General features: G+C 29.0%; 3 protein-coding genes across 4 annotated transcripts in view; 2 read left to right on the top strand and 1 right to left on the bottom strand.

Moving 5' to 3' along the window:
* The first annotated feature begins 21,857 nt into the window (after positions 1–21,857).
* LOC107445499 (glycine receptor subunit alpha-3) lies at positions 21,858–40,681 on the top strand. The gene is made up of 10 exons (XM_016059900.3): positions 21,858–22,035; positions 22,662–22,735; positions 24,057–24,109; positions 27,436–27,665; positions 28,854–28,936; positions 29,950–30,108; positions 31,807–31,991; positions 35,759–35,920; positions 38,107–38,418; positions 40,628–40,681. Exons 1-10 carry the CDS (start codon positions 21,968–21,970, stop codon positions 40,679–40,681), a joined length of 1,380 nt encoding a protein of 459 aa, XP_015915386.3. The 5' UTR covers positions 21,858–21,967.
* Positions 40,682–42,695: 2,014 nt separating this feature from the next.
* Positions 42,696–64,825, top strand: LOC107445500 (glycine receptor subunit alpha-2-like). Its single transcript, XM_071183793.1, has 9 exons — positions 42,696–42,706; positions 45,850–45,923; positions 46,013–46,080; positions 50,883–51,112; positions 55,978–56,060; positions 57,102–57,260; positions 58,359–58,543; positions 61,803–61,964; positions 64,377–64,825. Exons 1-9 carry the CDS (start codon positions 42,696–42,698, stop codon positions 64,728–64,730), a joined length of 1,326 nt encoding a protein of 441 aa, XP_071039894.1. The 3' UTR covers positions 64,731–64,825.
* A 10,776-nt stretch (positions 64,826–75,601) lies between these two features.
* Positions 75,602–130,224, bottom strand: part of LOC107445515 (katanin p80 WD40 repeat-containing subunit B1) — a 70,672-nt gene continuing 16,049 nt past the window's right edge. Inside the window, exons 3-19 of one of the 2 annotated variants that reach the window (XM_043052893.2) lie at positions 103,588–103,705; positions 101,476–101,576; positions 101,088–101,129; positions 100,919–101,002; positions 99,130–99,245; positions 98,162–98,233; positions 97,536–97,686; positions 94,734–94,858; positions 93,085–93,135; positions 90,653–90,774; positions 88,981–89,028; positions 87,149–87,669; positions 85,392–85,562; positions 83,237–83,313; positions 82,332–82,406; positions 79,800–79,916; positions 75,602–78,213 (exon numbers count right to left, since the gene is read on the bottom strand). In XM_043052893.2, coding sequence (XP_042908827.1) covers positions 78,072–78,213; positions 79,800–79,916; positions 82,332–82,406; positions 83,237–83,313; positions 85,392–85,562; positions 87,149–87,669; positions 88,981–89,028; positions 90,653–90,774; positions 93,085–93,135; positions 94,734–94,858; positions 97,536–97,686; positions 98,162–98,233; positions 99,130–99,245; positions 100,919–101,002; positions 101,088–101,129; positions 101,476–101,576; positions 103,588–103,705 — 2,133 coding nt within the window. In that variant the 3' untranslated portion in view covers positions 75,602–78,071. The remainder of the gene's footprint in view (positions 78,214–79,799; positions 79,917–82,331; positions 82,407–83,236; positions 83,314–85,391; positions 85,563–87,148; positions 87,670–88,980; positions 89,029–90,652; positions 90,775–93,084; positions 93,136–94,733; positions 94,859–97,535; positions 97,687–98,161; positions 98,234–99,129; positions 99,246–100,918; positions 101,003–101,087; positions 101,130–101,475; positions 101,577–103,587; positions 103,706–130,224) is intronic. The other variant, XM_043052894.2, reaches the window with a different exon arrangement.

The raw sequence follows: 130,224 nt of genomic DNA, 5'->3' as shown, positions 1-130,224 counted from the left end.
GCAATCACATTCAAAGATATTATGAAATGTGAGAACTAGCGAATTGAAAGGGCTTCACTTTTATCGTTCAAGTTATCGTAACAGCATTCCAGTAACCTTTAACAATCAATGCCATTAACTTTTGAGTAACATTTTAAAGAAATAGTTACAACTTTTTAAGAAAAAATGCGTTGGTTATGTAAACGTATAGGTTCAAAAAAACATTGCCGAAACATAAAATCTTACCCAATCCGAAAATTGCAACGAAGAGGACAAGAATCTGGAATAAAGCTGTCATGCGCATCTTGACACTTTTAATTGATCTAGTTACACTTGACACTTACTCTCGATGTAATCTAGAGTGAGTATGTGCCTCCTTTTATAAAGAGCCGTTAACAGCTCAGCTGTTTTTTTTTTCGTAATTATAAAGACATAAAATTTTTATTGCGAAAACTTAATTACTATTAACACATTCCAAAGCGATACATTTCCTTTATTTACTTCAACTCATTTTATCCAATAATATAAGTTCTAAAAAGCATAAATACCTTGATATTTTTTGGGGGGGGGTGGAATCAAATGCATAAAGTCAAAATAAGTCAATATAAAAATAACATGTTTCTAGCATTTAAAAAACTGCCTCTGTTATTGTTGGTGTATAACATTGTAGAAATTTTTTTGCGAATAGTATGATGAAATCGAAAAACTTTTTAAAATTTAATACACTGTAATTAAATTAGAAAAGTTTATCAATAGGGATGATTTTCAGACCAAATAAAAGGTTATTTAATTAGTTTTTGGTTCTAGATCTGCATGTCTGATAGCTATCAATCTTGGACTGATAGCCCAATAGATTTTAAAAAAAGTACATTCAAGTTAAAATAACTTTTGAAAAAATTTGTCGATGAAAGCGTCTCCAAGCGAACGTGGTTTAAAATGCTCTCTGAATATGTCATTTGCATTTTTTTCTTTTTTTATTTCAATTATCCAATTACTNATAGAAATATTACTTTTGAAAAGTAACGAGTGATAGTACAAATACTTAAAGCAAGCAAAAGTAACAATAAGAGGAAAAGTTATGACTTTAAATTTACTGGATGAAAATAACAAGAAAATGCACAAGTACTGAAAAAGAATAGTGAAACTTTTCAAGTTCACTGAGAGAAAATCGAAATTTCAAAGTACCCTAAATATTTGTTGAAAACGTAAGAGCAAAATATAACAATTTTACTCATTAAAATACCACAAAAATTATTTATTATATGAAATTCTCAATTATTTCTAAAACTCAATGCATTGAAAAAGAAGTGTCACTTAGTTGTACTTTTTTAAGTTAAAGATATGAACAACTGAAATAGAAGAAGAAAGAAAATTACTTTTGAATGAAACTAAAAGAAATAATAAAATTCTCGAATATTTTTTACATGATACGATGTTTTCATCCCCTTATTTTTCCTCATCTCATCCCAGTGGAAGATGAAATTTACATATGTATTTTATTCATCTCCTGATTCTTGGAAAGAATGATAAAATAAAAGAAATCAAAATTTATTTTAATAGTGTCTATAAACGAAGACTAAAAAGAATTACCAAATAAAGCAAGTACTTTTTCACTAAAATTATCAGACAATTTTAAAAATGATTTTTAAGAATGCAATCACATTCAAAGATATTATGAAATAGAAGAACTAGCGAATTGAAAGGACTTCACTTTTATCGTTCAAGTTATCGTAACAGCATTCTAGTAACCTTTAACAATCAATGCCATTAACTTTTAAGTTACATTTTAAAGAAATAGTTACAATTTTAAAGAAAAAATGCGTTGGTTATGTAAACGTATAGGCTCAAAAAAAAACTGCCGAAGCACGAAAGCTTACCCAATCCGAAAATTGCAACGAAGAGGACAAGAATCTGGAATAAAGCTGTCATGCGCATTTTGACACTTTTAATTGATTTAGTTACACTTGACACTTACTCTCGATGTAATCTAGAGTGAGTATGTGCCTCCTTTTATAAAGAGCCGTTAGCAGCTCAGCTGTTTTTTTTCGTAATTAAAAAGACATAAAATTTTTATTGCGAAAACTTAATTACTATTAACACATTCCAAAGCGATACATTTCCTTTATTTATTTCAACTCATTTTATCCAATAATATAAGTTCTAAAAAACATAAATACCTTGATATTATTTTTTTGGGGGGGGTGGAATCAAATGCATAAAGTCAAAATAAGTCAATATAAAAATAACATGTTTCTAGCATTTAAAAAACTGCTGTAATTTATTGTTGGTGTATAACATTGTAGAAACTTTTTACGAATAGTATGATGAAATCGAAAAACTTTTTAAAATTTAATACACTGTAATTAAATTAGGAAAGTTTATCAATAGGGATGATTTTCAGACCAAATAAAAGGTTATTTAATTAGTTTTTGGTTCTAGATCTGCATGTCTGATAGCCATCAATCTTGGACTGATAGCCCAATAGATTTTAAAAAAAGCACATTAAAGTTAAAATAACTTTTGAATAATTTGCCGATGAAAGCGTCTCCAAGCGAACGCGTTTTAAAATGGTCTCTGAATATGTCACTTGCATTTTTTTCTTTTTTTATTTCAATTATCCAATTACTTCATGGTTTCACTTTAAAATCATTATTTTATAAACATAACCTATTCTTTTAAAAATCTTTTAAACTTGAATACAATTTCAAGAATAAATATTTCATTACTTTAACTGTATACTTGAAAGCAATCATAAATTTGCTATAATGAAACCATAAAAATCAGACACTATTCTGTACATTATTGTAATTTAACACATTGTAGGTTACTATATTTTTGGTAAGTCAATTTTCTTCTCGGTTTTAGATTACACTTCATTTATTATCTCATTTTATTAATAGATATATTTTAATAAAACATTATCAGCAATTAGTTTCCTAGTGAAGGAAGTGTTAACTCTGTTCTATCCATATGTTGTTATCAATAAATATTTAAAAAAATATTCATATGTATGTCTACTTCGTTCATAAGTCTACGATTCTGAACAAATTTATACCAAATTCAATGCACATACATCTGATGCACACAGTTTTGAACATCCGTTCAACTATTTGACAATCGGTTCACTTGCTTTAATCCAAAGAACGTTTTCCATATGATTAAGAAAACATTTTATTATGTCAGCGATTTTTCTAGTTAATAGATCCTTCCAATAAAAACAAGTCTCCTTGGGCATTCATAGAATGTTGTATAAGTGAAAAATATGACATTACTAGTTGAATACCCATTCTTCACACCGGTTGAATGAAAAAATAAGCAAAGAATCAATAAATCATCACTGTGAAGCATTACGAAACCATGCTCAGAAAGGAAAAACATATACCGACACAATTATAGAGCCCGATTGATGAACCAGGTAAATTAAATTTTTAGAAGTACTAACGAATCGGAGAAAATAACAAAAAAAATTGTTGCATCTATATGGATATGTTTGATGTAACAGATCCTGTTTTTACCTTCACTTTAATCTTAACATAAGTTTTTAGTATGCTGCAGGATTTTTATTTTAAATCAGGCAGTGAGTGGTTAATAAAATAAGGCAAATAATCATTAGCCCCGCCTTCTAATAAATTGGTAATAAAATAGTTTTGATACCGCTTTTCTTTTCGTTCTGAAAATGTCATTTACCTGGTTCCTCCTCTAAGTTTTTCAATTAATATAGTTAAAATAGATTCACTTTTTTATTTAATAGCATTTTTGCCCTAATTGGGGGCTTTACGTTATTAAAGAAAGCAAAACTGGATTTTTGTAGTTCATCCAATTAGAATAAAGATAAAATGTATTTAGCATCACTTGGCATCATGCTACTGCTTGCGGTCGACTCATAATTATCAAAATTTTCCACTATCAAGTAATTTTCTCCGGTGCATATCCTTTTCGAGGGACCGTAATATACTTATTTCCAAAGTATCGGTATTAAAACTTAGTATTGGTGCTGTTTTAATAATCACCAAATACACCGAAGACCCATTACATTATGACCACCCTGCTAATAACATGTAGGACCACCTTTAGCCCTCAAAACTNTTAGCAGCAAGCAAGAAGCAAAATTTCCCTAAGGAAAAAGCAAAAGAACTTGAAAAAACTCTCCAGAACATTCTTAAATCTTTCAGAAACAGAACACGCCAAACATTTAAAGAAAAAGTTCTCAATAATTTTTGCAATTGATAACTTCCGATTTCGGGATCGCACACTCTTACAGATGTGGTTATTATTGTAAAATTATTATTTTTTGTCTTTAATTCATTACAAATTGAAGTGAAGTCAACATTCCAATAAATAAATGTGATTTTATAAAGTACGGAACTGAGTTATAGAATATTCCTCTTCTTTATATTTAAAATAGTATATATTTCTGTATCTACGTAATTCGAAAAGCAACAGTAAAGAATCACCCGAAATAATTGAAATAGTATCATTTGTGTCTATTATTAATAAATTTTTTATCGTTTTCTTGGTAAGTATTTCTTAATTTTGAATGACAAATTTCAACTGGAATCCTAAAATAATAAATAAATAAATATTTATAAAACAGTTTCTACCAAAATATCTAAATCTCTTTAATTTTTAGAAGCTTGAAATCGACGTCCCGCGTGGGTCAGCCAACAGTCCGTCTACAACTGAGGGTATTTTGCGTCAGCACTGCGGTCGGTACGAGCTGGGTGTGGAAGTCGTTTTGAAAAGCCACCGCTGGGATTCGAACTCTGTCCACGATATCGGAAGACGATAGCTTTATCCCCTTAGCCACCGTCTCAAATACCGATTTAGTGAAAATAAGCATTTATGATATTATTTTATATTCATTTTTAGAAAATAAAGCAATGCTGCATAAAATACACCTCCTTTTCAGCCATGCAATAAGCCATGCTGCTGAATCGGCACTTTCTGCATAGTTTCAATATTTTTATCAAAATACGATAGAAATTTTGTAAACTCTTTCCAAGCACGTGTTTTATAACCCAGAAATTTCGAAAGTTCAAAAAAATATATACATATATTTTTGTTATAGGAAAGCGAAATAGAAAAAAACAGACTGCTGAAATTCCTGAAAATAAGCTATTAAAATATCATATTAATCAAAATAATTACATGGAAGCTTAAGTTGCGGCTGTGAATTTGAATATGAATTTAAATAGTAGATACAACTATGATCATTTAAGCACTTTAAACCATTTAAAAATATAAATACCATTCTTAAATTAAAATTTCAGAATATTCTGCAATCACTATTTTTTTAAATTCTAAAGAAATGTAAAGAAATATATATTGCAAATTTTTTTTGAAATTGTTCATAAATTATCGGTAAAACCCAAAGCATATTAATTGCAATGTAGAAAATAATTAATTTATCACTCTAAAACTTTGTTTAAATTTTTTCATTCCCTCGTCTCATTTTTATCATGATTTTAAACAAGCAATATTCATATTTTAAAAAAATGAATTCATGAATGAATGCTTGGAAATTTATTTCGATTTAAAATTTATCTTTAGAAAACTTGCATCCTGAACATTAGCTTTGTTTACGTTGATTACATTTTCAATTATATTTTATCTTCCAATTAATTTTAGGTAAATCAAAAAATTCTAACCATTTTTAATAATTTTTATTCAATTGAATGGAATATTAGATCAAATTTGTATCTAAAGGAATTTAAGTTAAACAAAAAAAATAAACTTAATTTAATATAGAAAAAAATATGGTAATAAATATATAAAAACTATCCTAGATTTAGTATTATACTACACTAATACAACATTATCAGTTTTTATAATNTAGTATTATACTACACTAATACAACATTATCAGTTTTTATAATTGAGAAATTATGCCGAAAAATTATTCTGTTATGGATCATTCGTTACTGGAATGCTGATATGACACAATCAGTCACTAGAAGTGAATTTTAACTGTTGCTAATTCACTTTAAGGTTGAGTTTAACTGTTGCTAATTCACTTCAAAGTTGAGTTTAACTGTTGCTAATTTACTTCAAGGTTAAGCTTATGTTTAACATTGATTTCAATGAGCGTAATTTTCTACGTAAAATAGTATTTTAAGAATTCCGAATGATTTTAAGTGAAAAAATAACCGTTTTTATCTCATACTTTTTAAACAGTTTCCGAATACTTGCACTGTCAAAAGGAATTGTGTCAGCATTAAAGAAATATTTCTTTATCTCCTTGGATTGAAGTCATTTTCCTTATTTTATTTTCTTAGGTAGCGTAAGTATAGTAAACATACTTCAATTTTTTAAATCACTAAAAGAAATATTAAATCGATTATTTATCACTTTAAGTTTTTTTGCTACATACTGATGAACGAGATTCAAAATTGATTATTTTGATTAGATTTAATTATGGTTGCTGGTTAAAAGCTTTAGAATTTTTCTATCTGGAATTAGTTATTCAAATAAGTTATGAATTGAAACATTCAGAAATCAAGATGCAAAATATTGAAAAGCATCTAAAAGCAATTAATAAAGTATCCGTAAGTAATAAGCAATTAATTTATATGTATTCCAGTTCATCTGTTTGCATCTGTTAAACCTAATATTTTAAGAAGGTAAAAAATCCTATTGCCAAAAGTACATTTATTGTTTAAATTTTCAAAAATGTTAAAGTCTGTGTTTACCCTTAGTTTCCAATAATAAAGAATAATCCTAAACTCGGAGTTTTGCAATAGAAGTAAAGCATCAATATAATTTATTTATGGTTATATTGTTGTATTGGTATTTGTAAAAACTTTTATTTTACATTTGGATAGTTGTTTTTCGAATTCGACCACTATGACCAATTCATAGGTTAATTGAAACAAAGTATACAGACACATTTCTCAATTTGATTTCTAATATTTTTGGAGCAAACATGAGCAGCTAAATTTTTTTTATATGTATTGAAGTTTCTTTAAGAGTTCCATAAAATTTTAAAACTACCTTGTGCGACCAAACTTTGTAAATTCTTCAATGCTTCTAAAAAAATCAGAACGTGAAATTTATGTTTCAAAAACGTCTCTAAGTGCAATTGAAAGGAAATTTTTATTTATTCTCCTTACACATTTGTATTTGTTAAACGCAATTTTTATAAGATAAAAAAATGCGTCAAAAGTTTATTTTTTGTCAAAATTTCCAACGACATTAACATCCATTTCTTCCTTCAATCATCATTTTAAAAAATATAAGTTCAGCAAATTACTAAAGTAGGAAAATAACAAACAATATTATTTGTGATGACATTATTTTATGAACATTAAAAAGTAGTTATGATCAGGGAAAAAAAATTTCAGCAACAAAACCATTCAAAAAAATTTGTTACCTAAAATTATCAGGCAATTTTAAAAATGATTTTTAAGAATGCAATCACATTCAAAGATATTATGAAATGAGAGAACTAGCGAATTGAAAGGGCTTCACTTTTATCGTTCAAGTTATCGTAACAGCATTCCAGTAACCTTTAGCGATCATATGCCATTAACTATTAAGTTACATTTTAAATGAATAGTTACAATTTTTGAAGAAAAAATGAGTTGGTTATGTAAACATATAGGTTAAAAAAAAACTGCCGAAACACAAAAGCTTACCCAATCCAAAAATTGCAACGAAGAGGACAAGAATCTGGAATAAAGCTGTCATGCGCATCTTCACACTTTTAATTGATCTAGTTACACTTGACACTTACTCTCGATGTAATCTAGAGTGAGTATGTGCCTCCTTTTATAAAGAGCCGTTAGCAGCTCAGCTGTTTTTTTTTTCTTTTCATAATTTTAAAGACATAAAATTTTTATTGCAAAAACAATTTAACTACTATTAACACATTCCAAGGCGATACATTTCCTTTATTTATTTCAACTCATTTTATCCAATAATATAAGTTCTAAAAAGCACTAATACCTTGATATTTTTTGGGGGTGGTGGAGTCAAATGCATAAAGTCAAAATAAGTCAATATAAAAAAACATATTTCTAGCATTTAAAAAACTGCCTCTGTTATTGTTGGTGTATAACATTGTAGAAATATTTTACGAATAGTATGATAAAATCGAAAAACTTTTAAAAATTTCATACACTGTAATTAAACTTGGAAAGTTCATCAATAGGGATGATTTTCAGACCATATAAAAGGTTATTTAATTGGTTTTTGGTTCTAGATCTACATGTATGATAGCCATCAATCTTGGACTGACAGACCTATAGAGATTTTAAAAAAAGTACATTAAAGTTTAAATAACTTTTGAAAAAATTTGCGAATGAAAATGTCTCCAAGCGAACGCGTTTAAAAGTGGTCTCTGAATATGTCATTCACATTTTTTTTCTTTTTCTTCAATTATCCAATTACTTCATGGTTTCACCTTAAAATCATTTTTTTATATACATAATCTATTCCTTTAAAAATTATTTAAACTTGAATACAATTTCAAGAATAAATATTTTATTAATTTAACTGTATACTTGAAAACTATCATAAATTTGCTATAATAAACCTTCAAATTACGAACCATAAAAACCAGACACTATTCTATACATCATTCGAATTTAACACATTGTAGGTTTTTATAATGTTGGTAAATCAACTTTTTTCACGGTTTCAGAATACACTTCATTTATTATTTCATTTTATAATGGATACATTTTAATAAAACATTATCAGCAATTAGTTTCCTAGTGAAGGAAGTGTCAACTCTGTTCTATCAATATGATGTTATCAATAAATATAAGAAAAATATTCGTATGTATGTCTACTACTTTTATAAATCTACGATTCTGAACAAATTTATACCAAATTCAATGCGCATACATCTGATACACATAGTTTTGAACATCCGTTCAATTATTTCACAATCGGTTCACTTGCTTAAATCCAAAGAACGTTTTCCATATGATTAAGAAAACATTTCATAATGTCAGCGATTTTTCCCGTTAATAGATCCTTCCATTAAAAACAAGTTTCTTTGGGCATTTATAGAATGTTTTTATATGTTATATATCTATCTCTGGTTTCTTTGTTAAATTAGTATAAATAAAACCAGTATGGACAATTCGTGTCATAATCGAATGACGTATTATTTTTGAAGGGTCAAGGAAAACATTTGATTTCCTTGTTGATGCTTACTCTTTTGAATTTTCTTTCTACAGGTTTAGGATAAATTACATTTACTCGGGAATGTCTAAATTTTCTATTTCTCGCAAAACTCTCAAACTCGCGAGAATTGAAAGGTGGGCCTCCATCACTTATTACTTCAAGAGTAATGTCATGGCGTGCAAAGATCGATTTTACTGCAGGTATTACCACACAGGCTTGTAAACAACTAATCACTTGCACCTGAATAAATTTTAAATAATAATTAATTACTTCAATGTAATTTCGACCATTAAAATAAAATAATAAATTCCTACTTTTACCCATTGAACATTAAGAAATTCATATAGCATTTCGGATTCAGGACTATTTGCAATTTGAAATTTAACGCATGTAGAAGAAGATTCTACCATAGCTTTAGTAATACCTGGGCAAAAACACAAGTTTGAACCATGCTCCAAGTTTTAGCAATACCAAAGTATCATTCCTGTTTTCTGTTTAAGATTTCTTTTCTCAAACATTCAGGTATAATTAGTAGATCCAATTTGAGTAGGATACCATTAACAAACTGCAACTCGTGTCTATATTGATAATATTTTAATATCAGAAATAGGAAGTGTCTTCTAATCAGGGAAATAAGTTCCTCGGGGATAGGAAATTGGTCCTAAAGTGAAGATGCACTTGGGGACAATGCATCAGTTAAATACATTTCTTTACCAGGTTTATAGACAAACTCTAAGTCATACAGTAAATAGCACTCATGAAGACAGCGTAGACAGCGGTTTTTTCGACACCACTATGTTCTGTGAATGTTTTAAATTTAGTGCCACAAACGAAGTGGAGAAATCTTTTTTTACGTATGTACATAAGACTAAAAGCTCTTTCCCAATGAATGCATAATTACGTTTTGTCTGGGATAATGTTGAAGAAGTATTAGCAACAGGGTTATCATTCTGTTGAAACACTGCTCTCAACCCAAATAATGTTGCATCAACGACAATTTCAGATTTTAACTTGGGGATGAAAAATGTCAACACTGGAGTTTTCGTAATTTTATCTTTCACTCCATATAGGATTTTATCTTAAGATGAGCACCACAATTAAACTGAGTCTTTTTTAAGTTCCTTGAGGTGATATTAAAGTAGACAAACATTGAAGAAATTTGGTTATATGCTTAAATATCGAAGCAAGCTTTTCTTATCCTCGGGTCTACCCAGGTTTATTATTTAATTTAGTTTTACCTTGCCTATACTGATACTTTCTGCAGTTAAAGTATATCCAAAAAAAGTAAAATTAATTTTAAATATTTAAGATTTTTCCCTATTTAGTTTTAGATTGTGCTTGACACAGAGTTTAAAAACTTGTTCCAAATCAATTCCTCTGAAATTTCACCTCAAGCAATTATATTGTTGAAAAAATTATCTTCCTTTTAAACACTCTCTAGCACCTCAGAAACTACTCTTTGAAATCTTTCAGGTGCAGATTTTAACCATTTCTACCCATTCTCAAAAATTTATATCTCTCAAATGAAGACGAAAAAACTCAAACTGGAACTTTCTTCATCTAATGTTATTTGCCAGAAAGCTGAAATTGTATTAAGGAAGCTGAAATATTTTGACCCAAATAATTTAATAGTAATGTCCTCAAATGTCGAGAGATTATATTAAAGAAGCTTTGTTCAAATTTTGAATATCTAAACGCGCTTTTAAATTCCCATTTGCTTATAAACTATCACTAACGTACTAATCCAATCAGTCAGTTCCGTTATCTTTTTAATTACACCAGCTTTAATCATTCTATCTAACTCAGCGTTTAAAGGTTTTAAAAATGAAATAGCAATTTTTCTTGTTACTGAAACTACAGACACAACATTTTCGTTTAATGCTATGTGATATTTATCTAGTAAATTACCTAATCTTTCAAATACTTGATTCTATTTAAAAAAAAAAATAAATTAGAAGCATTGCTATAAATATATAGTTACACAATCATTCAAGCTCAAATCACTGTTATCTTGGTTATTACTCTTCTTTATGAAACCTAATTTATCAGCACTATTATTCAAGCCTAACATTGGCCTATTTCGTAACTAAAAAGTCAAGATGAATGCTAGGAGAATTTAAGCTCTTCTGATTTAGACTTGTAAGACTTAAAAGACTAGAAGAAGAATTAAGACTTGTAAGATTTAAAATGCGTATCCAGCTCTTGAGTCTCACTCTGAGTATTACCACCAGTATTTTTGCTTACTGCAGTTTGAGATTTGAAACTTTTTGGGAAATGATTCCACTTCCCGTATTTTTTGCAATTCTTTCAAAGCTCAGGACAGTTTCTCCCCATATGTTGGAATCCACAGCAAAAACTTGCTGTGTTCGTATGCCGATCCGAAATTTTTCGGTTTAAGCCTTCCTTTTGATTTGTGAACTTAGACAATGCATCTCTGGATTTTTGGCTCTTTGACTATTACTATAGGCTTTACTACTACTTCTCTGCTTTTCTTGACTTGTGTTCTCTCATGCTTTTCACACCCCAGTTCATCCCCAGCGAACACTTGTGCTAGCAATTTTGACTCCTCCGCAGCAAAGCACAAATCAACAGCTTTTGAAAAAGTCTGTCCAGACACTCTGAGCAGACGTTCCTGCAAACTAGGATGATGTAGCTATCGGACAAGCTGATCTATCAACAAAGAACCCGTCAAATTTACGTATTTGAAGTTTCGAAGCTGTTTACGAAGCTCTGTGATAAATTCATCCGTTTGTTTTCCATCTCATTGATCAATCAAAACTAACTTCTGCATTTGTACGTTACATTTTTGCGGAATAAAATATAGTCTTCAAACTTGGCAAGAATAGTGGAGAGGAAATTGTTGGAAAAGTATTGTAGAGTTCTAAACATTCTTTGCTAATCACATATGCAGAAGGATTGCAACTTTCCAGGCTTCGTTCTTATCATTTAATGAAGTCACTTGCATATAAAGTTGAAAATGATGATTTCATATTTTCCACTCTTCAGTCGAATAAGAATTTGTTTTCAAGAGAGGCAGTGGTAGTAGACTTTCAATCTTTTTATTTTGAAACTGACTTTTTACTCTGCTCGATTACTTCTGACACCATGACGTATTATCGTGGCTAGTTTTTACGGAGAAAATCAAGACCTACTTCATTTTACATAGAAACGTTTTTATTCAGACAGATACATTCTGAGTGCCGCTCGACTTCAGTGAGGCAAATCATTTATAGTAGTTGGGGGAGTGATACGAAGATAAAAAAAATCTTTTTACGAACGCAACAATGGTTGATGCACTTTTAGGTTAAATGAGTTAAACTCAACTAAATTAGTGGCTTTTTCAAAAATAAAAGGTACGTGAAAAAGAGGAAGGTAATCAACCTGCCTGATTCTATTGAGGGAGATCTTAGGATTCTGGGAGTGAACCGAAGACAATCTCCTCATTCCAAGTCAGATCGAGGATGCTCATGGAGATATCATTGACTTGTGAGAGGCTGTAGTACTGAAGAAGGAGAAGAAAAAGTAACGCAATAAATAATAATAGCATTAGTATTATTATCATTCATAGCTCTATAAAAATCTGTGCTTTTGTTTCAGTTTATTTGCAACTTCCCATAAAAAGTTTAAAAAAGAGATGCAATAAAAACTTTTAATGATATTTTAAAAATTGTTATCTATCGCAAGAATGAGCTATAAGCTATATTAATGAAATACATTTTAAGGCGTTAAATTAGATAACCTAAAATCACTTTATCCGAGATGGTAAATTGGGGATGCATATTTTTTTTAAATTCGCCTTAACATTTTTATTAATGAATTGAATGCACTCTCTTTGTAGTAAAAAATACTTATCTATCACATTTTTTGAGTGAGTATTTTTCATTTTTCGCATGTATGCTGCGATATGCATAAAAAGTATAATATATTTAAATTTTAAGATTATTATTTTGTACAAAAATTATTACATTCTTTCTATGTATACAAACATTAAAGTGATTGTAAATGAATAAATTATGTTTGAATATTGATCCGGATCTATATATTTCTTTAGTATTTCCAAGTTATGTAATTACTTTTACATTTGCTTAATTTACTTCCAATTTATTATTTCCATACGCCAATGTAATTAATATTGAAAAGTTTTCTTAATTAGAGTCTGTGGGTTGACCAATCCAATATTTGCCTATTCTTTTATTAAAAATTTTATTTGTGAAAGTATATTTTCATTTTTAAATTATATAAAGAGCCTTATTTATAAGAGCAGAAAATATAAAGAGCATTATTTACGCAATAAACTTTTATTATTCCAAAAATCTCTTCGCCTTTTGAAAGTGATGAGCCTAACTTTTTCCCTTCTGGTTTGTTAAAAATCAAATTATATTCGTATTTTTTCATCCACTTGAAGCGCTTCATATTGTTTTCTTATAACTACTCATCATATCCCAGTTTCCATTTTTGATTGTGACCAACTTTTATAGAAATTCAAATTCTTTTTGTACTTATTGAATCTTTTAATTAAATAATTGTGTCATTAAATCCAGAAAATAAAATTTAGGTAAAGAGACAAGGAATTGTAATAACATTTTATTTTCCGCACAACGGTAATGAAAAGTAAAAAGAAATAATAATACTCTTTGGCAGAAAATCTAAAAAGTGCACTGATTGATATGATTTTTCATTATATAATATAGTAACAACATTTTATTTTCTGAATAAAAATAATGAAAAATAAAAAAATAATACACTATACACGAAATTCTAAAAACAACACTCAATAAAAACAACACTCAAAGTGATTTAAAAGATCTCTAGCTTAACTTCATGAAATATATACTTACTAAATCTAGATATTTATATTTAATATAAACTCAAAGTAACGTAATGCATTTTTTTAATCAGTAATGCGTGAATAACTTATATCAAAACGGCATGTATGTTTTCAAATAAATAGACATTAAAATCAGGTATAGTATATAATCATTAAAAAACCAACTTATATTTCTATAAAAATATACATTAACCAATAAAAGTTAATATTTCAGCAATAAGAAAATCTGGACTTAAGGAACATAACAAGACATTGATACATGAAAATCATATACAAAAATAATGACAAATCTCCATAATTAATTATACTGGAAAATGAATAAATAGCAGCAATTTCAGAATTTTCTTTGTTACTATGGTATCAATATTTAGTAATGTTACGATTCATTTTCCTTTTCCCAGCCAAGAGACATGAAACTACACCTAAGTACAGCAAATTGTTTGTGTACAAATTAAGCTCTTTAAATATAAAGATATGACTCATTTTTAGCTTGTTTGCTAAATTTACCCCAAAAAAAAAATTTTTTTAGGGAGATAACCAATATTTTCTCATGAAATTAACAATTTATTCGGCATATAATAACAAAACTAACTTGATGAAAGCGACAAGTAGATCTATCATATTTTTTAAAATCTAATTATTTCACAAAATAATTTATTTTTTAACATTGTATTTGTGTTTGAAAAAAATACTTTGAACAGTTCAGAATAATTTTAAAAGAAAATATGTACCCTAACTTATGAGATTCTACTAGATAAAAATACCTTAACGATTACTCCATGTTAATGGGGTTAATGTCTACGAGAAAAAGTTTCTTTTGTTTTGTTAGGTAAATTTTGGCTTTCTACCAATCAGGAATTATGTTGAAACTCTCGAACGAAGTTAGATGGAAGTAACTCTACCATAACCTAATGCAAAAGCTTTCTAATATCAACTTTTTCGCTCTGTGGCGAATTTTAGTTAAATAAAACATAAGAAAATTCTTAAAAACTATTAAACTCATAATATATATAATTTTTAAAAACAATGTAATTTCATTTCGCCTTCAAAGTATGCTGTCTTTAACTAAGAAACCTTTTTGTAAGAGCTCATTTAAAGAAATATCTCAAGTGATGTATTCAACAAATGCAACTCGAAGTTGCCAGAAAAATTAAATACAGGATTATTCATAATTCCCTCGGCCTGCAAACGCCATTTTTCTTTACTACAACTGGCTTCAGTGGTACATGTTACAGCCATCTACCGGCAACTGCTTAAATTAAAACTTGAATACTTTCGGTATAATTTCATATGTTCTTTTTGGCCATATTCGTCTTCGTTTTTTTACTATAGAAACCCCGGAGGAAATTATGAATAACCTTGTATAACTTTCTTATGCTAACTTTCAGACAATTTTGATAAATACTATTTACTTTTTCATTTTAAGATGCTATAAAATGAATAAACATTGGACCTGTTCCACAACACGAAGCATTTGGAGCCAACTACAAATTTTTTCAACTTTTGAGAAGTTTATTGTTTACAGTTAAAGATGGTTAATTGTTTAATGGATGAATTTTCCAATGATTTAATTCATAATTTTCACGCGACGTCATTATTCTTTATTCAATAATAATTGTTTTACTAATTTAAAATAATTCTGTCAGAAAATTCGAAAAAAAAGTTTATATCCTTAAGAATAATAAAATACATTTCGCAAATTTTACAAACTTAGGGAACATTCCTACTGAATGTGGTTTTATTGTATAACTTTAAAAGTACCAATCAAATTCTCAATTTCTAAATGTGTATTTTATAAAAAATTTCGTTTTGATGAAAAAGTGATAAAAAGTATAGTCGGTGCAATGTTAGAAAATATTTTGTATGGAAATGAAAAGCTTGTTTCCAAAATATTTGAATTCTACCCAAAATTGTTTGTTTATAATAAAAAAAGAATGAAGGAATATCTCTTCTCTTCGCTTAAGATAAAAACCCATGAAACTTTTCAGTTTGTTTTCGACAAATCAATTTGGAGCTAAAATCAGTTAAGGCAGGCTATTCAAATTAAGCTAGTTAGTTCATCACGCTGCAATTTCAGAAAATATTTAAATCCAGATTGAAACTTTCAATAAAATACTTGATCTTTCTAGAAACTATATTCATCATTCCAACCACAATCAGAAACCTTTAGTCAGTAACCTTTAGTCAATTATTTTAATATCACATCTGTTCTTAAATCAACAAAGTTTAACTGCTGTCAAAACGTCACAAAGAAATCTAAGCTAACATCCAATTACTTTTAAAGCACATAACAAACAAAGATATTTATTATTGGTAATAACAGCTAGTTGATGGCAGTCATAAAGCAAAATCTATTTTCAAATAATAACTTGATGACGCTATCAGAAAGATTCGAAAATATCTACAATTTTTATGTTCAAAAATGTCATAAAGTGGCTTTATAAATTAGCTGTTAAATGCTCCAAATTTTGTTATCTTGTAGAACTTACTACTATAATGTGCTTTGCGAATCTATCTCATTTTACAATCACATCTATTTTTTTTTCGAAATAAAAGCAAAACTATTGTTTCCATGTAAACTTTCCAAACAATAGCGTTACAGATGCACGATTTAGCATAACGAAGTTATGCTAAATGGGTTTTGCATATACGGCACAAGCATTAATGTGTGTAAGCATATGTCTTTAAGCTATAATAATCTTTTAAACATTCTCTCATAACATTCTCTCATATGATATAACATCTGACGCGTCTTTAAATGTATACCCGTCATTTTAACGATATTAAAGTATTCCATGTCTGTTCTATAATCAAGCTTGATTCTGATATCTAGAACATAGTCAATGTAATAATTTTCAAAGCATTTGGCTAGAGATTTCTAATACGTTTGCGTATTGCTAGTTTCCAGAGCTCACAGCTATACAATGCCAGCTGGTTTTTTTTTACTTTGCATGTACTTACCATTCTTTGTTGGAGTAATTTTGTTCTGCGAATACTTTGTGCTAGACGGTTTTGATTCGTTTTGAGTTTCTGTTTTCAAATGCATTTAGCCTTAAAAAATACATCAGTATACCGGGTATAGCTGGAAAATATGTACCAGGCAGTGTCATTTAACCTTAATAAAACATCAGTGTAGGGTATACCGAGAAATGGAACTTAACCTTAAAAAACATCGGTGTATGGTATGCCGGGCAGTGGCTATTGACCTTATAAATATCAGTGTAAGGTACAGTGGGCATTGGCACTTACCCTTAGAAACATCAATGTAGGGTATACTGGGCAAATTTATAACGAGTTGTTCATAAATAAAACGAAACGCACACCAACACTTTAGCTTCTAACAATGATTTAAACCTTAGGCGTGGCTTACTTTCTTTAGCTATGAACTTATGACGAAAGCTCTGTATTTTTGAGCATTCGAAAAGCGCACACTAGACACTTAAATATTAGCCTCAGTCAAATATAATCCTATCGAGAAGACCAGAACAATTTTATTTCAACAAACCAAACAACTTTGTCCTTCTCCTTTAATTTATGCGCAATGAAGTCAAGTAAAAATTTATTACACATGTCAAAATAACTAAATAACACATTGTGAATGTGCAATATTTGTCTTGAATTTATTTTCGCATTTAAAATTCATGTGTTTGCTGCCTGCAATGAGAAATTAGCTCATTTTAAATGTCATGAAATCTTATGTTCTACAAGCTTAAATAATAAATTTACTACTGCGCTTTAAATTCCCAATTTCGAAGTTGCTCCTTGACAAAGTATTCGAACTTCTTTGGAAAGACACACAACAGGGAAAAAAATGAAAAGTAAATTTGAAGAAAACGGGCCGAAGATAACAAAAGACAAATGGTACTTCTGTAGCGGTACAAATTCCAACAAATCGTTAATACTTTGGCATATATTTTAGTTTCAATCATTTGAAAATCTTAGGATGATCTTATTTTTTGAGAATTAAGACTTATTCAAAAAAGAAGGAAGACCAAATAAAATTTAATAAGAAAAGATAATAATGTAAATATACGTCTTCAAAAATGTTTTATTGATCAAAAGAAAATTATGACATAAGGAGAAAAAAGAAAAGACTGTTATGAACACGCAATCAGGAAAAAAAGTTACGTTTCGTAAATTGAACATTTTTATTACTTATTTTTCACTAAAGTCTGCACCTTTCTTCTTTATCAGAGAACGGTAGTAAAAGTTTGATTTATTTGATATTACTACTTTTTATGGTTTAAGCATCCTTAAAATTTAAGTAACAATCCGAAACAAACACATTTCAATTAAAACTAAGTTCTTTATTTGGTTATAAACTTCATGTAAACACTTTAAAACATCATATTAATTTGCTAATTATTATATTTTGTTTCATTTTAGATTGAGAGATATAGTCTCCCTATGCGCAATGACTTTTTTGCATCCTAATATATTAAACATTCATATATTTTGTCTCGATATTAAAAAGTCGCAAGCGCCTCCGTCGCTATTTTGGGTGTTCAACTTTACATTAAATTTTGTTTCGCTTGCAAGAAAAATAAGATATAGAAGGAAAGACATAGAGGAAGGAAGGAACTAAAGGAGGCTCCATACCGACTGCAACAGCAACAAATCGCCTGTTGCAATGATACGCATGCGCACTTCTTTCATCCTCTTTCTATTGCAACAACCAACGATCGCCGTCGCACTGGTTTCAAGAATTGGATGGGGTTCAATTTTCGTCGCTGTTGCAGACTCAGAGATTCAATCCGATTCATATATATTTCTAATCTCAAAGGGAAAATACGATGAATTCACGTATGATTTTAATGTTAACATCATTCAGAACATAGTGACTTATGTTTGCATAAAATATTTGAATATATTTGAAAGATTTTTTTTGTCATACATTAAAGGAGACATTTTTATCACAAAAATGTATTTTAAATGTTCTTATTTATCTAAATCTTAGTTGAAATTTTTATTAAACATATATAAAATATTATAAATGTTTAAAAACATTGATTAAAAATGTTTAAAAATATATATTGGTAGGTCTTGATTTAGAAACAGTGTTTCTAACTTCATATATTCCTAAGATAAAGTTTTAAAATTCTGAAGTGGGAATAATCTGCTAATCTCATTCTGGTTTAAGCTATTTTAGTGCGTTCTGTTAATTATGAAAAATGCATTAAATAGATACTTTTCTTTGTTTAATTCTCTAAAAGTATTTTGAATTAATTGCGAAAAGATTCCAAGATTCCAGGCCATCAAAATGAGATTATGTAACTGGAGAAATAATAATTTCAGCATTATTGAAATTGAATGTATGCCTAAGATTCCAACAATGTGAAGCAATTGAATATTTCTCGAAGAATTGAAGCAACGTTACAGATTGAAGATTTCTTTTGAAACACTTGAAACATGTCTACGGTTATTTCGCATTTGTTTATTTGAGAGAATGGGGTGTCTAATCGGATAGTACCTTGCCTCTTCACTTTCTTGGAATTATTTATTTAATTTTTTATGACAAAAGTGTTTAGAATAAAAATTTCTTAAATTTCTTCCTTAATTCTACTTCTCCTTAATGCTTCTTTTCTTTTTAAGAAAACACGCTTCATAACCTAGGATAGATTGTCTTACCATCCGATGCAATTATTTGTACTACTCAAAGGAGTAATTTTGTTTTCAGTACATGTAGTTGATACCAGTAACAATTTATACTACTGTATTGGGATCATTTCACGCTCCCAAAGTATGACAAGAGAAAAATTTTAATGTTTGGTTTCTAAGTTATTTTCTTCCATTTATTTGATTGGAAAATAAAACCCTATAGTAATTGCCTTTAAAATCAGAAATAAGGTAGGTAAGTTCCAAAAAATCACTCTTTTTTATGTGAAATATCAATATTTTTCCTTTAAAAAAATCAGTTTTGTTAGTCAACAAAAAAGTATATGATTGTTGTACCTTGGACCAGAATCTGTATTGTACCTTAGGAGATACAGTATATACCACAAGTCAAGTTATCACTGATATTCACAATATGTAAAAAAAACTTTTTTTATTAATTAAGTTATATATACATATTTTTTTTAAATATTACATTTGAATATTCTTTTGCATCAAGTCTATACATAGAAAAGTAGTTTGATTTATTTTAACTTACGTAGGCCACATGTGAAATAATTTCTAATTTTGTGAATAACCAAGTTTAGTCAACTAACAAGCTAAAAGAAAAAAAAGAAAGAAAATCAAGATTAATGTTATTCAAGGAGGAATATTCAATAGTCAGACTGCAACACCACGTGATATCTTGGACCGATTTCCCGAATATAAAAAAAAAATTCAGAAATGTATTACAGAATTTGTTCACAAAAAAAGATGCATTTTTAGATAAACATATAATGGATTACTTTCTAAGTTTCTGGTCTCAGGTACAATACTTTCTCTAATAATTACTGTGTGAAATACATATTTTCTATTTAAATTATTTTCTTTAAATTGCCTCCATATATTTTCCTTCTTGCTAAACGTGCGAACTTGAGAGGACTAGCAGAATCTCTGAAACTAGACACTAGCTCGAATCGCAAAGCAATCTTTGTGAACCAAGATTAATAATAGGAATCATCCATAATAAAAAAAATATCAACATTACTTAATAATATGGTTGACCAATTTAATATAAAAAATTTTATTATTCACTTAGAGCGTAAAACTGCGTAAAAAAATATCTCCGGGTAACATATCCACATCCAAAATTAGGAACTTCTTTTTCTTACAATTCTAAGATCTTTTTAACAGCTCACATCAAGCCATTTTCATTCCACTCTGATGTCAGTACATTTTTCACACTGTCAAGAGGAAATCTAAATTCCCTTTGAAACTAAATTTGCATTGAAACAACTCAAAGCATCGAAATTATCAACATGAAATGTGCAACTGAGCCTCAATCATTATTTATTTGTAGAATTTTTAACATTTTCAAATCTCGCAAAAATATTAATGGCTTTTCATAAATATTGATAGAAATGGTAAATTGCTTTTGTAATGAACTTAACTTTCTTTCTGTGTATTGTTGATTTAGTAACAATGTCTTTACTTAGCTAATTTATGCCTCAAAATCTATAATCTATAAGTAACATATAATTTTTAAATGTATGGTAATTTAGCTTTACTACAAAGAGGTGATTTAAAATAAAAGAAATGAAATATCGCAATACTTGCTTCAAATTTGTTTTGTTTTTATTCAAATTTATTTTAACGAATGGTTTCACGCACCATTAAAACAGCCATTTTGAGAATTATCCGTAATGTATCGCATCTAATGATATCTTTGCATGCGAAGTATACTTATGTCCTGTCAGAAAATATCGAATTTCAAGCATGTTTAGAAGTCAATAGTTAGCATTCGTAGTGGCAGCAAACACTTTGTATGTTGAAATATCCAAGCATATTGCTTGTCTCTATTATCTGTGAATTCTTTTTCTTTAGTGTATATTGATTATCTGAAAGTATAGAAAATGACATTCAAATATTTCTAAATTTCCGAACTCTTTCGTGTTAATGGTTATTTATTTACATTTTTGCTCAAATTTAAAAAAATCCAATAACCAAAAAGTTAAGAATATTGAAGGTTGTAATTGATGAATAATTTATTCCATGGAACACAGCAAATTGCTTTAAAGAAGTGATGTTTTATTTTCATAAAAAAAAATTAATTTGAGAGTATATGTCTCCTAAATTAGAATTCGCAATTTATCATGCTTAGCTTGCGTGTCGATACTTATGCTGTATTTTAACTGTATACGTGTACTGCATCTTCCTCTCATTTGCGCATGCACCTGTACTATTTCAATATCGAGAAAAATGAGAGAGAGTCTTCAAAATTAAACATTTCAATGAACATCTCACCTTTACTCGAAATAGTATCGTCCCAGTGTGGTAGATTGGAAACGAACAGTAGATGCAATAAATTTTTAGCTTCTATAATTTAATTAACTTATTTTTAAAAGCTTAAGAGTGTGATTAAGATAAAACATAAAAATGCTATTACGGATTTTAAGCGATTTAATTATAATTATTTTATTACAGTTTAATGCAATTTGTGATAGGTAAAATGCTTCTTTTCTTTAATTCATAGTTTTTCATCCATTTATTAATTCTTTCTCAAAAATGTATTCTTTCAATTCACTTCCTACTTTATGTATTTTACTATATTTTTTATTCATTACTTAGTAGTTTTTATGATTTTTTGTGATATTTCATAAATTTCTAGTTTTAATAGATGTGTTACAATTTATCTGACAGTACGCAGAGGCTTCTAACTCTGGTCATACTAAATAGATTCAAGTGTTACTTCATATATATGTTATCAAGATCATTATCGACGGAGGTTTCTGTTGAAGAAAAAAACAGTTCGAAAGTTCACCATCAGGTGGCGCTTTAGAGCAGTGAGAAGAAAGATAAGAGGTCAAAATACAGAAAATAACAGAATATTTTATTTATTTACACGCCTGCTTGTTTTATGCCGGTCAACAATATGCATATGCATCATTTAAACATGGCTTTAGCAGTACAGCACCATCTATCAACAATATTTCAAAGTATTTTTCGACGGAAATCTCAGCCTGATGATCTCACTTTCAACCCAAATGACCCTATGTTCGGTTGAACCGTCATTTCAATTGTAACCACTCTGCAATTAAGTTTCAGATTGCAAAGACTCTTTTTTTTTCAGTAAATATTCATTGGACTGTTGCTTAGAAATTTTGCCGGAAAACTACGAACTTTATAAAGCCACTGGAAGTGAAGGTAATTAATTTAAAAATCTTTACTTAAATACTACTATTAAAACTCTACTACAACACACACTATTATAAAAACAAAATTTAATAGTCAAAAATGTTCTTTCAAATTGGGAAATCCGATCCCAAATTTTCAAGCTGTTAATAACTATTATTATTTAGAGAAAACAGTCCTTAATTTGTTTCATGTACAATTGTTCACTAAATACAATAGTAAGTACCTATACTAGCATGATATACAGTTTATTAAATACAAAAAAATTCGTTGTAAGATACCTTGGAACAAAAAAATGATAGAAAAACTGAAGCTATTTAATGTTAGAGTTCCTGACTTAAAAGAGAGTTACGACAAGTAGCTTAAAAATTTTCTGAATGGAGTTATGAAAGAGATTGACTATGAAATCAGTTGTTGAAATCTTTGCGAAATTCCCTGAAATATCATTTTCCGCTTCTAAATGATTTTAGCGGTATCAAGTTACATTTTTTTATACTAGCCAAGGGGAAACATCAAAGTTGTGCAAATGAATTATTGATAAACTGATTCAGTTCTTTAAATATAAAAATATAACTTTATATTTAGCTCAGTTGTACAATTTTTTTCCGATGACTAACTTCTTAGCAAAAAAGTTAATATTCATCAAATATAAACTGTTTATTTGACAAATAATAACATAAATAATGTAGTAAAAGAGTAAGGCATAGTTATGATAGATTTTAAAATGTAACTATATTTCACAAAAAAATGAAAAATTAAGAATATTTATACCTTGTACACTAAAGGTTAAGTTTAAGAATAAGAAAAATTATTTTAGATTACAGTTTTCATCAAAAATTATGGCAGTTATATGCGTCGAATACAAGTTACAAGGACACTGTCATGTTGCGAGATCCATGATTAATTGATAGGATGGCAATGGGCTTAACCGAACGGACAAGGCTTTCCCTTAGCCGGGCACACTCAAATAATGGTCTTAATTAAGATCTGTTCCTTCTAAGATGCTCTTCAGACTTTCATAGCCATGAGTCTATTTTTCTGGATTGCAGTTCGGCACATTACATCTCTCACAGAATCTTAGCCAACATTGAATATAAATGCATTTTGTTTTTCTTTTCAATCATAGATGTCCGAATACTTATTGGTAAATATGGTAGATCGTGTAGGTTGTTGCACCCCTTGATTCGGCCAAAAGGTTATTAAAAAGAAAGGTTATTAGAAAGGTTATTAGAAATAAATAATACAAATCATTTTCGAGAACATTTATATAATATACGTAAATAAGCATATTCATTTATATAATGTTTTTAATTTGAACTTTCTTCAAATACAGTTTATGTCGCTTTTCAAGTCCTAGATATTGGGGAAATTGACGAGGGCTCTATGGTAAGTGCACTTATTTGACATTATCTTTTTATTTCAAAATTAAAATCAATCTTATTGTTAAGAGCATACTCAGACATGAAACAAAGAACTTAAAATGTCACTGCCGATATATGTATACTTTTTCCTGTAAATTTATATTTTTAAAGAAAAGAAAATCTGCTTTTTCATAGGTTTCAATTTTTCAAAAAGAAAAAATTTTCTTGCGTACTGTCAGACTTCAATCTAGTAGAGGAAGCATTGAAAAGTTTACTCACTTTCTGCATGTGTACTTATATTTTTTTAATGTAATAAAATTTCTAAATTACAATCAATCTAATTGTTAAGAGCATACTCAAATATGAAACAAAGAGTAAAAAATGTCACTGCATAAATATGTATAATTTTTCATATAAATTTATATTTTTAAAAAAAATATATGTATGTTTTCTCATATGTTTTAATTTTTCAAAAAGAATAAATTTTCTTACGTATTGTCAGTCTTCAATCTAGTAGAGGAAGCATTGAAAAGTTTACTCCCTTCTTGCATGTGTACTTATATTTTTTAATGAATAAAATTTCTAAATTAAAATCAATCAAATTGTTAAGAGCATACTCAAATATGAAACAACGAATGAAATATGTCACTCCACAAATATGTATAATTTTTCATGGAAATTTATATTTTTAAAGAAAAGAAAATCTATGTTTTTTCATAGTTTTCAATTTTTCAAAAAGAAAAGATTTTCTGGCGTACTGTCAGACTTCTATGTAGTAGAGGAAACCTGGGAGAGTTGACTCCCTTTTTGCATATATTTTACTAATATAACTTTTACTTATATATTTACATAACTTTCATTTTTTTAATGTAATAAAATTTCAAAATTGACATTATTTGATAGTTTATCATTTGTTTAAATTATTATTTTCTAGTTAAATTTCAAACTACTCATTTTATTAATGATTTTTTAAAAATGCGAAAACGTGTTTAAACTTCCTTGCTTAAAGGTAGTTTGACACTTTTTGACTCATGGGATTGAAACCTATTTATGAAAACCTATTATAAAGTAATAATTAAATGTCTAAAAAACTTTGCAAGCAATAGCTGTACTTAAAGAGTGTCGAATACTGATAAAGCTTTGATACTTTTAAAGTGATAAGTTAAAGAGGAAAAATAACGGTTTTGCACTGAAACTTTAGAATGAATTTAGTTTATATCAGTGAAACGCTATATCAGTGAACTGAAAACACTTTTTATTATTCGTTTCTTTGTTTGTTTATTGCTGTTCTTTATATTTTTTGATTTTTTTTTTTCATACTGTGACTCTTCTCAATTTCTTGACAAGATTATTTGATAAAACCTTAGATTTAATACATTTCCCTTAATTGCCATTTTGTTAATAAATACAATAAAATAGAAAGTAAAGTTAAACATATATATATATATTGATTTTAGTAAATTAATGTTAATAAAAAAAAATTCTATTTGTTTTTTCAGAAAAGTAATTTTTGTATGCATTAATGTCAGATGGCAAAGGAAAGAAAAATTTGCACAAAAAAAAATTACTTTTCTGTATGAAAATACTATGTGTTGTTTCTCCTTGATTTCACTTGCAAATGACTGATAGACTGAAAAAATTGAGCATTCCGCTTATTACCGAGGTCAATCTAGTGCACTTTAATCTAAGTAGAGCAAGCGGACTGTTATATTTCTCTGTTTTTGTCGCCAATATTAGTGTCCCTCCTGTCACGTGAGTCCTCTCTTATGGCGATTTTGGCTGATTTCGTTTGCTAAATTAGATGAGTTCTCCTTCCGAGTAGATTTGTATTTTGTGCTTTTAAAAGCACAGAAAGAAAGTTAAGAGTTTCAGGAATTCAAGTATAAGCTTTTCCTGACGATAAAATATTTGATCTTATTTCAACGAGATTAAAAGCCATTTTAGATTAACTAAATTAAAAGTAATTTTAAAATTCCAAAGTTCTAATAATTATGAATAAACTGTATAAAAATGACCACGTTTTTACGAAATTACGAAGATTTTAATTTTTAATGGTTTTTAAAACCATCAAAAATTAACGGCAAAAGTGATAAAACTCATTATAACAAAACTCATTTCTATTAAATTCAGTAGTTTTCCAAAAAAGCTGAAATTATTTTTTAACAGTCTTGCATAATAATTTTTTTATTGCTTTAACTTTAAAAACCGCGTTTAAATTTTAATCTCTCATAGATTTTATAATAGCACAGCCTCTTGTAAAATCATGATTATCTTTTCGAGTATTTGGAATTTTTGAAAACGTTTACAAAAAATAACTTTTAGCATGTTAAGGACTAAAAAAATGGGAATAAAAAGAGCTGCATTAACAAAAGAAACTTTTCTAAAAACCAGCTTGACTCTTTCAAACTTTCCGATTTAATTTAAACTTTATACCTGGTAAGATTAACCAGCTATAATACCACTTCTAGTATATTCCCATTTTTTTAAATGTGTTATTGCAATTAAAAAAGTCTGAAGATTTCCTCAAGAAACTAATAATTAAGTTTTAAAAACACTTTGCAGTATTTATTGAATAGTTTTGTAAAAATCTCCTATAACACTTCTTATCTGTAATCAAATGTATTTTATAAACCAAACTAACTCAAATTGAGCGGCTATCGAAGAATTTATTCTTTCAAAAGAATTATGGAAAGATTAAAAAATAAAATGTAAATAAGCGAAGCAGAAATGAAACAAATATGTCTCCAAAACTTCAATTAGTACGCTTTAGAAATATTTTTTTCTAAAAAAAATTATGTATTAAGAATAATTTCTATATAATCTTTACTTTATGGTCAATGTGTTTTCTTACATTTTTATAATCACGTATAATTTTAAAAGTATAATTTTAGTGTTTAGAATGATTAAATGCAATAATCAGGATTAATTTGTTATTTTAATGAAAAGAAGGATACTCTAAAAGTTTATTCATGAGGTTAATAGTGCAATCGTAATACCTGAAATTGATAAATACTTACCTGCGCCCCAAAAAGACCGTATTTTAAGATCTTTTTCCTTAAAATTCGAACATCGAACATTATTGGGTCTGAAGATTTCAAAATTGATCACGCTTTATACAGTAAACCGTATGAATTATAAATATATTTACAAGTGTTTAAGCATGTACAATTTATGCTTGCCGTAAAAATCATTGAACGTGCTGTCCATTTATGAAAATTAGGTTAAGACATTTATTTAGAAGAAACATTTAAAAGTGTTTTAAAAATTGATTTCCATCATTTATCTTTATTTGTATCTGTATTTGTATTTGTATTGCATTAATCATTTATCTTTATTTGTATCTAATTACAGAGTTATCTTTTTCATGTATACGTAAACACAGCCTGGAAAGATAACAGAATAGAATTTAATAAGTTGAATTTCACAAAACCCTCCATTTTCTTACCTGCTTGTTGCCTAAAGAACATTTGGAATCCTGATATATTTTATGAAACAGTTAAACATATCGAAAATTTCCAGAGCTCTGAGATAGATTTAACTTTAGAAGTATTTTCAGGTGGCACACTTTTTAAAAGTAAAAGGTAAGTACACCCTAATTAGTAAAAAAAAATTATAAAGCTAAAAGATCTGTACGTCGTAGAAGCTGTTTCATTTAAAGGCTTCGTAATTAGATAATAATAAGTCGTATTTAAGCCATAAATATTATTCATATTCCAAATAAAGTTAAAATTGCAACATTTTTTTCACTGTTAAAAAATTTTATTCTAAACTTAGAGTAAAGTAACCGGCCGCAGTCTGTCTATGCAATTAACCGTAAAGTTTACGGTAAAGAACATTTTTTCCCTGATGATTTCAAAACCGTTTACAGCTACTAATATAAGATGATGAATATAAAACTATGCGGCTTTTTTACCATTTACTACAAACATGGTTCAAAAATCGTAAGTGCAAAATTATTTTCCTCCACATGGTACTCAGCACTTTATTTATGATTTAAAAATATAATTTTAATTTATCTACACTATCAGAACGTTACTTCTTTAAATTGCATCAGATAAAAAAAATACATGTTAAAAAATCACATTGTGATATTTTGATTTTAAAAAAAATACATGCTGGCCGTGTCATTATTATTATTTTTTTAATTTTTACGTTTTTTGAAGATTTTGCAGCAATAGAATAGGAAAAGTAACAAAATAAAGTAATAAAACAATAAAGAATCTTAATTCTATTCTGGTTCAATTTACGGTAAAGAGTACAATCACTCAGGGTGCCAATACGTTTTACAGTAAAATACCATATCTGATAGACCGTAATTTTTAAAGTATTTGCTGTAATATTACTGACTCACCGTAATTAAATAAAAATTATTGTCAAAATTACAGTAGGAAATTTACGGTAAAAATGAATTTTCCGGAAAATGCATCCAAAGGTACCGGAACTTTTTACCGTAATTTGATCCGGAATTTTTTACAATGCAAAATGAATTGGCTATTGCTTTGAAGGTCAAAGCAATAATAAGTTTCAAATTAGGTTGCTTATTTAAGAGATTTTGCGCACCTTTCTGTCCGATTAATTTTTTCCTCCAGCCTAACTAGATCTATAAAGTGAATCGTAAAGCAAATAAAAAGTTTAGTAATTACTGACCGGTTGGAGATTGTGTAGTACGAACTTGCATAAGAGGGAGGCAGAAGATAACCTCTCAGAAAAGTGAGCAAACTCTTTCTATTGATGCGGTATAATACTTTAACTAACCTTGTTATTTTTAGATACTTATTCAAATCTGGCTGCAATATGGATTTTACATATTATCCATTTGATGTTCAAAAATGCTTATTTTTAGTAGGGATGAGTAAGTACATTTATGATTATTGATGTATGAACTTTCCAACACCATAAATAATGCCATGTTCTTTTAAAAACCTAATACACTCCAAATACGTAAAAAGTGAAATCAAAATTGAGTGGCTCAAACTCCTGGCAGTTCCTCTAACTAAACTTCCGGAACTAAATTATCCAAATAGCAGCTAAGCTTCTCCAGTTTAAGAAACAAAAATTCAACTCCGTTGGGGAAAAAGATGTGTTTATTCAGATTAAGTCGTTTTTGTGTCTGATTTCGTATTGTGGTACGTGTATTATCAATAATGTTAACATTCATCTATGAATAGTTGTCCCTTCATATAATTAAGTTAACATGTATTATATACTAGTGAATTGGAATTGTGTTTTTGTATTGGTAGACATACTAAAGTATTATCCCACCAGAATTTTATCTGTGATATATTCGATGTACGTATACCACTAGTTGATTCATTGTTGTTTTATGAGAAGCCGAGTGAAATGTATTAATATTAAAGTACTTTTGAGTGCTGATCGTGAGAGCTCTACAAAGATATCCTTACTACAACATAATTATCATTATTACAACATGTATTGTTATTATTTCTACAGTCAGTAAAAGCTGTTAAATAGCAAAAGTCATAATATCTGCTAATTTAAAATGCTCTAAAATAGTGGACAGCTTGCAAAATGTTTGGAGTTGGGAATTATCACGTGCATTTTTATCGAGTTTTAACTCTTTTTCCTTAATTTATGAACACAAAGTAAAATTTATCCAAGAAAAGCTACTACGTTCGAACTATCGGGAACAAAATCACAAACGGACAAAAGTAGCATAAGACAAAATATAATGGAAAATAAGGCCAGACTAATAAAATATTCCATCTATAAAAAAAATAATTTCATTTAAAGATGATGTTTAAGCATTTTGCGTACACAAGATTGTCCTGGAGATAGACAGGGGATAATCAATAATTTTCCGTAACTGTATAAAATTTAATTTTATTTTTAATGAATTTCATTTAGTGCATCCTGACTCTGAGGCTACTTTAAAATGGATTGATGACGATAAAAGTCCCTTTAAAGACGCAGTTCAAGTCCTTGAAATGGTTCGACACCCAGAACCTCTTCAGTTTTACCTTTTGAAACCAACTTTACATTCCATCACTGAAATCTTCGGAGACCGTAAGTATTGATTGCTGGGATTCGAACCAATTTCCCCTCATTGGAAGGTAAACCTTCTATCCCCTTAGTCACATGACAATAGATTTTATTTTATTTCATAACTGTAGTTGAGCATCAGACCCACTTTTTGGGTTTAGGACTACTAATGTTCAACTCCGTAGGTTTCTAATTTTGAGCCCAATCCAGAAGACAAGGGAACACCTAGATCAAGTATTGGTAAAACTTGCCTTCGTGGAGGACTTTTCGATGGAACTAACCGGCATTTGCGTTACATGGAGAGGAAGACCACGAGATCATCCCATGGTTAGCCTGATGGCAAGGGAACTCTAACCCATGATCCATCTACCACTGAGGATATTTTACATCAATACATTGGTCGGTGTAAACCGGATTCGTATCAATCAGCCATCACTGGGATTTGATCTCTCTCAAAACAATTTTTTTTTATATATTTAAAAAAAATCATTATAAATGCGTAAATATTGGTATAATACAATCGGAATATTAATATTTTTACCATCGTGCTCCCTGCATATTTTTTACAAATCTGAATGATTTCAGTTTTTTTTTCTTTAATATTTATTCTTGATTTTATGCTAAAGCTTTTAATTTTTATTGAAAGGAGAAGAATTTTTAACGAAATTTGACTTTTATTCAACAGATTTAAGTCGAATTAATTTCACTTTATGTTGTACCCAATATTTAAAATGTTTGAATGCACTATAGTTTAAACAAAATAAACTCTGGTGATGATTGATTACAAAATTAGCAAATTAATGTGATTTAAAGCTCAAAATGTTTTTTTTTTATCATCGATAAATAATTCAGCATATCCTCAAAATTCAGTATTTGTTAATGAACTTTATTAAAAGAAAAGTATACGACGTAAATAAAGTACTCTGGCGTTAGAATTTCAGATTCTTAAAAAAAATTAGCCTTGAATATATTTGTACTATTTTTCCTTCCTTGGTTTCAAGCTGATCTAAATACTTAAATACTGAGCATAGTATTGGGTTTTATCCCTTTCTTGTCATTATTATGTACGAAATTCTTCAAATCATTATTTTTTTTAAATAACCAATATTTTTTTGGAAAACCTGTAAAATATTACCATTTTTGTTTCATTTGATTTATCAAATTACTCTAGAGGCCTTTTGAAACCATTTATGGAAAATTCTCTTTCAATTAAATTAGTAATTTCTAATTTAAAGTATAAAAAAAATTAATTCAAGTATGAAGTTGAAATTGCTGAAGTTATTTTTTCCAAATATCAAATTGTAAACAAGCTAAGGAAGGATTAGCTGCTGTTCTGAAAAGTATAAGTAATCTTGTCATAATTTGTAATTAATTACTAATGTAGTTGGAGGGTAATTTTCCATTTAGGAGTCCTCTTGAGAGTTTTTTATTAAGAATGAATTATTATTATGTTAAGAGTTAATTAAGAATTAATTATTAATATTATTAAAGAAAACGTAATTTTTTTCAATCATTTTTTCCTTCAAAATGAATGCTTTATTTAAATAACAGGCACTTTTATTCCAAAATAATTGACTATCATAAACAAAAACGTGATATCAAATGTTGTTTTCGCGTGGAATAATACAAATTTCTCGTTATTATGATCTTTTTGTTTAACCTTCAAACATATATTCTTTCGTCATTAATCATCCTTTCTTCCTCTTACTTTATTAATTGCAGGTTCTTATACAAGTCTTATCACTAATATCACTCTAGTTCGAAGGCTGTCGGGCAGCATTATTAACACGTACACCCCCTCAACTCTTATTGTCATAATGAGTTGGATTACTTTTTGGTTAGAAACCGACGCTGTCCCTGCAAGAGTAGCTTTGAGTGTTACATCTTTATTAACCCTTTGCACACAGGTAAGGCATATATCATCAATGATTTTAATAATACTTCCACCATGCCATTGTAGGCATTACATATTTCTTACTATACACCCCAGTAAGGTATATATCATCTGGATTTTAATAATGCTTCTGTCGTGTCATTATAAAGAGTTAAAAATTTCTGAACTTTTAAATTTCGTTTAATTCCTTGATTTATATTTAATCTAATTGAGAGTAACATCTTTGTTAACACTATACACCCAGGTAAGGTACATATCATCGATAATTTTAATAATGTTTCTTTCATGGCAATATAGGCATTACAAATTTCTTAGCTTTTAAATAATTTCATTTCATTCTATTTAATCTCCATTGAATTTAACGTCTTTATCAACACTAAGCACCCAGGTAAAGCAGATATCATCTGTACTTTCAGTAATGTGAATTATGTCATCGCCGCCTATGACATGTTTCTACAAACAATTTTGTGATTAAAAATTACTAAATTAAAAGATTTTTTTTGTACTTTCACGCTTAAGAAGAAGAAAGCAAATAAGTAGCTATCCTTGAGAGAGGACCTTTAAAATTATACTTCAGAAAAACATACATTGAGGAAGTTTTAATTAAATAAATAAATAAAGTTAAAATAAATAAAAAAATTAACTGCGAGATAATTTCTATCACTGTTTTTTCATGCATCAAAATAAAACTGCAATAGCTATGAAATGATAAATTCTCCTGAACAACATTTTAGGTATAAAAAATGTTCATCAACATCAATCATCTTTATCGCTTTATTAATTGAAAATTTCTTTTTATATCATATGAATTTTTCTCTACAATACTTATAGTAGTATATTGAATTAAAACCATTATTCACTTACCATTACTTTTCTAAAATTTGCGAATACTTAAACTACAATTTCTATTCTTAATGTTGCTTTAAAAAGAAGAAACTGATGTAAAAATACATTAATAGCATTATATGTAAGAAAAAAAATTTCATTTTGTTTATTTTACTTTCAATAATTCTAAGAACATAATTTTTAAAGTCTGCAAGTCCGACGACATTTCGAGAGCATACTATGGAGGCATTGTAGGTATAGTGGGAATTTCTGGTACATTTTAGTTTGTAGTGAAAGAGAAATTACTGCAGAGACTTCGAACAAAAATTTGTTGCTTTATTTAGGTAGTATTTTTTTAAAGTAAACAAAACAAAATATGGCCATACTTATAATAGGATGCGACAAAGCTGCCTCTCTTTATGAGGTAAAGACACGTCCATATTTTCATGATAAATTTTTAAAAACTTTTTTTAAACTATTAACGGTCGAACAGATGGGCTCGCAGGTATCCAAAGACTCCAAAGGAAAACTCCTGAGGGTCCTAGTTGCTAACGGACACTCAGGAGCATAGGAAGAGATCCAAAGTTGTTATCGATCCGAGAGACTCAGGCATCCAAAGAAATCCGAATTATCGATTACTGTTATAACCAAGAAATTAATATTAAAGTTTATATAATCCTGCTACTACTTGATCACCAAAAAGACCCTGAGAATTTAATGTAACCCTGTAACTGTGACTAGATAAATAAAGCAGCATAAGAAAAATAGAATTAAAAACAAATTTTAATATTCGAATAGTCGCAACAATGAATAAATGAGTTATGCATTTGTATTGAATTAAAAAGTTAGCCGATTCATTGATAGTTAAAATATTTATATTCGCTTAATCTTATAATAAAAATCATTTAATTACTTTAGTTTAATCAAAATTGCATTCAGCATGATTAAAAATTAAATTTGTGAAATTTTAAAACCCAAGAAATACGTAATGTCTATAATGGCATACCACATACGTTCTCAAAATTTGGAGTGAACTAAACTAGAGACTGTCTTTTGCTATTATAATTTCTTATTATGCACAAAAATTTTGAGACTTTCTTAATATTTTCTGACGCCCGGTTTCTGAGTGGTAGCTCTTCGCGCTCCCGTGCCATAGGTCCTGGATTCGATCATGGAGCTAGGAGTAAGTGGAGAACACACTCCCATTGGCCCACTCCTTTCAAGGGGAAGCAACCGCGAGAGTTCTCCGTCGCCATCTTACTTGCTGCGTCGTTGTGCGCTCATACATCTTTCTATTTGTAGTTAATCCATGCTTTTTAACGGAGCTTGGAGGGCTGTTTTGAAGGGTTCTTAATTTGATTTAAAGTGTCGAGTTTAGTCTTTTAAGTTAAATAAGAGATCCATCCATCCAATCTTTCTCCATTTTTATTTAGCCGTTAGAATTTTCGTATTTCTAACTTTTAGAAAAAACATTTCAACTTGACAGAATTTTTAAAACAAATGGAATTCTTGGTAAAGTTAATATTAGGTCAAGTTCATTTAACAATCACTATNAACTTCGACAGAAATAAATAAAACTACAGCTGAAATTTTTATAAAGTAACATAAAACCTTAAGATGCAAGAAGTCATAATTAAAATAATATAATTAAAATAATAAGAAGTCCAAGAAAAAATAATAAGACAAAGTAAGACTACTCGAATAACGAATAAAATAAAAATGATAATGACTGTCCGAACATACGACAATTCAAGCATAAACGAGCTACAACTGCCAATGTTTTGAAGTATGTAAGATGGCCGACGGTTAATTTCGCGGTTAACATTGCTGAGCTTTCGGCTTCACGAATTTCTGCTAATGTCTCCTCCATCTACTCTTAGCTCCATGGATTCGATCCTCGGGCCGGGCAAGGTTTACTCAGCCTTTCATCCCTTCAGAGGGTCGATAAATGAGTACCAAGCATGCTTGAGAACTAAACACCGGGAGGCTTCGCGTTCGGCTAATCACCGGAACATCTGCTCCTGCACCCCAGAGCCCAAGGTCAAGAAAACTGAGATGGGCACATTAGGCCTTGGCCCTCTATGGGCTGTCACGCCACTGAGTTTAGTTTTTTCTTAATACTTTATATTTTGTTTTCGAGTATGAAAATTTGTATGAATAAATTTGACCAGTCTGTACCGAAAATTTCCTCATAACCATAAATAATAACGAAGGACAGTTTTCCAAAAGAATCTTAGCATACCTAAAGTTAGAATTTTTTAAGCAATAATATTTATATTTACTTTCAATCAATAATCCATATTTTTTTAAATGTATCAATTGCTTATATGAACTTATTTATGTAAAAGACCAATTTAAAGAAGTACCAAAATTTAAATAGAAGAATATTTCTTCAATTACAATATATTGAATAAATTATGAAAAGGATATGTGTTTCTTAAGAAGTTCAATAATTCTTTCTCATTGAGCTTTTCAATTTAAAATAAAATAACTAAATTTAAGAATAAAGAATTACATTTCTCTGACAACAATTCTCAGTTAAACGCTCTTTTTTAATAAGGGTCGTTTTTTAGAATCATAATTCAGCTTAATTTAATTATTTTCAGCAAATACATACACCAAGAATAAATTAGTAATATTAAAAATTTCGTTCTACACTTTAAATATTTTCAAAATAATTGGTAGTTTTTATTTCGGTTAGCATATTCATAGTTGCTAATAAACTTTTTTTTAAAAAAAATGCCGCCGAAAAAAATTCGATTATTTAGGGTCCCGTAGCCGAAACAAATTGGGGGAACTACATGTCTAGTCACAAATACTGTTCCATTAGTATACAGATAGTAATTTTTTTAATTAAATTGCTTTTTTCGTATCTGCGTTTGAATATTATTATATTTTGAAAGCTGCAAAAATTAGACTTCATCTACATTCCATTGTGTATTTTTTGTTTTACAGGTTGAACATTATAGATCTCAACTTCCACCTGTAAGCTACATGAAGGCAATGGATATTTGGTTATTCGTATGCATCTTTGTGGTTTTTTCGACTCTGGTTGAATTTGCAATATCATATAACATAGCTTCTAAATTGTGTGAAGATTGCTCAAACAATCAAAATGTAAGCATGCTGACAATTAATGTTAGATTCAGTAATATGATCAGGTGACACAAAATAGCCATACGTCAAATTAAAGGCTTTGCTTCAACTATTCTTGAACTTTATGAAATTTTATTAGCTAAAAGGGATAGACTAATTTTAGAAATAATGGTATGCTGATAAAGGCATTTTTGGTTTTATAAAAAATTGAAAAGTAAAAGAAAAGGAACAACTTTGCTCTTTGTTTTGCCTTCTATATTATAAACGTCTGCTCTATATTTTATTTAATCAGCTAAGTTCACATACTGAGAATGTACAGGGCTATTCATAATTCCCTCCGCCTGTAAACGCCATTTTTCTTTACTACAACTGGCTTCAGTGGTACATGTTACTGCCATCTACCGGCAACTGCTTAAATTAAAGTTGAATACTTTCAGAATAATTTCATATGTTCTTTTTTGCCATATTCGTCTTCGTTTTTTTACTATAACGCTTCGAAATTCCGGAGGGAATTCTGAATAACCCTGTATATTCTACATTTTCAAGATCAAACCCTCTTTAACAGCAAATCTGTTTTTGTATAAATAAATATAATTTTTAAATTCATGTAACGTAGAGTGCAAAATTATTACAATGTTACGCTTTGACCATAGACGCGTTTTGTAACTCTTTTTAAGAATAATTTTCAAGAAAATTGTCAATTAAATATTAATCTCACAAAATGTATACAATTTTTGTACACATTTCCTCGTTATAATTGAAGAACCTGGGATCCCTAATTTCAAATTTAATGAAATTTTACAGCGGAAAAATTTCGAATATTAATTTTGAAGTACTAAAATAATATTACTGTTATAGCTTTAGTTCATTCTTTTAGCCCATGTAGACTGCAGCAATATATTTAATGTATATTTGTATGTATGATTGTTTTCATTTAAATTCACAATTCTGAACCAATTCGGACAAAATTAAAGCACAATGATAGTCAGTATCTACTCGAAAAATCTCCCCCTCCGACCACTTTTTCGCTAACTATAGCCTAAATGAAGAATTGTTGACTTACAGCTCTGTTTAATCGAAAATGAGTTCCATTGGGTTTTTTTTGTATTAATTCACGAAAACATATTATAAAAATATTGCTACTATTAAAAACACTTATTAAAACTATAATTTTAATTGTGTTGAATCTTGATTCTCAGGAAAAAGTGAAAGCAAAAAATTACAGCTATGTTCTAGGTGCAAATTCTGCTGGAAAAATTAGAGGATGGCCGAAATTGGTAGTATCTGTAGTACCATATTGCTTTGCTTGACAAAAATGATTAAATTAAAATGATTATTAAAAAAACTATTTGCATATTTACGATAAGTTTAATAATTAAGCTTGCAATTCAGCATTCTGAATTTTAAAAAAAGATACTGACCAAAATAACTTTTATTCTTATGATCGGATTTTCACAAACTAAGAGCAAATATAATGGTTCAAAGAGGTGACTTCAATTAATATGCGCTACTAACTAGTCGTGTAGCAAAATAACGCACATAAAAGTGCTTGCTATGAACAAAACATCTTTTTTTATAATCTCAATAGCGGACGAAAGTGTGCACCTTAATCTAATTTTCCTTTTTTACTTATTTCACCATATTTCAGAAAATTTTTAAGTGAATCATAAGCATTTTGCACTAAATTATAAAATCCATTTAATCGAAGATAATTTCATGTAAAAAAAAGTGGTTAATATTTATTTATCATATACAAATTACTGCGAATTCAATCAAATTGTTTTTGAGTTATAAAAGTATTTTGAGTTTAAAAAGTAAATGTATCTCGGGGACAATTTGACCAATTTTCATTAAATTTCTTATTTTGTCATTCAAATTTTCACAGTATAAATTTATTCTAAAATAATTTACGCTTAAAATTCAAAATTTTTTTCTACCATTTTTGCACAAAAATATTTAAATAGTAAGTAAAACTTAATTTTGATGAGAAATTATCTTTGAATAAACCTGAAATTAAATTATCTTTGGATTTTGTTTACGATCCAGTTCATTCAGAACTAATATTTTCTAATACTTAGATATCCATTGCATTATAGAAAAATTTTTAAATTTTCACAAACAAAACAGCCAGTCCAAAAAATTTTGAAAATTTTTTTCTTTAACTTAGAATTGCATAAAACTGATGTTTGAAAAAACTAACTTTTCAGGAAGAGCTACAAAATCATCTGAAAGAGAATAAGAAGCCAAATAAACGTATGGTTTTGTGCAGTTCTTGGTCAGACGATTCCAAAAATGTCAAAAAAGCAATCCATCCTCCTGAAAAATCTGCAGCTTCATATAAATTGGCAATCTGTTTGAAAACTCAAGACAACGTTGCGAAAAGTTGCGAAAGGAATAAACGTAAAAGCCAATTTGTGGACAACATGAGCAAAAAAATTTATCCCCTTTTTTTTACTTTATTTGCTGTAATATATTGGGCTTACTTTTTAAATAAAACTAAAATTTCTAACTCTTTATTTGTACATTATTGCTTTTTTTTCATTCATTAGTGCTTTATTTCCCCATTTTAGGACAAATATTGTCATAATAATCATTACTTTCAAGCAAAGAGATGAAAATGTAAGCCGGAAATTATTTTTTTTCCGGCTTACATTTCTTTTATCACTTCATAATAAAATTAAAGTTAACAATGGTTTGAAGTCGATCCTCATGAGATGAAACAATAATGAACAAAATTTGGTTTATAATTAATCAATTAAATAACCAATAAACAATAGTAAACTGTCAGTAAGGGTACCAAAAAATTCAAAAAGAATAGAAATGAATAAGAAATCAGGCTGACCAAAGGGCTGTAATACGATCAACAAAAAAATTGCCATGCTCTAATTCACCTTTACAGACATGTTAATAATGCAAAAGATCTTACAGTTAGAAAAATTTGACTTATGATTGAAATTACAACAGTGGTCGCTAACAATCAACTACTTTTTAATTTTGTAAGAAACAACTTTTAAAAGAAAAACAAAACAAACGCAGTTCATTTATTGTTTACTTTTATTAAAATTTACGCACACCGTTATTCTAAAAACTCAAAATCTATATCGTACACAAGGACTGCTGTTGCCAAAACATGGAATACTAAATATGTAATAAGAATATAATTAATGTTCACGTTCACACTTTTACAATTTCTTGATAACTAATAAGTCAAAATTTTTGAGTGCTTTTTACCAGGTCAATATGGCTCACTTTTTTTGATTTTCTCTTTTTTAATTTGTTTTCATTATCGACGCTAATTTAGTTCTAACAGTTAGCACATTCAACTTCTCACATTTTGATGTGGTAAGTAGCATGTTTTCCTTTAGAAACAATTTTAGCTTTCCTAAATTTCTTTTTCTTGTGAATTGGCGGACATTTATCCCTATCTAGTTTAAAGATGTGTTTGTTTATTCGATGCAGTGCATAATAAATTCGATCTATGAGAAAACAATGATGTCGATAGAATACCAATTATTAGATTTTAAATTTCATACCAAGTTGTAAACAATCAACTTAAAGGCCGGGATAGCCTGGTCGGTGGGGAGCTGTGCCCATGTACAAGAGCTCGTGGGTTCGATTCCTACCGGCCGAAGACTCCCCGAGTAGTAAATGGTGACTGATGCACGTTAAATCTATCGAGTTGCAAAGTCCTCCATGTTCCCATAACAAATCAATACCTCTGGGGGTACTGAGTCAGGAGTTTCATTTTCTTCTGGATTGGTCCAAAATTACAAGGCTACAGAGTTGAACATTAGTAGTCGTAAAACCAAAAATTGTGTCGGCTGTTCAACGACGGAAATAAAATAAAATAAAACAATCAACTTGTAGCTATCGTTACTTCAAATAACTACAGCAAAATAGCGATAGCAGAACTGAAATAGAACGAGCTGACTTTTCTTGTTGAAATATAACTTAATTGAGAAGATATGACTCGGAAAGATTGCAAATTTCTGCGTCTGATTTAACTCTTTGAATAACTTTGGTTTTCAACGAAATTCACAAAGTATACAAAATAATGTAAAAATTCATTTAAAGAAATTGTTCTACTAGAGCCAAACTTAAATAATTGTGACGAGTCTGGTGTTTTATTTCTTAAAACATTTTCTGCTCCTCAAAGAGATAAAACTAATTTCAGGATATTTTTATAAAGAAAAAATATAGTATGTATTCGTCGAAAATAGTTTGTATTCACCAATGATTTTGCTCATTTCCTTTTCTTTTATCTCTCAACGTTTTAGACATTTTGAATTTCCTCTTTATAGAGAAATTGCCATGTTTATTTTCAAAGACAGTCGCAAGAAGGTTTTTGATTTCTCCCATTTATTTCACCATTGAGTTATTGAATTATTACTACGAATTTTGAATAATTATTGAATCATTATTAATATATTATTTATTTTACCATTGAATTACTAATTGAATCATTTTACCATATAAATAATTTTACCGAAATTAAAATTTATGACAGTCAGACTTAACAAGGTTAGTCGAATAGCTGGCCGTTAAAAGATAGTGCCCTAAAAATGGGGATAGGTGCTTAGTCGTGGTTGGGTGTAGAGGTCAAGTAAATAAGGCTGCAGCTGGAGAATTCTTTCTTTTTAAAGTTTTTGTATTTTCTGTTGAATGACACGCGGTAAAAAAAAGATACCTTTGAGTTTATCTAATATTGTCATTTTACTTGGATTTCAGCAAGGAGTTGCTCATTGTCAGTTGCTCATAGTACCTCCATACGATCAGTTTTGATCATATTCCTCTGGAATTGCTCTCCTGTTCATAACAACGCTTGTTTTTCCGGTTAATTATTCATTTAGATGCAATTTAAATTCTCACAATTGCTTTACAACTACCTTCTTACGATTGTAATAAATGTGAGAAAAAAATTATAAATATTACAATGGAATATTGAAACAGTATTTCTTTATTATACTTACTGCGCTTTCAGTTAAGTATGTAACAATGTGTTTCGTAAATCGAATATAAAAATTAGTGTACTCCTAATACAGATTTTGAAATTCTGGTAAAAGTGACACATAAAAGCTCAGAAATTAATTTGCAAATTAAACTGTTACTACAATAGCCCGAAACCATTTTATTCGAAATCATCCATAGTGTCGATATTTGATACTACATTTAATGAAAGTTCCCGAAATACGTTTATTTACAAAACGAGCTTTTATTAACTTATTTGAGCTATGAGAAAATTCTATTTATTGGATTTTATCGCTGTTTTTATGAACAGTAAGGCAAATGTTGTCTTGAGAACCTTTAAAAGAAAATAAATTTTTTATGAATAAAAACAAGCTGAACAACTTTTAGTAACTATAGTTAAAACACCAAATCCATTTTCTAAATCTTTCTTTCTTACATTCTCTAAATAAATTCTAAAAAAGAAATAAGTCGCATATTTAATTCAAGATAAATCCCGTCAATAATATCTTTCAATAATATCTTTCGTGATCATTTTCAAAAGAACAGACTTGTTCTTAAAAATTACACCTTCTCAAATTTAAAGTAACGGTTTTAATCGATAGAATACCATTTCAATATACATCTTATGAGTTAGAAAAGTTTTGACATTAATGAATTTTCTATAATTCAAAACGAAGTCAGTTTTAAAGGGAACAGCAGAACTCAAAAAATTCCACAAAGCAATGTTTTTTTAACTCATGCATAATGGAAATTTATTTGAAGTTTCAAGGCATTTTCTTTTCTCAGAACAAAGTTTCGTTAAAAAGAAAAATCCATTCATTTTTAGAAATCATTCAGAATATGTCAAGTAGCTTCAGAAAATCTATAATGTGTTTGCTTTGAATAATTTACGTGACATATAGAACATTTGGCCTACCCTTGATAACACGCATTTGCCTTTTGTTGTATATTTCAATCGATTTTTTTTATTATATCTATTTTAGCTTTGGCACCATTTCAATGGCAATCTTATTGTTTGCAATTGTAAATAAACACCTATATCTCATCCTTTAGTAATTATGTTTAGCACTTATCATTAGAATCTGAAAAAAATTCTTAAAAAGCACAAATCAGTTTAATGACAATTTTCTAGCTCTACAGGCTCTTAAGTGGTGCGTGGTTTAGTGACAAACATAACTCTGAATCCTAAATCAGACCAATATTGGCATCATATTTTTCGTTCTTATTTTTTATTTCCGTTTACAACAATTTGATAATGCAACTACTCTTGAAAATATTTCTTACTTCAGTTGGCTTCATGCTACTGATAGAAAAATGTTCAGAAAGGTAATTTTTTTAAATTAATTTAATGTATGTATATCATATTAATATGCAATGTTTTTTTATTCGTTTGGTTGTAAAACTTTTCTATATTCTTACTCATTTAAAGCCCAGTGTATTTAAAAATGTAATACACTTGGTATAGTTCAATGGATTACTTCTAAAAACTACATTATATTAAAAATGGAATATTTAATACAAAAAAACCGTAAAACTTTTTCTTGAAACGTGAAGAAGTTATTAGATAGATTTTTCATTGAAAAAAATAGGTAATTTATGAAATTGGCATTACAATTCATTCTAAGAAACTGAAATTGAAAATAATTTAACGGATTTTTTGGTCCACATACTGGAATAGTGAAAAAAATTCGATACCATGTGATATTTTTTAAAATAAATTTCATTAATTGCGAGTAGAACAGACATCGCTTTGGAAATGAAACACATTTAAATAACTTAAAAATAAAATATGGCAATTTTTATATTATTACTTCATGCAATAACTAATATGGTGTCAGGGTAAAACTTTATCATTACTATTAAATATCATTACTGGTCTGAAAATATTTAGTAATGATGTGTAATAAAAGTTCTTCTAAAAATCAAAAATCTGAACTCCTTTTCCATTATCATTTCAGTAACTTATAATTTTACCTTTTACTCAAATAACTTCTAAAAGGCGATTTGGAAAGAATTTTGCTGCTGATAATAAGCAATTTCTGCTACGACTATTTGAATGATGATTTTAGAGCTCAAAAAAAGTGCTTTTATTTCAAATACATTTTTAACTAAACCCACCACTTATTTTTCTCTAGTTTCAAAGTCATGCTTGTGGTAAGAGACATCAGTCGCTTAGTGTTGCGCTCTGAAAACATTTTGTTTTGAACTAAGTTTATAGATTGAAGCATTATCAGTTTATAAATGAAGTTGAGTTTATAGATAAAGCATTTTAAGGGGATAAAATTGCTGGCAAGAATATCTTAGTAATCTATCGAATTTATTTCAGCCCTTGAAATCAATTCCGATGAATTCCCATTAGATCAATTCCCATTCAGATCAATTCCCATTAGATTTCACATTAAGACACCTCTTTGATCATACTTTGGTAGATACAAAAACTCTTGACTTAAATCATGCCATTAATATCTAAACTAATCTGATCCATCTAGATTACATTTTTTTGCCATTAATAAGTACAAGTTTAAAACCTATATTTTGCTTAAAATAATGAATGTCGTATAACAAATTTATATGTCCTTAAACATATCGTATCGGCATGTTCAGTTTAGCTTTTGATTTACGAAATTCTTAATGTTCACAATTTTTTAACACATTTGATACGGTCTAACCGGAAGTTTCTAAACTAAATGTAATAGTAATTCTAAACTAGATGTAGCCGGAAGTTACACTGAGGATGTGGTTGCTTTGAAATTAGCAGATTAGTTAAGCACTGTTTAAATGATACAAAGTTGAGAATGAAAAATTAGCTTTGACAGACAACCATTACTTTTTTTTAAAACTAATTGGATTTGTTAAAAAAACTAAAAGATTGAGCACAACGGTCTTTGGCTCTTGAATTCTATCAGAAATTTGCCAGTCACTTAAGCCACCAACTGAAAGAGAAACAACCTTTCCTTTGTCTTTATCTGTCAAATATTTACCTAAATCGATCCTTGAAAATAAAATATATGTAAATATATAAATAAATAAATAAAAATAAAAATTAATCGGATGTTTAAATAAGCAAATATAAATTTTAAGCTGTTTAAAGTTTATGTTTAGTTTGAAGCTATATTTAGCTTAAAGTAAGATTAAATTTTATGATTATATTAAATGGTTGGTTGTCAAAATAGTGGACTCAAACTTTTATCCAACTCTTAACGTTTTTAATTTTTGTTAAGAAAAAATAAAAATAAATTAGTTTTTAAAACGTTTGTTTCAAAAAATAATTCTTTATTTTTTTTAATCCCCTTAGTGTAGTTTTAAATAGGTAGTTAATTTGAATCTTAAAATTACTTTGCAAAAATCATACTTACACAAAGAACATAATGTTGCTCGATTCATCAGCTCTGAAGTATCAAGTAAATTGGATATTTTCAATCATGACGACTCAAACCCTATTAAAAAAAAGATGATCTTTGTACGAACTCCAATAAATGGTGACCAAGCTTACACCAAGAACCATACATGAGATGTTTTCACCAATGTTGGCTTACGTTTAGAAAATATCAGACGACAAATGTTTGTTTATAATCGATCATAAAAAGGTAAAAAATATATGTTCATAATATTCAATTTCGGTTTTCTTAAGCCTAGTTCGAATTCTAAATATTCTCTCTGTGATACGCGTATGCTTGATTTACAAAATAATTTTATTTTAAGAATTAGTGTATAGGTGCATCTCCTGAACTAATGATTCTTACTTTACATTCCATAGAAAAAATAACTTTACTGACTGTCATGAATATCTTATCTCACAAGAGAGAGAAAAAAGTATAGTCAAAACTCCTAGAATATGGTAACATTTACCGTGATTGTAACTCTATAGGAACACAAAAAAACTCGGTAATTTTTACCGAAGTAGTTTGGTAATGATTCCAGTAAAATCAACAATAAAATATGGTTTTATAATAAATGAAAAAAATTGGTCACTGTGATAAAATTTAGTAATTTTATCATGCTACCATAGAGCATCACATAAAAACTATTCATTTGGTTAAATTTACTTTTCAGTTTTGCATTCGTACTAGATATGGGATAATACGAACCATAATTTTTAAAACCAGAATTTCCTGTTAAATGTTACCATATGAAAGGGAAAATTATCAAATGGATGGTAAAACACTGTATATTTTGGTTTTATAAACCAGTATTAGAGAAGTTTTTTAACCAGAAATGTATCATACAATACAGAAATTTTACCGAAATTTATTTTTTTCCAGGTACTATAGTTTTAAATTTTAGTTTTACTGAATACGAAAAATGGTAGAAGCTATTTTATACCAAGTAGTGTAAAAGAACACTCTTGGTGTAGTAAAATACAAGAGTTATGTAGGGTGTTAAACTACGAAACTTAGTTGTAAAGTAGTTGTCACCATTTCTGGTGTTGAAATACACTAAAATTTTGTTACAGTGCGCACCTTACAGAAAAAATGGGGAAAAAAATTAATTGTGTATTATTTTTGATCCGGTCAAGATTTGAGACGCTTTATTTTTAATTTAAAGTTTTTAAAATGGTAAATAAAGTTATGCACTTTAAAATTAAATTCGTGATTTCTTACATACTTTTTGAGTCATAAATAATAAAAATACAAAAAAAAGTCAAGAGTTTAAAGTCATCTCCTTCTTAATTCAAAAACAAATATTATTAAATCTAGAACAAAATAATTGAATTTTTTAAATTAACTAAAAGTATTTTATTTATTTAAAATTCAGGAAAATTTAGGTAAGGTTATTAATTATTAAGCCTTATTAATTGTTAAGCCCATTTTATTGTGGAAAATTCTGTGCGTCTTTTGAGGAGTGTCAAATTAATTATTTTGTTCATTTAAAATTGAAACAATTTTAAGTAAGTTTATAATAATTTTGTTTTTTATGGTAGAAAATTCTGAATATTTTTTCAAAGAGTATCTGTCTATTATATATATCTTAAAAATTTTAAGCAAAAAAGAGGATAGCTGCTGCTTGGATATCCTTGATTATGAATACGAATGTAATGAACCCCCTAAAAATAAAGGTAAGTCCTTCAGTTAAAAATAGTACAATTCTATATAATTTTTAAAAAAAGTTTACACTAACTTAATCTGTCAAAAATTTATTTTGTAGGAAATAAAGGTGTCATATACGCTGCACTTCAAGTCTTAGATATTGGAGAAATAGATGAGGGGAAAATGGTAGGTTTGATTTCATTAAAAATATTCATTTCCTTACTGCAAAAATTCACATAATTTGATTCGTTGATTTTTTTTCAGAATTTCTAAACTCAATGCAAAAGACATGCGATTTCTTAGCTAAATATTAGTCTAAAGCAACTAATCTAGGGATGAGTTTTATAAGTATAACTAACCAACTTTCGCATAATAAGAGAAGGTATCTTGGAAAATCACTTTCATAAGCAATGGGTCTCTTCTTCTATTTTCTATCAGGTACGAAATCTTGAAAAAAAAAGTTTTATCCGTTTGATTCTACATTATAAAAATACAAGGAAAAAGAACAAGGATCTCTTCAAAATTAGGCCATTATCTTGTTCGAATGCATCGTAAAGAGGTTCTCGTTATCAAATTTAATAGAAATACCAATTTTATTTCTAAAGGCACTTTCTTTCAGATTTTACAATGCACTATTACGTATTCTATTAAATATTAACCCCTATTATAATGGACTATTATATATTGACCCCTATCTCGAAATAAATTCTTATAGATTTGAAACAGTGAGGAGTTTTACTTACTTAGGATCAATTATTACCATTGACAACAGAATTACTCCTGAAGTAAAAAACTGACTATATCTGGCAAATAGGGCTGTCTATGGGCTGAGAAGATTTATTAAATCTAGGTTTCTTTCTAGAAAAACAAAGTTCTTAATTTACAAACTAAAGTTCAAATTAGTTAAGTTACAAAACTCTTGTCCAGCCAGTCTTGACATACGCTTCTGAAGCTTGGACAATGACAAAACTAGAGGAAAATTGTATCGCAATATTTGAGAGAAAGATTTTGTGGGGTATACTTGGTGGTGCAAATGAAAACAATAGCTGGAGAAGGAGATTTAACTTTGAACTGTACAAGATTTATAAACAACCTGATGTTATTAAATACATAAAAATAAATAAAATGAATTGGATTGCCCACGTGATTCGAATGAGTGACGACAACACAATAAAAAAGATACTGCTTTTTAGACCCACTGGAAAAAGAAAGCGGGGAAGGCCGCGGTTAAGATGAACTGACTCAGTGGAGTCTGATTTTCTCGCAATTAATGAAAGGAATTGGAGATCAAAGATAAATCGGAAGTCGTCATGGAGAAATCTTCAGAGGAAAGCATTGGCTCACATTGGGCTGTCTGGCCAACTATGATGATGATTATTATTATATATTCCAGGGTAAAAAGTCGGCCCCTCAGTGATAGGTAGATCTTTACCTACTACGGCTTCGTCAGGGGTTGAATTTTCCATGCTAATACTGAGTGCCTGATCGAGTTGCACCTTCTGCGATCATGTCTCATTGACTCGGATTTAAGAGGACGCCAGAACACGGGATGNCTTTTAGAACTGAAAAAAATAAAACGAAATTTTATTTTTTAAGCTATTTTTTTAAAGCTGTGGATTCATTTCGAGAAAAACACAAAATCATGCATTATTAACATCCTTTTTTTATTTCCATTGCAAAATTTGTTTCTTTAAGTTAGCAAAGCAGGTGTATTTAACGATTTAAATTCAATGAAAAGAAAAACCTTTCTCACATTCAAAACATATTATTTCCCTTTCTTTTTAAATATAAATTTAAGAATTTTTATTAATTCTCTCTAAATATTTTCAAAATAAACTTCCCATTTAATATTTTAATGTACCATAGTTTCTCTTAAAATAACTTCACCGTCCTTTAAAGCGAAAAGCATTTCTAGATGGGAGACTAATTATCGGGACTAGCTTCGATTAAAGCTATTCACAGCCTCAAAAGGCCACAATGAATAAAGAGTTTTTGCCGTCCAAGTAAAGCCAAATCATTTGTTCAGATTTATTTGATCACGCCGGAAATTAAGCCATCACTCTAAACGAAAAAGTAAAGCATCTGAATTGAGAAGCGTTAATTTTATTACTCAGCAGGATATGAAAGACCGTGAAAGTTTTAATCTTCAAGAGGTGCCTTGGTTGCTTTGATTACTTTTCGGAGATGAGGTGGTTTTACTTAGAAGTTATCGATTAGTGAATGCGACGGAATATATTTTTTTTCTTCTGATACTCAATCCTGTCTTTCTTTGCAAAATGCAATGCTTTGCAATTGATGAAAGGAATTGGAGATCAAAGATAAATCGGAAGTCGTCATGGAGAAATCTTCAGAGGCATTGGCTCACATTGGGCTGTTTGGCCAACTATGATGATGATTATTATTATATATTCCAGGGTGAAAAGTCGGCCCCTCTGTGATAGGTAGATCTTTGTCTTCTACGGTTTCATCAGGGGTTGAATTTTCCATGCTAATAATGAGCGCCTGATCGAGTTGCACCTTCTGCGATCATGTCTCATTGACTCGGATTTAAGAGGACGCCAGAACACGGGATGAACTTTTCATCACAAATTCTATTTCGCCTCCATAATTAATTTTAAGTTTAAAATGTAGAAAAGTGAGTTCAGACAAACCAAGAGTAAGCTACGACGATTCAACTACTAAAAAGAACAAATATCAGATGAAAGATATCAATATAATATCACAATAGTACAAAAATTTAAAAATATCTAAATGAAAATAAATTTTAAGAAGATAACTTAAGATTAAGCAATGGAGAAATTCTCCTCCAATAATTTGCTCGCATTTTGATGTTTGGAAAAAAAATTTTCTCAGTTAAAACAGTTTCTTCTCAATTAAAACTTCATGGCTTAGTCTTGGTTTGTCAGATCTCACTTTTTCCATATTGCCGGGTAGATTAGATGTGTGGGAGATTATACTAAAGGTGGAAGAACACAAACTCATCTTGAGACATTGTACGACTGAACTGAATCTATGTGTGCTTACATACAACTGTCGAACTTTTTCGAACAAAGCATTCCAGAATCCGAAAATTTTAGAAATTGGGAAATTAACAACATAAACAACTACGAAAGAATGAGATGTAATTATGATATATTCTTCAACAAAAATCACTTTTAGTCGACATGCCCCGGATGAGATTCGAATACCCAACCTTCGGCCTCGTAAATCAATGCCTTACCTCGGAGCCACCGGCTCCACAGAAAGTAGCAGTTTTGTTACAATATTTTAAATTATTTGTAAAGGGGAAAGAAAATTTGCGACGGAATGTTTCTTTTGTGGAGTGGCGTAATATCATGTCTTTTGTGGCTTGGCGTAAAGGACTAGAACTGGGAAGCAATTTACAGAGATTGACTTAATTTATTTCTGTAACTTCACTGAGTCTCGTGTGAATATTTTCACAGAAACTAGCCGTTTTGAACTCTCTGTATAAGTTTTCTGAACCGTTTTAACTATGCAAATGGTAGATGTTACAACTCACCATCTGCAGGATTTAGCCGTTTTGGCAGAGAAATGTGACTTTCAAACGCATATAAAATGTGGATTTGATCAAATTTACTCACTTCCAGTTGATGAAAAATAAATGCGTGTGCTTCCCCTAAGCAATTTGACGAGAAGGCCGGTTCTGCACCTTAACGACACAAGCGCTATGCATGTGTGACTGAATGTAAATAATAACAAGTTTTTTAAAGCCGGAAGAATTGTAGAAAATTTCCAGCTTATCCCTCCGCTTACGTTACGTTTACAAGGTGATATGAGAACAAGCTCGATAATCTAAGAAGTTTTATTCTTGTGGTTTGTATTCACGCGTTATCTTACCATTCGTATGAGTTTCCTGTAATTTATAAATTTCAACAGTGGTGAATATTAAACAAATTTAGGAAAATAAATATCACAACACAAATAAAACGTAAGATTTTCCATGTTTTCAGTGGCATCCCTTATTTCCTTTATTTACGTAAAGTATGGCCTTTTGTTATTTTTTGGGTAACATCACAGCGTGCTTTTGGGTTATCTAAATTCATCTTCTGCTAAAACCTAACGGATTAAGCTAGAGGTTAAGTGAAAGAACGCGTTATATTGTTAACACTACGAGTATAATAATACTGGTCGGAGCGCTTTTTCAGTGTTTGGAGTAAATATAAATCGAGGGTAGTAACCAGGCAGTTTTAATTAACCCCTAAAGCCACCTGTGATTCGCTTTAGATGGTCAGCCATCCATAGCTTTATTGATTTGATTTGGTTTGATAACCGTCGTTGAACAGCCGACCCAATTTTTGGGCTTGCGACTACTAATGTACAACTCCTTAACCTTGTAATTTTGAACTCGATCCAGAAGACAAGGAAATTCCTGGATCAAGTATTGGGAGAAATTTGCCTTCGTGGAGGACTTTTTTGATGGAACTAACCCGCATTTGCGTTACATGTAGAGAAAGACGACAACCTGCCATGGTTTGCCTGACGGCAAGGGGACTCTGACCCATGATCCGTCTACCACTGAGGATATTTCACGTCAGCACTATGGTCGGTGCAAGCCGGATGCCGAATTCGCATCGACCAGTCATCACCGAGATCGAACCCCGGTTCACCTCACTGGAAAGCGAACGCTCTATCCCCTGAGCCATCGCGGCTCTAGATTTACTGATTAAAAAATTACAGGTAAAGAACGGATGAGGCGGCCACCAATTCTTAGAGTTATTAGAGCAGTTATTGGAGAGCTCACATACTTAGGTTTTGTGCAAAGCTCTGCAGAGAACTAAAGTTATTGTGCAGCGCAAAATTTACGTAAACTTGCGGGATGCCCTCCCTATTTTAACAGTTTTTTCGATTAAACCATGTGTGCATAACGTGACTGCATGACATTCGCAAAATTTGGAACAATTGTGTCTTGTAATTTCTTTCATTGAGTTTTAGCACCAACGTCTGAAGATTAAAAAATTACTTTTCAGGACTACCTTTTTCATGTTTTTGTGAATACAGCGTGGAGAGATAGCAGACTGAAATTTAGTGCTTTGAACATTACTAAATATCCGATGTTCTTGCATGAATGCTGTTTGCGTTACATATGGGAACCAGACATATATTTCGAAACTGTTAAGCACATTGAAAGCTTTCAAGGTTTGACTACAGATGCACTTCTTGAAGTTTTCCAAGATGAAACTGTCTTTAAAAGCAGGCGGTGAGTAAACTGGGTTGTACTCTGAAACTTAATAACATTATTATAATAATAATAATTTGTTATCCCCTCTGCAGAGGGTCAAAATTATAATGGCATGTCTTCGGATCATCCTCAGGGATGTTTCCCAGTCGCTAATAGCCCATTGTGCAGCTCTAGGGCGACGTAAATTAACTACAACAGCAACAATAATAATTTGGAAACAATTCTTCTCAGCAGGTGTAACTTAGAAATTATAGTCATTTTTAACAAAAATTTTATTGTGAGAAATGTAAGGTTATGTCTGGCCTGGCTGTACGTAATGGTCGCCACCATAAATATTTTACTATATTCGGAAAATTATTTTATTTCGCGCTTGCCTCTTAAAATTTTAAGGTTAAGGTAAACAAGGTTAATTTAGAAATTAACCTTGTAATGTTTACCGTGTTTTGAGAAATGCTTCTAAAGAAATAGTTTAGATTATTAATACCAACGATGTTATTTAATCGATAAAAATTTTCAGTTTTAGAAAAAGTCACATGTTTTAAAAAGTGGCCATTGTTAAGAGGGCTACAACAAGCCGGAGGCCAGTGGCAAAATTTCTTATTTTTTTCCCTGGCTGACACAGTTCTGGTTTTATCCAACAATGTAATTTAACGGAAGAGAAAACTTAACATATTTAAACGGGATTCAATAGATTTGTTAATAATTTTAAATAATTGCTGAAAGAAAAAAGCAGCATTCTACGAAATAAAAGCACATGATTTATTTTCTTTATTTTATAGATGATTTCCGCTTTTACAGTAATTATATAATGCTTGTAAATGAAACGTTTGGAATGTATTATAAGAATTTTAGAGCAATATTTATATTTTAATATTTTTAAAATCACTAAAAGTAAGATAAAAACTCATACTTGAAATGAAAATGGAAGAATTTGCAGACAAAGAGTTAAATAAAATACTATGTTTTTTTTAATAAATTCAAATATTTAAAAAAAAATTCTACTTTTGCTTTTTTCTGAAATGTTCGTACATTTAAAAATAAATCTGAGTTCTAAGCTGTTCCCTTATAACATCATAAATAAATTAATTTTGTTAGATTTTACTAATCAAGCATCGAAATCTCAATAAAGCTTTAAAACTATGCTAATTCCCTTAACAGTTTTCTTAAATTAAATTTTTCTAATAAAATATTGAAATTAAGTTTGAAAGAAGTAAAATAGGAGAACCCACATTTTATACTATTCTACAAGCTTTTGAATCGACTTAAAGTTTGAAATATTCTCTTCTATAACTTCTAGGTATTTATTTAAAGCTGGTTGCAACATGGATTTTACATTGTACCCATTTGACGTTCAAAATTGCTTGTTTCTAGTGGGTCTAAGTAAGTATTCGGTTTTAATGTAATTCAATGTTATTTTACATCCTGCGGAAACCGGTTGGTTTCCCTACACAAACTCACCGGTTACACAATATAAAAAGAACATGGTTTAAATTTGTGACTTCTATCTTGGTAAAAACATTTTATTTAGCATTACTGTCAATTCATGCTAATTACCCCGCTTTTTTTTTTAGTTTTTCCTTCTATCTAATAAAGACGCGTGATCCGAACTTGCTATTTCTACTTTGCTAAAGACGATATTTGCATAACTTCCAATTACACTAATTACCAACTAATTACTCCGGTAAACCAACGATTGCAAACATAGAAATGAGACTTTTTTAGTTATTTTCCATTTATCACATAAAAAACAGAGGACCAAATTTGAGATCTTCCGTCTTAATAAAAACGTGTTATTTAGCCTCGCTGTCAATTTCAGTCTAATTATCCAGATAATTGCAAAATACCGAAATTAAACTTCTTTAATTTATCTTTATAACTTCTAAGAATATTCCAAATTCGAGACTCCTATCTTGGTAAAAACGTGTTATATAGCATTATTGTCAATTAGACTAATTAACTCCTAATTACTCAAATAATTACAAAAGAACCTAAGATCTAAAATTTCTAAGTGGGAGAATTATTGATGAGTGAGTAAAGGCTTTGGCTGTTGTAAATACAGATGATATTAATATAATGTATAAATTTTGTCTGGACTAGTTTTCAGTGACAGAAATAAATTAATGATGCAAAATAACAAAATAGTATTAATTGCTTCAAACTTTACCAGTGAACTTCGTGCGATTAAGGAGGCACTCACATTTTATATGACCAATCAGGAGATTTCAGACCCATCTGAGGGACTGGTAATATTCTCTTACTCAAAAGCGGCCTAAGAGGCAATCAACAACGGTGTAACTAACGTCACCTCTGGAATAAATGTCCTACTTGAAGGCTTGCACGGCAATGCGAAATCCTGCTTGCTGCAATGGATCCCGGCTCACGTGAATATTGAAGGAAACAAGTGTGCGGACTCATTGGCTAAGGAAGGCAGAGGTGCCGACCATCCTTGCACCACCATCAGGCTTGCAGACGCAAATGCAGTTGCAAGATACAGACTTCCTTCAGGAAACCCCTCATTACTGACTTTGAGTGTTCCAGAATCTTAACATCAACAATTACGAGACTAAGAACAAACCACTTTAAAGGGATGAAAATTCCTCCCGACAAAATAAGAACTTATATTCCCTGCAAGAACTGCACCGATATCCAACCTACCCCGGATCACATTCTCGAGTGCCCAGCCCTTACCCCATATGTTTTACAACTGGGTATGGTGTCACTGGCTTCAGAACTTCGTGAGATCCTCTACAGTGATGATGCACAGGAGCTTGCGGATGCAGTTTTGAAGGCACACGAGGCCAATTAATTGTCCATGGACGCGATTAAAAAAAATTAAAATAATAATAAAAAATAAAAATAAAATTTCTAAGACTTTTGTTACTCGTTAATGCTATTGCATATTTTATTCTTAATTAATTTAGTGCATCCTGATTCAGAAGCTGTTCTAAAATGGATTGATGATGAAAACAGTCCATATCGAGACATGATTGATGTAATTGAAATGGTACGTCATCCAGAGCCATTGCAGTTTTATCTTCTTAAGCCAACATCTCATTCTATTACTGAAGTTTTTGGAGACAGTAAGCACACTTATCAATACAACGCTTCTAGCAAAGTGAAAACAGTATAAAATGAATAAAGGAAGAATGTTTGAATTTAAATTTTATTTTATAATACAAATAACTCTTCTAAACAAAGAATTTCTTACTTAAATTCTAAAAAAATTCTTAAAGATCCATAGTATTTAGTTTTCATCTCCACTTAACAAACATACATTGTGAAACCCATTTTCATTCGATTAGTTTATCGCGATGTTACTCTTTTAAAAAAATAAATATGCTATCTTCTTTGAAATCGAGTTGTCATCTCTGCTTTAAAAAGCAATCGAATCTCAAATTTTCCTCTAACAATCTGATCAATTTAAAGCATTTATGAATCGCAAAACCTATATTTTAACAGAGTCTATGATGAACTGTCTTTCCTTCAAATTGCCTGTACTTTGTAATTGAATTCTATACATTCCTACAAAAAGTAGTCAATTATCAATTTTTCCACTGAATCTCTATTAAAAAAATGTCAGAAACTATAATTGTCACTTCAGAAACTATTATATAGGGGAGAGTCGGGTAGCCCCGCTCACTTAAAGAGTATTGCTTATATTTCTGTATAATATTGATTAATAATCAATATTTTTGTATATTTCTACTGTTTTACCATCTAATTAAATAATGCAAAAAGAATAAACCAAAAATAGAATAGTTTAACTTAAAAAAAATAGAAATTTCAAAAAACATGTTTTTCAGCTCTTTTCAAAATATGTCGGGTGGCCCTGCCCAGTTACAAAAATTATGTTTTTTGGCTGTTTTTTCATTTTTTCAGGTGTAAATGAAAGTGACCAATGTATTGACAATAGATAAACCTCATTTAAAAATTTTTATCACAAAATTATTTTATTTATAACATATTAATATACTTTTAGTGAATTCTATCATTTAATGACAATCATTTAATAACAACAATATCTGTTGTTAAAATGCATATAACATTCAAATTTGAAGCAATAAAATAATAATCTTTGCAACCGTACATTTATCGACGAAATAAAATTGGGCGGTGATACCCGACATTCATGTGAGCGGGGCTACCCGAAATCCAATTTTTTTGTAAATTTGTAATTANAGGCCAGTGGCAAAATTTCTTATTTTTTTCCCTGGCTGACACAGTTCTGGTTTTATCCAACAATGTAATTTAACGGAAGAGAAAACTTAACATATTTAAACGGGATTCAATAGATTTGTTAATAATTTTAAATAATTGCTGAAAGAAAAAAGCAGCATTCTACGAAATAAAAGCACATGATTTATTTTCTTTATTTTATAGATGATTTCCGCTTTTACAGTAATTATATAATGCTTGTAAATGAAACGTTTGGAATGTATTATAAGAATTTTAGAGCAATATTTATATTTTAATATTTTTAAAATCACTAAAAGTAAGATAAAAACTCATACTTGAAATGAAAATGGAAGAATTTGCAGACAAAGAGTTAAATAAAATACTATGTTTTTTTTAATAAATTCAAATATTTAAAAAAAAATTCTACTTTTGCTTTTTTCTGAAATGTTCGTACATTTAAAAATAAATCTGAGTTCTAAGCTGTTCCCTTATAACATCATAAATAAATTAATTTTGTTAGATTTTACTAATCAAGCATCGAAATCTCAATAAAGCTTTAAAACTATGCTAATTCCCTTAACAATTTATTCTCATATAATATTGAAATTAAATTTGAAAGAAGTACAAATGAAGAACCACATTTTATACTATTCTACAAGCTTTTGGATCGACATAAAGTTTGAAATATTCTCTTCTATAACTTCTAGGTATTTATTTAAAGCTGGTTGCAACATGGATTTTACATTGTACCCATTTGACGTCCAAAATTGCTTGTTTCTAGTGGGTCTAAGTAAGTATTCGGTTTTAATGTAATTCAACGTCATTTTACATCCTGCGGAAACCGGTTAGTTCTTCTACACAAACTCACCGGTTACACAATCTAAAAAAACATGGTTTAAATTTGTGACTTCTATCTTGATAAAAACATTTTATTTAGCATTACTGTCAATTCATGTTAATTACCCCGATTTTTTTAGTTTTTCTTCCTATCTAATAAAGACGAGTGGTCCGAACTTGAGATTTCTATTTTGCTAAAAACGATATTTGCATAACTTCCAATTACACTAATTACCAGCTAATTACTCCGGTAAACCGTAACGATTGCAAATATAGAAATGAAACTTTTTTAGTCCTTTTCCATTTATCACATAAAAAACAGAGAACCAAATTTTAGTCAATTTCAGGCTAATTATCCAGATGTCGCTGTCAATTTCAGGCTAATTATCCAGATAATTGCAAAATACCGAAATTAAACTTCTTTAATTTATCTTTATAACTTCTAAGAATACTCCCAATTCAAGACTATCTTGGTAAAAACGTGTTATATAGCATTATTGTGAATTAGGCTAATTAACTCCTAATTACTCAAATAATTACAAAAGAGTTTAAGATCTAAGATTTCCATGTGGGAGAATTATTGATGAGTGAGTAAAGGCTTTGCCTGTTATAAATACAGATGATATTATTACAGGGTTATTCATAATTCCCTCCGGGGTTTCGAAGCTTTATAGTAAAAACACGAAGACAAATATGGCAAAAAAGAACATATGGAATTATTTCGAAAGTATTCAAATTTTAATTTAAGCAGTTTGCCGGTAGATGGCAGTAACATGTACCACTGAAGCCAGTTGTAGTAAAGAAAAATGGCGTTTGCAGGCGAAGGGAATTATGAATAACCCCGTTTAATGTATAAATTTTGTCTGGACTAGTTTTCAGTCACAGAAATAAATTAATGATGCAAAATAACAAAATAGTAAAAAATGAAAATAAAATTTCTAAAACTTTTGTTACTCGTTAATGCTGTTGCATGTTTTATTCTTGATTAATTTAGTGCATCCTGATTCAGAAGCTGTTCTAAAATGGATTGATGATGAAAACAGTCCATATCGAGACATGATTGATGTAATTGAAATGGTACGCCAACCAGAGCCATTGCAGTTTTATCTTCTTAAGCCAACACCTCATTCTGTTACTGAAGTTTTTGGAGACAGTAAGTACATTTATCAATACAACGCTTCTAGCAAAGTGAAAACAGTATAAAATGAATAAAGAAAGACTGTTTGAATTTAAATTTTATTTTATAATACAAATAACTCTACTAAGCAAAGAATTTCTTTCTTAAATTCTAAGAGAATTCCTAAAGATCCATAGTATTTAGCTTTCATGTCCACTTAACAAACATACATTGTGAAACCCATTTTCATTCGATTAGTTTATGATGGTGTTACTTTTTTAAAAAAATAAATATGCTATCTTCTTTGAAATCGAGTTCTCATCTCTGCTTTAAAAAGCAATCGAATTTTAAGTTTCCCTCTAACAATCTGATCAATTTAAAGCATTGATGAATCGCAAAGCCTATATTTTAACAGAGACTATGATGAACTGTCTTTCTTTCAAAATGCCTATACTTTGTAATTGAATTCTATGCATTTCTACAAAAAGTAGTCAATTGTAAATTTTTCCACTGAATCTCTATTAAAAAATGTCAGAAGCTATAATTGTCGAGTCAGGAACTATTACATACCTCTTTTTAATAAAACTCGGAAGCATTGCCCTCAAATGTGTAGGCATTTGCACCACTGGAACTAGGATCAATAATAAAAAAATAATAATAATAAAAGAAATTAAAAATATAAAAACATAAGCTGTTGTTTGAACCAACTGCTCCGCATACCATGACTTTATCGTCCGTCTGAAAACCAATGTTTTTGCATTGCTTGGCGAGGGCTTAGAAATTCTCATTTAAATTTTCGCAAAAACTGCATTGCTACCGTAAGTGCTCTACATTATTGTGCTACATTGTGTTCATTATCGTACAAACGGGAATAATTGTTTATCTATTTCATTGACTAAGTTTTTCAATATTTCCACTTACAGCTGAACATCGATTCTATCTCCAGGAAATCTAAAAGAAGTGGTGATGAAACCCTCTATTATACGTCACTTTCTGAAACAAACTAAATAAATGTAGAAATGTAGAAATTTTGGTAAATTCTGCAGCGGAACCTACATTTTCTTTGACACAAATAATTGTTGAATTTGTTTTACATAAAATAAATTCTAATTCACTCTTTAAACACTCAAACAGGGGCCTACACAACCCTGATAGCCAACATCACACTGGTACGGAGGTTAACTGGGAGCATAATAAACACTTATGTTCCATCAACTTTGATAGTCATTATGAGTTGGGTCACATTTTGGATAGAGACAACTGCTGTGCCAGCCAGAGTAGCCCTCAGCATTACTTCGTTACTAACTCTTTGTACCCAGGTAAGTAAGTTTTCTCGTTTCCTGGCAATACTGGTTAGCCTTCAAATATCAGGTGACTTCAAAATTTCTTGCACTGTAATAAACCTATTGAAGACTTAACATGACTTATAAGCTTTATATATCAGCATTAATGAAGACTTATCATGTCTTAATAATCAGGTGATTGGGAGGGTCACATCACTTGGGCTGTTCAAGCTTCATATACTGAAATGAACAAAAAATTATTCTTTAAATGTATCATTACTATTCTTTTTATTATAATTTTTTAAACGTTGTTCTAAATTTTGAATTTAATCAATATTATTTGATTTAATCGAAGTTAATAGAAGTAATTAGCGTTATTGGATTTAATGAACAATATTGTAATTTCAATTATTTTCTTTACTTGTTTCAGAACGTTTTAAATATTTTTGAAATTACATTATGATGAGAAATTACGTAGTTTTTCTTCAGAGAAAGACAGAAAAATGATTTTTTAGTTTTACTAAATTTTTATTTTTTTTTTTTTTTACTATTTAAGAGATTTTATGAAAGAAAAGCTCCTTTCGATCTTTTCAACTAATACACTTTTACTGTGTCAATTGAAAAGATCGAACCCCACTGCTTCACAATTACAATTCAAATAGAAAGGCACCGGCTTATCCTAGAAGTAAAGTCGGTCGGTGCACAATGCTGACCACATTGCCCCCATCATGACGTTAACTCCACGAATTTATGGAGCTTTAACCTCCATCAATTTCCTGGACAACAGCGGATCTTATGGGCTCTCACTACTTATGGGCGATCAAAGTTGGTTATAGATGGCGCTTAGCAGAACTCTTTACCTGTAAGAACATTTAACATTCTTTCTCTAATAGCATTTGGGTACTCATAGAAGTAGGAAATGTCTTAGTTTTTATCCTGATTTTCACACTCATTAATTTTTTTTTAAGTTTGAAAACTATATGGAACTCAACTGCATCAAACATATAACTTAAAGTAAGCATGGTAAAAGTTGAAGAAAAAACATTTTTGGCCATCTAAAAACGAACAGAATTATGGCAATGGTATTGGAATTAGTGTAAAACATCGTAATACATTCCTAAACATCTGAGTAGGGGGAATATAGTGTTATAGGGAGAGCATAATTGGTCACATTCTTCTGCACCCTTGCCAGACCCTAATTATATTTTCTTTCTATTTGATTGTGATTCAAAACTGGCATGAACGATTGCAATCACTTGATAGCTATATTCTTAGAACTATGATAAATTTAAAAAAGATGTTTATCGTTTTTAAATTAGAATATCGAAATCATTGGTATAATAACATTATTTTACTGCTTATCCTAATGTGAACTCATTGTACTGTGATCCGTAAATCTAAATCAGTAAAAATGAGATTATCCCAAATCCCTGTTTCAAAATCTTTGTCAAAAATAATTTCGTGAAAATACATATTCATGTCAGGGCTTGTGAATTGGTTTAAAAATGAAACTGAAAGGCGTTTCTATTGCTTTTTGTTTTGTTTTTTTATTTAAATCCAATGATAACACAGTTGTAGATGTTTCAAATAATACTTGACGAAATGTGCTTGCAGAGAAAACTATCACAAGCTTTCTCAAAGAAAGCTTTACTATTACATAGCCAGAATACGTGATGGGAAATTTTACTTTTCATGCACAGCACATAAATTATTTGTCTTTGGTTCGTTATAGTAACTTTAATTGAAACAAACTACAAGTAAACAGAAGTATATGACAAATGAAAAAAAAAAAAAGAACGAAATTAAGAGCTGGCTGGATTTTGCCTATAACAATGACTTAGTTTTTATCACTATATCATTAATTCTGGCAACATGCTAAGTGGATTTAGTGGCAGATTGATCGAAGTGTTTTCCTATTGTAGGTTAGTAGAAAATAAGAGCCAATTATTTAACTTTAACAGTTTCTTTCTTTGTTCAAATATCTCAATAAACGTAAAACAAGCCAAAAAATATTGATTAATCTGTTTTGCTTTTAATTATAAAAACGAAGAAACAGTTAGTTTTAAATATTCTTTTATGACGACGAAAATGAATAAGGTTGAAACTTGTAAACTTCTTTTTTTGTATAAATAAATAATTAAATGGACTATTCATTGACAAATAAAATAAATCATTCTTCAGCCTTTTTTTTTCCTTTTTTTTTAGGAAAAAAAAAGATTTAGTGAATGTATTTTTTGTGAAAAGGAGAGAAGATGGGAAAAGATTATTAGAGGAATTAAAGAGCTGAATATTAAAAAGCTATGAAATATGCGATGTCTATAATGGCATAACATGGGCATTTTCATGCATTATTATCATTATTATTTTTGGAAAAAGTGTAAAAAACATACACCTACAAGAATTTTTATGTAAATTAATGATATATGCACTTATAAAATTAACATCCATTTTTATCTATATTTAAGCCACAAATAAAATTTTTGTTACAAGTTTTTGTTACTCGTTTCTATTGCTTTTTGTTTTGTTTTTTTATTTAAATCCAATGATAAAATTTATTTCAAAGATTTTGATGTTTCTTTTTATGTGGTTAATCGCGATAATGATTTGGAAAATTTATAATGCTATTTCATTTCCTTTTTTTCCACTCTAACTTAAATAATAATGTGAGATAATTCGAAGTTAGAGGACAAATTTTTACTTACAGATCAAAAAGTTTTAAATTACTCACCACACTTTAAATCATCATTTAGCACTCACTTCCTATTAAAAAATTGATCCCGTAACCTTCTATGTCATTAAACAACCAAAGCAACAGCAACATAATTTCATATTTCTTAACTGAGGAGACTTCCATAAAGTTAACTTTTCTTTCTCTGATCTGAAAACTTTGTTTTTCAAAATGATTTTAAACGTTGATTACGTAACGCGTAACTGCATAAATTAACATTCGAAGTGCACCACTCATCAACGCTCATAATGTGTTTTAAAAGAATTATCAAGTTAATGTCAAATCAAAATAAATTTCTAGATCTATAGTCTACAATAGATGTAAAATTTGAAAGAAAAAAATTATAACAATAAATAGTCAAAATTAGCATTAAGTTATTAGCATTAGTAATATGCATTTTGTTTATTACATGAAAAAAATAACAATGGTCTTAAGAAAATACTAGTGCCATCTCCACGATGTAAAACCATAAGATAAATGTAAAAATACATTTTATAAAAAAATTATCTTTTTTGAAAACATTTTTGTTTAGCTTTAATATACAATAACTTTTTTTTAAAATTTCAGGTTGAGCAATATAAGTCTCAATTCCCACCTGTAAGTTACATGAAAGCGATGGATATATGGTTATTCGTATGCATATTTATGGTATTTTCAACTTTAGTGGAATTTGCATTTGCCTATAACTTATCTATTCAACTGTGTAAGAATTGTTCAATTTTAAAAAATGTAAGTATATTCAATCTATACTTTTCGGTTTTAAAACAAAAACATCTGTACTATTTTTGAAAATTATATTCCCCAGCATACGAAAAAAACATATTGCAAGTAAAATTCCGATCAGGCACGTATTTTTTACCCTTAAATGCCTGGTCGGAATTTAAATATTCAATCACAAATATCTTAAAATACCAATTAAGCGCCCAACAAATTTTATCCAACAAGTGGCGAAAAAACGCACCTGAAATAGAAATAAAAAGAAAATTGATCATAATTATAAGAAATGAATTATTTTTAAATTACTACTGAATTTAATCATAAAAATTAAGATTTCTTATTAAAGTAAGATTAATTTTTAATTCCATTGGTCATGACTTTTTTTTAACGAGAAGTTAATCCCAATTTCGCAAAAGAAAAAAAAATTTATTGTTAAAATTTAAAATATTCTTTTGAAGTAGAAGAGCATGTTCTTGCCAAAAAAACTTAATTTTGATAATGTTACTTTAAAAATAATTTGCATTTACTCCATTAATGCTTAACCCTTTCCTTCTCGCCCCCGTGAAAATGACGGGATGAGGTTTCGCCCTCTATTTCTCGCTCCCGTAAAATTTCCGGGCTAGAGTGTTCAGTAGTAACATGCCAATAAGAATGAAAGTAATTCATTTCTTTTGCCCGGAAAAAATTTTATTTCTCATTTTACACACCAGGTGGCAGAACCAGGATATTTGTAAGGTAATTGTAGAAATTGTAGAAAAGACATAAGAACAATAAGAGATACTGGAAGGAAACTCGGTACTATTGTCCAGATTGTGACGATGGCCTCTGTATCTCATTCTTTGAAATTTATCACACAAGAAAAAAAATTACTAATCTTTATTTATATTTTACGTAAGTTTAATAAAATTCTTTTTTAATGTTTAAAGCACATATTTTTCAAATTTTCTTTGCTTGCTGGAAAACCAACATTAAGTCATAGTCATGTTGGCTTCTCCTAAAAATTTAATTTTTTAAAATTTCAAGCTAAAAACAAATCAAAAATTAAAAATGAATGTATATATATTGTTTATACGCATATTTTTATATAATTTTCAGGGGGGAAAAAAATACGCACTTTTGTGAAAACCGTTCCTTAACCGCTTTCTTAAAAACCGATCGTTAAGGGGTTATAGGTTAAGCAAATTAAAAAATTTTAAAAATATTTATCAAAATTTTGAGAATCTTGGAACCTCGAGTTTTGTATTGTTACACTTTAAAATAAAAGCATATAAATCACTATTTGTTACAAATGGATGTATACATAGTGTCCATATGTATGAAGAAGATTAAATATATCTCTAGAAGAACAATCTTGAAACACGCAGAAAATTATTAAATATACGATAAAATATTCTCAAAAGATGCACTCAATGATGCTAAATTAGATCTCCCGATTTCACGCCCTTAGGCTGGGTGAGGAGTAACTTTAAAATCTTAAATTTAAAAAAAAACTATTTTTTTCGAGATTTGGANAATTTAATTTTTTAAAATTTCAAGCTAAAAACAAATCAAAAATTTAAAATGAATATATATATATTGTTCATACACATATTTTCATACAATTTTCAGGGATAAAAAAAATACGCACTTTTGTGAAAACCGTTCCTTAACCGTTTTCTTAAAAACCGATCGTTAAGGGGTTATAGGTTAAGCAAATTAAAAATTTTAAAAAAAATTAATTAAAATTTTGAGAATCTTGGAACCTCGAGTTTTGCTATGTTACACTTTAAAATAAAAGCATATAAATCACTATTTGTTACAAATGCATGTATGCAAATTGTCCATATGTATGCAGAAGATTAAATATATCTCTAGAAGAACAATCTTGAAACACACAGAAAATTATAAAATATACGATACAATATTCTCAGAAGATGCACTCAATGATGCTAAATTAGATCTCCTGATTTCACGCCCTTAGGCTGGGTGAGGAGTAACTTTAAAATCTTAAATTTAAAAAAAACCTATTTTTTTCGAGATTTGGATTTTTCAACAAAAAAAAATAATAATACCCCATTCTGACATACAGGTTGTTGCATTTTAGTTAATAGGTGACACTGTAATTGCAATGAAGATGGTGAAAAAATAGTTTAAAATAAGAAATATCTTGAGAAATGGTCAAATATCAGGTCACGGAAATAAAAATGAGCTTATTTGATATTTCGAAAAGCCTATCTATTAACGCAAAACTCGACACACTTCCTCACCCCCTGACGACATCCAGGAGTGGGGGCCTAGTTTGGGGAAGAGGTTCAAGCATGATAATCTCCAGATTTCAAGAGAGGTCATTTTGCAGGAAAATAATTAGAAATTGTGTCATGATACTCTTTTTTCGCTCAAAGCTGAATTATTAAAAATGAAAATTTAATTTTTTTTTTTTTTCAGGATAAAAGACCCAACCAACCCATTGGAAGTGTGAAGATCCAAGATTGGTTACGTGATATAAAACATTCTACAAAAATCGTTTGCTCCACTTCAAAAGAAATTAGAAATCATCAGACAGCATCTTCAAAGCAGACTGTTCCGAAAATATCTGCTGCTTTTTGTGAGGCAGATTCAGAATTTTGTTCTGTTAATAAACGAAGAAGTCAATCTGTTGACAATTTAAGCAAGAAATTGTTTCCTTTATTCTTCATCACTTTTGCGATTGTTTACTGGGCATATTTTTTGAATAAATCAAGTATCTTGCATCTGTATGTGATGATGTCTTTTTCGTTGCTACCACTTTTTTATTCATAAACATTTGTTTATTGTCAAAAATTGAACACGCTCATTCTGCGTAATAACTCAGAATATCAATAAAATTTCGTGCGAGGTCTGGGTAATAACTTAAATTGCTTTTTCTTACACGTTTTTTTAATTGTCTTGATCGTATTAGTGTCCATCTAAAATGTCCTTATTTACGCGCTTTTTTTTACTCCAACTAACTCACATGTTCGAGCCATTAGCAATGTTACTGATGCTCAAAATGTGACCGAAAGAAAATACTAATTACATGGATCAAAACTACTATTCAACGTTTCTCAATTAAGAATAATTTCCATTGAAAATACTCGAGTCAGCCGTGCTATGTTGATTATTAATGTATAGTATTTTATTTTATTTAATAACTATCGTTGAACAGCAGACCCAATTTTTGAAGTTACAACTACTAATGTTCAACTCCGTAGCCTTGTAATTTTGAACCCAATCCAAGAGACAAGGGAACTCCTGGATCAAGTATTTCGATAAACTTGCCTTCGTGGAGGACTTTTTAATGAAACTAATCCGCATTTGCTTTACATGGACAGGAAGAAAATGAGTACCTCCCACGGTTATCCTGACGGCAAAGGGACTCTAACTCATGATCCGTCTACCACTGAGGATAATTTACGTCAGCACTGTGACTGATGCGAACTGGGTTTTCAATCTTCAGTTAAGTCGTAACCCCTACTTATGATTATCATCCAGTCATCTCATTTTAGAATGATTTTACCTCACTGTATGCAATTGGGTTCTTGCACTCCAAGAAGAACAAGACAACCAATACCCATGCATGTGACCTATGACGTCAGTACCAGCTAATCTTTATCAGCAATATGGAGCATTAAAGTTGAGCTAAGTCTCTCTACATAACTTAAAATATTAATTAACTTTGAGTTAATTAGATAGAGAGCCGTATAGCAAATCAAATTTGCTGAAATATAATTCTTTCTAGTCTAGTCTTTCTAGTCTTATATAATTCTTTCTAGTCTTTTACTTAACTTTAATTTATTATTTGTTCATGTATTTAATTGTAACTGTTATATATTTTTGTTTTGTGTACCTGGCAACTTCGATGCATAATAAGTTTGTTTTTGTTCTGCATGGCTTCGCGCCTGTCTTTGTGTTATTATATAGTGGTAGAATTTAAATATTTGTGAAAGATTATAGGCTGCGTTACTTAAGAGAATTGGTACTTGAAAGGCTTGGCTTCCTCGAAGTAGAATAAAAAGAACAGTTGCTAGCGTCAACAAAAGCCACGTTTCAATAACCAATCAGGATCGAGATACCCACACTACGTCACTTGCAGGTATCCCATTGCAATTTCTCACATTATCGGCATTTCTTACAATATCTTTTTTTCCCAGCTCATATTCATCGTCTTCAGACTGTTTCAATGATCTCGACTCAATACTTAAACTAACATCAAGAGGAATGCGATCCAGATACCATATCAATCCTAGCCCGATCCTATAGGATTAATAGTTTAGTAAAAGGATAGAGAAGAAATGGAATAATGTCACAAATCTCTTGCGAAAAACATTCTTACGAAAAACTTTATCTTATAAGTTTAACGGTTTAGAGAACGAAAAGCGATTTAAAAAGATACTTGACACGGTTACAATTTTTGGACAATAAATAATTACTTAATTGTGTTGAAAGATGTTTTGAAAAAGTATAATAGAGAGAAATTTTAATCTCTCTTAATTTCTGATGTAATTTATCCAAAAAGAAAAAAAATTGCTATTACTGCAAATCATGAATATCTTTTATAAAAATTGAATTGATGATTTGTCAAATTTTAAAGATTTTCTCATGCTTACCTCTAGGAGGCACATCAGATATAGCGAGTTGTATATTTATCAGTTCATAAAATCGGGAATGGGCAGGATTTACGCTGAGTAGTAACGCCTTCTTTCTACGTAAATCTTTTCTTGTAATAAAATGAAAAGTATTGCCTAACTTTTTACTAATGCGGAAAGTCGGAAACTTTAACAGGGCTCCCAAGGAATTTAGTAATTTTTTTAATACGTTACCTTTGGGTTAAAAGACCAAACAGTACACCTTTTTTTTATTTCTGTAAACTTTCTTGTCTAGAAGAAGTCTCGATCAAAGCTGTAAAAATTCTTATCTCTAAACATTTTTTATATAATTACAATAAGTCATGCAAATTTGATTTTAGTATGAAATCCTCATACAAATTAAGTAAAAACAACTTGAAAAACACAAATAATGTCCAATAAAAGGTTCATGCGTTCAAATTCTAAAGGCTTGGAAAATCATAAATAATTATTGATTCGAATTTTCTTTTCAAAGGAGAAAAAATCTTTGCTTTTTTGGTCAGAAATCAGCTCAAAAAATGTCTATTGCCTAGAAACTTATTTGCCTAAACTAAGATATTTTTCGCTTAGCTATTAATAAATAAACCTCTTCTAGCAAAGAGATATTTTTCTATAACTATTAATAAATTAACCTCTCCTTGGAGTCACAGAACATTTTTTTTTCATATTGTCTGAACTTGGTTGCTTAGCAACAGACAAAAATTAGGTTTTCCTCTCTTGAATTAGTCTATGGGTTATCGTAAATTACTCATTTGTGGTGGTGACTTTGCTTGGCTGTTTTTTGGGATAATTGCCAAATCTATATAGCTTCCTAAGCAACCAATTTAGGATCCAATCTTTTCGAACTTTTGTTCCCCTATTTTGAGGGAGAGGAATCCAAATATGCTATAAAATATGTGTTTATTCAGAGAAAGTACGTTTTTGTGTCTAATATTGTAATTTAATCAATAGTTAGCAATAATTAATTAGCATATTTGAATTCACCCCAGGTAAAATTTGAATTTGTGCCAAAGATTCCCACGATGAACAGGAATAGATGATTTATAGCATTTAAGATAACGGACATACATAGTGTTCCTATAGTCTAAATTTTAAACCATGCATCTCGTATTACCTTCTTCATATTTTTTTTAAGCAATGAAGATCTATGTCATTAATTATATCTTTCCGCTTCAACTTCTGGGGATGATTTCATTGACATTTAATACCAGTAATATGGTTCAATTTTGAACAGACCTTTTAGAATGCATTGCTCTTTCATTTAAACTTAATTTTAAAAAAAATATTTTATTTTTACAAAACACTAATATTGTTCAATAACACAGTTGTAGATGTTTCAAATAATACTTGATGAAGTGTGCTTACAGAGAAAACTGTCACAAGCTTTCTCAAAGAAAGCTTTACTATTACATTGTCAGCACTCAACTAATACGTGATGGGAAATTTTACTTTTCATACACAGCACATAAATTATTTGTCTTTGGTCCGTTATAGTAACTTTAATTGGAACAAACTACAAGTAAACAGAAGTATATGACAAATGAAAAAAAAAAGAACGAAATTAACAGCTGGCTGGATTTTGCCTATAACAATGACTTAGTTTTTATCACTATGTCATTAAAAGTGGAAACATGCTAAGTGGATTTAGTGGCAGATTGATCGAATTGTTTTCCTATTGTAGGTTAGTAGAAGATAAGAACCAATTATTTAATTTTAACAGTTTCTTTCTTTGTTCAAATATGTCAATAAGCGTAAAACAAGCCAAAAAAATATTGATTAATCTGTTTTGTAGACGAAGCGGATTGTAATTATAAAAACGAAGAAACAGTTTTAAATATTCTTTCTTTCTTCTTTTTTTTGTATAAATAAATAATTAAACGGACTATTCATTGACAAATAAAATATATCATTCTTCAGCTTTTTTTTTTCTTTCAGGAAAAAAAAACGATTTAGTGAATGTATTTTTTGTGAAAAGGAGAGAAGATGGGAAAAGATTATAAGAGGAGTTAAAGAGCTAAATATTAAAAAGCTAGGAAATATGCGATGGTATAACATGGATATTTTTTAAAGAATTATTATAATTATTATTTTTGGCAGAAGTGTAAGAAACATTCACCTACAAGAATTTTTACGTAAATTAATGTTGCTGTTGCTGTAGTTAATTTACGTCACACTAGAGCTGCACGATGGGCTATTTGCGATGGTCTGGAAAACACCCCTGAGGATGATCCGAAGACATGCAATCACAATTACAGAGGGGATGGCACCCCCGCTTCGGTAGTCTGACGACCTGCACGTGAAGTCGAGCACTTTACGGTAGAACAGTTTAACGAGGACCAATACCGTACACCCTCGGTCCCTACGCGGACTGATCCAAGTGGTCACCCACCCGTTCACTGACCGTAGCCATTGATGCTCGACTTCGGTGATCCGCTGGGAACCGTGTTTTAACTATCAGTCCACTGTGAGACACGTAAATTAATAATATATGCACTTATAAAATTAAAATCTATATTTCTCTATATTTAAGCCACAAATAAAATTTTTCTGACGGAAAAAAATAACTTCATCAAAATCTTATATCATTATCAAAATCAACAACAATAACATTGTAACCAAACTACTAAAACTAGCATATTAAATGAAAGGAAGTAAAAAGAGTTTGACAAATTGGTTGGTATTGATAAAACATTTTAATATGATTTTAGACAATAATCAGTTAAAACTTTAAAATTAACATAATTTAAATAAACAGAAATACCATTTCAGAAACGCATAAACAGTCAATTCATAACAAAGCCGTCACAGCAACTCAGCTTCGAAAGGCTAGAGGACTGATAAAACATAAATAATTAAACAAATCGATTTGCAAAAGTTATATTTATTAAAAAATGTTGATGTGAGCTATGGTGGCTCAAGGGGGAAAGCCTAATTAGGTGACTCGGGTTTGAATCCCAGCTATGATTGTTCAATACGAATTCCGCACCCGGCTTGCACCGACCACGGCATTGACGTAAAATATGCTCAATGGCAGACGGATCATGGGTTAAAGTTCCCTTGCCGTCAAGCTATCCTTGTGAGGTTTTCCTCTCTATGTAACGCAAATGCGGTTAGCTCCATCAAAAAGTCCTCCACGAAGGCAAATTTCTCCCAATACTCGATCCAGGAGTTCCCTTGTCTTCTCAGCGGCCCCTCATCACTAACATGTTATCCGCATGACCTTAAGAGATCATACAGCTACGTCATGAACCCTGCTGAGTCAACAAATGGGCTGATTTGCAAGACAACAATTGTCTGCACGAACAGTTCGACGACGTTTGCAGCAGCATGGACTGCCAGCACGACGACCGTGGCTTCGGCTACCCTTGACGCTGCATCACAAGCAGAAGCGCCTCCAATGATGTGATCAACGACGAATCTTGAAACAGGAATGGCATGCCGCCGTCTTTTCAGGCGAATCCATGTGCTGTATCTGTATACAGCATCGTGATGGCCGTATCCGTGCTTGGCGACATCGTGGAGAACGCCCATTGGCAGCTTGCATTCGACATCGTCATACTGGCCCGTCACCTGGAGTAATGGCATGGAGTGCCATTGGATACACGTCTCGATCAGTTCTTGTTCGACTGCATGTTGCCTGCACCGTCCTGACCTTCCTTGACACAGAACATGTTCGCCTGTTGCCCTGGCCCGCACGTTCTCCTGATCTCTCACCAATTGAAAACGTCTGGGTAACGGATGCCAAACTACTGGCACGCCACCACTCGTGAGTTACTACGGTCGTTGAATTGTGTCATAATGTTGAAGCTGCATGGAATGCTGTACTCATCCATGCTATTCAATCTCTGTTCGACTCGATGCCCAGGAGAATAACTGCTGTTATTACTGCCAGGAGAGGCTGCTCTGAGTACTGATTCCTCAGGATCTATACATCCAAATATCCTGAAAATTTAATCACTTGTTCTTGCAACTATAATGTATGTGTCCAATAACTATTATTCTGTTATTTGCAATCCTTCCTGGTGTAGCAATTTTAATGGTCAGTAGTGTATGTATCACCCTGAATAACTTTCGTTCTTATAATCAGATTTACACGTACTATGTGTCAATCTTAATAATTTTGGGGGGTGGCTTCAAATATGCTAAATAATTAGTGCAAACTATTAATGAAGTTACGAAATTAGACACAAAAACTCATTATTTCTGAATATACATATATTTATCTTTTCATATTTGGATTTCTGATCCCTAAAATAGGGGGAAGACAAAATTTTGAAAAGATTGGATCATTAATTGGGGGGGGGGCTAATAAGTTATTTAATATTTGGCGATAGTCCTGAAAAACAGCCAAACTAAGTCACCGCCCCAACTGAATATTTTAAGATCACCCATAGACTTATTCAACAAAAGAATACCTAATTTTTTTCCGTTGCTAAGCAACCATCAAGTTCAGACAATAACAAAAAAAATGAAATAATGTTCTGTGATTGCTCGAAGAGGTTTATTTATAAAACTTTTCGAAGTTTCTAGGCAATGGACAATTTTTCCGCTTATTTTTGACCAAAAAGCAAAGATTTTTTTTCTTTTTAATCTCCTTCGAAAAGAAAATTTGAATCGAATTATAAATTATTTATGATTTTCTAAGCTTTTGGAATTTGAACTCCTTATCTAATATTATTTGAGTATTTTACGTTATTTTTATTTCATTTATACGAGGATTCCATAATAAAATCAAATTTACATATTGTTTAGTAACTCTAATGCAGATTGAGAAGGTTTTATATAATTTGCAACATTTCTTTTTTCTATAACTGAAGGAATTACTAAATGTTAAGGGGCAATTTAAAAACATTGAATCGTGTTATGTTTAAGAGTAACGTATAGAAATAATAATACGTTGCAAATTGTATAGTTCATTGTTGGAAAACTCACTTTATTCTGCCAAATATTTAGGCTACATGGTTTTCTTTGGATAAAGATGATTTGCAAATAGCATCCTGATGTTTCGATACATTCTGAAACTTATTTTCGCAAAGTTACCATGAAATGCTGCACATGTTCTTCAATTACGATAAGCTACATTTATCATCAAATACAGCTACTATGATCTCTGTGTTTTCTTACATTTATCTGATACGATACTCTACTTTTAAACAGAGTTCGTAAGATCCTTAAGATACTGAAATGTTGCCACAAAACTTTAAATGATAAAATATTCAATTTCATTAACTTAAAATATTTAGTTTCTAAATGTTAATTTTAAAGTTAAAGATAACTTCACAATTACAATATTGATACTACAGTTCTTTTACTTTTTTAAGGACCACATGAATCCTGTTAAAATATTAAAATGGTTTTATTTACTTTTACGAGCATAAAATCCTCATCAAAATAATGATCAAGACAAAAATGTAAAATAGTATAATTGATGATAAAAACTTCATTGGCTTCAAAAAATATGCAAAGGGAAATAAAAGTCGACATATTTCGAGTGTTCAAAAATAGGCACCCATTCACAAGACTCGCCAGGTGTGAATGACTTGACCAAATTATCTGTAGTCGAAGTGGTGTCGATGAAGCAATTGTCGATTAAATGACCGGACCAGCCCACGGTAATCTCTAATCCACATGTGCTCCCAGTAGAATTCTAAATGAGTAACGGCGTCTGTCAACGCAACCCAAACGACCAACCTACTTCAAATATTAAGAGAAGAAGCCCTCCGAAAAGGAATTGGAAGATTTTATCGTGGCAAGAACGCGACAGACTTACTACGATCTTTTGGAATGCCGATGACTAGTTCAACATTTTATGAACTAATCCAATAAAATATTGATTTATCTTTTGCCAATAAATGTAAAAACAATTAGAGACCATGCGATACAATTAAAGATCATTAGTCTATGCCCTAGAGTCAAGCCCAAGAGGCAGGGCAAAAAACTACAAACCTTTTTGGACTATGGAATTGTCTTCATTCAAAACTAAGAGATAATGGATGTATAGAAACAAAGCTTACAGGTGCTTAAGTTACTTTGAAAGCGAGCCATTCAGACATTACACACTTAAGAAAGAAAAAAAACTTGTTAAACAGTTTTGCTGCCAAAATCACCTTAAGAAAGGGTGACACTCGTGCCCATAAGTTCCTTTTGGCCTTAAACAACGAACATTATTCCGACATAAATAAATCTCGTTTCAAATGGGAAACATTTAGCCACCAATGGGGAAAATGCCTTCGCATTGGCAAAATACTATGCTGTTTGTAGACTGCAAAAGAATAAAAATAAAATATTCAAATCTTTTATAAGCTTCCACTGCCTTTTCAACAGTGATATCACAGGGAAATTATGCACACAGGGAAAGCAATCAAAGAAACCAAGCCTGCCAAAAGTGCTGTGCAGAATGATCTGCTTGAAGACTTTTTTTCCACTTGGTGGGATAATGCTAAACGTACAATCCTTATTTTCTTTAATACTATTTGAAAAACATACATTCCTGCTGAGTGGGGGGAAAAGATTTCATTGTCCCGATTTGAAACCATACAAAGACCTTGAACACGCAGCAAGTTACACTCCCATTTCTCTAACAAATGCCTGCAGCAAATAAATGGAGTGTATGATTGCAAACCGACTAATTTATTTCCTTAAAACTCGAAATAAAATTTGAGATTTAAAAGCTGGCTTTCACAAAAAGCGAGGACCAAAATCACAGACAACTCAAGAACAGACAACCTTTCTTTCACAGTGCAGGAGACTTCCTCTGCAACACTGATAGCAACTTATTTTGGCCTTTAAGAGACTAAACAGACGTCATCAATCTTTCTCTGAAAAAGCAGAAGACTTCATGTCCAAAGATAAAAAATATATCTCCTCCAACCAACATTTTTGCCTTCCAGAGACATTTCCACCAACTTTCAAAATCCCAACTATAAATCTCTCTATTGATGCCGAAGAAAAAATTATATTATTTCTGCACTTCTTTATGCCCACGCACTTGAAACCGTAGCTAATGGATATTAAAAAGATTTTTGACTCCGTATCTATACTGATAGCTCCTCCAAGAAGGATTCTTCATCTGGAGCAGGCTTCTATTGTGAAAATTTGCTCGAAAGCTAATGGCCAGATAGTTTATATGCCACAAACTTTTAAGCTGAGATTGAGGGAATCAGGCAGTCATCTATTCAACTATCCATTGCAAATACACTGCAGTGTCCATCATTAATTCATAATGAGCTATCCTTTTACTTTGCTCTTTTCAAAGCAGCCAATCGTAACCTGTAGAGGAAATAAAACAAAAAAATAATGAATGCATCAATAATAGTTGGGTGATTTTCTTCAATAGATTCTCAGCCATTGCAACATGTATGGAAATTAGAAAGCGAGCCGGCTGGTCAAACAAGGATGTCCTACAACCTTCTTTTGCCTATTTTTATAATCAAATTTCTTCCATCATTGCCAAGGCGACAAACAAATTTTTCAAAAACAATCAAACTGTTGATGCTGTGGGAAAAATAAGGTTTAGCCTTATTCTTGATCCTTTTATCAGGGACCTTCTGTGGCAGATTTTCTCCGCAAATGTCAGAATTGGCATTGGACATGACTACATCCAGAATCACCTTCGCTATATAGGCATTCCTGATTGCCCTGTGTGTTCCACAGAAGAGGTTATGAACTTTAATGACTTGATAGCTCGCTTATCCTTAGATACATTACTAATTCTTTGACCATTAACAGCTTTCACATGAAAGCTACCTTGTACTAGGCTGATAGAAGAAAAATGGCCAATGTGGAGGTCTTCTCTCCATGCAGGAAAAATAAAGTCTTTTATCAAGGCATTTTATGAAAATATCGAACCTAATACCTAAGTTAATATAAAAATAATAACTTTGTGAAATAAAATCGGATCAGTGTCAGTTTAATCAAGCTCATAAATAAATAACAATAATTAAAAAACAAAGCTATCGTCTAGATTCAGTGCACAATCAAAATGTTATACAATTACCTGGATGTGAGGGCTGCTTGGCATATGAATGACAAATTGGCAAATAAATATTAAAAATGATGATAATTTTTAATATGTAAGAGTTTATTTACTTTCTAATCTAGTATTACAGAGAAAAAAAATTTGTGAATTACTAAATCTTTGAAATAATATGTGTACCAAGTTTAAGAAATTGTAATTTAAATAATTTTGAAATCACGTCGAGCTTATTCGAAGGAATACTGTGTGTTTCAGCTAACTGTGTTTGTGTAAGCAGGGTACACGTTTTGTAAGTGAAGTATATTAACCCATCATAAATGCTTTTGCAAAAACTTATATTACAAATTACTACTTTTAAATCTAACACAATACTATTCTACCAATAAATAAACTACCAAGGAAAAAAATATGCATCTAGTAGTGAAAATTAATTTCAAATGTTTTAGATCTTGGAAAATTTCTAGTATTATTGCCTTAAAAAAATAACATTGTTTTCTCATCAATTGAAAATTAATAAAAAAATTGAAGTCAATTACTCTGTAATTGGTTTTAATTTCCCTTACATAACATTTAAGTTTTGAAAAAACACACAATAGAACCTTTTTTTTAAAAATGTTTAAATTTTTACATCTATACAGACTGGGTTAAAGAAACGAAATGTGCATTGTTGCACACAGCATGAGCATAGCTTAAAAGTTACAGACTAATTTCAGTTTTTTAAGGCACAGAGGATTAAACTGCACATATTTTTGAACTAAATTTTTATGGTACTTTAAACCCTCAAAGTGATTAAACATATGTAAAGTAATCAAATCATCTCATCAGTAGATTTTCAAAAATTTTAAAACATTTTAGAATTATTCAATATTTCTAGAAATTATAATTATTTACACATCATGATAGTCAAAATCATTTTAAATCTATTGAACTAAGAAATGCATTATAAAGCATAAATTTTGATACCTTCTGCCTGAAACAGGAAAAAAAATGACAACTATGAAAAAGAAATTGTCTCATAGAAAAGGAACATTTTTAAAAAAATTATAAAAATATAAATTTGGTAAAAAGATATTTATTTCTATTAAAAGTGATAATTTACAGAGTTACTTTGTGATGCTACAAATCATTACCAAATGACACGATGTTGATAAAGCACTATTCAATGATTGCTATCACAGCAATTTGAGCACCACAAAAACTATTCAAACAGTACAAAGTGATTTTTCAAAATAAAAACCACAGTAAAATATAATGATGTCCGTGCATCATCAACCTAATTATTATAATGAATACCACTTCAAAAGAGTTAATTAACAAAAATAAATAAAAACAAACAATTTTAATTTGTATCAGTCATATTATACAGGAAAGCATATAAACACATACAATATTTGTTAAGTGTACTTATAACACACAATGAAAATGACAAGACGAAGAAAAAAAATTAAATATTACCTTAAATTTTTATTTTCTTCAATCACTTAGCTATCAGTTTAAGCAATTTACCTGATAGCTAAAAAAATTACAATACAAAGAAAAGTTCTAATTCTGAGAAATAAAAAAAAAAGCATTGCTTTGTAGATAAATGTCAAAATATTTTTATTATTCCAGACACTATTTTCAGAAGATCTCTAACAGCAAGCTTATTGTCTAAAAACTTAAACCTTAATACGTAATAAAAAATTAGAAGAAAAAAAACACGAAATATGTGCACAAAAAGTATCACAGTTAGTATAATGCATGAACAATTAAACAGGAAAATATCACTAAAATTTACACATTGTTTATACATTTTTTCTTTAAAAAAAACTTTTAAAATACATAAAATAATTTAAATTATATGCACAGTTTCAGATTTAGAGATTTTAATTAAACAAATGACTAGCAAATTAGTTCATGAATTAAGAAAAATGTAGATGTATACATAAAATTTTAAATGCACATCAAATAAGATGAAGATTTAAAATTATAAGAAATGAAAAATATCAGTTTAAAAAATTAAGCAAGCAAAAAAATTATTTATTCTGTACAATGTGCACCACAGAGAACTACGAGATCATATTATTTAAGTGCACTTAGTAAATATAATTGTAAAAATTATTAAAATTAATTCACAGGTAACTATTTACCTTGCTGAGATCGAAATGAAATTGGATTAGCAGATAGAATTAGCAATCAGAAGACACAGACAGTTATTTATAAGAATTGAGCAAAAGAATTTGCAAAAACAATTCATTTCAGTAAGCATTAGTCAATCGAAGTTTAGAGTTTGTACTTGATTATTGAATTATTTGCATTGAAAGATTGTTTGAATAAAATGAAATGCAAATTTAACTATCAAATTAATTTTAAATATTTAAACAAATTTCAAAGACAGTTTTTTTTTTAAATATACTAATAGAATAGCTGTTGGAGACCTAAACAAGTCAAAGATTAATTTTTATTCAGAGGTGCAACCATTGTTGTGATTAAAAACTGGAATGATAAAAAAATGTCTAATATGCAAATAGTTCTTATAAATTACACATAAAATAAAAAATAGGCTTAAGAATACGAGGGGGAAAATACCGTTTACAACTTTCGTATAAAAACAGCCAGAAAGTTGAAGCTTAAATTTGCTATTTTGTACGAGAATTGAGCAAACATGATATTTTATTCTATGTTCATTATTACTGAGTTACACTGAAGTAATTTTAAAAAATCAATTTTCTCTCATAAAAGTAAATCATAATTAAAACAATAGTTCAAGGTTGTTGTCCCTAATATGAAAAAAAGATTGCAAAATTCAAATTTCAATCAGAAATAAGACATACAAATTTCACAATAGCTGTAAAACAATTTGTACCTTAAAATAGATTTTTATGTATCTTATTTAATTTAAAAATAAAAAAATTTAATTAAAATAAATATTACTTTAAACAAAAAGCAAAATTTATTGAACTGTGTGTACAAAAAGTAATATTCTTTTACCCACTTTAAAATATTATTTTAAATATTATTATTAAATAAGAAATACTAAAGCACTTTTTGTGGTAACTATTTTACAACATCCTGAACACTGTCTGAAATTTGAAAATAAATTTCAATATTATTCAGAAATTTTTTGAAACAACTAAAACATCTGCCATCAAAAACAAAGTTGAATAATTAAAATTTCTGAAAGTTGATCCTTAAGGCATCAATCACATGTTATTCTGTAATCATTTATGCAGTGTTTATATGGAATGACATTCTTAATAAGATTAAGGAACACTTGTTATTCAAAATGTAAAAAATGTTTTTTAAAGAGTATAAGCAATTTCAGAAATATTTATTAATCTGAGTACAGTGCAACTTCACAAGCATGAGTTAAAGTATATACAGTATGATTAATAAAACCTTTTCCTGGTCATTAAAAAATGAAAATGGCACAAGAAAGTTTCACACTTAAGTGTTTCGATGGAATTATTGGAAGGCCACATTAATATCACGAACTAGGAAGAAGAAAAAAAACATCCAATGATAACATGAAGAAGCACGAAATCATATTCTGTTGAATTCTGTACACAGCATGGCTAATAGTTCTCGGAAAGACTGTCCAAGTTTTCCTTGCATTGTCTGCCGCTTCAGAATAAAAGACTGGATGCCTAGAAGTTGCTCATAGCAATTTTTGCACTTTGTAACTCTAAAATAAAAGAAACTTAATCAAAATATTTTATAAAAAGGGATAAAATCTAAATTGAAAGCTTAATTTTAAAACTGAGCAAGTACGGCAATTTCCTGCATATAATCCGCGGATTACATGGGAATCATCAGAGCGGATAATCTGCTGGGGAGAAAGAAATTTACAACAGCAATCTAATGACTTTCGTCAAACATAAAAGTTAAATGTGGTCGCATATCAACTCGTCCATTTCCTTACTAATAGCCATCAGCTCACATATGATGTAAATTAACTCATATATGAAGTAGATTCACTAACATACAATGGAGGAAAAGGCTCTGAAATTCATTTTTATTTATCCTGCCATAAATGAAACACTGTTATCCGTCTATTATCTGCTGACGTTTTCCCTCCTGCTGATTATACATTGCCGCAAATGATTTGCAGGGAAATAACGGTATTTTTTAAGAAATGCTTAATTTAATAAAACTTATTGAACCCTTCTATTAAACTTCAAATAAACTTTACAATTAAATAATACTACAAGGAATTTAAAAAATCATTACGTAGATGAATTAAGCTACGATTAAAAAAATCGTGCTTTCTAAAATATACTTTCAAATTATCTTCTGAAAAAATACAACTTTTGGCGAAATTCTCTACTGTTAAACCTAGAACACTCGTCTCAGAGCTTCAACGAGTTGTATCTAACAAAGGTCAAATTTACCAATCAATTCGAATGAGATATTAGACACTTAGACATTTCTTATAAATCTTATAGTAGAAAACCCCTACAAGAAGTTTAAAATTTTAAGAAGTTCGAAAGTAAGTTAGGCACTTAACAAAAAATATTAAACCAACATTTAAAAAAATTTTCTAAAAATCAGAATTAACATGACGTTTTTGTGAGTTCAAACAGAAGAAGCAGTATTATTACAACATGCCAGTTCTGAAATCAAGGTATCACTTTTTACCACTTGGTTCACAATGATTCCACCATAAATTCACATCATTTTAAGATAGTTTTTTTCAACAGTTATTTGTCATTTTTTAGCTGTTTTCATATAATTTTTCAAACTTAAATATTTTTAATGCAATGTTATTATAAGCAAACTTTGAATTTGAGTTATCACTTCTGGAGACACTTAAAAAGATAAAATTTTATGACTTCATTTAAAACAAAAAAGAAAAACAAGAAAATCGGGGATCCTTTGTCAAATTTATGATTTTCATGATCAGTAGTCACCCTGTTTAATAAATATTGTTTTAGAACAGAAACTTTATAATTGCAGAGGAAAACATAATCAACAATGAAATGAGAAAGTAATAAAATTCTAAGAATTCAAAAAGCGTTTGTAAAAAAAAAATTTTAGTGCGGTAATTTTTTGACGATACAATCAATAAACATTTTTTAATTAAAGCAAATACAATTAAAACAAATTCAATCAAAATATTATAATAAGTATAAAATAGTATTTTGAGTAAAAATCATAATAACTTTATCACACACAATCTCACAAAATTGAATAAAACACAAAACATTAGTCAAATAATTTTTTTAAAAAAATTAATAAAACAAAATTATATTTTTGTAAAAAGACAATTACCTTTCTTCCCCACAAAGATCTACTCCAATACGGGGCGGAGCTTCAATATTTGTTTTAATAAGATTTCCAAACTTTTGCAAAATCAATTTAACAGAAGAACAACCAATTGACATATAACTACACAAAAATAGAAATTAAAATCAATATTTTAAAATATATATATATAAGTTTTTAAAAAAATCATTAAGCTAATTAGAAATGATTCAATAATAAATTTACAAAACACTTTTCATAAACAAAAATTTAAAAACATGTTTGATATTCCAAAGTTAATTATAATAAAGAAAAATAATTCATTATGCACTTTCTGACATATAACATGACAATAAAATAATTTAATTCAATACGCTAACTCTCAAATCAGAAATAAATAGGGAATAACTTAGAACGTATGGAAAAATTGAAATCAATCACATAAAAATAGTAGTAAGACCAAACAAATTCAATGAAAGCCAAACTAATTTTCTAACTGCTGGACAGATAGTTACATTAAATTAAGGTAAAATCAATTTTGCAAATAAAACAAAATTTTCAAGTATTTAAATAAAAATAGAGCTGAGGTTCATATTTTACTGATGGACATTAATTAAAAGAAATAATTTATTAAATGATCATTTAAAAACATTTTTTGGGAAGCCATTCATGATCATTTAAGAACATTTTTTGGGATTTCTTCCAAAAAAATTTAGTTTTAATTATGAATTAAAGATATCAATAGCTTTTTTTTTCGAATGAAAAGGTATGTGAAAAGCTTGCTTAAATGATAAATTATTCAGTGAAGGGTCCATTTAAGGAAAAAAAGTTTAAAGCAGGCTTTTTACTTGTTGTAAATAAAATTCAGGAAATTTCTCAAATTAGTCAGGACATTTTTTTGGTGCAATACATACATACTAGATTATTTTTAAGAAGAGGAAACAAAGAACAAAAAAAATTGTGTACTCTGCTGATTTGAAAATTATATTTTGCACAGAATATTTCTTTAATTTTCTACAACATCAAGAGGGAAAAAACAGGAGCCAGAATCAATGTTTTCAAATAAATATTCAAAACAAGTTAATCAAAAATAGTTTTAAAAAATGGTGCAATTTCGTGAATGCTTACATACAATGATAAATCTGGGAACATGATTTTTCTTAACTTTGGAAATAGATTCCTTAATATAAAGATATATCAAAATAAGTTAAAAATAAAACTAATAATTATACAGTGAAATGTCTCGGGAGAGACCACTCTCCATTTCTCAGTAAAATGGTCGTTGATGGATGTTAGTCGTTCTTAGAGGTTACCTCCATTGACTTCAAAATTTTTATCGAAGATATATGATTTTCCCCAAAGGATTTTAATTTTAGACAGTGTTATGTTTTAAAAGCAGATATGCCACTTTTGTTGGAGCAATGAAAAGACAGATCGATGATTAAAATTTAGCCTCTATAAAAATGATCCCAACCAATATAATTATGTGTAACAAATTTACAAATTATGAATGATGAAACTATTTTAAATAAACTAACAGTTATGTTTTTTAATTGAATCTGCATTTAATTTTATATCATAAAAATTAGTTAGCTTTAAAAGATAAGAGATTTGTTTGAGATACTCGTTGTTTCTAAAATTACTTTTTTCCTAGTCTAACTTTCAACTCCAAAAGTAAATCATTGACAGCATTGTCTTTAATGCACTCTGACTGGAACATGAGGTTGCATCGCCAAAAAGAGCTTTCTAAATAAGAATCTCACATATATATTTTGAATACATTTTAATCTGAGTTTAGGATTCATTAATTTATTGTTAAATCCTTTGCTTTGATATGTTTGCCCAGTCACTGGGAAAGGTTTTAATGGTCCCTCCTAAAGGTTTTACTCAACACCAAGTCAATGGAAAAAATTATACGTTTCCCAAAAGTGGTCGTAAATAGAGGTGGTCTTTCCTGGAGGCTTCGGTGCAAATTTAAAAATATTATAAATAAAAATAAGGAAAGTGAGATTGGAAATGAAATAGTAAATGAATCGCCACTGCTTTGCCACTGCTGCAGATGCAACTATTGCCATTGATGTTTTAAGAAGATATATTAATTTATCCAATGAGGAAGATGGCTTAATTACTATGCTTGTAGTATTTTTTAACTTTGGATTGTTATTCTGTTTTGTTCTTATAATGATGTAATTTGTGCAAGGAAAAAATATTAAATTTTTAAAAAAAAGAACTTTGTTAGAAACACTAATAGTTTATCACAAGATAAATTGACAGACTTAAGCCTGCAAAATTGTGCAGCGAAATGTTTTTTGAATGTTATTTTTCACAAATTCTGCTTAGGGGCACACTCTACTTGACAATTTTTCACAATCCATTAAAAGTTGTTGAACAGAGAGAGAAGTATAGGCTAATAAAATAGTAATTTTTGAAAGTGGCTTAATAGTTATGAAAGTTTTAAAAAAGTTATAATAGATTGCATGGAGTCATAAATCTGATAAACATATTAACAACAATGGATATAATATTAATTGTGGGGAAAAAAAGAAACTTTAAACAAACCTTTCAAATTTGCTTTGAACAAGATCTTGAATAAATGGCAACAACGATTGGCACAAGTCGAGACTCCATAAGTCCCTGGCAAAAAAGGCAATATTATTAGTGACTATAAGTAAGTGAAGAGCGAAAATATCGAACAGCACATATAAAAACTTATACACAGCATAAATTAACTTAAAACTACCTGAGTAAATGAAGCTAATATAGAATTTAAAAAATTTTAAACTGACAAAAAACAAACTATTAAAATAAATAATCTTTACCTGATTAAGACACCAAAAATAAAAGAATTACAACAGTATGTTTTACAATATGTGATACTGCAGTCAAAGGTAAAAATTATTTCAAAAACTGAACGAAATTGAATTTACAACAAAAAAAAACTCATTTGTTCTTATTTTAAAATCTGATAGGAAAGTTTTAGTTAACAAAGCAAAATATATAACATAACTTTTACTAATAAAATAACTTTCCTCCCACTAACAAAAGAATTGTCTTTATGTTTCCAAAGGAAGTAAAAAATAAATCTTGATCCTCTTTTAGAAACTAAAATTTTCCAATGTCTGCATGTCATGTCATGGTGACTCCATGGTAGGTGCAAAATATATAACATAAAACAAAAGCAACTGGTGACAATTAAACTAATCCTTTGTTTTCTGTCAATACTTTTCTTATTTTTATTAATATCATACCAACTTTGCTGATTAGTAGTGAAATAAGTTAAAAGTATGACAATATTTCAAATTAGTACACTGAATCTACTAGTATATCAATATCAAAACATAACCTAAGTTTTAAAAGATTAAATCAAAAACTAATTTGTCAATAATTATAAATTAACTAAAAATAATTTATGATCTTTTAAAAAAATAGCAAAAAAAAGAATCGCCAATGTGGGAGAAACTTACTGTCTTCGGTTCAAGACGGATAAGAAGTCAACCATGACAGCAGGCTCATTCATACTTACAGCCGTATCTGTTGCAATCTAAAAGTATAATCAAGTTTTTACTTCTACAATAAGCAACTTTATTTGAATACTCAACAAAATAAATATTTATATTAAAAAAGGAAAATGACATAGAATTAGGAAATTTACTTTAAATTTACTAAAAAGCTTTCAAAAAATGCTTCAGTATTTTCTGAGCCATTTTAAGATGGGATGGATAGCACATAAGTATCCCCTTTAGACATTCTTGTCAGTGATTAAAATTTAAAAGAAAAAAATGATAAAATGATGCACTATAGCAAAGGGAAAAAAAGCTTTGAAAAATGACCCAGAACTTTCTGAGAAAGGTAGAACATTTTGAAGTCATCTTTTTAAAAATATCAAATTGCCTCTAAGACAACTGTTATAGAAAGTATGCATTGCAAAAAATGCTAACATTATAAATAAGTATACATGCTAACAATGCATGTATACTTATACTCTACAGGGCCTTTTTAACTTTAAAATTTTAATGAAAACATAGTTGTTACAAAAATCACAAGGACAAAATATTGAGAGAAAAAAAGTTTTGTGATAATTAAAGCATAAAGTAATAATTTGTTCTTAATATAGAAGTTTCGACATTTATTATTAGGAATTTTTGGGGGATTAATTAACCTTTAAAGGGCTAATGCTGCCATAAATGGATGAACCTTGACTTACTGGGTCCAATACCATGTATATAATGGATAAAATCATTTTATTATTATTGCACTTACTGTTTAATAATAATTAATTACTAAATTCAACATTATAAATAACTACCATAATTAATCACTATAATTATACTTCAAGACCATTATGGGTTAAAAGTTTAATCATATTTTTTTGTCCTGATGTAAGTCCCTCATTCAGTATAATTTTAAATCCTCCTGATTGAAAAATTTATTTTAAAGTACAAATCAGAAATCAATATTTATGTGATTTACAATTAAGACAACATGCCAACTATGGTGCTATAACTTCCCTCTTATTCAAATCTTTAAAAAACAATTTTTTAAATTTATTTACCTATTTTAACATTTCTCAATATTTATGCAGAATTTAAGATTAAAGTATACAGTCAAGTTTTGTTGTTCTTCGGTGGATTTTTTGTCATGCCATTTAATTTAACCATTGCATCACTGTTTTAAAATTAATTACTTCCACAACTAAATTCCTTGCAAATAAGAAGTGGTCGTAAAATAACTTCCCCGATATGCATAAACTTCTAGTTGCCTATCCATTTGATCAATAAAAAAAATAATTTTAGGTGTTATTTAAAGGCAATGGCTAGAGTTAGTGATGATTCATAGCAATCGAACTTTCATGGTCACTGTTACAGAGAAGGAATTTTTAAATTTACAAATGGCAGGACACATTTTTTTTGTCATGAATTTTCAGAGTAAAAATAAATAAAATGAAGTTGGAACCATATTTTTAGCATGAAAAACAGTGAGTCTAACAGAGATAAAGAGAGCAAAAAACAGCAAGCAAATTACTGTCCTTTCTTCTTCCTTCCCATTGTTGTCAGAACATGTTCAATTGAGTTCACTAACGAATCTAAAATACAAAGGCACTGTCATTTTTAATGCTAAGAATATAGTTCCAACTCCATTTTGTTTTTACCACAAGGATCAAAATATTAAGAAAAAAAAGGTATTGCCAATTGCAAATTTCTACATTTGTTCGTTGTAATCATAAGTCTCAGATTAAGAAATCACAATCTCCAAAAAAACATATCTTCAAATAACACTATCTGAAATTGCATCTCAATCAGCAAGAAAAAGGCTGCAAGGGAATCAAATATAGAAGTTATGTTATCACAACCTTGTATTTTAGGTATATCTTTAGAAGAAGAAAAAAATTAAAATATAACGCTGTGATAAAACAAATAAATTGAGAGGTCATTTTTTAGTAATTTTTTTAAAATCTAATAAAGCGAATTGATATAATCTATTCATTCACTTAATTTTGATGCAAAAAGTAATATATTTTTTACTTTTTTTAAACTTGAGAAAAATATTTTCATTTAGGGAAGGAAAAAAAAAAAACCAAACCAAACATACTACATAGTTCGTAAAGTCAGATACCCATACCTTTGAGCCTTTAGATTTCATAACTGCGAGAACTATTTGCAATTTTTTCAGTCTATTATCGAACACTGTAATAAATGCTTGATGTTCTCTACAAATAAGATTCATTGCCTCAGCTTCGGAAACTTCAGGTTGAACAGCCTGGCTACTTCCCAGACATTTTTGTTGTGATTTCTAAATTAAAAACAAATGATATCTTAAGAACTGATATAAATTGCAGGAAAAAAACTGAAAATTAATCTGGATCAAAAACAAAAAGGAGATAATAAACTTTTCAATACTACAATGGCATATGACTACATAAATAAAAAAAAGTATTTCTAACAAGCTAATTAAACAGACCTAACAAAAATAAATGTATCAACTTTTAAAGAAAAGTTGATACATTTTAAGAAATTATTTAAACTAGATGCCAAATACATAAATGAATTATTTAAAAATTATTTAAAGCACATGTAGAGTCCAGCCAAATGAAACATGGCCTACAGCGTTTACTGTTCGTCATGTTGTAATAAAACATTGCACTTCCTGTGATGCATTTGGCTGCTGATAAGTTAATGCACCTTTTATTTATTTATTTATTTATAATATATANTTTTTATATTGATATATATAAGTTAAAAATGTAGAGAAAACATGGAAAATAATTAAGATTAATGAAAAGAGAAGAAGAAAAATTATTAAAATAAAATATTTTGAAGAAAAGAATTTTTTTTTAATTATTTAAAATATATATATATTAAAAAGCCGAAAACAAAATAATTAAAAGATATAATCTTTTCATCAGCTCACACGACTATATCTGCAAAAAGGAGTGCTTTCTAATATTGTTTCAACATAGCCTAAGCTAAATATATCAATAGAATAATGTGATGAGCACTCAAAAAATTGAAACGAAAATAGAACACTTTAAACAAAAAATATATCAAGCAGCAAAAACAAAAAAATAATATGTAAAGAAAATACAGCACAAAACACAAAACGAAATCTATAAAGCGAGTAGAGGATTCAAATGAACTTACACATACTGGAATCTTTCAAGATTGATATAAAATATTTTCGTAACAAGATTGCCAAATTACAAAATAGGAAAACAGAAGAGCAAATAGAGTTAGAAGCATAAATAAATGAAGTGTTCCATGTTATAATATATAGATATTTCTTCTTAAATAATTTTTTTAATATTATATTTTAATTGTTTTTTTTTTCTTCTCTTTTATTAATCTTTATTTTTTCCATGTTTTCTCTATATTTCTAACTTATTTTATGAGTTCTACATATTTGCAGCTAATGCACAGTAAATAAAACTTATTTTCTTCCTTTTAATCCATTTTGACTTTATTGTGCTACCTATATTTATAGATGTCATTGGTTTCGTGTGTGTACAATTAATCAAATATTATATGACCCATTAAAACACTATGTATATTTCCTTACAGTGCCAGCCAGCTTGTAAATTATTAACATCAAGTGACTAACTAAAAGTGAATTGGAGCCATTGAGTCAAAACCTTTCAGATACCAATGCAATCACTATAAACTGCAGTTACCACCCACCCACCACAAAAAATTTCACTTTTTTTTTTCTGAATTCATAAAACACAAACATGTAAAAAGGTTTTCTTATAAGTATATCATTATTTCTCGTAGCATAAATTGTAACAGCATTGAATTTTTCTATATTGTTATTTAACTTCTTCCTAATAAGCATGATAAATTTATTCATAAAATTTCAATATTTATATAAGAAACATAACTCACAGGTAAAAAGTCATCAACATTTAACCCTGCAGGTGCATCTCTTTGTTCTGGTACATAAGAATCTGGAGCTTTTGAAACAGCTTTAACCATATGATCAGGATATATAGCAGTTCTATGATTATAAGCATCCCTATCAGGTAGAAAAGTTGTAGGTCTAACTATTGAAACTGCTTCTGGAGGATAACCTGACCATCTGATAGCTGTTGCTTTTTCACAGGGTTTTTTAAAACCTTGAGAGTTTTTATCATTAAGAAACGTAGCTTTCGGACTGAACGCATCAGGAACATTTGTAACAGATGATGAGAGTTGATTAGTCCTTATGGTAATACCAGATGACACTGGAGAAGATGGTACAAAGTTATTTTTAACCGGAGATGCTATCCTAATAGGAGATGAAACAGGGGACTTGGAAAGTTTCTCTGGGATTTCTGTAGTAACATTAAATGATGTCTGAATAGACAGTGATTTTGTTTCTCTCTCAATGGACTTGAACATGTAATCTTCCTTCATAAGATCATTTGCTGAAAAAGAGAAATAAATTAAAATGAATGGACTAGAATTTTTAGTTACTCATTTACTAAATCACAAATTTCTAATGAGATAAAATGAGAAATGTAGAGAAAAGTTTATAACTATAAAATTCTATATAAATAACATTAAATTTATTAATGCCGATCAGATTAACATTTTTTATATACATATATATATATTTTCAACCTTCAGTTCAAATTATTTCAGGTACTGAGTTGAAGCATGATTGAAAAACGTTGAACTAAAGGAAAAAGAAATTAAAGTTTAGAAGTTTCAGATTTTACAAAAAAAATTCAAAATATACTATTTAATTGGATAACTAGATTAAATTATTTTTAAAAAATTATTTCTTACTTAGAAGAACTTAAAATAAAAGCATATATTATTTTTGTTTATTTATCAACATCCATATATGAATTTGCTTGTTCAATACAAAGTAATAGATAAAATACAATACCAACTGGTAATGGACAATCAGGATTGAAAAAAAAAAATTTAAAAATAAATAAAATTTAAAAAAATGTAGCTGTGACAATTTTATGCAGAATTTTATTCTAAAAATATCTTTGACTTAAACCTTATTCAAAATGGAAGAAATAAGAAAAGAAGAACAAAACTTCTGATATTTTTGCTATTTGCACAATTTTAGTCAAAGAATTGCAATGATTATTTAAACTATTTATCGGTATAACAAAGTATAAACATACATATTTTTAAGAAGTAAAATTATTACTATTTGCAAAATGTAAGAATCCTTGCAAATGAACTTGTATATGCACACAATTGCATAGTCTGTATTGTATAACTATGCTTGTACCTTTAATTTACATCTTGAGTACACAAATGTAAACAATTTTTTCCATACTGGTGGATATTTAAGAAAAAAATCTTTTATGGAGAAAAAATCCTATTTAGAATAGATCCTCCCTCAAAATTTCTTAAAACCAGTCTTAAATAAAACCATTGCTGCATTTAAAAAAATAAGTACAATTTTTTTTTAAAAAAAAAAAGGAAAGAAACTGCAAAAACAACATAAAACTAATAATTTATGTTTTTCCCATGGTATAAACAAATACTTTAACATTGCATAGATTAAGAATGAACTAAAATTGCAATGCAACAATGTATAATTGAGAAACATATAAACAGTACTTAACTGTATATAAAATATATAGATATCCAATTATATGAAGTATAAACAGGTCTTTCCACTTTCATATAATATAAATTTTAAAAGAATCAAGAAATAAATTGATAAATATTATAAAAAGAATTGATAAAAATATTAAGTAATGCATTACCATCTAAAGGCATAGGAAAAGGGTCACTTTTAGGAGGAGTACGACACACTAGAAAGATTAAGAAAGGGTTTAGACATACATAAACTTAGCAATAAACAATTAAACACTCGAGAGAAGAATACTGTTTGAAAAACACTCAAAGAACATAAGATGTAAAAAAATCTGCCTTCAAAAATATTTCATAGATAAATAAATTGGAACCTTTACTAAAAGTTAGTACGAAAAGGTCTAATAATGAAACACAAATTTATTGATCTATGATTGCAATAAGGTTCGCATCATAAACTTAAACTGTGGGTCTTATTTTGTAAATGTTCATTTTAAGATACAATTTCTAGCAATGAAAGACAATTCAATGAAATTTAAGCGACTTCTTTAATTTTAATTCCTTTATCTATAGATTGGCAACTAAAATATTTAATAGTTTCAACTTGTTCAAAGAAATAGCAGCTTAGAATTTAAGCTTTTGTTAACAATGAGAAAATCTGATTTAAATATATATATATATATATATATAAACTCCTGTTTGTGAAAATTGCAACACCATGAANCTGCACGATAAGACAATCCAGCTTAACGAAGGCCGATGATTCTCCCCCGTTTAAACTCCGTAATTTGTCGAAATCTCGCTCTCTTTCGTCGAATAGGCTTAAGTAATGACTAAGCTAACGTTTACCACTAGCAGATAACCACCGATAACCATACTCGCTTGGCTACAGCCGTCTATTTATTCGGATCCATCCGCCGTTCAGAGGGCGCTGCTCAGCATACGCATGCGCTACGGGTCTGAAATTCTAATCATTTGCATATCATGCTCTACTTTGCATTTCCTGAAAATTTCAGCTCACTCGCGTATGTCCTTCATGGTGTTGCAATTTTCACAAACATGAGTTTATATATATATATATATATAATAATGATGAAAATATAAACACATCCACCAACTACTAGAAGAATGTACTATTTATATCAGTAATACAGCCTATCATAATAAACATAAGATATTGTAAAACATCTTAGTAATTCAACATTCATGTATCATTCATGTATCTTCAGGAGCTCTTGAGAAAATTACTTTATCATTTAAGGATTTTCAACTGATCTCTTATTAGCTTTTAATTCTATTGATTTACAGAAAATATAATTACAGAAGTACCCATTATACTTATTTTTTTAAAATTTAAAATAAAAGACACACAAAAAGATAAGTTTCAAATTTCTATGCTAAAAATTTAAGATACAGAAATATATTTTTAAAACTAAGTATTTTCTTATGAATGACCCAATAATAAAATATTTAAATAACATTATGAAACTCTTTTTTATGCTCGCTTGAATATTAAGTAGTTTTTTAGTGTAATTTTTAAGTATTTAAAAAATGTTTTGCAACTTTAAAACAATAACACAGAATTTACCTAATACTACACCACAAAGACAAATCATGCATCTTAAAATATGGTCTGATGTTATGCAAAATTACAAACACAAATACTGTCTAAGCAATACAAATACTGCATGATAAATAATAAGCATTTCAGTTTCTGTTGCATTAGAAAAAAAAGCACAGTTTTCAATTTACTGATACCTTATTTCCACTTTACAATATAAACAATATATCAATTGAATTGAATTTCAAGCATCATTTTAAGATATATTCACATTTAAAACTTACATTCACTTTTAGGGATGAAAACTTCTTCACTGTTTATTTCTTTCAAATCTTCTAAACTGAAATTATCATTTTCTACGTCAAATTCTTGGCTTATACTTTCAACAACTTTCATGTCAAAAGAACTGGAAACGAAATTTTAAAAATTTATTTATGATTAAATAGAAATAAATTTCTTTATCTTCAACAAGTGGAACATTAATTCCTATAAAATATGTATACACACAATACAACATAATTAACACACATCATGATGATTAGGTTTTTTTTTTAATTTATAAGATATATAAACTAAAATAAACTCAGTGGCGTGACAGCTCATAGAGGGCCAAATCCTACTATGCCCATCGCAGTTTTCTTGACCTTGGGCTCTGGGGTGCAGGAGCAGATGTTCCGGTCAGGTGGTCAGCCGAACGTGGAACCCCCAGTGTTTAGTTCCCAAACATGTTTGGTACTCATTTATCGACCCACTGAAGGGATGAAAGGCTGAGTCAACCTTGCCCAGCCCGAGGATTTATAAGATATATGATTAGACTAAATTTAATAATTACATTGATTTAATGCATAGTTTAATTTAAATTTATAATAAATCTCAAAAACTATGATCAGTAATCACTAGAAACAATACACGATTGAATTATAATAGTCTGGAAGAAGAGGAAAGGTAAAAATGTCAACATTGAAATAGTTCCACTTTTTTAATATTAATGTTAATATCCTATCTGTTTTAAACTCCATTGTTAGAGAACTATTTAATTTAAATGGGCTCTTTTTAATTCAAACATGTATAATTTTAAACATTCTGCAATTTGAACAAACAATTATTCCCAAAAAATTTACTATTCACCAAAGTTAGTATTTTTTATTAAGAGCTTCTTTATTAATATTAAAAGGCGTCAAAGCGAAAATTTTCAAAGTAACAGGTTGTGATGGAAAAAAAGAAGTGGTATAATTACAAAAATATTGGTTCTTGATATAGACAAAAGCTACTTAAACTTAGATTAAAAATAATGAAAAAATATCATGAACAACAAAACAAACGAGATACACAAATTTTAGTATATGTGAATTTTTTTACTATACCTTTCTATCATCCAATCTTACATAGAAATTAAGTTACAATAAATTTATTTTTCATAAAAAAACTACAGTACAGAGCAAAAAATTTGATCCTTTCATAAAACGCTTAAGTAAACAAATACAGAAGTCAAGAATTAAAATAACTCTAAATTTTATGCAATATTATACCGATAAATCAGTGGTTAACTTTTTCTCTTTTAGCATCAATAACTATTTAAAACCTTCTTGATTCTACAACAGACTCGAAAGTTATTTTGTCTCAAAATTTTTCCAAATTTTCCTTCCATTCTTTGACTGCCATCTTCACTACTTTTTCCAAGTTCATTTTTCATTATTCTCACCAAATTCTCAATGAAACTGGAAACAGGTAATTTTAAATATTAATTTTTAAAAATGGCCTTTTCCAGTTTCATAGAGAATAAATTATATCCTCCAGTATAAGGGCTATCATTGTCTTGTGGAACAGAAAGCCATAAGGATAAAGTGTTTCCTAAGTGTGAATGTGGGAAGGAACTTAAGCAAATTGTTCAGATATCCTGTTTTTTTTTTTGTTTTTTTTTTGTGCCAAGCATTATACACTTATCATTAGCTTAGAAATTAAAGTCTCTCAGGTCCAGACTTTTTTGAGCTCCTTTGTAGCTTTTTAAATTTTTTTACTAATCAATTATTTTTTATTTTATTACTGATGTTTTAACTCTTCTTTTTTCAGCCATTTCCATCAATTTTCAGACCTTATGGAATATTCACACTTATTACAGTTCCAAGTTGATTTCTATCTGTTTCTTGCTTTAACATAATTCCTCCCTTAAATCAAATTTTTAAAATGAAATAAATTTCATATGAAGTATATTTTTATTTGCATAGAAAAATTATGTTCAGCTGTTCAGTTCCTTAAAAACATCTTTTGTATTAAAAATAAAGTGCTGACAAGAATCATCAAAAATGTATAACTTTCTTAATTGTCTAATATTTTGCTCTGTAATGCACTATATATTTATTGTTTAATAAAATTAATATTCCTTCAGTCTTAAGATCAAATTAAAAAGAATTAATAGTATTTGCTAGTATTTGTTTCAGAAAAGATATTTATTTTTTTAATAAAACATATTAAAGAAAATTGACTTTTTTTTCTTTTTTTTTTGTATGGGACGATTTTCAAAAATTAAGTTATATAAAAATATAAAAAAATTTATTAAGATCGAAGAGTTGCTTTACTGCAATGATCTCTTTTCTGAACAAGATAAAGTCAGAAAAATATGCATCAATAATACATAGCTGTACTTGGACAGTTCCTCAAAAAATAGAAACAAATAGCATCAGTTAAACTATAAATGATAGATAAAGCATGTTCTTACTTCAACTTTTGATTACCAGCATCTCTTTCAAAACTTTTTCTTGAGTGATTTCTAAAAATTCAAAGTTCATTATATAGATTACAATAAATACTGGCTCCCATTATTAAATAAAAAGTTCGAAAAATAAGAAACACATAAACAAAAGAATCTAAGTTAAGAAAAGCAATATAAGTTAAATGCAACAGATAGTTATAATAACCTTAATTTTTATTTTTAAAAAAATTGCAGTACCATTAAGTTACAGTTAAGTTTAGATAATTAACCATTTTAATAAAAATAAATTTTACTGGAAGCTAAAAAAAAAACATTTCCAAAAGATTTTTAAACTTTTTATAAATTTTAAAAATATTTCAAGTATTAGCCTTATCAATTTTTTTTTTATTAGGAAAAGAAACTTATATGAATAACAGAATAATTAAAACAAGAATTTAATCTTTAATTCCTAAAATTGCAGCTAAAATTTATATTTCTAAATAATCTTAGATAAATATCTATGATGCTTAATGGCATCTCTCTTAATCACGACTTTATACCTAAAGCACATTAGTTTACAGAATAGTTGCTGATTAAAAAATATTCGTCATAAACTCAAATGTTAATACGTCATTCAAACAGCTTCACTCATAGCTTAAATTACCCTACTATATAATTATTCCAAGAAAAATCAAACTAAAAAAGATTGTTCAATGCATATTTGGAAGGTCCCTTCGAATATTTTTTTAACATTAAATGTTAAAAAAAATATAACTTTGAACAAAAAGCTATATCAGTAAAATTCATATCAATTGTTACAGAGTTTACAAATAAAGTTTATATGAATACAACTTTTCTATAAAAGGCAAATCGCACTGTAAATATTGTAATAAATATATTTATTAGAAACTCCAAAAAATAAATAAGAATTTTTATAATAAATTTATATTTGAAAACTATTTTCAAAATAAATAAATAAAATAAAAAATATCTCCAGCATTATTCTAAAGGAAATCAGTCTCTTAATCAACTAAGGGCACAAAGTAATAAGTTTTTGTTTTAAAAAATTCCTTTGTTTGAAATTCCTTTAAATTATATTCTCATTTGGGCTATTTATTTCACTGTAATCTCAAGATATTGCATATGAAATTGCTCGCATTAATGAATATCATAGCAATTTGACTATGATACACAATGACAAAGTTAAATTAATTGGATATAGCACAATTACTATAAAAATCTTTAAACAAGATAATGAGAAAATGAACCATTGAATACTATATTGACCATTCTTATACAAAATCATAGTTAAAAATAGACTAAGAGAAATTTAACAACTACATAATTTCTTTCATTTTAAACATAAAGCATTACTTGAATTTTTTTTTCAATAAACAATTTTTTTCACAAACTGAAAAACAGTTTCATTTCTAAAACAAAATGTATGATTTGATAGCCAGTTTGAAAATTAAATGAATTCTCAGTATTTTATATTTATGGTTAAGAATTCCCTTATAACACAAAAATGATAATAAGTAATTAAATAAATAAACAAATATAAGAAACTAATGGAAGAGCATTTTTTTAATAGTATAAGAGCATTAAAATTAAATAAATAACATTTCAAGCAATTCATTAGATTAACACATTAACAGTAAATAAGATATGAGTCTCACCCAGTAATTGGATATTGATTAGGAATGTAAGAAATATTGCTATTATCCATTTTGGCAAGAGGTTTTAAACTGTCTAGCTGCACTACATATACAGTCACAGTATTCATTGAAAAACTACCAGCGACCTAAAATTTATAACAGTTTAGTAAGATAATAAGAAATTAATCATGAAAGAAACAAAAAAAGATCAACAATTATACAATATTAGCAACAATTAAATCTACGATTGGAAAAACATCAATTTGCTACATTTCGTTAAGTTATAGAACAGAAAAAAACTTTGAAAAAAAAATTTACATTTATTGTTACAACCCAAATGAAATCCAAGCATATAAAATAGTTCAAATATTTTCAGAATATAGTGCCTCTGACAGATGTATTTTCTTTCACTTATTAAATTATTTTCTCTAACAGAGGCATTGAAGTAATTTACAATTTCAAATTTATTGGCACGAGTGAATGGTTTCATGAAAAAATACCTGAAGTTTTCAAAAAAAAGTGTATGTACAGGGGCATATATATTAATTGATTATAAAAAGTTAAACTCTACTAAAATGAATTGCAACATGCTATTTGTGCATGAAATGTGGTTGATATCAGGACTAGAAGATCGCATAATCAACCATTACTAAAGATTAAATTGTGATTGTAGTTTGTAAATCAGGTCAATATGAATAGGGAAAAATAAGATTTGAAAAACATGGAGCGTAATGAGCTGCAAATCACGCAAATACTAATCATAAATTCTGTTAATACAAATTGTGATAGGAGATTCATAATTCAAAAATAAAAGCAAATCTGAAGAATATAAAATTTTTCCTATTAGTGATATAATTATGCAGAAAATAAAACGGAAATGAAAAAAATATTAATTATCCATATTAATCGAATTAAATTAACAAATAATTACAGGGTGTCCAGTGAGAAGACACTTTCATATTCTCAGACTTTTACCTGATAATTCCCTGTAAATCCAAGATTTTTCCTCTATTGCGCAGATGATATTTAATATTGAATTTTATATTTTATTTTGAATTTTATTATCGCTTGAGTCAAATTACTAAATTCGGACATCTTAAAGCATTGTATACAAATATTGGAATTTGAAAAACCATATAAAAGAGGCTGAAAATTATAAATAATTTCCAAAACCAATGATCAAAAGATGAGAAATTACGATGGAATCACAAATCGAAAGCTTCAAGAAAGTGATAGCTCAAATTCAAAATTCACATACCATTATAATGTATTAAATATATCATTTTATGTTATATTTGGGAAATTTGTAAGGAAAGGACAGGGATGATGAACAATTACTATTGAAAGAACAATTCAAAACTTCAGGACACTTAGAAAAATTTGGGAGAAAACTTGTTTGCGACATTCTTAGTGAAGTACTGCTCACAGAAGCATCAATCACTTGATTTTTCATCGCCTGTTGTTTTAAAACTTTTCCCTGTTTCACTAAAATTTCTTAGAAATTACCTGATATTTCCATGAAATTTCCAGAATCAATAAATTCCCAGATAATTCCAGATTTTCCTTATTTTCCCTGTAGCTGGACACCCTGAATTAAGTATGACAAATTTGAAACAAAAGTCAAATTTAAAATTTGAAGAATCATTACATATGAAGCAAAAAGAAAATCTATGAACAAAAATGAAGATTAGAGAGAAATTCTGCCAACAATGGTCTTCAGTCCAAGAAATGAAAACCTTCAAAGCAGACACTGTATTTCACCAAAACTGAGGGGAGAAAAAACAGCTTTATTTTTCTTTTTTATTTATTTATTTGCTTGTTTATTAATTTTGTGGGCAAGAAAATTATGTTGCTGCAGATAAAAAGGAAAAGCACAACTTTCCTCAACGAAGCTAATTTATTATTTTTACGAATGAAAAAAAAACTATCCCTACAGAATTTATCTAGATTTTAAGTATTGGAAAAGAAAAAAAATACTGGAATTCCGGTGTTATACTGGAACACAATCATCCCTGTAGAATGAATGCCAATTAACAAAATAAGACTAAAATATATAAATTGAAAATTCTTCAATTATTTCAAATCAAGGTGACAAATTTCAAGTCCACATGATTTTATAATTATTTATTCAGATCATTTTTTAAGAGATAGTACATGTCTAAGTGATCTTAGATGCATGAATTTGAAAGGTTATCATCTCAGTTGAAATGCAAGCTGTCTTCCTATCTTGCTTGGTCGTGATACAATTAATGTAGCATGACCTATAGTGTAATGAACAATATAGCTTACAAAAATCTCAATTTAACACTTTTAAATAGCCAGCCTTTATAAGTATTTAGGTGCCATTAATACAGGGCTGCCAACTACAACGTTTTTTGAAAATTATCTTATAGAGAGAAAAACAATTAAAAACTAAAGCTTTCAGAATTTTTGGTAATTCTGTCATTATTTTAAAAGCCTTACCACAAGACTGCTCTCGAAAAAGTGGCACGTTATATGAATCTTTCAATAATTTATGTGCAGTGGCCAGGAAAAATAACTTTAAATCAAATTTACAAAACAAAGAATCATACATTAAACCATAAATTTAGCTACTACTAGAAGACAAAGCAAAAAAACTTGGCATCCCTGTTACTATACATAAGTAGCATTTTTAAATTGCAAAGATTTCATGAGATATGAACATCTCTGTAATACAATGCAAATATGTAGCAAAAGAATTGCAAATAATTGACATCATACAATAAATAAAAATTATTTAGCCTTAGAAATTGTAATAGCTAGCCAGCAATGTAATAGCATGTAAAAATCACATTAACTTACAAGCTGATTTTGTGTCATAGCCATGTCATACACTTTAGCCCAACCAGTGAGAAGTGAATCATACGTTAAACTAGGTTCCCATCCATAAACTCTTAGAGAATCTTGAGAGCCGCTGAACATGCATAAACCATTGGAATGGAAGTACACACACCTAAATATAAAAATAGAATTTTTAAAGAAATAAAACTTTTTAAAATATTTATATACAGTTTAGAAGAAGAAAAAAATTTAATTTAAAACTGTTTCCGTTTTATCATAAAGTTAGTGTCTAGCTATAAGATATTTTCATCAATTCTTAAAAAGATTATCACAATTTTTGATACATACAAATTATTATTTGCGATCTTTGGAACAAATTATAGGTACTTTTACAATACAATATAGTTACAGCTGTCAGGAAAATTCTCCTGACACCAACTTAATGCAGTTTTTGTAGTTACAAGAATAAATCACTTTAAATAAAGGTGTGAGGTTAAGTAGTTAATGTAGGTTGGGAGAGTCATGACATTTTTTCAACTCTCTCCAATTGGATAAGGTTTTACTATTGCTACCATTCCAGCAGATAGCCTCAAACTTAGATTCAGGATCAATTTTCTTGATAGCTGCCAAATGCATGTAAGACTTACCGAACAGGCGGACCATCTCCTCCTGTGGTGGAAACTAGCTGAAATGATTCTAAGTCCCAAAACTTCACCGTCCTGAAAATGAATTTAAATAAAAATATTAAAACAAAATTAAAATTGCACTGATGAGAAGTAAATTAAAATACAGCAACTGACACCATACAACTATTTTTTAAATTCCAAAAAAGCGTGAGAGAAAAAGATAAATGAAAATGTTTATGGTGTACTCAGTTAACAGAAAATTGTAATCTGTATTTAAAATTTTGATGATTAATAAAATTCTAGATAATTTTTTACAATACCTATGCCATCCCATCTCCCAATAGAATTAAACAATATCATTTATATAACTCCCAAAGGATACTGCTATGATTGTCTAGTAAAAAGTTTTTTTTGTTTAAATTTATCTTTTTTTTTTTACCAATTTTGTATATATTTAATGGTGTATTGTATGTATTTACGGTGTACTCAGTTAACAGAAAAGATAAATATATGTTCTTAAATTTGGAAGTTAATAAAATTCTAGATCATTTTTGACAATACCTATCTCACCTCCCAATAAATTTAAACTATACGATTTACATAATTCCCTAATGGTACTGTTATGAATGACTAATGAAGCCTTTTTAATTTAAATTATCTTTGTTTTTTTCCCCTCCTTACACAGTTACCAATTTTGTATATATTTTAATTTATTTAAATTAATAAAAAAATTTGTAACTAGAAATAAAGAATAAATTTCAATATCATTATTATTTACATTTATTAAACTTACAAAAAACTTTCTTTATTAACTAAACAATATGTTTTAAGTAATTCCACAAAAAAAATTAATATTGACATTAAAAGCATAACTAACATATGCCCTATCCCGTAACAAACACTCATAAAAGGGCATACTTTCCTTAAAATAGTACATATACAAATATTTTAATGAACATAAAAAAAAATTTAAAAAAAAAAAAATTTACCTGTCAGCACTTCCACTGGCTAAAAGAAATTCATTTGGATGAAATTCAACTCCACTAACAGAAGCAGTGTGACCATGGAACTCTGTCAATAGTTTTCCTGCACTAAGATCCCACAGCTAAAAAAAAAAAAAAAAAAAAAAAAAAAAAAAAAAAAAAAGGTTTAAAAAATTATGAGATATTTTAAATGCAAGTGAAATATTATCTACATTATTCATAATAGTAAAAATATTTTCTTATAATACAAGATATTTTAAAGCTTTTTTATCACTACATAGGGCAAATAGGGAGCAAATAGCCCCCAATTATGCTTAATATTGACCCCATTGGAACATGCACCGAGGATTCAATATTGGGATGTTTAGATTTTTTAATATTGATCCTTGAATAGCCAATAATAGAACCTAAATTATATTGGCTAAATAATTAATATAAAATATCGGGTGAATCTGAAAATTCTATATAAGACTGATATTGGTTGTAAAGTGGCTGTAAAATATCGGGAGAATCAGACAATTCTATATAGAATAGAACTTAATATCAGAAAAATAAGGGCCCGTCGAACCCTCACTGAGCCAAGATTCATGAATATTGGTCCAATGAGAGGCACAAAATATTTTGCTACAAGGGTTACTACATGACTGTCTAAAAAACATTCTAATCTGTATGGGATTAGAGTACCATTTTTAGATGAATTTGAGATCCTCTGCCCTAAGGAAGAGTTGCTTTGTTTAAATGTTATTTATAAAGTTAACATAGCATGGGTCCTGTTTTTTTTTCTCAAGAAGTTCACTCAATACCTTTTTAAATACAGGATAAGAATTTAAATATTACCAGTTTTAAAAATTCATATTTGAAATTTTCAAATTTAACACCTATGACAAAATTGCATTTTTTTTTTTAATTAACACATTCGCTACTGATATTTCCATCCTCAGAAGTCGGATTACAAAACAGGGTTTTAATGGCTTAAATGTTCCTTATATTTTACTAGTAAAACCAGAAAAACGAAGAAACATATTATTTTCCTGTTTAGAGAGCGTTTTTTTTTTCGACGCTCGGGAGCGTCAGTGGCACACAGACTCAACCTGTCTTCGTGAGTGCCACTGACGCTCCTGCGCATCTTATCAATATTCTCCGAAATTACTGGCATATTGCATAAAATAGCAGCTTGAAAGGAATAAAACGGAATACCATTCAAGTATATGTAGTACCATTTATGAAACAATACTGAAAATATTTGCAAATAATAAACACAATATACAGATATTGGCAGTCAAGCACATAAAAAAATTCAAACAAAAGTTTTGACCACAAGAAATAAAAAAATAATGCTTCACTAACGTGCCGAAACAACCTCTCCGTTGAATTCCTAAAGCCACACTAAACACAGAGCATATAACTTATCATAGTCGATCGACGTGCTAGCGTGCCGTCGGCATACCAGTAGGTGCCGCTCTGATGCGCTAGTGCGTCGGTGGCAGCGAACGTGCTAATGCAAACTTTCCATGCTTAAATAAAAGTTTGAGATAGTGAAAAGTTTGTGCAATCAGTTACAATTATTTTGACTCATTAAAATTCTCAATAACACTTTTAAGATATTTTAAAAAAATTATTCATGTAAAAAATCTCTTTCCCTTCAATTCAGCCGAGAAAACATTGATTCATAGTCACCATATTTTTTAAGGAGCTATATTTTTTAGTTTAATTTATAAAGCAAAATAATTGTGAAACATAATAAACACATTTAATTATTAAAATTTCGAATTTCAAAAAAATTTTAAGAACTTACTTTAACTGACCCATCTTCAGCACCAGAAGCTACCCACTTGCCATCAGGACTAAATTTTACAGTATTAACAGCTTTATTATGGCCCTGGAAAAAAAATCGATTTCAATACTACTTTTTTTTTTACTGGACAACTAAGTCATATTTTTAGAAACAACAAAGAAAAGCTTACTGTATATGTGTAAATACACCCTTGTTTTCGAGCATCCCAAAGCTAAAATAAAAGGAATATAAAAAAAACTATAAGATATAGCAATGTTTAATAAAACTTTAAATATATATGTTTATTCGAATAAAACTTAATACAAATTGGAAAAAATAGTACATTAATAAAAGAAGATCAGCAAAGCTATCGAAGTAAAGTTGTTGTGTGTTAGGCAACCATATATTGTACAATTTGTAATAGTATTGAAATCAAAACAAGTAAACTACTACTCATGAAAATATAACCTTATAAGAAAATATGACCTCAAAAATATTACAAATAGCAAAGGTAATTTATTTTATGAGCTATATGTGTTTCAATTATGCAAAAAGTAAAATTAAAACAAGCTTTTTACCCTTATATTTGTGTCAAGAGAGCCTGAAACAATATAATCTCCATATGGATGAAAATCTGAACATCTTATGGATGATTTATGGCCTGTTAACGTCCTAACAACTGAAAAAAAGAACAACATTTTGTATTAATTTCAAGATGTAAAAAAAATATTAAAAAATAAAGTTACCAAAAAAATTAAACTCAACATTGAAATTATACAAACTAGAAGCTAACAAGAATGTTTAAATGAAAACATTTTAGTCTTATTATTGAGAAGAAAAGATATTTTCAAGCATTAATAAATCATTTGTTTGATTTTTATCATCAAATGAAATTATGTAACAAGCAAATAATCAAAAATACAATTTTAAATCAAAATGTTGATGTGGTAGCAGTTGCCTTTAACATTATGGCATTGAAGCAAACAGCTCTTGTCTGTGAGAGTTTCTTACTTTATCAAGTATTTATTCACAATATAATAAGTCATGGACACAATCTCTTATGACGATTATGCAAATTATCTTTCAACTTTAATTGCACTTCAATTATTTACATAATAAAAATTTCGAATGAATTCTAAATTTTGAAATGGCAAAGATAAAAGAATGCAAGTAGTAACAAAACAATAAAAACAGCAAGGAAATTAAAATAAATAAGTGAAAGAGATTTTCCAAAAGTGAACTCTTTACGCCTGAAAACAAACATTACATTAATTTGTATTCCCTCCATTTCCAGGACAATTACAATCTCAACAGTAAAAAATTTTTTCAGTGAAAAATAAAAAAAAAACAATTCACTTTTGGTCTCACCAGTTTTAAAATTAGTTATAATTGTTAATAAATTTCTAAAGTCATGTTTTGACCAGTTTACTGTGAGTTTCTGCATTTTCATTTTTGTATTATATTTTCAAGATTTTGTTTGAAATTTCTCTTCTGGTTTGATTTTATGTATTTCTTGCATTTTTCGTGAACTTTTACAAAACCTTTGGGATACTGAGGGGACAAATTTTGACCTTTGTCTTGCTCTCTCAATAGAAAAGGTTTTGTTCTATGGCTTGCGGAGCTGGTACCCCCTGAAGAAGTCGTCTTCTGTGGCCATATTTTTATTCCCATTGTTTTTCTTTATTGCTTCAAAAATACATTTGACTGATGATATCTTTAAAATATTTGAAAAACTGAATAGTCTACAGCTTATTTTAAAACACTAGATTCCACTGAACGAATGAGAAAATTTCATTTTTTAAATATCTCGGAATTTAAAATATAATTAAAAAATCAAAAATCGGGCTTTTTAATTTGTTTACAATTTTACTCATTTAGATTCATTTTGAATCTCGCATTCTTAGAACTTATGTACTCTCAATCCGGTTTACACAAAATAAGACGGATATACACAGAAATTCTTTATTTTATTATATATATATAGATTATTTGTTGCCCTTCTCGATAGATTTACATTATTAGATTCATAAAAACACATTTTTAGTAGACTAACTGCATTATTTAATATTATCTGGCATAATGCTGTTTCTCAAGACAACTCATGATATTGAAAATTTACTACAGCCAAGCTTTTTCCTGTAATTATATCGTCGGGGGGCCATAAGAAATCTCTTATAAAATTGGAAGGTATTAGTGTCAATAATATTATGACGACTTTTTACAGTGCCCTGTAACGAATAAGTACATTTTCTACATCAATTAAGCTTTTTAGTGCAGAGCTTTTTTTTATTTCAATTAGTAACTATTACCAAAAATAATTAAGCATCATTGATATCAATAAAAGTTTACCAATTTTTAATGCTCTCTTAACAAATTAGTACCATTTTTCAATTAGTTTTTCTTTTTCAGTACATGGCTTCTTTTTTACTTCAAACTGTAACTTTTACCAAAATTAATTATCATTGACGTCAATAATAATATTGGTGTTTTATTACTTTTTTTTCAACAAATTTTTATTATTTTCCTCCTAATTTTGATTTTCAGTTCAAAAATTATTTCAATTACCATTCATTTTAAATTATTTAGTTTTACAAAAATCCATTTTAAAAGCATAACTATAAACAAAATAAATACGCGGTTTCAAATAACCTTGAAAATATTAATCATGTATAAAAATATTAATTTCTTACTTTTTGAAGCTTCCAAATCAAACACTTTTAGAGCACCAGAAAATGAACCAGCACAAACCATTACTTCTCTGGGATCAAAGCAAACACAGTCAACGGGAGTTGAGTGACCCTTCATACTCTAAAGATATGAAAAATTTGATATTTTTGATTAGATTTACAATATAAATAATAAAAATTTCACAAATTTGTCAGCTTTCTAAGCAAAATTGTTTGCAACAATTAATATAAGATTAATATGGTTATATTAAAAATAAAAATAAGAAAATAATACATGCTTAACTGGTACAACAAACAATTAAATTTCCTTGCCCTATCTGGTTAAAAGGTCTCTTAAGAGAAAGAAATTGTAAAAGAAATTTTCACTGGGAAAACACTACTAGGAATATATTTCACAGTGAAAGCACTACTTCGACACACTTACTTACCTACAAAAACTTTTCTATCCATTGTTACATTTTCCTAGAAAATGTTTTCAAGAGTTTTTCTCGTGCAATATAAGTACTTTACTTTCGGATTACCACAAGCAATTTGTAAATAAGTGTAAAGAAGTCCTACCCTTGTACAAAAAATATGGGTACCTAGTACTACTACCCTACAAGTAATAGAGCCTGATGAGAAAAAAAAGAGCTAAACGGCTGTATTTGCACTATTGGACTACCAGCTATATAACTGCATTAATTTAAAAAGAAAATATGCTCAAAGCAAATTTCTCTTTAGCAATTAATGCTTAAACTTAATAATTAGTAAATAATGTTTTATTTCTAAAAACAAACACTAAATCTATCAACATTTTGAAAATAATTTTTTTCTACCACCTGTACAATGCAGAGCCTACTATAACCTGTAAAGTGCTGCATCGTACACAAATTACACCATATAGATTTAATATACCTTGATAACATGAGACCAAATATATATATATGTGTGTGTGCATGTATTTAGTGAAGGAAAAATCTACAAGCAACTGTGATCAAATAAGCAACTGTGATATAAACAATGATATTGTGGAGCTTTACAGTTTTATCCCAAGCGAAAAACAAGACCAATATGAGGACGTGAGAGATTAAAAATAGGATAAAAATATAATGTTCCAAAATTTAATGTTAGTGAAACTTAGTAACTCACAATACAAAAAATACAAAAAAATTCTGTCTGCTAAACCTACCTAAATAGGTTTCGCTTTATTTTATAATTGGTAAATGCACAAGGTTGTTGAAATTTTCTTCCTACTTTTTGAGGGTTCGATCAAACATTTAGTGTAAGGCTATTAATAATGTTTTTCAAAGTTTTTTCACCAAGGAAAATAAAATACCACAATTTAAACCATCAAACCATAAAGAATTACCTGGGCTTTAGAACAGACAAATAACTTAAATATTTTAAATGGTATTAAATTATTTTTAAAAACCGCTAGTTAGACAATATTTTTCTACCTAGATGAAAATTATCAAAGTCAAAGAATAATTCTCAATTTTCGAAAATTTTTATGAAGCCTGATACAACTTTGGACTAACTTTTTAAATATTAAAAAATTAGATCAACAACATTTTCAATTTTACCAAAATTGTAGTATTTTTTCATATTGACGTTATGCGCAATTTTCAGATTTAGAATAGAGTGTGCTTGTTAAAGATTGGTTAGCTTGACCTAAAAATCATTAATAATGGTTGTATAAGTCACAGTAGTTATAAAAAATAGTATATTATTCGCAAAAATGAGTTATTTCATCCCTGCGACGACAGAGCCTTTAAAAAAACAGCCTTAAATTGCTGTTGCGGAAAAACAGTCTTAATAGCATGCAGTGCCCCCAGGTACATAAATGTTTTTGGCTCCTATAAAATGTCATGATGTTTAAAATCGAACTAAAAAACATACCAAAAAAACAAATCGAACCATACATAAAATAAAGCATTAAATTATACAGATTTTTTTTTTTTAAAAATGAGAGGTTGAAGTGAGGCGATCCTGAAATAATAAAATAATTTTCAAAACCATGGAAGCTATTTAAAAAAAAATATATGAATTATTTCGTCAAACTTAACTGTTATTAAAGCATCTTTTGATGAACATCAGACATAACTAGTTTAAAAAGTTGCTGCATAGTGCAGTGTAATTCTAAACTCCTTTCAATTATTACTAAATTTAACTCAATTTAAATATAATTTTAGATACTAAACAGAGTTGGTGACGGTCAAGCATTTTTAGAGAAATTATTACTTAATATAAAACTTGCACACATTTATTTATTTTACATAGATATTTTTTCAGGAACACATGGTTTTTTAAACATTTTAAAATTACAAATTTATAATTGTTTAAAGTGATGCAAATTCACTTCAGTAATTAAACGCAAAATTGTGAGAAAATTTAATTTTTCTATTAAAAATATGCTTATATAAAAAAAATATATTAAAATTATTGTTAAAAAGATTTTTTGAAAAAATTGTTTGGTTTAAAACAGCTTGCTCAACTCTGCATTAAAATAATGTACTTAGAGTCATGAAATACTTTTTTTTTTGCTAAATAGTTGCCTGTTTTTTAATACTATACTTACATAAAATAATTATTGTATGACATTGACATTAAAACACAACGTAACGTTGGTTACAAAAATGTTTTTAGAAAATATTTTTTTCTCAACCTAAAATTTTTAAACGCAAACAATTTAAGAAAAACATTTGTAAGATACGATTTAAAAAATAAATTAAAATCACAAAATAAAATAAACTATAATTTTTTCCTTGCTACTGGTCTAGTTTTAAAACATATGCCTTGCCAATCAGCGATCGACATACCCATTTCTTGAAATTGTCCCCTTTCTATTTAAACCTACATCCATTGAATTTGGATGGGTGATGTTGCCCTGAGGAATGGGTGTATTTTCAAAAAGCAATGCTATTGAGGTCCACTTCTTAATTCACAAATCTTCATATAAATAGCCTCTTGAACTAGTATAATTTATAGCTGTGTTTTTTTTTTTATTACTTGCCACAGGGGGTCCCTAGGACTTCCTGATGTTTTTGAAAGCAAGGACAATTGAAGTAAAAAAAGACAAGACAGGGTTCGTACGTATCTGGAAAAAATAAAAAACTGGTATCATTAAAAAGTTTATATTAACATTACAGCCATTTATTTTTTTCTAGGTGCGTATGAATCCTGCAGGCGCAAATAGAACTGGAAGTGAGAGATGAGTACATAAAAACGTCATTGAAACCATGGGTGAAAGCGAGACGGAAAAAGAAGAAATGCCCGTAGTAAAACCATTTCAGTTTTTAACTTGTTTTCGGGAGGAGTAAATTTATTCTCTTCTTCAAACTATTCAACAATAACTTTTTATTGGGAAAGATGCGGTTTTATATAGATGTAAAAAAAATCTCGGTAGTTGCAGAAATTAAATTTTTACAGAAAAAAATGCTACTATGAAATGTCATTCGTACCAGATTTTGCACTTTTCCGTATTAGTATATATAGACTTTCAGCCCAGATTGAAACGTAAAAAATATTTCGGTTGCCTTTATAAGTTTTTCTGGTGATATATTATACAAATTATTGGTGTTAGCATTATAATTAATCGCTATTTGTAGAAAGGAAAACAAATGCACACTTTATACACAAAAAAAATATATTTATTTTAAAAAATATATATGGCAATGTTGTTGATTCTTAGATTTTTAAATATAATTTATAAAAAAGATTATCAAGGGCCCCCTGAGTGCCTGGGACCCCGGGGCACTGACCGGGTGTGCCCATGCGTGAAGACGGTACTGAGCGCCGCCGCTCATTATAATGCAAATATGTCCTTAAACTGTTTCAATTTTTTCAATAAAATTTTATTTTAAACCATTTGTTTAAAAAGTAACAAAACACGAAGAAAAAATGAGCGTTCTACGGCAGCGGGTAAGCTGCCGTAGTAATGCCATTTTTTTCTTTGTGTTTTGTTACTTTTTTGTAATGCTCCGCGGTAGGGTAAAAAGGATTCCAAAAATTAACACTTTTTTTTTTAAAACTTTACAGCAATAATTTTTGAAATCTGTATTTACAGATCTCATTAATATTATATATTTAATATTTTGGTCGTCTCTATAAAATTATTTCAAGTAAAATACTAATAAAAAGATGGCTAATATAAAAAAATATTTTTCTAATAACTGTGTTTATAATAAATTATGTAAAGGACCTGCATTAAAGAAAATTTGCATTAGTATTTCTCATAGCACTCTTGAAACTAAAATAAAATAGTAAATTTGCTAATAAAGAAGTATGTTTCCCTGATTACCCATTTTCAGTGTTTATAGCGGTTCTTTTAGTTTTCATTTCAACAAAAACCATAATTTGGTTAATTTGTTTCATTTCCAGCTTACACGAAACACAAATTTAAAATTTAATTAGTTAAAGTTCCATGAGTGCGAATTCAATTGATAGCTATAAAACCGAAACTAAAATTATGATTCAAAAAAATTCTATACATCTTATCAAATATTTTCAAGATAATGTTTTTTTATTGGTTAATACGTTTAAAATTGGTTTTATATGCTTTATTTTACAGTATTTTTTATATATTTTATCATTTATAAATTCGATCATTTAGAGTTCCACAGTCGAACGAAAATTGGGAACCACTGTTTTATTCCAATATAAGTTGATGTAAACAAACTCATTAAGAGAGATGAGCTGTAGTAATCAATGCCAGCTAATTAGTCATGGACATGAGCCTTGCCGGTAACCATCAACTGTCTAGTGCGGATGGAAAAAGGATGAGGGAAAGAAAAGGTTAAAGAACGAAATGACCTTGAAATAATAGGTTTGTAACCACACGAAGTGGAACGATCCACGTCACGAATGAGAATTTTGATTACCGGGTGAAAATTGAAACAGCTGTAACACAGAAAAAAAAAGGGAAGAAACTGAAATAGAAAACAAAAGTTGATGTCTCTTTGGGGGCAAAGGACGGACAGTGGATGCGCAAGCCCTTAATCTTTTTTTTATTTTCATGGTCAATGTGCCAAATAATGTTACGAATCGAATCGCAAGGGAAAAAGTATCCAACATCCAGTTATGGAAAAGCGTGTCAAGGTAGCCGCCTTTTCGCCAACAGCCACATTTGGAAGTAGTCATACTAAGTTAATAACCTAACCTCGAAAATAAATAAACAAGATCTGAAGCTCAAAAAAATACTGTTCAATTATTTGTCACAAAATTTCACTGACAAAAGTCCATAAATTTTCAAACATTAATAGTTAGAAACAAACACAAAAAGTCTTAAGAAAATGCTACTATATTTTAGAGGCATTATTTCCTAATACCACAAAAATTTTAAAAACGAAAAACCTATGCTTTAAAAAATAATAATAAAGGTGTTAAACGACACGTTAAAGAGTCTTAGATTTGATACCACACAACAAAGTGACCATGAGCTTTTTAAAACATTTTTTTTTAACACTAGAAAGACTGAAACTTAGTATATACCTATATTGCCCAAAAGCAGTCAAAATGTGAAGGAATAACTAATGTGTAAAGAAATTAGTTTAATTAATTTTTAATATTTTTTTTATTATTTACAGTTATATAATAAGTTATTAGTAAGTATTAACAATAAAAAAATTTACTTCGCTTGGAAAAAAAATAATTTATGCATTATTATTTGTACATTTTTTGCGAATGAGAAAGCAGTTAAAAAGCAGCCAAAATGACTTCCTTGGGCAATCCAGTGTTAAATGTTCAAAAGAACTCTCCAAACTAGGAATTATCAAACGGCGCATGTTTTCTAAAATTCATCAATAATAAAAATAAAAAACAAATGCTTTGAAAAAAATTTTACCTACAAGCAAAAAGTCTAAAATGTCTGATTCGAAAAAAAAAATCTGATGTATTTATCGATATATGTTTAAGTATCTTTTAACAGGTAACGAAGGTGGGCTGATTTAATGGAAATAGCTTTTAATTTAATGTGTTGGGGAAAAACTTTCATGCTTAGTAATTTTTTAATTTTGACGATATGGTACGAATGAAGATAAAAAAAAAAATTAAAACTATTACAAACAAACAAGAAATGCATCGAAAATTCATCGGTCATGCATCGAAAATTCGCAGAGAGGAAACAGAAGATCTTTCGCATTGTGCGCAATGTTTAAAATGACTATCGGAATTAAATTAACCACAGATCCCTTTCAGNTACAGTTTTAAAACAAGTTATTAGTAGATATTAACAATAAAAAAAAATTACTTCACCTGGAAAAAAATAATTTATGCATTATTATTTATACATTTTTTTCAGATGAAAAAGCAGTCAAAATGACTTCCTCGGGCAATCTGGTGTTAAATGTTCAAAAGAACTCTCCAAACCAGGAATTGTCAAACGGCGCATGTTTTCTAAAATTCATCAAAAATAAAAAATAAATGCTTTAAAAAAATCTTACCTACAAGCAAAAAGTCTAAAATGTTTGATTTAAAAAAAAAAAATCTAATGTATTTATCGCTATATGTTTAAGTATCTTTTAAAACAGGTGACGAAGGTGGGCTGATTTAATGAAAATAGCTTTTAATTTAATGTGTTGGGGAAAAACTTTCAGGCTTAGTAATCTTTGAATTTTGACGATATGGTACGAATGAAGGTTTAAAAAAAATTAAAACTATTACAAACAAACAAGAAATGCATCGAAAATTCATCGGTCATGCATCGAAAATTCGCAGAAAGGAAACAGAAGATCTTTCGCATTGTGCGCAATGTTTAAAATGACTATCGGAATTAAATTAACCACAGATCCCTTTCAGCGGCTGTTGGCTGGAAATTCTAATTCACACGAAATAACTTAGAATTACTTAAAGATCTAATCTAGTAAATAAAATAATAATAATACTTTCTGCTTTATTGTTATATAGAAATAAATTTTAGAAGGTAAAGTCGAAGAATTGGAAAATTAATTAATGCTTTTAAAATACAACTTGTTGAAATAAAAATGGCACACTTTACCTGTGCCATGCCATTCTAACATAGATTTCGTAGAACTGGTGGTGCAGCATGTTAAGTATTATAAAACAAACAGAAAAATAGAATAACATTAAAATAATTCAGCCTGGTCCAACGCGGCCCTAGGCTAAAGCTACACCGTCTGCCCCTACCTGTTAATAAACAATAGAGAAAAAATTTAAACGGTTATTTAAGAAAATTTTTAAAAACATTTGAAATAAATATTGTTAAAATAATTGGTGGTATATTACTGAATACGGAACTATGAAATATAGTACTTTTCTCACAATCTAAAGTGCAGTTAACTCAGTGCATTACAAATGAGTTCAATTTTACTTAAAAACTAATGCATTTATTTATTTATTTATTTTTTATGTGTCAAAAAAAATTGGGGTATGGCACAAGAGCCAGACAAGATTATACTGAACCAAATCTATAAACGTTATCTAATATTCACTTTTTTTTAAAGGAAAATACAAAAATTATAAGCAATAAACACATAAAGTTAATCTGACTTAAAAACAAAAGGAAATAACAAAGAATGGGAAATGGAAATGCGTTTTAAGGACTTGGAAACCGCATCAATTTGAAGATAAACCCCTAAAAAAGATAAACCCTTCTATTTTCATGAGTATATCTGCCATTTTCACGCTTTTCAAAATGGTGTTTTTCTAGTGGTAAGGTAAAACCAATTAAATTGAGATTGTATGGTGGTGTTTCGCTAAGCTTTAGCCAACAATTAAAAGCACGATCAGAGGAGCTAGCAAGAATATTATGTTCTCTTTTTCTTCTTTTTTTTAATGGCGGGCACTTGGGATGTATTGTCCCATTGGCCAGGTAGTACCAGAACTGTTACTCTCTTCTCCCCGTTTATAGGGCGGATCACATTCACACAATCACACAAAGGAGAAAGGACATAGAGCACAGAGAGAAAGAAACATCCATGTCCTGAGCGGGATTCGAACCCGCAACCATCGGCTCCGCAGTCAGGCACGCTAACCACTCGGCCACCTGGTCGGCAGATTATTATGTTTAAATTATTCAAATATAATGGTAGTTCGAATCATTTTTTAAACCGTATTTGTTTAATGAAAAATGAAATGCGATTCTATAAATTTTGCCACCACATTAAATATAAGAATAAAATCTCCCGAGAAACCCGGAAAAGTTAGCAAGTATGCATGAGTTTTAAATTCAATAGTTAAGTTTCATGAAAATTTTTGATTTATAAAAATCTCTGTAGTTTATAAAATATTTAATTCCTTAATAGATTTGTTATAACAGTTAAATTATTTATACACACATACAGACCCTACAGACTATGCCGAGCTTTAGTGGCGAAACTTTTCTACAACTTATGACCTAATACAACTTTATTTATTGATTTATTTTTATCAGTAAATTTAACACGAATAAAATAAAACGAAAATCCTTGAAGTGATGACGAAAGCATCGACATCAAATGTTCATCTAATGTTCAAGCATGGCATTAACTGATGTCGTGTCTGTGAGTGTCACACTGAAGAAGATAAAATTTTTCCTATTAGTGATATAATCATGCAGAAAATAAAACGGAAATTAAAAAAAAAGATTAATCATCCATATTAATCGAATTTAGTTAACAAATAATTACAGAGTGTCCAAGTGGGAAGACATTTTCAAATTCCCTAACTTTTCTCTGATCTTTCCCTGTAAACCTTTCTTGTATCGGGCAGATGATATTAAATATTAGATTTTAATAAATAAAAAAATACTTTATCATTAAAAATATATAATCAATCAGAGTAAAATGAAATAATATTAATGGACAGTATACCTAATATTATAAAATAAAGAATATATATTTAAAAATAAGGCAGGTTTCATTCCAGAATTCTAGATCTTAAAAATTGCATAATATCCTAAAAAAGAAGGGCACTTAAAAAAAGAACATACAACACAAAAAAGAGCATTGCAATTCACAAAAATTTTTATATCTTTTGAGAAACCGAACATATACAAAGTTTATAATTTTATCATTACAAAAATCTTATTTTCATAGAGTTAGTTTAACATAAAAATAATTTTGCAGATAAATTAGTAAATTCAATAAACGATCGTATTTTGGAAATGTTGCTTGTCGTTAATAACGTATCAAAAATATCAGGATTTTAAAAACGATGTTAAAATGGCTGAAAAAAGACAACTGCTGAAAAAGTCATTGGAATTTAATGTGGATTTGAGATAGAATCATCGCGAATCAAGCGCATAAGAAAGTAATTACTGTAATATGAAATTCGTTAACCATTATATCGTATTAAAAATATCGGAACTGGAAAAAATCCCACTGAAACATGCAGGGGGGGGGACGAGACACACGTCTCCTAAAAACGATCCTTAAATGACGTAGATTTACAATAAAATAATTGCGAACTGAGTGAGTCAAAAAAAGCTACTCCTTAAATTCAAAATAATGATTGAGTTAACATTGTATAAAGAATTTAAGACTTGGAAAAACAAATGGAAATGGTCCGAAAAACAAGCGGAAAATGATTTCAAGGGCTCAAAGGGGTGAACTCAAATATACCAATTAATATTTTATATACATAAAAGCATTATTTATTAATACAGGCGACATTTTACAGACGATATTTTAAGTTATTATCATTTACTCTGTTTACCATAAAATTTAAGTTATGATTTCTATTTTTAACAATGAAGTCCGGGACATCAGCTTCTTGTGGCCCTCTTCGGATTTATATTTGAGCATTTACAAATTGGAAGATTTAAAAAAATTAAAAAAAAACATTCAATTTCTTGTAGCACCGAGTTCTTTTTTTTTAATTGTAAAAAATAAAGTTTGAAAGATTTAAAGTTTTAATAAAAGGCTGTAACCGTAGACATAGCTTCCATTGCCTACCATTAATAAGTGTCTTAAAAAATTCTTAGTTTAACCTTAGTTGAATAGTTTAACCTGAATTACATTTTCCTCTAATTTGCATAAACCTTGAATAAAATGTAAAAATTCAGATACGCTTAGTATTAATTATAAATACATTAACAACAACATAAAAATTAAACAGAGCAAAAAGAAACGTTATAATTTTTTGTATTTAAGAGAAGATGTAAAGATTGGTACAATAAAAAAGCAAAAATACCTTACTTTTTATTTTAATTATTTATACTATATTTATAACTTTCAAAACTGATAAATAAATAAATAAAAAAGACTTAAAAGCATTGAATGGAAATAACGCTGTTGCGAAATTTCTTAGTTCAATTCATACCCCCCACCATATCCTGTGGATTTCGGGTATGAAATTTCGAGTCTATAGTTCAATAACAGACTTTTAAACTTGGAGATTTCAGTCTGAGTGTAGATGATAAATTTGCAACGAAAAAAAAAAGTTGAAAAACAAAACTTTTGAACATTTCATTATTTTAATTAACTTTTGTCCAGTGAAATTATTTCCCCCACCTTGAACTGCTTTAAATTTGAATTAATATTAAATAAGTAATATATTTATAGGCAATGCCAACATTTAAATTATAGAAAAAAACCGGAAGGACAATGCCAAATTACTCTTTTGTGCAAAAAACGATCATAATCCTACAAAGCAGGAAATAAAGCATATGTTTCCATAACATAACAGTTCAAAGTGTGTCAAAGGGGCGCATTCCAGATAGGATAGCCCCCGCTGACCATTGTTGGAAGAGGGCACACATACGTTTGCGGAGATCAACAAAAACTATCGCCGCGCATTTCTGGATCACTAGTCATGCCTCCAACTGGCTGGCTGAGCTTCAGGATGAAGATACAAAGGGAGGACGATTGCCCTAAAAACATCCTTCGTAGAGTTTTTACGCTGTGCTACACATGGCAATCCTTCTCCTAGATGAAACATTAAAAAAAAAAATACATTTAATGGTTTGAAAATTATTTCTTTTTTTTACGCATTTATCCCAGGATATTGAAAAAACAAATGCATTCAACTGAGTGAGAAACTGAAGATGATCGTTTAACAATGCTTATAGCTCGCACTAGAATTGAGATGCGAGAAAGGAAAAAGAAAAAAAAAAAGCCTGTTTAACTTGTTTCAGTAAAAACAGAAAATAATTATCTTCGTTTGAAATTGATAGCAATCAGTGATTTACATTAAACATTCATGCAATTTTAGCTGAAATAAATAACATAAAAAAAAATTCTATAATTAAAACAGCGAAATGAAATCATATTCCAGTTCTAAGCTGTTGAACGTGGAAGTAACTGTAAGTTGGAAATTGTTTTAAAAATTTGTGGTGTGGGGCCAATATGATACTTTAAATTTTCCCCTCCTCCGAGGTGAGCTAAGTAATTATATCCCGCCATATTTTCATTTAAAAAAATGGAGCCAGAAAGGGGAAAACTTAAATATTAGGATAAAAAAAATGGTAAGATATCGTTTCCAATCACATTTTATACGTTAAATCGAATAAGATCAATATCAATGTTATCGAAATAACAATTTGGTTGTTAAGGGATTTAATAATGAAGTGCACAGTCCAGACACATTAATGTGACCACCAGTCAAGAGCCAGAATAACGACCTTAGGCAGAGCGGATCGCTGCGAGACGTGCAGGAAGTGAGCCAATTAAGTTCTTTAAAGTGCTTACTGGAATGTTGAGCAATGCTGACTCAAGTGAGCGCTAGGTTATGCGGTGGTTATGCGGTTCTGCGCTAGGTTATGCGGTGGTCCTCAAGATTCTCTATTGGGTATAAGTTCGGAAGTTTGGTGGCCAGGAGAGTACTCTTAAACTCATCCTGGTGCATTTCGAACCACGCACGTACGCAACCGGCTTTATAGGTCGCATTGTCCTGCTGGTAGATACTATCATCCTGAGGCAAAACAATTCACATATAAGGGTGGATATGGTTTGCATGGACAGATGCGTACTTGTGCTGATTCATCCTGCCTTCCGATAATCTTAAGATCCAATAATCTTTCCAATAATCTTAATCTTAAGATCCAGGTAAAAAATCTTAAGATTAAAAATCCCTATTAATTCTTATCTTTGTTAAATTAAATGAATAAAATGGAGATGGAAATTTTGAGGTGATGAAGCTTTGACCCACTTGCAAATACATAATTAGTGAATGATCTTCAAGTCAAGTTCAAGGATTATGGTATTGATCTATAAATAGAAGAGTGCGAGAAAGCCGTTAGCTTGCCAGTGATGAAGACGATGATAGTACTTCATTAACGATAAAATTAACAAAAGAAATAAAAATTTCATTTGCTATTAGAGAAAAAAATTTGGCAATGTTTAGTTGGTCCCCGTGATCCGTGAAAATTCGAGAGATTTTTCTGTTCTATTTCAGAGGGTGGAAAATGAAACCTGAAATTGAGAATCTCTTAAAATATGCAGCAGAGTTGCACATGAGAGTGCAAGAATCCTTCCCACTGAATCCATGTCAGTATATGAACATATGGACCGGCAAGTATTTTATCAACAGTGACGTAAATAACACACCGCAATCCCAGCGGCTAGATGGGGGGGAGGGAGGCACACGAGGTTTGAGGGCACATGATCCAGAAATAATACACTATGATAGGGTTGCACGATTTGCAGCCCGTGGCAAATCGTGCTTGTTTCTAATTTTTTTGTAACTTAAAAGAGCTTAAAAACCCATTTTAATATTTAACATTCATAAAATCTCTTATAATTCAATAAATATAAATTTCCTTAAGCTAAAACTATACTGAACTGAATCCCAACTGAATGTTGAATCTTATTTGGAGCTATAATGAAATAGTTTTATTTTATACATTTTAAACCACATACAGTTTCTTTAATTAAAATATAATTTGCATTATGTTGCTTAATGAAATATTTATCTATTTTTTATTTTTTACTTTCATTAAGAACTATTAATTTGCACTTAATTTAAGAAGAGTTAATTTGTTTTAAAATAAACTTTTCTATTACGCAATATGATAAAAAGACCACCACTTTTTCCACGTCTCAGTATTTCTTTCAACAAATCTGTTTTTTTAAAGAAGGTAATGTATTTTATTTTTGAAAAGTATGAGTTTGGTAATTTTCAGTTTAAATGAATTTTAACAATTAAAAGAATTTAATTTTATGCAAAAGTTGAAATTCTTTTACTAAGTTGATTGATGGAAAAAAAGAACTAAGATAATTTTTTTTAATTATTTAAAAGAATTTAACTTCTTGCAAATATTTATTACGTTGAATGATAAGAATTGCGTCTAAAACACTGATATTCATATTAAAATTGTCATAATTACCGTCAACATGTCTAGGAACTTGAGCATGCGATCTTTCTTTTTTCAAGAAAGGGTTGTGAATTACAAATGAATTACCAATAAATTACCTGCCAATGATGAACTGAATGCCAAATGAATTACCAAATGAATTACAATAAAAATATTTTTTTTTCTTTTATAACATAATTTTAACTCACTTTTCAAATAATAACCCTTAATTAAACTTTGAATATATTATTGTAATAAAGTGAATTATCGTATTATTAAGATGAACTTCTTTTGAATGTGGTAAGTTGTTAAGTGCATACAACATACCAATTTAGTACTTTTCTATATTCCGCCCTTCCACCACAATTATTTATTAATTAAAATTAAAATAATATAAATTAAAATGATTTAAATTAAAATATATAAATTAAAGTTAATATAAATATTTAATATTAAAATTTTAGAAATTTTAGTTAATTAATCTTGCAGGGGGGCGCCACTGTTCATCATACATGTAAAATGATTGGCGCGTTCATACACTACGAACCTACTGTACGCCGAAATGTAATGTAGTTTTTAAGGTTTTGGAAAAACACCCAATGAAAAAAGCACCTTTAAAGGCTTTTAAAAGACAAAAATAACCACCTTTAAGCACTTTTAAAAAACGCTACGCACCCTGTTAAATATAAATTCAAGATTAACAACCAATTAAAACAAACATTAAATATATTGCAATTCCGAATGATATTGCAATACCGAAACGCTTTTTCATTTATTAATAACTAGTGATTTATTAAAATTAATAACAAAGTACGTCTGTTACCCACTCAGAATTGGAGCACACTTTGAATATGATAGACAAGCTTTGATATATTATCCCACAATTTTTTTTTTTAATTGTTTTCCTTTCAGTCATTGTTCGTCATTCAATTCTAAACAAATTCTATCCATTAATTTCGATACATTACAATTTCAGGGTGACTGACTTATAATAAAGCATGAAAAACATTAGGAAAATTCAGGTAAAAACGCTTTCCATGCACGTTACATTTTCATTGCATTACAAAAAAAGTTAAAAATGTATTACCATTTTTAATAAAATAAATAAAAAAGAAAATATAAATATCCAAAATATTATTGAATCGAACAATAATTAAGTCTGTCAATAAATCGCTGAATAATTCAGAACATGTTTGTTAAAAGTTGAATTAAAAAGATTTAGTAACATACATCCTGAAATGTAAAAAAAGACACTTATCTTTCAAACAAACATGTTTGATTTAAATTGGATGAGAATAAAATTTCATGATTGCAGGCATAAACAAACTTTACATTCGAAATAATGATTTAATAACACATTTAATAAATCAGAAAAGGAAGAAAAAAAATTTAATATTTTCAAACATAAATTTTTGAAGGAAATTTTTGAATATTTTGCTTCTATTTTAATTATTTATTATCAAGTCAGGATAAAAATAAATATGTTTAAATTTATTCAGTCTGCTGATTTGGTCTGATTACTTAAAACCTAATAGTGAACTGCAGAACATACTGGAAGTTTTGACACAATCTGATCTATCAATAGGAAAAAGTAGCCTCCAAACAATAAACGAAATTTAATATATTTTCATAAAAATATGAACAAAATTTGAAATATAAATGAACGCATGGCATTTCGAACTCATGGCAAGCGATCACATCACATGCCAAGGAGTTGCAATGAAGGAAGAAACACGATGAACTTTTCAATAAACAATTTACCTAATATTTAAAAACAATTTCCCATTTATTACAACATGATTGACAGGTGACTCACGAAATTTGAATTCTTCCTTTTATAATCATATTTCTTCGGGTTTCTTGAGGAAATAAATGACCTTGGCAGTCACTTATTTTTTTTTTATCTATAAAAAAATACTATCTATTGTTCAATTTTAACTTATTTGGTTGATTAAATTTCATTAAAATGAATTAAATGAAATGTAAACAGTAGTAAATGGTAATACAAAACACCACTCATTTAGCCTTTATATAGATCGCTCTAATTATAATTCTTTCAAAATATAATCACGTTCCGGATCTCTTCAAAGTTTTCCAAGCGCAAATTAATTGGAAATGACAGAACAGAAATAAAAGAAAATATAATAAATTTTATGTTGTTATCTTTAGAGTGTCTATTAAACCTTGAAAAAGAAAAATTAAAATGAGAAGTAGATGTAAAAAATGATTACACTTAGCGAAACGGAATACCTAATGAAGGCGTGGAATGTTTTAAATAATTCTAAAGGAAGAAAAATGTTTTAAGCGGAAAAACAAAAACAAAAAAAATCATTTAAGATAATAAAAACACAATGACGATTTGTTAATAAGTAAAGGTAGAATTATAATAAAATAAACAGTTAACCTTCTTATATCAGACATCAGTTACGAAAGTTATTCTAGATGTTAACAACTGTCTTTATCAAAGATAATAATAATCTCTTCCATCTAAGGTAAATAAAAAAAAATATCTGTATTTGAAGACAGATGGTTTATAGTATAACTAAGGCATATAATTTCGACCTTTCTAACCTTACTTTCACACATGAAATTAAATGATGTTAATGTTCAAACCTATCAAGCTAAATAAATTACAAAAGCCTGAGACTTATTTTGTGACTACGTCAGAGCCCAATAATAAATATTAAAAAAAATAATAAACTCACACATTCAGTACAAAGTTTATATAACTTTTTTACCTATAAAAATTACAAAATAATAAATTAATCTAATTTTTTAAAACTGATTGAGAAATTCGTTTAAAAATTAAAAAAAAAAAACACTCTAAAAATACTTGTGCCTCCATCTATTTTGTCTTCCCAGTCAACAAATTCTCTACAGTTTGTTTTGACAATATTCTCTCGCCAGGTCACATTATGAAAAATGGTTAATACCGATAGGTATTACTTTTCTTGCTGATGACTTCACACTATTTTCTATAAACCCTATCAAAAAGAGTCAACGATAAACTAAATACACTTGAACTATAAAATCGCTAATATGGAGGAGAAAAGTTTTGAGGCCTGTATGTAAACTGTGCACATGTCCTCTGATTCTAACACTTATAAGAAGAAAAATCCTGAGAAAACACTTCCGTGGCCTGAGGTTCTAAGATCACAAAAGTCTGAGAGTCGGCAGGTCTGGGTATCATTATGTTAAGGAATAAAAGAGAATAAAAATATAAAGTACACAATATGCTTTCAAATTGTCCGTACAACTTAAAAGAACATATACAAGAAAGACAAAAGTATAACTTTCCTTATCTCCATCCCTTTTTGCATCATTTAAGAAGAAAAAATTTACTCTTTCAACTCATTCTTTTTTTCAATTTTGGAAGGTAAGTCTCAAATTATTAAAAACAATTTTAAAAGAGAAATCCTTAAAAGAAAATAGTATCCATCTTATAACAGTAAAAAATTATATAAGAATACACGCATACTATTTTTTATTCCATTTTGTTCGTGTAATTTTAGTTATGGAGATATCTGCCGTAAAAAGCTAAAAAGCATGCTTTTAAATTTGAAGTATTGATATTTCTTTTCGTGCATCACGCCAAAAGAAAAACGTGCTTCAGACCATTAAAAACATACACAAAACATGTCTACAAGACAAACAATTAAATCGAAAATTATTTCATTAAAATAAAGAAAACTTCAGAAAATATGATTTGCTTTCCATAACCACAAAAAAAAAATCATTTTTAAAACTAACCATGCTAGAAACTTATAACCACGATTTGTCGTGATGGACAAGACACACTTGGAGTAACTTCATGGTTAAGTGACCATTCGGCTTCAAACACAAACAACATTATGTACCCAACATAAAATCATTTTGCGTCATAAAGTAAGTCTGATGCAAAGATGATGTTCCGATTCACAACTTCGACAAGCTCCCGATTCTTAGAGACCACATTTGTCTTAATCGGTTCCTATTTTTCACCCTTACCGTCTGAAATGGGGCAATATTTTATAACCGCCTCAAATGCGACAAGCTTCATACGATATTAAACCAATTCAAAAACAAAAGATAAATTAGAGGTCACTAGGTGTCAGATGTTCTACATTAACATTTAGAAAAGTCAAATTAAGTAAATTTCAAGAAACATCTACAAAGAATCATGGTATAAAATACATCAAGACTGACGCGCAGCAGCCAGAAATACTGCAGGCATATAGTACATAGTAATAGCTTGTCGTGTTTATTTAAAGGGTTTAATTAAGTGTGCATTACATTTAGTTTTTTCACCTTATTACTTTTAAACTAGTTCGAAAGTTGCTGACTTCTAGGGACTTCTTTTTTTTTATCAGAGATGTGAACTTTTTTTACTTAATTAATGCACTCATTGATTTTAACACACTTCAGTTTTTAGTTATTTAACAGAATTTTGTGGTTCTACCGTATAAACCACAGCGCTTTAAAAAAAATAATTATCCTCAATATTTTTATTCTCCGTGTAAGAAAGATATTGATTAGTTTCATTTAAAAAAAGTCATCATAGATGATCATTGTCCTAACATTTGTTTTTCGAAAGAAAGTACAAATTTACAAAAAAATATATCAACGCAAGCGTAAGAAACCTAATTTGTTTATACACACAAACAGTTTTACAACGTAACAAAAGTAAATAATTTCATAATAAAATATATTTCATAATAAAATGGTAAATATTCTAAAAATGATTTTATAAAGAAAAAGAAAAGAACGAATGATTGAGTGTCCAGTCCATTTCTAAGTCCTATTTTTTTTTTCATTTTTACTAATTAAGATTAATTCCACGGAGAGTACAGTATGTAATTTAAATAATTATCTCAATTGCATGCAATAGCAAAATTAGCACCAATAGCTAAACAAAGGAATAGGAAGCAAATGGGAGAAGTCTCCGTGAAAGGCACGTGGCGCAATGAATAAAAGAAAACGGCAACTACATGGAATAAGAATGGAGTAGTCAGCAATGGAACGAAATGAAAAGCTTCAACACTCACAGAAGCTGATATAGGATTTACTAAAGAACTATAACAATTGGGATGGAACGCAATACCGATCGTTACTTTTAACGCGACCTCCTTATGAAATTCAATAAAACCGATAATACTAAGAGAAGGTAAGGGAAATTTAATAGTTCTTTCTGTAGCAGGAAGTATCGCGATATGATTCAGGAAAAAAAGAGAAAAAAAAACTGGAAATGATCCACGGAAAGTGTTTTTAATTCGGAAATATAGTAGAAGACAAGCATGCATATTACATACTCATATTGGATTCTGTGCTAATTGAAAGAATATTTCACTATAAGATTAACTGTTTCACTATTATCACGCATAAAATATATTCAAATTCAACGATATTCATTGTGGCAAAAACAATTTGATAACAAAATAAATAACAAACTTTGTAAAACTGCAAAAATGTAATTAACATTAGGAGGTCCAAGTTAAGCCCGCTACTGCAACCAACCATAACTTTTAATTTGTAGCTATACTCTTATTTGAGAGATAAAAATCCAAATCCGTCAAAAAAAGCAGATTTATTCAAATAAAATACGTTTTTTGTGTCTGATTTTGTAGTTTAAAATAATAATGTCTGCACAAATTAATTTCAGTATTTAATTTTTACTCCACGAACTATTAATATTAAGATGCACGTGATAATCCAATTATTAAATCAAAAGTTATTAAGATTTTTCTGTTTTGCGCAATAACATAATGTGCACTCTACATTATAATTATACGATGTTATTTGCCCTCAATTTTTTTATGTTATTATTGTTGTTATTGTTACTTTACGTCGCACTAGAGCTGCACAATGGGCTATTGGCGACGGTCTGGGAAACATCCCGGAGGATGATCCGAAGACATGCCATCACAATTTTGATCCTCTGCGGAAGGGATGGCACCCCCGCTTCGGTATCCCGACGACCTGCGCGCGAAGTCGAGCACTTTACGGTAGCACAGTTTAACGAGGACCAATACCGCACACCCTCGGTCCCTACGCAGACTGATCCAAGTGGTCACCCACCCGCACACTGACCGTAGCCAGTGATGCTTGACTTCGGTGATCTGCTGGGAACCGTGTCTTAACGATCAGTCCACTGCGGGACCAATTTTTTTTATGTAAGTAAGAATTTAAAGCGATTTTGACTATCTCAGGAAGTTTTATTTAATTTTTAAAACATGATCGACAACTTTGATCATTTTACTCCACAGCACCAGCAACAAAAAGTAATAAATATATTTTTAAATTAATATCGATGTCAAAAAAAGAGCTTAGAGCTATAAATTAAATCAAAACATAAACCTTAAAGAAAGTGCCGAGGATATTTCCGTTATTTTTCTTTTTTTAGATATAACTCAACACAAGACGCTGATATGATTCGATATGTAGCCAAAATATTCAAAATCCATGCAAATAATAATAATAATAAATTTATTTTATTAAAGAAATATATACATAATAAACGTAAACACCTTTTTATTTTCAGGGTTACGGTTGTTGCGATGCATTTGCATAGCTAATTGATTGCGATGCATTTGCATAGCTAATTGATTGCAATGCACCCTATTTTTGTATTAATTACAATAAATAAATTTTGTTAGTATGTGTAAAAAAATTTTATTTTATTAAATAATTAGAGATTTTGTAAAACACGCAAAAATATAATTAATATTAGGAGGCCGAAAGTAATGCCCGTTACTAGAACCATATCTTTTAATTTGTAGCTACCCTCTTATTTTGAGAGACAAAAAACCAAATCAGTCACACAAAAAAAGCAGATTTATTCAGAATTTTTTTTTTAAAAAAAGACAATAACATTTTTCATCTCCATATAAATTTAGCAGTTCATTTTAAGGAAATAAAATAAATGATTTAAAGATTCGCAGATTAAAAAAAAATTGTACACATAATCAGAAAAAGGAATGATCAATTCGATTGGATAATTGCAGTCAAAGAAAGAAAAATGCATCGAACTCATTTTAATTTTTAAGAAATATGTTTCATCTATAAGAGTTAAGTTTTAAATTTTTATTAGTTCAATATTATCTGTGAAGGTAAATGGGTGTTTTCCTTTAAAAAAGAAATAATAAATAAGATATGAGCTGCATAAATGTGAATGAATAAAAACAAATATAATAAAAGCAATATAAAGCCTACATTGTTTACATAAAAAATATATAAATAAGTATTCTCGTATAAAAGGGAAATAAGTCGCAACTCAAGATTTATTATTACATTATTAGTATATTCAAATTACGAGCACAAGACAAACGAGCAGAAAGGTTTAAATAATATATTCAGTTCACCGAAGAAAAGCGTCTGCAGAATTTATCGAGGGGAGAAAAAGATCAAATATGTTTCATCCAATGAAAAACACTGACAGTCTTTTTTCAGTAACATTATGTAGAAAGTGGTTTACGCCACGGTGCTGTGGAACTCTTATTTTGAAAAATTAAACTCTAGAAGTCAAATAAATTTTTATTTTAATATTACACAAGAACAAAATAATAATAATCAGCCGATCGAAGTATTTTTAAATCATGATAAGCTAGATTGCAATTATCAAAAAGAATTAAAAGCGTCCAAAAATCACCAAATTGAATAAATTACCTAATAAGAATATAAAGATGTTGCCCACAAATAATGCCTGAAAAAACCTAATTCACATCAGATTTTTTAATTTCTTTTTTCTTTTCAAATATTATAATAATAATAATTTAAGTATATTTCACCCAAATACTTATACATTATTAATTTATACCTACGTCACTTCAGTTGTACGCAACCGACAGAGGAATATTACTACCTAATTAAATGTTACTTGCATTAGTATTTTTTAAAATTTATCCGTCGTTCCTATTCTTAAAACAAAATTTTCAATGTTTTTGCTTACTTATTATCAGAAAAAAATGCAACTGCTTCTATTTAATCACTAGTACAACTAAAAACTTAACTCTCTTATATTATTCAACTAACATTCAAGCAAAACAAAGAACAGAGCATTTTTAAACGACTGGTTCTAATTAATCGAAATAATCTTTTTATAACAATTCATTTATGCTGATCGAATATAGTTTTAAAATTTCTGATACTAAAGACAAATATTACTACTATTTTTTAATGAAGAATGAACATGACTAAAAAAATACTTAATAGTTTTAATAAGTATCAATTTTTCTTACATAATAAAAAGCAGAACAATAAATTTAATAGCGAAATGCAATTTAATCAACAAGTTTACTCAGTTATAATGAATTATACTTTGGAATACTTTTTTAATTGTTGTTTGTTTCCTGCCATAGCTTTGTGTGACAATAAACAAACAGTTACTTTCTTCCGCATTTAAACAATGTTCAAGAATCATCAAAAAGAGGGGGGATAGTTTTCCACGAAGTGATTTATCTATAGCAACACCGAGAGAGATTTGAACAATAGCAGTTCGATAATATTCAAGAAAGGAGCGAATAAGTGAAAACAAGATCACGGACCAAAAAAAAAGGATCACTTGTTTGTGGCGGTGGCGATAAAATTTATACCTCAAAGTAACATCATTAACTACATATAAAAAATAAAACAACTAATAAAAGATTTCATTATTTGGCGGAACTAAGCATCACGCAACGGAAGAAGACACGGACGAACGCGGAAATGCAGCTAAGTGATATAATCTAGAAAGATAGACGGAAATTTTCGAAACTAAATAAGATATCAAACGACATTTTATTATCAAATACATATTTTGTACAATTTCCTACAAAGTAGCCCTCGAAAACACAATTATGGTTATAAAGCAATCTAAATAAGAAACCAAACGATATTTTATTTATATTCAAATTGATATTTCTCTCTCGTCATTAAGCTAAGTGATATAATCTAGAAAGATAGACGGAAATTTTCGAAATTAGATAAAATATCAAACGACATTTTATTATCAAATACATATTTCCCTCGTGAATAGAAATCCGAAAATTTCCTTCAAAGTAGCCCTCGAAAACACAATTATGATTATAAACCAATCTACACAAGAAACCAAACGCTATTTTATTTATATTCAAATTGATATTTCTCTCGTAATTAATGTACAGAACTTTCCTACAAATGAAAATAAAAACAGAACAACGAACAAAAACCAGTTTTTTAAAACTCAAAAATCAGCTCTCAGTAAATATTCATTACGTATCAAAGTACTTTAAATTATCCAAATCTGTACGTATTGTTAATCAGCACGGCAAAAAGAAAAAGTCTGTTTGCCGCTTCATACAAGTCAGTCTACAGTCAAGTTGTAATAGGATGTACAAAAAAAATGCATTCTATTATTTTTATTCTACACGAAAAATATAACAAAAAAAATTCTTATTAATTTTAAGATCGCGTTGGCTTCTTTTGCATATCAATTAATGAATGTGTCTGCAACAATCTCAAAAGCAATGGCATGTCAAGGGCCCTCGGGGTAAAAGTTACGCAAAAAGAAATGTTGCCTAATGATGCGTGGAAGTGTGGGTAAACCAGTCCTTGTACCCACACACGAACTTTGGGGTCCTAAGTCGTTCCGTACAATGATTCGAACAAACGGACTCGACTCGTATAATGAATAAAGAACACAAAGAAATTTTAATAGAGGGGCAGCCAGATAACAACTGAATGTAAATCCGGAAATTCGCTTTGAATTGGAAAGACTTTTCGCAAATCATACAGGGTTTTTTCAATTTCAGAAAAACAAATTTCTGACTAACGCCTTATCTACAAATTAACTTCTACAAATATAATCAATCTGATAAGAAAAGCAATTTGTAAAAATACTTCCAAAAAAAATGTTTATTAATGTTTTCAATTTTTTTTTTACCCAATTTTGGAAGGGCTATTTTCACATTTTTGATTTTGTTGTTTGTTTTCCTTTATTTTTCTCTTTTATTTAGATCAATTTACGAATTTTTAACGAAATAGTATGAGACAATAAATAACTGCAAGCAATTTTGGGGGAAACAGTAACCTCATTGTTGTCAGTTGTTCTATTGTTTCTGTCTTATTCCATTATAATCCATGCCAAAATATTCATTTCGTTTTATTCTTCACAATTCTAAAACCGAAGAAAAAGAATAATTTTTGCCCGCATTTATACTTCAAAGAAAAAGTAAAAGATATCAATTTAAAGTCAGTCTTCTGATTCTAGCTCTAACTGTGGTTAGAGCAATCAAAAATGGAAAATGGCATGCTTCAAACACTATCATCGACAATTTTTAAAAAATGCGTACCTCAAAATAAAAACGCAACTAAGCAGGTAATAATGTGGGCTGAGTCATTATGTATTTCTAAACATTCACTAGGTAACCAGGATCAAAATAAATTAGCCAAATTCTAAAAAATTTATTTTATTTTTATTTGTTTAAATTTGGAACTTTTTGAGAATAACAATATCAAGAAAATGTAGAAAAGAAAATAATAAGTTTAATAATAGGAAAATATTTTCTCGGTGCTTCTATTTTGTGCACTGTGAATATACACTGTTTTTTTGTGCTATCTTAAACTTTTTAATAAACTTCTTAGTTAAAACTAGTATAGCTTTATTTATCCTCTTAAGCTTGTCATAATTTTTTTATAACTTCAAATAAGCACTAGTTAACCATTTTAATAATAATTTTATTATAATTGTCGTTACAAATTAATAACTACTAACAGCGCTATTTCAAAATTATTATTAGCAGATTAATTTTAGATCATAATGTTTATTGCATTAAATTACTAAAATTCAAGTTATTTAGGAATATTACGAAACTTATTCAAAATATTTGAAGAAAAAAAAAACGAAAACTTCGGGGGGAAAAGCTAACCATTTTTTACTTGTAAGTAATACTTAAAGCAGTATCTTTATAAACAATCTTAGTGACACAGAACGAAAATGAATTTGTACATCCAAGGATTTATTAATTTATTCACTTTTTAACAAAATACATTAGGCATTGAACTAAATAAGTAAATAAAACTTCATAATAAAAAACCTATAGATAGTTTAAACTTTTAATTGCAAAGGGAATGAAATAATTTTTTTTTAAAAGTTGCAGACTTGAGGGTACTAGCATTACCTTATCTCATCAAAAACCTAGACCATACAAAAAGCGAGAATTAAAAATTCACGGAATGCTAAACATGATATCTTGAAAATCACAATTATAAAACGAATTTAAATATCAATATAATTATCACGAAAGTTTGACAGCAACCCAGAATATACTCGATGCAACTCATTAAAATAAAAATAGAAGTGTTAAGTTTAAGATTGATAAAGGGCTGTTCTAACACGCACTTTTTTTTTCTCTTGGAACAAAAGGGCAATGAACTGAAATCAATCGATACAACAAAAGAAACAGCGAATTAACATTGAAGGTCAAAAATAACATGATAAGGTAAGTGAAACGAAACCATTAAACGATTAACGAAGAAATCATGATTAAGGATTAAGGTTATGATGACCGAATCAACGAAACTCTTCAATAATCAACAAGAGATTAAAAAATAAATAAACAAAAAGTTATTTTAATTTGCGAATTTCTGCGCCCTTGTAGAAAACAAATAAACGTTGAGAAGAATTAATAAAATGCCAGCTTTTTTTTTTTTCTTTTTTTCGGATCAAGATTTAAGTAATAAAGTAATGGCTTAAATAAAACGAACCAACTGAGACAGTAATAAACATGCAAACTAACACTGTCAGGAAAAGCTATAATTGGTTACAACTATGTATATTGTAGCTTTCTTTAAGAATATTTAATTTTGTTTGTGTGCTAAAAATAATACATGTCACAATTAAAATGGCATCTAAATTTTACTCAGCTCATATAATAAGCACACCCACCCAGTATTTGAATAACAGCGAGATCAATAATGCTCAGTTTGGGCTTGGTACGAAATTAGCTTGAAATACCTGTTATATTATATGACTAGTCAACTGTGCTTCACAACATACTGTGTTCATAATTCATAGTTATACATTTAATGTCTAAAACTCAAAAGTTATTTAAGCAGAGCTTTAGAAATATAACAAAAAAAGCAACAAAATAAATAAATAAATTCAAGTCTTCATATTAATGGGAAAACTTTATGATATATAAAACTTTCTAATGAAGACGATAATCAATTTGAAAGGTTGACTTTCCTGAAAAACGTTTAAAAATTTTTAAAAAAAATAATAATTTTAAATAACTAAGTTTTTCTTTTTTATATTGATTTTATTACATGCATATATTCGAAAAAATTCTTACGATTATAAATTTTTATTTTTGTCCTTTGATCGAAGTGGCAATGAACAAGATCAGTGCTTAATTTTAACCTCTGGTAGCTTGATGTATGTAGGCCAACGAAATAATAGTGGCTTCTAGTTGGCTTTAAACCGGCCTGCTAGGAAATTTCTTACGGCTAATTTTCTTAATTATGAATAATGGCTAATTTATAACTTAGGATACACACCTTCAAATGCGAATGTATGCTTATGAAATATTTTATTTCAATGGAAAGGAAAATATTTTATCTGTAATTTTTAATGTACAGTACAAAAAAGAAAATTAGGAAATAAATTTAAATCTGAATAACTTTAGATTTAATGATCGCATCTTCGCGTTCTAGGACTTAATCTCAATGGTTAGAATGGGTGACTTCAAATACACTAATTAATTAGTGCAGACAAAGTTTTAAGTTATAAAATCAGACAAAAATTGACTTTCTCTGAAAAAATTCAGATTGGGATTTCTGACCCCAAGATATAGGGAGTAGCAGAAATCTGGGAATTATGGTCAGGGGAGCGATTTTTAAAGTTTGGACCCCTTAATATAATTTTTACTTTTTGCACATTTTGCCTTATCTCGAAAACTTTCAATAATAATAGTAAAGATTTTGAATTATAAGGTATAAAAAATTTTTTTACATAATTTTTAAATTATGTTATTTTACATAGCAAAATACAAACTTCGAGCAAAATCGGTTGAATAGTTTCTGAGAAATCAAATTTTAAATATACAACTTTGTGAAAAAAGTTTTCAATTCGCTTAAAAAGTTCTTGAGATATGTCAAAACACGCAAAAAGTAAACTTAATATTAAGGGGTCCAAACTTCGAATCGCTCTCCTGACGAAACTATGGGGACCATATTTTCCAGATTGTGGCTAACCTCTATATTTAGGGGGTCAAAAAATCTGAATTTATCGAAAAAAATAAATGTTCATTCAGAGAAAGTATTTTTTTGTACCTGACTTCGTAACTTAAAACATGGTTTACATTAATTAGCATATTTGAGGTCACCCTCTAACCATTAAGATAGAGTCTTAGATTGATCAGATCATTAGATCAAAAGTTACTCAGGGTTGTCCGTTTTTTTTTTCGCACTGTATTTTACTTCTTAAAAGAAATAAAGCATTA

Source organism: Parasteatoda tepidariorum, chromosome 7 (assembly GCF_043381705.1).
Source record: "Parasteatoda tepidariorum isolate YZ-2023 chromosome 7, CAS_Ptep_4.0, whole genome shotgun sequence".
NCBI lineage: Eukaryota > Metazoa > Arthropoda > Arachnida > Araneae > Theridiidae > Parasteatoda > Parasteatoda tepidariorum.
The sequence above is the reverse complement of the archived record's forward strand: the minus strand, read 5'-3'. Positions and strand labels throughout refer to the sequence as shown.

Excerpts from the sequence above, each read along its gene's own strand:
- LOC107445499 (XM_016059900.3), top strand. The coding sequence starts at position 21,968 with ATGCTATTACGGATTTTAAGCGATTTAATTATAATTATTTTATTACAG. Across the intron at positions 27,666-28,853 it reads ACACTTTTTAAAAGTAAAAG|ATACTTATTCAAATCTGGCT; the intron begins GTAAGTACACCC and ends TGTTATTTTTAG. Across the intron at positions 28,937-29,949 it reads CTTATTTTTAGTAGGGATGA|TGCATCCTGACTCTGAGGCT; the intron begins GTAAGTACATTT and ends AATTTCATTTAG.
- LOC107445500 (XM_071183793.1), top strand. Across the intron at positions 45,924-46,012 it reads TGAACCCCCTAAAAATAAAG|GAAATAAAGGTGTCATATAC; the intron begins GTAAGTCCTTCA and ends TTTATTTTGTAG. Across the intron at positions 58,544-61,802 it reads TACTAACTCTTTGTACCCAG|GTTGAGCAATATAAGTCTCA; the intron begins GTAAGTAAGTTT and ends TTAAAATTTCAG.